The sequence below is a fragment of the Nesoenas mayeri genome (assembly GCF_963082525.1).
Source record: "Nesoenas mayeri genome assembly, chromosome: 2".
Lineage (NCBI taxonomy): Eukaryota > Metazoa > Chordata > Aves > Columbiformes > Columbidae > Nesoenas > Nesoenas mayeri.
In genome coordinates this window covers 114,202,548-114,323,854 of record NC_137543.1, presented here as the reverse complement: position 1 = coordinate 114,323,854, position 121,307 = coordinate 114,202,548, and the positions used below count along the sequence as shown (strand labels likewise).

At 43.8% G+C, this 121,307-nt stretch overlaps 2 protein-coding genes across 2 annotated transcripts; one reads left to right on the top strand and one right to left on the bottom strand.

Moving 5' to 3' along the window:
* Window positions 1-21,214: 21,214 nt before the first annotated feature.
* Window positions 21,215-85,975, top strand: EEPD1 (endonuclease/exonuclease/phosphatase family domain containing 1; the record flags this gene model as incomplete). The annotated part of the gene is made up of 7 exons (XM_080339302.1): window positions 21,215-22,068; window positions 56,529-56,580; window positions 75,107-75,217; window positions 78,561-78,695; window positions 79,978-80,110; window positions 85,380-85,574; window positions 85,683-85,975. The coding sequence occupies 7 exons, from the start codon at window positions 21,215-21,217 to the stop codon at window positions 85,880-85,882; spliced, it is 1,680 nt and encodes a 559-aa protein (XP_080195428.1). The 3' UTR covers window positions 85,883-85,975.
* Window positions 85,976-97,225: 11,250 nt separating this feature from the next.
* MATCAP2 (microtubule associated tyrosine carboxypeptidase 2) lies at window positions 97,226-120,419 on the bottom strand. The gene is made up of 7 exons (XM_080339269.1): window positions 120,182-120,419; window positions 113,492-114,159; window positions 106,846-106,989; window positions 104,547-104,679; window positions 103,146-103,451; window positions 102,532-102,629; window positions 97,226-97,423 (listed from the first exon to the last, which is right to left on the bottom strand). The coding sequence occupies exons 1-7, from the start codon at window positions 120,204-120,206 to the stop codon at window positions 97,262-97,264; spliced, it is 1,536 nt and encodes a 511-aa protein (XP_080195395.1). The 5' UTR covers window positions 120,207-120,419; the 3' UTR covers window positions 97,226-97,261.
* Window positions 120,420-121,307: the final 888 nt, after the last annotated feature.

The following is a 121,307-nucleotide window of genomic DNA, read 5'->3' as shown; positions in this document are numbered from 1 at the left end:
CTTCTCTTCTTCTTTCTTCTTTTGTCTTTCTTTTTTTTTCCTTTCCTTTCCTTACCTTACCATTCCTTTCCCTTTCCCTTTCTTTACTACTTTCTTTTTCTATTTCCTCTTCCCTTCCCTTCCTTTCTCTTCCCTTCCCTTCCCTTCTTCTCTCTCTTCGTCTCTTCTCTCCTTCTCTTGTCTTCTCCTTCACTTAGTTTCTTCATCTCCTTTCCGCTCTATTCCTTTCTCTTCCTTTCCTTTCCTCTCCTTACCTTTCCCTGCTTTCCTTGCTTTAGGTTGCTTGGTTCTTTTTGTGGCGTCTTCTTTCACAGGTGTTATGCTCTATCAGGCTGCTTGTGTCTTTGGAGGCTGTCCCTTTGGCAGAGCTTTCATGTTCTTTAAGCTTGCTTCTTTCACATCATGGAAGGCTGCTAGTTTGCTTTTGCTTTAGCTTGCTTGCTTCACCTTGATTTACCTTGTTTCAGGTGGTATGGTAGAGATTGTTTCAGGTTCTTGCTTGCTTGTTCAGGGCCGGTTCTTTGAAGATTTGAAGGTAGATTGCTTCAGCTTCTTCAAGGTTGGTTGTTGCCAGTTGTTGAAGGTTGCTTTAGGTGAGTTGTTCTATGCTGCTTTAGGTAGGCTGTTGTAGCTAAGTTTAGGGCCACCTCGTGGAGCAGCAGGCACCCAGCCCAAATGGCCCAAAGAAGCCGTGGCAAGCGGGCCATGCTCAATGCTGCAGAGGAAGGCAAAAAACCCCCAGAGACGCCTGGTGTCCCACATGGGGGGAAAAAAAAGCCTTCCTCCCCCCAGCTGCAGGGCACGAGAGGCCATCTTCCTGGTGCTTGAGCAGCAGGCGGGAACCGAGCCAAAAGGGCCCTGAGGAGCTCTGCAAAGTGGTCATGCTCCATGCTGCAGAGGAAGGCAAAAAACCCCCGGGGACCAGTGCCAATCTGCCCCGGGGGAAAAAATTCCTTCCTGACCCCAGTGCTGGCGATCGGCTGTTCCCTGAGCATGTGAGACAGACCTGGCTCCTTGTCCCACAGGCTGCTCACGCCTCCCAGGACCTGCCCAAACCCTATCCTGTCCCGTCCTATCCTATCCTCCCTCCACCTGGAGCCATCTCCCGGACTTCCGAGAGTGCCCAAATGCCTCTGAGCTCATGGACTTTGGGGACAAGAATCCTTCCTGTGCCTGTCAGGACACCAGTGGGTGTTCCAAAGCACTGCAAGCCCTCTACATCCTCTCTCTCATGGCTCCCGAGCCTGCTTCTGTAGGGAATGAGGATGATGAGCTCTGCCATGCTTCTCAAGAAGGCAACACTCCTTTGCTCTTGCCACTGCTATCCGGTTGAGAAGGATTTCCATGCATCCGACGAGTTTGGAAGGTGGCCCTGTCAGCAGGTTGTCTTGCAGCGGAGAACCTGCAGCAGCCTCATGCAAGGTCTTCCTCCCTCAGCCCCTGCCCTGGGATTCCACCAGCTGCTCCAGTGCTTCCTCGGGGATGTGCTGGGGCTGTCCCTGGGCCAGCTCTGGCGGTGGGCACGGGAGGCTGCTCCCTTTTATAGTGCCCTGGGGCACTGTGACCTCAGCGTTGCCGGGTGCTGGCATTGTGACGTGGGGGTGACAGAGCCCCCATCTGCAGCCCCGCCCATCCCCCCTCTGCCCAGCACCCTTTGGAGGAAGCCCTTGAGGTGCTGGCCCCAAATCACTCACTGTACCTACAAGACAGGGGAGTAATCGACCTAACCATGTCCCTTTTTTGCAAAAATAGAGGCTGGATTTGTTGTCAGTCCGCTTTATTTCCTCTCCTCTCCTCCCTTCTCCTCTCTCCTCTTTTTTTTCCCTTTTCCTCTCTCCCCATAGGGAGTCAAATAACAAAAAGACTATTTGCCTGAAAGGACAGGGGAATTTCAGCTCCAAAACCACTTTCAAGGACACATAACACAATGGATACAACTCTTTCATTTTTTAAATTTATTTTATTTCATTTAGTCTTATTTATGTTTTAGTTTGGTTTGTTTTGTTGTCCTCTCCTCTCTTCTCTTTCTTCTATTGTCTTTCCTTCCCTTTCCTTCCCTTTCCTTCCCTTTCCTTCCCTTTCCTTGCCTTTCCTTCCCTTTCCTTCCCTTTCCTTTCCTTTCCTTTCCTTTCCTTTCCTTTCCTTTCCTTTCCTTTCCTTTCCTTTCCTTTCCTTTCCTTTCCTTTCCTTCCTTTTTCTTTTTCTATTTCATCCTCTTCTCTTCTCTTCTCTTCTCTTCTCTTCTCTTCTCTTCTTCTTTCTTCTTTTGTCTTTCTTTTTTATTCCTTTCCTTTCCTTACCTTACCATTCCTTTCCCTTTCCCTTTCCCTTTCCCTTTCCCTTTCCCTTTCTTTACTACTTTCTTTTTCTATTTCCTCTTCCCTTCGCTTCCCTCTTTCCTCTTCCTTTTTCATTCTCTTCTCTTCTTTTTCTTCTTCTTCTCTCTCTTCTTCTCTCTCTTCTTCTCTCTCTTCTTCTCTCTCTTCTTCTCTCTCTTCTTCTCTCTCTTCTTCTCTCTCTTCTTCTCTCTCTTCTTCTCTCTCTTCTTCTCTCTCTTCTTCTCTCCTCTTCTCTCCTCTTCTCTCCTCTTCTCTTCTCTTCTCTTCTCTTCTCTTCTCTTCTCTTCTCTTCTCTTCTCTTCTCTCTTCTCTTCTCTTCTCTTCTCTTCTCTTCTTCTTTCTTCTCTTGTCTTTCTTTTTTTTTCCTTTCCTTTCCTTTCCTTACCTTACCATTCCTTTCCCTTTCCCTTTCCCTTTCCCTTTCCCTTTCCCTTTCCCTTTCCCTTTCCCTTTCCCTTTCCCTTTCTTTACTGCTTTCTTTTTCTATTTCCTCTTCCCTTCCTTTCCTCTTTCTTTTTCATTCTCTTCTCTTCTTCTTTTTCTTCTTCTTCTTCTTCTCTCTCTTCTTCTCTTCTCTTCTCTTCTCTTCGCTTCACTTCGCTTCTCTTCTCTTCTTCGTTCTTCTTTTCTCTTTCTTTTTTTTTCCTTTCCTTACCTTACCATTCCCTTCCCTTTCCCTTTCTTTACTACTTTCTTTTTCTATTTCCTCTTTCCTTTCCTACCCTTCCCTTCCCTTCCTTCTTTCCTTTCTTTTTCATTCTCTTCTCTTCTTCTTCTTATTCTTCTTCTTCTCTCTCTTCTTCTCTCTCTTCTTCTCTTCTCTTCTTTCTCTTCTCTTCTCTTCTCTTCTCTTCTCTTCTCTTGTTTTCTCTTCTCTTCTCTTCTTTCTCTTCTCTCCTTCTTTCTTCTTTCTTCTTTTGTCTTTCTTTTTTTTTCCTTTCCTTTCCTTTCCTTTCCTTTCCTTTCCTTTCCTTTCCTTTCCTTTCCTTTCCTTACCATTCCTTTCCCTTTCCCTTTCCTTTTCTTTACTACTTTCTTTTTCTATTTCCTCTTCTCTTCCCTTCCCTTCCCTTCCCTTCCCTTCCCTTCCCTTCCCTTCCCTTCCCTTCCCTTCTTCTCGCTCTTCGTCTCTTCTATCCTTCTCTTGTCTTCTCCTTCACTTAGTTTCTTCATCTCCTTTCCGCTCTATCCCTTTCTGTTCCTTTCCTCTCCTTACCTTTCCCCTGCTTTCCTTGCTTTAGGTTGCTTGGTTCTTTTTGTGGCGTCTTCTTTCACAGGTGTTATGCTCTATCAGGCTGCTTGTGTCTTTGCAGGCTGTCCCTTTGGCAGAGCTTTCATGTTCTTTAAGCTTGCTTCTTTCACATCATGGAAGGCTGCTAGTTTGCTTTTACTTTAGCTTGCGTGCTTCACCTTGATTTACCTTGTTTCAGGTGGTATGGTAGAGATTGTTTCAGGTTCTTGTTTGCTTGTTCAGGGTTGATTCTTTGAAGATTTGGAAGGTAGATTGCTTTAGCTTCTTCAAGGTTGGTTGTTTCCAGTTGTTGAAGGTTGCTTTAGGTGAGTTGTTCTATGGTGGTTTAGGTAGGCTGTTGTAGCTAAGTTTAGGGCCACCTCGTGGAGCAGCAGGCACCCAGCCCAAATGGCCCAAAGAAGCCGTGGCAAGCGCGCCATGCTCAATGCTGCAGAGGAAGGCAAAAAACCCCCAGAGACGCTTGGTGTCCCACATGAGGGGAAAAAAAAGCCTTCCTCCCCCCAGCTGCAGGGCACGAGAGGCCATCTTCCTGGTGCTTGAGCAGCAGGTAGGAACCGAGCCAAAAGGGACCAGAGGAGCTCTGCAAAGTGGTCATGCTCCATGCTGCAGAGGAAGGCAAAAAAACCCCCGGGGACCAGTGCCAATCTGCCCCGGGGGAAAAAATTCCTTCCTGACCCCAGTGCTGGCGATCGGCTGTTCCCTGAGCATGTGAGACAGACCTGGCTCCTTGTCCCACAGGCTGCTCACGCCTCCCAGGACCTGCCCAAACCCTATCCTGTCCCGTCCTATCCTATCCTCCCTCCACCTGGAGCCATCTCCCGGACTTCCGAGAGTGCCCAAATGCCTCTGAGCTCATGGACTTTGGGGACAAGAATCCTTCCTGTGCCTGTCAGGACACCAGTGGGTGTTCCAAAGCACTGCAAGCCCTCTACATCCTCTCTCTCATGGCTCCCGAGCCTGCTTCTGTAGGGAATGAGGATGATGAGCTCTGCCATGCTTCTCAAGAAGGCAACACTCCTTTGCTCTTGCCACTGCTATCCGGTTGAGAAGGATTTCCATGCATCCGACGAGTTTGGAAGGTGGCCCTGTCAGCAGGTTGTCTTGCAGCGGAGAACCTGCAGCAGCTTCATGCAAGGTCTTCCTCCCTCAGCCCCTGCCCTGGGATTCCACCAGCTGCTCCAGTGCTTCCTCGAGGATGTGCTGGGGCTGTCCCTGGGCCAGCTCTGGCGGTGGGCACGGGAGGCTGCTTCCTTTTATAGTGCCCTGGGGCACTGTGACCTCAGCGTTGCCGGGTGCTGGCATTGTGACGTGGGGGTGACAGAGCCCCCATCTGCAGCCCCGCCCATCCCCCCTCTGCCCAGCACCCTTTGGAGGAAGCCCTTGAGGTGCTGGCCCCAAATCACTCACTGTACCTACAAGACAGGGGAGTAATCGACCTAACCGTGTCCCTTTTTTGCAAAAATAGAGGCTGGATTTGTTGTCAGTCCGCCTTATTTCCTCTCCTCTCCTCCCTTCTCCTCTCTCCTCTTTTTCCCTTTTCCTCTCTCCCCATAGGGAGTCAAATAACAAAAAGACTATTTGCCTGAAAGGACAGGGGAATTTCAGCTCCAAAACCACTTTCAAGGACACATAACACAATGGATACAACTCTTTCATTTTTTAAATTTATTTTATTTCATTTACTCTTATTTATGTTTTAGTTTGGTTTGTTTTGTTGTCCTCTCCTCTCTTCTCTTTCTTCTGTTGTCTTTCCTTTTTTTTCCTTCCCTTTCCCTTTCCCTTTCCCTTTCCCTTTCCCTTTCCCTTTCCCTTTCCCTTTCCCTTTCCCTTTCCCTTTCCCTTTCCCTTTCCCTTTCCCTTTCCCTTTCCCTTTCCCTTTCCCTTTCCCTTTCCCCTTCCCTTCCCTTCCCTTCCCTTCCCTTCCCTTCCCTTCCCTTCCCTTTCTTCCCTTCCTTTTTCTTTTTCTATTTCATTCTCTTCTCTTCTCTTCTCTTCTCTTCTCTTCTCTTCTCTTCTCTTCTCCTCTTCTCTTCTCTTCTCTTCTTCTTTCTTCTTTTGTCTTTCTTTTTTTTTCTTTTCCTTTCCTTACCTTACCATTCCTTTCCCTTTCCCTTTTCCTTTCCCTTTCTTTACTACTTTCTTTTTCTATTTCCTCTTCCCTTCGCTTCCCTCTTTCCTCTTCCTTTTTCATTCTCTTCTCTTCTTCTTCTTCTTCTTCTCTCTCTTCTTCTCTCTCTTCTTCTCTCTCTTCTTCTCTCTCTTCTTCTCTTCTCTTCTCTTCTCTCTTCTCTTCTCTTCTCTTCTCTTCTCTTCTTCTTTCTTCTCTTGTCTTTCTTTTTTTTTCCTTTCCTTTCCTTTCCTTTCCTTACCTTACCATTCCTTTCCCTTTCCCTTTCCCTTTCCCTTTCCCTTTCTCTTTCCCTTTCTCTTTCCCTTTCTTTACTGCTTTCTTTTTCTATTTCCCCTTCCCTTCCCTTCCCTTCCCTTCCCTTCCCTTCCCTTCCCTTCCCTTCCCTTCCCTTCCCTTCCCTTCTTCTCGCTCTTCGTCTCTTCTATCCTTCTCTTGTCTTCTCCTTCACTTAGTTTCTTCATCTCCTTTCCGCTCTATCCCTTTCTGTTCCTTTCCTCTCCTTACCTTTCCCCTGCTTTCCTTGCTTTAGGTTGCTTGGTTCTTTTTGTGGCGTCTTCTTTCACAGGTGTTATGCTCTATCAGGCTGCTTGTGTCTTTGCAGGCTGTCCCTTTGGCAGAGCTTTCATGTTCTTTAAGCTTGCTTCTTTCACATCATGGAAGGCTGCTAGTTTGCTTTTGCTTTAGCTTGCGTGCTTCACCTTGATTTACCTTGTTTCAGGTGGTATGGTAGAGATTGTTTCAGGTTCTTGTTTGCTTGTTCAGGGCCGGTTCTTTGAAGATTTGGAAGGTAGATTGCTTTAGCTTCTTCAAGGTTGGTTGTTTCCAGTTGTTGAAGGTTGCTTTAGGTGAGTTGTTCTATGGTGGTTTAGGTAGGCTGTTGTAGCTAAGTTTAGGGCCACCTCGTGGAGCAGCAGGCACCCAGCCCAAATGGCCCAAAGAAGCCGTGGCAAGCGGGCCATGCTCAATGCTGCAGAGGAAGGCAAAAAACCCCCAGAGACGCTTGGTGTCTCACATGGGGGGCAAAAAAAGCCTTCCTCCCCCCAGCTGCAGGGCACGAGAGGCCGTCTTCCTGGTGCTTGAGCAGCAGGTAGGAACCGAGCCAAAAGGGCCCTGAGGAGCTCTGCAAAGTGGTCATGCTCCATGCTGCAGAGGAAGGCAAAAAACCCCCGGGGACCAGTGCCAATCTGCCCCGGGGGAAAAAATTCCTTCCTGACCCCAGTGCTGGCGATCGGCTGTTCCCTGAGCATGTGAGACAGACCTGGCTCCTTGTCCCACAGGCTGCTCACGCCTCTCAGGACCTGCCCAAACCCTATCCTGTCCCGTCCTATCCTCCCTCCACCTGGAGCCATCTCCCGGACTTCCGAGAGTGCCCAAATGCCTCTGAGCTCATGGACTTTGGGGACAAGAATCCTTCCTGTGCCTGTCAGGACACCAGTGGGTGTTCCAAAGCACTGCAAGCCCTCTACATCCTCTCTCTCATGGCTCCCGAGCCTGCTTCTGTAGGGAATGAGGATGATGAGCTCTGCCATGCTTCTCAAGAAGGCAACACTCCTTTGCTCTTGCCACTGCTATCCGGTTGAGAAGGATTTCCATGCATCCGACGAGTTTGGAAGGTGGCCCTGTCAGCAGGTTGTCTTGCAGCGGAGAACCTGCAGCAGCCTCATGCAAGGTCTTCCTCCCTCAGCCCCTGCCCTGGGATTCCACCAGCTGCTCCAGTGCTTCCTCGGGGATGTGCTGGGGCTGTCCCTGGGCCAGCTCTGGCGGTGGGCACGGGAGGCTGCTTCCTTTTATAGTGCCCTGGGGCACTGTGACCTCAGCGTTGCCGGGTGCTGGCATTGTGACGTGGGGGTGACAGAGCCCCCATCTGCAGCCCCGCCCATCCCCCCTCTGCCCAGCACCCTTTGGAGGAAGCCCTTGAGGTGCTGGCCCCAAATCACTCACTGTACCTACAAGACAGGGGAGTAATCGACCTAACCATGTCCCTTTTTTGCAAAAATAGAGGCTGGATTTGTTGTCAGTCCGCCTTATTTCCTCTCCTCTCCTCCCTTCTCCTCTCTCCTCTTTTTCCCTTTTCCTCTCTGCCCGTAGTGAGTCAAATAACAAAAAGACTATTTGCCTGAAAGGACAGGGGAATTTCAGCTCCAAAACCACTTTCAAGGACACATAACACAATGGATACAACTCTTTCATTTTTTAAATTTATTTTATTTCATTTAGTCTTATTTATGTTTTAGTTTGGTTTGTTTTGTTGTCCTCTCCTCTCTTCTCTTTCTTCTGTTGTCTTTCCTTTTCCTTTCCTTTCCTTTCCTTTCCTTTCCTTTCTTTCCTTCCTTTTTCTTTTTCTATTTCATCCTCTTCTCTTCTCTTCTCTTCTCTTCTCTTCTCTTCTCTTCTCTTCTCTTCTCTTCTCTTCTCTTCTCTTCTCTTCTCTTCTCTTCTTCTCTTCTCTTCTCTTCTCTTCTCTTCTCTTCTCTTCTCTTATTCTTTCTTCTTTTGTCTTTCTTTTTTTTTCCTTTGCTTTCCTTACCTTACCATTCCTTTCCCTTTCCCTTTCCCTTTCCCTTTCCCTTTCCCTTTCCCTTTCCCTTTCCCTTTCCCTTTCTTTACTACTTTCTTTTTCTATTTCCTCTTCCCTTCCCTTCCCTCTTTCCTCTTCCTTTTTCATTCTCTTCTCTTCTTCTTCTTCTTCTTCTTCTTCTTCTTCTCTCTCTTCTTCTCTCTCTTCTTCTCTCTCTTCTTTTCTCCTCTCCTCTTCTCTTCTCTTCTCTTCTCTTCTCTTCTCTTCTCTTCTCTTCTCTTCTCTTCTCTTCTCTTCTCTTCTTCTCTTCTTCTTTCTTCTCTTGTCTTTCTTTTTTTTTCCTTTCCTTTCCTTACCTTACCATTCCTTTCCCTTTCCCTTTCCCTTTCCCTTTCCCTTTCCCTTTCCCTTTCCCTTTCCCTTTCCCTTTCCCTTTCCCTTTCTTTACTACTTTCTTTTTCTATTTCCTCTTCCCTTCCCTTCCCTTCCCTTCTCTTCCCTTCCCTTCTTCTCGCTCTTCGTCTCTTCTCTCCTTCTCTTGTCTTCTCCTTCACTTAGTTTCTTCATCTCCTTTCCGCTCTATTCCTTTCTGTTCCTTTCCTTTCCTCTCCTTACCTTTCCCCTGCTTTCCTTGCTTTAGGTTGCTTGGTTCTTTTTGTGGCGTCTTCTTTCACAGGTGTTATGCTCTATCAGGCTGCTTGTGTCTTTGCAGGCTGTCCCTTTGGCAGAGCTTTCATGCTTTTTAAGCTTGCTTCTTTCACATCATGGAAGGCTGCTAGTTTGCTTTTGCTTTAGCTTGCGTGCTTCACCTTGATTTACCTTGTTTCAGGTGGTATGGTAGAGATTGTTTCAGGTTCTTGTTTGCTTGTTCAGGGCCGGTTCTTTGAAGATTTGGAAGGTAGATTGCTTTAGCTTCTTCAAGGTTGGTTGTTTCCAGTTGTTGAAGGTTGCTTTAGGTGAGTTGTTCTATGGTGGTTTAGGTAGGCTGTTGTAGCTAAGTTTAGGGCCACCTCGTGGAGCAGCAGGCACCCAGCCCAAATGGCCCAAAGAAGCCGTGGCAAGCGGGCCATGCTCAATGCTGCAGAGGAAGGCAAAAAACCCCCAGAGACGCTTGGTGTCTCACATGGGGGGCAAAAAAAGCCTTCCTCCCCCCAGCTGCAGGGCACGAGAGGCCGTCTTCCTGGTGCTTGAGCAGCAGGTAGGAACCGAGCCAAAAGGGCCCTGAGGAGCTCTGCAAAGTGGTCATGCTCCATGCTGCAGAGGAAGGCAAAAAACCCCCGGGGACCAGTGCCAATCTGCCCTGGGGGAAAAAATTCCTTCCTGACCCCAATGCTGGCGATCGGCTGTTCCCTGAGCATGTGAGACAGACCTGGCTCCTTGTCCCACAGGCTGCTCACGCCTCCCAGGACCTGCCCAAACCCTATCCTGTCCTATCCTATCCTCCCTCCACCTGGAGCCATCTCCCGGACTTCCGAGAGTGCCCAAATGCCTCTGAGCTCATGGACTTTGGGGACAAGAATCCTTCCTGTGCCTGTCAGGACACCAGTGGGTGTTCCAAAGCACTGCAAGCCCTCTACATCCTCTCTCTCATGGCTCCCGAGCCTGCTTCTGTAGGGAATGAGGATGATGAGCTCTGCCATGCTTCTCAAGAAGGCAACACTCCTTTGCTCTTGCCACTGCTATCCGGTTGAGAAGGATTTCCATGCATCCGACGAGTTTGGAAGGTGGCCCTGTCAGCAGGTTGTCTTGCAGCGGAGAACCTGCAGCAGCCTCATGCAAGGTCTTCCTCCCTCAGCCCCTGCCCTGGGATTCCACCAGCTGCTCCAGTGCTTCCTCGGGGATGTGCTGGGGCTGTCCCTGGGCCAGCTCTGGCGGTGGGCACGGGAGGCTGCTTCCTTTTATAGTGCCCTGGGGCACTGTGACCTCAGCGTTGCCGGGTGCTGGCATTGTGACGTGGGGGTGACAGAGCCCCCATCTGCAGCCCCGCCCATCCCCCCTCTGCCCAGCACCCTTTGGAGGAAGCCCTTGAGGTGCTGGCCCCAAATCACTCACTGTACCTACAAGACAGGGGAGTAATCGACCTAACCATGTCCCTTTTTTGCAAAAATAGAGGCTGGATTTGTTGTCAATCCAGCCTCCTCTTCTCCATTCTCTTCCCCTCTAATCCCATCTCCTCTCTTCTTTCTTCTGCTCTCCTCTCCTTCTCATCCTTTTTTCTCTCTTCTCATTTCTTTCTTTTTTCTCCATTTGATTTAAGGTAAGATCAGTTTTTGTCTTGCCTTGTGGTTTTCATGCTCAGTGCCCAGTCTGATTTCCTGAGAATCTCTATGCCTACCTGTACTCCAAAGGGGCATATGTCCCTTGCACTTCTGAGGGACTTGCAAACACCTTGGTGAACTTGTCTCTGTGTTTTTACTTTGTTTAATGATTCTTCACTAAGTTGGTGGAACGTTTCTGTTGGGTAGTACACTACACATTTCACCTTCCAGCAGGTGTAATGCCTCTGCCTTTCAGAAGGAAATGAAATGCAGTGCTCAGCAAAGGAGAGAAAAACAGTGCCTCCCTTGATTCAAGGGATTTCTTCTGTAACAATATTTCTTTCATCATTTATTCTCATGATACAGAGTCTTCATTGCACCTTAAACAATCACCAGCTTAAATCCAAAGGGAATCTGCACATTTTTGTCACTTTATCTAAAACCAGTGAGAATAAAAGAGTACAGATGATGCAAAACTCTTCCTCTTTTTCTTTTCCACAAGGAAGGCGAGAACCATTGAGTGTTTGTCTTGGGCAGAATTAGCCCTTTCAAAACCAGATAGTATCAAAATCAACTGATGTAAAAGCAATTTAGAATCCCTGCCAACTGTTAATGTGCATGGTTGCCTATCTCAAACACTCACTATCAAAGCCACGTGCTGATACCCTTCCTCATGTTGGACAATCCTCTACTCTCCTGCTGGTCATAATTATGCTGGAGAAAGCTGGATTCAGTGAGGGCAGTGCAGATGGCAGATCCTCAGCATGTAGTGGCGGGCCCAAGTCCAAAGACCTCTACAGAGCTGGGCCAGCAGCCATGAGAAACCTGCAGATCCCTATTGATATGACAGATAATTTCTATAATGAAGTTCTCAAAAATAAATGGAGATCATTCTCTTTTAACCTACCTTTCTTAAATCTTCTTGTCTCATACTGCTAGCAGTAATATCTGCAAGCAGTGAAATGCAATGGAAAATGCTGCAGGGGGAAAAAAATAGTGAAAGCGATGCTTTCATTTGCCGAAAATCAGTCTCCTCATCCCTGTGCACCATGGAGTCTGCAGTGCACCTAACAGCAACTGTTTGCTCAGTTTTGGTAAGTCATACCTGGCAAATCTGGCTGAGAGGTAAACTGTGGGCAGCCTGGCGACTTTGCCCACGAGTGCTGGATGTCAGGCCAGCCAAGGGAATCGGCATATCCAAAAGAGGTACCTGACATCTTGAAGCTTAAGGCATGAAGGTCACTGTGCAGTCAGCCCTATATTAAGTGTGCAGTTTGGGATGCCAGTATGGTATCTATACTGAAGGAGCAGCATTTGTCTTCCCAGAGGTGTTTAACTGCCACTGCTTGTGGTTTGTGTACATGAGAAACAGCCAGATTCAGCAACTGGCACCTTTGGCACCTTAGTCATGCTGGGGAGATACCAGCATCCCCTGACGTCACTTGATAGGTGGCAGGATAGGGACACCCGGCACCTTGCAGCATCAGGAGACAAGAATGTCTCCTGACTCATGGGAGGAGCACCTCGTGTCCCATAATTGTCTGCCACTGCCTAGGTTAAAGGCAGACATGCTCCATGACTAATCCAGGAAGAATGTGACTCGTGTACTGGTTGGCAAGGCTATGTGTGTGTGACACAGCTATCTGCAGCGTGGAATCAGAATTAATCAATTGCATGCTTCGGGACACTTGGAAAAAGGATTAAAACCTGATTTCAGGATATGTAGTGCAATTATTTTTGTAGCAGGAGGTGCTGGGAGCTGTTCCTGAACCACAGCAAGGAATCCATCACATGAAAACCAGAAGTTCCACAATATTCAGAACAAAGTTTGCATGGAAATTACAGCCAACCAATTTCTGCTATGTTGTTTTCATGTTAAGTCACACTAAAAAATACACCAGGTGAATAGGAATTCATATCCTGCAGAATGTGTCGAGCACATGCTGCTGACATAATGCAAAAGCTTGTGTAAGATGGAGATAGTTATTTCTCCTCATGACTCTTCAAACTTTGGAAAAGCCTCTCCAAAGCCAATGATGCTTGGCTGGAACAAGGTTTGGAGCTGTGGATGTGACCTCAGCCATAACGGCACATATAATAAAAAGAACACTGTGACATCTTATGTAATTTAAGACCTTATTTAGGAAGCAAACTCTTTGCCCCGAGCTACACAAGCTTTATTCCTGTCCAGCAATACTCTGTAGTCCATGTGATTCCAATTAGGCCATTTATCAGAGTATATATTGTTTGGTATAAGCCAAACAAGCTTAAAACAGAAAACATTTCAGAGTTGTGGGGTTTGTTTTGAGAGAACTGTATGGGGTTTGCAACTTGTACAACATCTGCCATTAATTCTTCAATACTTTGGTATGGTGGCTCTTAGCATCATGTTCTTGACAGTAATTATGTCACTGCATAGCTATCTTTGTAATCATGTTGTTAGGATTCATGAGATCAGCTAGAAACAGCCTTTGTTCTCTACCTAATGGGCCATTCTGATGATTCCTGTTTACATTGTTGAGCTTTTCCTGTCTCATCTGTGGCTCAGTTACTCCTCAGTTTGAATGTATGCTGTGGATTCTCCTCCCTAGGTCTCTACCAAACCCCGTCTTGTCAGTTTTGGAACATCCCTCTAATCTGTGAAGGCTATTTTGAATTTTGATCTCACCCACCAAAATCCTTGCAGGCCCTCCAGCTCAGTGCCACCCACAAGCTTTGTAAGTACACTCTTTTCTAACCCCTCTGTCATTAATCTGCTGTTTCTGTCCTGTCATTCATGCTAGTTGCCATGTTGAAGACAAAGCGAGCTTGGTAAAGCTATGCTGGTGGTTTTGGTTTTGTTCGTTTCTGGGTTTTGTTTGTTTGTGGGGTTTGTTTTGGTTTGGTTTTTTGTTTTAATACCTAATAACCTTACAAGTACTTAAAATCCTTATTTATGCCAGGGTCCTAGTTCAGTTTAATGGATCCTTCATTTGTTGTTTTAAATAGCTCAGCGGTGTCCATCTCCAGGTGCTTAGGGACATGTTTGTCCTCCAGTGTTACTCAGATGCTCTGCTGCCAATTCCTCCTGATGCTATTGACCTGAACTCAGTGTCTTCTCTAAGCAGCCATCCTACAGGACCTGGTTCTAGAGGAAGACTTTTATCCCGTTCTGCTTTCGTACCTCCCTTATGCTGTCATTGGAACAAACCTGACTTTCAGGTGGAGAACCATACGAGTGAACTCCACCAACAGGGCAGGTCTGCCTGCTCACGTAAATCAGCAGAGCACCCTTTTGAATCATTCTGGGCATCCTTCCTCTATCTTTACAGGAACTGAATCAAACCTTCACAGAAGATGTTGTAACTATTAGGCAGCTAGGTGTCACTTGTCTGGGAGGTTCCTCATAGAAGTTAAAAGTCTGCTAGGAGTGGTTGAGGTCATGAAACCATTTTAATTGCTGGTGCAGGACTTGAAATGTGAGAGAGAGATTTTCTCAAGAGAGTAGTGCAGAGATGTTCATTTATGCAAGATGCTACGTTTTGTGTGAAAAGTCTTAAATAAAACAGTTACTGTTTAATAAACCAGTGATCTCATCCTCAGCAGAGCTATGACTTTATACTGAAGCTCTGTCCTCTGCAGATCTCCTCTGAGAATTTGGGGCTAAGGCAAAATTGTGGTTTGTTTTCTTCATAAGAAACATGTTTACACATGAAGAGGCAGAGACAGGAAACAAATGTCAGCATAAGTGAACAACATGAAGACCTTATTGCAGCCTTTCAGTACTTAAAAGGGGCCCAGAAGAAAGATGGGGACAGACTTTTGAGCAGGGCCTGTTGGTTTTAAACTAAAGGAGGGGGGATTCAGGCTGGACATGAGGAAGAAATATTTTGTAATACAATGAGGGTCATAAATATTGGAAGAGGTTTCCCAGAGAGGCGGTAGATGCCCCATCCCTGGAGACATTCCAGGCCAGGCTGGATCGGGCTCTGAGCAACCTGATCTAGTTGAAGATGTCCCTGCTCATTGCAGGGGGCTTGGACTAGATGACCTCTGAAGGTCCCTTCCAACCCAAACTGTTCTATGATTCCATGACCTGGCTGACTTTTCCTTACATCTGAGAAAATTAGGAGAAGAGTCCAGGTTTTGTTTCTCTGAATAATTTCAGTGGCTGAAGCTCAACTGTTCACATGAATGAGGAGTAGAGATTGACTTCATAAGTTTTCATAATAAAAATAACACAAACCAAACCCCCCAAATAGCAGAAGTTATAAGTAATATTTAATTCTGGGTATAATTGCATTGGCTGCTAAAGTAACTGCAGAATTGTTTTGAGTTTAAAACCTTTCTGAATGAGTTAAGTAATTAATGTGCATGAAACTCTTTGAAAAAAGTAAACATGACATGGACCACTTAACATTTCTTTAACATTCTCAACAAGAAAATTAATTATGTTTTAGTTCTTCATGTAGTAGAAGGTAACCTAGTAACTAAAAGTAAGTTATAAATGATAAATAATGCAAAATAATAATTTACCCAATGAAACAACAGAATGATCAGGAAGTAGACCTCAGTATTTAGCATTATTTCTGGCACTAACCCTCAACTTCAACAGGTTATTCTAGTTTTGAAATGCAAATGTTTAAAAAGGACTAATTTACACTGCTCATGAAGTCCATGGCTTAGTACAAATTAGCGAGCTCACTTCCTTGCATTTTAAACCCCTCTCTACCACCAAAAGACATCACCTAAAGACATTTGAAAGGTCAGAGGTCTATATGAAAAGGCAATATTCAAGAGGTTGGCTGTCCAACTGTTGATAAACAAAGTGCTATGTGAAGAGCTGAACACTATACTGGAAATCCCTTTGCAGCATATTGACTTACCTACCTTCTCCTCTTGGCTCTCGAGGTGCCTAAAGTCTCATTGTCCTTATCTTGTTCACAAAAATCCACTTGATGCTTGCTTCTCGGTGGAACCTCCGAAAGCTTGCCCAGGGTGAGAGCTTAGACATCTAGCTCACAAGCGAAAAATTCTGACTTTCTCCCCTGCCAAAATCACAAAGTAGTCACTTGTGGGCATTTTTACAAGGGTCTTGCCATACCGGGCCTCAAAGAAAATATTAGTTGTGACACAGGTCTATTGTGTCACACGTCTTTCATCTGGGAATTTCAAGAGATGCCACCAGTGAAGGCCTGGAGCAGGCAAACTTCTGCATGCATGGCCCTGGTGACCCTGCCTGGGGTGAAGGTGGATTTCTTTCCACCCCTTTGTCCCAAGGGATACCTGAGTAATTAACAGTGTCACCTCAGATATGGGGGATGAGAATCAAATCCCACTGCTGTCTGTAGAAGCGGGAAATCACATGCAAAGCTCTGCTGGAAAACATCTCTAAGGTGGGTTCCTCTCTTTTCCCTCCAGGATGAGCTGTCCCACCATGCACTGACAAGACAGAATGGAGGGCCATTGCTTGGGATCTTCTGGGGCAGGGAGAGGCCTGGGTTTCAGACCCAACACCAAACAAGAAGAAGCCCTAACTGTTAGAGAAGTTCCTTTTCCTTAGGCTTCCCGTAGCAGAGGCTCAGGCATGGATTTCCTAACACTAATCAAGGTATAAGGATGAGTCACTTCTGCTCACCCTTCTGACTGTTTTTCTCTGTAGGATGTGACACTCGTCACTTGGCAACCCAGCACCGGTGACATCACTTCATCTTTTTGCAACAAGTTTGGCAGCCGTATGTAAAATGCCTTACAGGAAAAGGAGCTCATGACATAGACACTGGATTCCTAAGAAAGAACTCACGTGGTCGTGTGCTCTGCTATTCTGCTCATCATCCCTCCCCAGGGATTTTATTAGTGTGTGGGCTAATTTCAAGCAAATTTGACAGAGAGGTTAAATGTTTCAAAAAATACAGGGTTCCTAGGAGTACCACAAATTTTGGTGGCCATGTAGAACAGAGACATCCAAATTAGTGACCCCTCTGAGAAATGGATGGATACTCAGCATTATTATTATACATCAGAAAATCAACAGAGGAAAGAGCCATCAGATATCTGACCTCATAAGTCCCACTGGTCATGAAGTTGCTGACTCCTCCATGTTATTACTTGTCTTCCTGAAAACACTGTCTGCCTTCTGCCTTGGGCATCTGTTACAAGTGTTACTGAATATGTCCTCTCAGAAGGAAAACAATTATTTTAATAGCTCCTTTAAATAAAAATACAGGCATTACAGTTAACCAGCTGCCTTTTTCAGTCCTTGCCCGTTAAGACCCCAGTGAGGCAGGTCTGAAAACACAGTCCCTAGGAAGGTGACTCTCCTCAGCACCAAGCCCCTAGCTCCCAAACGCTGTGTCAGCGAGAACTGGAAAAGGCTCTGCTGTCACATGGTGGGCTGGTAGGAATTGCAATTGAAAAGGCAAACTGGAGGCAAACTGTATTATTCTGTTGAGCAACATCTCCTGGCTCCTTCTAGCCCTCCTCATGAAACAGAGCTTATTTGTTTAGAGTCTCTGCAATGTCAATGATGCATTTGGTGAAATGTGAAAATAGATTAATAGATCTTTTTAAGACCATCTTAAAACGCTGAGAAATTAAGCCTTTAAAATATAGTGTCCTCTAGGCTGATTCTTTGCCTGACTTAAGTCAAAAGACATTGCTCAGCAATATCTGCATCCACTGCACCATTATAGGTTCAAGCAATTCCATGTACTCCTTAAACATTGCATTTAAAGGCTTTACAGGGTGGAGAACCTCCTTCCTGTGGAAAAGTTTAGTTTTCTTCTTTCCACTTTGAACAATTCCTGCAGGGAAGACTAATTTGAGGACTTCAGACCTGGCAAGCAGATCATACTACCATATCCATGGGTTACTTGCGTAGCCGGCTGCTTGTCCCCATGCCACTGAGCTGTCCAGGAACCTGTTTTACTAGATGCTTGTGGGGACAGGGTACAAGTTGTTCAGCCTCATAGGGCTCTAGGAAGTGGCAAAGCAAGCCCAAGATCATAGAATCATAGAATAGTGTGGGTTGGAAGGGACCTTCAGAGGTAATCTAGTCCAAGCCTCCTGCCATGAGCAGGGACATCTTCAGCTAGATCGGGTTGCTCAAAGCCCTGTCCAGCCTGGCCTGGAATGTCTCCAGGGATGGGGCATCTACCACCTCTCTGGGAAACCTGTGCCAGTGTTTTACCACCCTCATTGTATTATAAAAAATTTCTTCCTCCAGCCTGGATCTCCCCTCCTTTAGTTTAAAACAATCACCCCTTGTCCTATCACAATAGGCCCTGCTCAAAAGTCTGTCCCCATCTTTCTTGCAGGCTCCTTTTAAGTACTGAAAGGCCACAATAAGGTCTCCCTGGAGCCTTCTCTTCTCCAGGCTGAACAACCCCAACTCTCTCAGCCTGTCCTCACAGCAGAGGTGTCCCATCCCTGGAATGCTTGGTGGTGATAAAACCATTGCTCCCTTGTTGCCCTTTTTTGCAACACTTTACAGTGATACAGAAAACACTCTGCATGATGGGTGATGGCTGCTCCTGAGGGCCTTTTGCAGGCATTCTCCCCTTCCCTCTCACCATGGAAGCCTGCTTGGCCCTGTAAGGCCCTTTCCAGATTCGCATCCTCAAAGCAGCAAAACTTGAGTTTTGCCTCTACTGAGAGGATTTTAAGCCAGGCCTGGCAGGCAGCCAGCTGCTTGTCAGGCAGCGAGCTGCGGATCCTGAGGAATAAGCCACACACAGTGTCTTGGAGCCTTCTATCCTGTTGGTGCTGAAGGAGATCCAGGAATCCTGGATTTGTGGCCACTTGCCACCTTAGGGGCCAAGCAGTCCGGGCAGGCTACCTGCCAGCCAACGCCTACCAGTAGACCATGATCAATCACTTCTTGAATAAATTTAAATACAGTGAGCTTGGGATTGGATCAAAGATAAAATCTAGTGTCTACATGGGTTACACAAGATTTACCTTCTGCTGCCTACGCTGGTTGTCAATAATTTCGCCATTGTTTTTTCAATCATTTACTGACTGCACCCTATTTTTAGCTTTCTCGTGTTAATGGATTGCCTAACATTGATGTCAAGCCAGTTGATTCATCTTTTTTTTTTTTACACATAAACCAAATCTTTACCTTTTCACATCTTTTGGCACTTCCCAAAAATACCAAGATGTGTCAAAAATTGACTCAGAGCTCAGTAAACTCCCTGCAACTGTTATTTTCATAGTGTTGACAACATAAATAAGGGTAAGGGGTTAACGAAATGATAAGGGCCCTTCTTGTCCCTGCAGCTCACATTAGCATGGGTCATATTCCGGTTTAGGTGATGGGAAACTCATTGCATCCCTCTGAGTTCCGCTCTCTCAGCTGCAACCAGCCTTGCAAGTAATCTTGGTGCTGCAGATTCAAAAAATGTTGAGTAGCTACTGACAACAGAAAGTGCTGGATGAGAGGGACATCTGTTATTTTCTTTCTGGAGATGTTCCTGCCTTCTCTCTGAAACACAGAAAACCTAGTGCTGCCTGCAACGTAGATGATGCCTCAGATGGATTTTGGTGTTTTTTAGCTTCAAAACTTATTTAATGAGCCTGGATCAATTAGAAACAACCTGCTGTAGAAAGCAGAAGAGTATCTCCATTGAGATAACAGCTTGTGGAGCTATTACCGTAATCATATTGCCTCACAAAGAATACTAGTTTCAATGGTTAATTGTTTTCAGCTCTGTGCTGGTATGATCCCAGTAGGATTAGGCCCAGCATGACTTCTGCTGCATTGGCTGCTGTTATCGCAGTGCACAGAGCACTTTCCAGTAGACATGGAAGCATTTAATCACCTAAGCGAGCACTTTCTCCACTCCAACAGTCAGCAAAGAGCCAATAGCCTAATGCAGCCAATACCCATTCCCGTAATGATAATTTACTAACTCTATTGCTCAGGCGAACAGAAGAGAAATGTGTGAAGTGCAGCAGAATATCTAGTGCAAATGTTAAAGCAGCAGTGCCCCTGTGCAATCTCAAAGCTGGGTACAGCCTGCACTCCCCTATGCACATCGCATTCTGCTTCTCCAAGAAGCTGAACAAATTCAACCTTTTAGTTTAGGTGAACCCAAATAATTTCCATTAACTTGCCATGAAAAATAAATGTATAAGCTGCTATTACAAGCTGCTTAATTTTTGTTAGAGGGCAAACCAAGAGTCTTGATGTTGAAAATACATCTGTGCACCATATTCTATCTGGCTAAAAGAAACATATATACTGTCAGCATCAGGAAGCACCAGGGTGCACAGCTGGCATCTGTAACTGCATGTTGCTCTTTCTTTCAGCTTTCCTCCCCCTTCCTTTCCATTACTTCCACTGATTACATTTTGGATTCATTGACACTGCAGTCACTCCTGTGTGGGCACAGTTAAGCTAGTTTCAAATGAGCTAATTTGGCTACAGGTAACATTGCAGACAGCGCAGCATGGGACTCGATGCAGTAGAAGCCGTGTAAATACTTCAGCAGCTTTACCAACACAGACTGTGGTGGGCTGCTGCAGCTCTCAGGGCAGGAATGAACTATGTTAAAATGAGCTCAGGCACATGGGTGATACATAACCATGATCTTGGTGCAGAATGGTGATACTGTATCTCAGGGAAAGGCTAGGCACACAGCAGACCAGGGGCAACGGGCTGAGGCAGACCTAGTACGCAGATCTAATACGTTCAAAAGCATCGTTCAGTGGGGAGTTTGAGATTGTCGAGCACCCTCGCAATTGCTTGAGATGTGAAAAAGAAAAACATAAAACGAAAAGAAGCAGACTTTACTCAGATGTACAAAAGCATAGTGACTGCACCAGCAAAAACCAAACAAACAAAAACCCCCAAACAACAACAACAAAAAACCCCCCAAACAAACAAAAAACCAGTGGAGATGACTGATGAGGCTTTCATGAGGTTTGAAAACACACTTATGCCCTGCCAGCTGCAGGCAGGCGAGCTCAAGAAACTTCAAGGATGGGAATGCTGCAAAGAGCGTCTGAGCACCTGAGACCCCGGCGTCCCATGCACCTGGAGGAAGAGAAAAGCCCGCCCTTAACGCAAGGTGATAGCCGTAGGGCCACTTTGGGTCGCCCTGGCCCCTACGTGCCTGACCCCACCTTTCGCGGGTGAGTGCCCGTGCGGGAAAGGCGGAGGTCGCCCCTCCTCATCCTCCCCCAACCCAGGGAGGCGCTCGGGACCGACCCGGGACCAGGATGCCGGAGTGAGTCCCGCGGGGGCGGCGACCCCCACCGCAGCGCCGGCCGGACTCCGCCGCCGCCGGGCGGGGGCGGGCACGGCGCGGGTGACACCCCGCCGGGAGGCGGTGGCGGCGGCGCCCGGCCCCGCCTCGCCCGGCCGAGGGGGCGGGAGCTCCCGCCGAGCTACTACTACCGCCGGCGGGGCGCGGGGCAGCGGCAGTCGGGAGCTGCAGCGGAGCGGTTGCGTCTCCGGTCCGAGGGCGGGGTGGTGTCCCCTGGAGGAGGAGAAGGAAAGGACTTGGGGCCCCTCCGCGGGGCTGCTGGGGTCCAACTGACCGGGCTTGTATCGGGTCTGTCCGCAGAGTGTCTGCAGCCGCCGCGGTCCGTCGTCCCCTGGCGCGGAGCCGCGGGGTTTCGCCGGCCTCCCGCGGGGGTCCATGAATCGCGGGCGGGCAGCCCCGGCAGCGCCCCTCGCCCGCTTCCCCGGCTCCGGCGGCGGCCCGGCGCGGCGGCGCCGGAGGCGGTGAGATGGGGGGCAGCCTGGGCTGCCACCGCTCCATCCCCCGCGACCCGGCGGACCTGTGCCACAGCCGCAAGTTCAGCGCGGCGTGCAACTTCAGCAACATCCTCGTCAACCAGGAGAGGCTCAACATCAACACGGCCACGGAGGAGGAGCTGATGACCCTCCCTGGGGTCACCCGGGTGGTGGCCCAGAACATCGTGGAGTACCGGGAGTACATCGGCGGCTTTAAGAAAGTGGAGGACCTAGCGCTGGTGAGTGGAGTGGGGGCAGCCAAGCTGGAGCAGGTAAAGTTTGAGATCTGTGTGAGCAGCAAGGGCAGCTCAGCACAGCACTCACCCAGCTCCCTGCGCAAGGATCTGGCCTCTGAGCATCACCTCTCTGCCACCAAGATCAACATTAATACTGCCACCCCAGCCCAGCTCATGAGCATCCGTGGCATCACTGAGAAGATCGCCAACAGCATTGTGGACTACCGTAAAGAGCATGGGCCCTTCAAAAGTATCGAGGACCTGGTGAGAATGGACTGCATCAATTCCTCCTTTCTGGACAAAATCAGACATCAGATTTTTGCAGAGCGGTCCCGTCCCCCTTCGACAAACACCAATGGTGGCCTCAACTTCACAGCCAAGCCTCACCCCAGCCCCACTTCCCTGAGCCTCCAGAGCGAAGACCTGGACTTTCCGCCTGGGGGTCCAACCCAGATCATATCCACTCGCCCCTCTGTAGAGATGTTTGTGGGTGTGAGAGATGGCAGACCCGTCCTGAGAGTGGCTACCTGGAACCTGCAAAGCTGCTCCATTGAGAAAGCCAACAACCCAGGCGTGCGGGAGGTTGTGTGCATGACGTTGCTGGAGAACAGGTAAGAAGCAGCACCTGACCTGTAGGCCCAGCTTGATGTGGGGTGGTAGGTTAATGCCTTTGGGATTTGGGCACTCTAGAGTCCTGTTGTGATCGTAGTGGGGACAGGCTCCTTCCCAGGATTATTAAGTGTTTCCAGTTTCTTGCAGGGAACCCTGCTTGAATCTTAATGCTAGGACTGTAGTGAGCATCCCTTGGTAAAGCCACTGTAGACTTTGAAAGGTGGTGGACCTCCTGAGGAGGTGTGAGGACACACACAGTTGTGCAGGGAAGACTGAGATGTTATGGTCAGTCATGTTGGTTCTGTTAATGGTTGGTCAAAGGTTGTTTCTCTGTCAAGAGCCTTTTGAACAAATCTCAGTGAACTGTCTTTCCTGTCAGAAGCAGAGGAGAAGTAGCAGGTAAGGGTGGCTCTGTATGTACCCAGTTTCTTATGGTGTTTCCCAGAGCATCTTATTGCCACTTTGGGAGGCAAGATACAGTGCTGCATCTGTTTTCTCAGAGCTGCCAAGCAGAGATCTGCCAGTGCCTCTTCTCTAGAAAGTCTTGATTGGGCTGTAGTCCGTTCTCCCTCAGATCCGCTCATCAAAAATGCTGAAGAGCACAGTCAGGATGATTTGGGCTGTGTAAGGAGAGTGGTATGTCATGGCTTGTCCCACGAGGGTGATACAGCTCATTAAGAAGCAGTCACAGGGCATCTGCTGAGCCAGAGGAACCACTCATCCTTGGGGGCATGAGACATAGGGCAGCTGCCTGGGGAGGCTGTGCTGTCCCTGCACCTGGTGGGTCCCTCATTTCACTGAGTTAGTGGGCATGGAGCAAGGTCTGTTTGTGATGTGGTCAGGTGGGATGGTGCTTCTGGTGTTAATGGCTGAGAAGCTGAGAGGATTTTTGATGTTGTGGTTTTGGTTTTGCATTCATTTGTTTAGTAAGGTAATTGGGCAACGGTGATGGGGATGTCTCTCTTGCTTAACTTTCTGTTTGATCCAGAAATGTAAGAATGCAATAAGGGTTTAATAACGCTCACCCTTTCCTCTCTACATGTGAAATCTATTCCAGCTGGTCTGGCATTTAGTTTACTGCATTGGTAAACTAACTTTTCTCTCTGGTTTCTATTCAGACTTCCAGCTGGAAATGAATAGGGGCAGGGGACTTTGACTTTTACAAAAGAGGTATCGTGGAGAGGGAAGTGCTGATGAACCATTATTTCTGGCAGTGCTGAGAGCTCTGTTCTTTTCCAGTAATATGCTGAATAATGGCTCTTGTCGGTGTGGTTGCGAAGGTCAGGCACACAAGACGGATGGTGAGAGTGATGTGGTGTCCTGTGCTGCAGTACAGTGTTTGTGGTGGGGGATACCTCTGCTGTGGGCTGCTCGGAGCCTGATGCTCCTGCATGGGAAACATCTGTTATCTCACAGCCATTGCTGTTTGATAGCCAAAACAGAGGTGGTAGCCCAGCGGGGGTATTCAGATGTTAAACTGATGGCTTCAGCCTAACATCTCTCAATATTCCTCGACTGCTTCACTAGTTCAGGTATCGTGTACTTCCCTTTTCGCCACCACTCTTCTTCTTCTGTGAGCAGCTGGATGGCTGGAGCGCACCTTAGGATGAAGTCTGGTGGGATTCGGCATTGGAGTAGGGGGCAGAGGCAGACAGACCTGCTGAGGAAAGAGACAACATTGATTATCATTAGCCTCAGGATTATTCTAATAATCGAGTTTTGGAAGAAAAGTGACTTAGGTAATTTTTATTTATTTACATATATATAAAATGTGTTGGGTTTGTTTCGGTTTAATTTTTTTTTTTAATTGTTTTATCTCGACCAGTAAAGTGTTAATTCTCTGTCACTTCTGCATCTTCAGCATTTTGGCAAACACACAGTTGGCTTATTAAACAAGCTAGGCAGAGAAAGTGGCTTAGGAAATAAGCCTGCATTAGCCCAAGCTGGCCACTGTGTATGCAGAGCATGGCACAGGCCGTTTTATTTTTGCTCTTAAGCTGCATGGTGCTTTGTTTCCATGCAGTTTAGCAAACAGATACTCAGTTGTGCTGGGTGCTGTGAAAGATCACTCTGATTCTTTGAAGTTTAAAAAGAGCCTGATGTAAGTATTTGGTTTTGTTCTGTTTTATTGCATGTATATGTGCCATCAATCACACAGGGCAAGTACGATGCAATTGTTTTCTGTACTTGATCCTATTTGTGATAATGTGAGAAGCTGGAAAGAAATGAGAGTTATGTGCATCCACAGACAAGCCTACAAGGCTTTCCTGGGGAGGGGGTGCGGAATATGGGAACAGAAAAAAATCAACATGATGCAGGAAAAAAGTATACATTGGGAAAAGTCATACTCAGCATCTCAGGGAGGAATTTCCTCTTGCTTGTGCTAGCATTGCTGAGGTTGGTGGAGTTTTGCAGCTGTAAAATGGCCTCAGCCAGGTCCAGAAACTGCCTTCTTCTTTGTCTGAACTCCGTGGTCTCCCTCTTGGCTCTGGTTGTGTACCCTGGGAACTGATAAAATGCCTTGCAAACTAATCTTTGCCCAGGTGAATCAACTTCATTTGATAAATCAGTTAGATAAATTAATCTCTTGCTTCTACAAGCAAGAATACATCGCTGCACGGGGCCCACCAGCACTTGAGCCTCATTAAATCCATGGGATGTATTTTCAGGGCGCTCTGTGTGCTCAGTGGATGTTGCACACATGTTGCTGAAGTCTTCAGCTATGACCCAAACTGTTGCCTGGTGATCAGAGAGCTGGAACATGTCTCCTGTGAGGACAGGCTGAGAGGGTTTGGGTTGTTCAGCCTGGAGAAGAGAAGGCTCTGGCGGGACCTTATTGCAGCCTTTCAGTACTTAAAAGGGGCCTATAAGACAGATGGGGACAGACTTTTGAGCAGGGCCTGTTGTGATAGGACAAGGGGTGATTGTTTTAAAATAAAAGAGGGGAGATCCAGGCTAGATATGAGGAAGAAATTTTTTATAATACAATGAGGGTGGTGAAACACTAGCACAGGTTGCCCAGAGAAGTGGTAGATGCCCCACTGGATGTCCCTGGAGACATTCAAGGCCAGGCTGGATGGTGCTCTGAGCAACCTGATCTAGTTGAAGATGTCCCTGCTCATTGCAGGGAGGTTGGACTAGAAGAGCTTTGAAGGTCCCTTCAAACTCAAACTATTCTATGGTTCTGTGATCTATTTAGTCTGACAGTAGATGGATGCTCTGAAGAGCTACGCTGATGGGTACCTGCTTGCTGATTTACTTTGTGCACAGCCACCCTCGTGTATGTAAGCTGCTCCTTCATGACTGTCCCTCATCGCGCAGAGTGATATTGGGTAGTCTGGAGTGGTCTCAGGAGCTGGAGTACTGCCTTGTTGCGGTACTCCTGTTGTAGGCCCTGCCTAACCTGGCTTTTGAAATCCAGGAATAACGCACAGCAAGTCAAGAAGACTGTATTGAAACTGTGTTAAAGAGCAGTAAAGCATATTAATTTGAGATCTCGGAGACTTTCATGCCAGTTGAAGCTGGTTTGGTGTTTGCTTTGGGGTTTGATTTTGTTTGTTTGTTTTCATGACGAGTTCACAGCAAGTAGCTTTGAGACCTCTTGGGCTTGTTCTTTCAGGCATTAACAACAGGGAAAATTACTGCTTGTTTCCAGGTGAGGTTTAAAGCTGAAAGTCCTCCTGCCTTCCAGCCCTGCACAGCCTTTGCACCGAGGGAGCAGTTGTGCAGGAAGGGAAGAGGGTTGTGCCTGCATTCAAAACAAACAAAAAGCAAGAAAATGTCATCATGTAATCTGCTGAAGGATGGGGGAGGGAAAACACGATGCAAAACATTCACACTCATGCCCAGAAGTGCTAAATTTCTGAAGAGCACCAAAGGGAATGTATACCAAATCAGTAAGCATGACTACTACTGCTAAGCTATTTTGAAATTCATCGCTGCAGTACAAAAATAATGAAATGCAGTAAGGTCCTCACCCTCTTTCTCATATTACAAGGATCTATGTTTATCACAGTGTTTGAAGTGGAGGAAGGAGGTATTTTCATTCAGAGGACTAGAGGGTAATTTTAGAAGAGATTAACATGATGAATGTGGAGGTGAGCATGACATGTAATTGGATTGAAGTATCAGATGTGGGGTGAATTTGCCCAAACCTGTGACATTTCTCACAGGTGTGGTTTGGCAGATCTGGGATTTGTTGACAGGGGATGAGAACTGGCCTGTTTTTGGGGATGCAAGTCATCCTCTCCAGCTGACCTCCATTGTCCTCCATTTTCTCAGGGGGATGAAGAAACCAACAGCTTCTTCTCACAAAAAAAAAGAGCATGATCAAAATGAGTAGCATGATCAAAATGAGTAGCATGATCAAAAATGCAAGCAAGTTCAGGTCAAAGGCAGCAAGTCTTTTCATGGGAAGGATAAGAAGCCACAGTGGAAATGTTGCTTCTGGCCAAGGTTGGTAGATGTACCCCAGAGCTGTCCTGTACCCTGGGTCCATAGGGAAGGGCACTTTTTCCACTCCTCATCCACACATACCTCAGACCTGACCCTCTGGGACGTAAACTGAGCTCATGACTTCCACGACACCCTGTGACAGCTCTCTCTGGCTATAAGGTGCTGAGGCACCCACTGGGTGACCACATCAAGAAGTTTGATGCCGGCGTGTGCATCACCAGCTGATACACAGAGTGTGCTGAAGGTGCCTCCTCTACTTGGATTGTTTGCTTGAAAGTTTGCTAATAGCTGAGGGCAGTGATTGGTTGTGCATCTTTCCCAGCACAGGTTGCATTAGAGGTTTTCCAACTGGTTTTCATTATGCTTTATAATGCTGAACGGTAACTATGTGAAGACATCTTTGCAGTTGAGTAAATGCAAATTCATAGAGGGTCTGAAAGCCAGAACTTGCACTCTGTCAAAGAAACTTTTCAGTAAAAGTAGGAAGGGGAGGTGGGGTGTGTGGCAGGATGATGGTGGGGTACCAAGGTTGAGGCTCAGGCCTGTGAAGCCCAGCTCTTTTGTCAAGCAGCTCAGGCTGCTCTTTCCCTCTTCTGCTTGTGGTGTGGTCACATCTTCTAGATGCAAAAAATTTAACACCTTAACACCTCTTGCAAAAATCGCAGAACTATAGAAGAGCCCTGGTTGGAAGGGACCTTGGAAGATTATCTGGTTCAACCTTTGGTGGGAAAAGGAGCTTAGATGAGATTATCTAGCATCCTGTCCAGTTTCATCTTGAAAACCTCTAGCAGTGGGGGCTCTTCTGAATCCCTGGGGAGGTTGTTCCAGTGATTCTGTTCTTACTGCAAAAAATTTCTTTCTTACATGTCTGTAGAGTAACAAATACAAATACCAACATAAGGTTGGTACTTAGCGCCAATGGATTTTTTTTTTCCCCTCTGCTTGGCTTAGTTTTGTGGACAGCAAGTGTCTGTCCTTATCTTCAGGAACATGTCAGCCCCTCTTCCTCCCCCAGCTTTGTAACCTGTGAGCTCTTTTCACTTTGGTTAGATAGGATCTTAGAGGTCTCTCAAAGGTAAGAAGTTAACCTCAATTTCTGTGGCTCAGAGACCCAAATTGGTGTTCCTGCTGGGGTAGGTAAACCTCAGCCCAAAATTGAACCCTGGGAGGCCAGGGGTGGACAGGCAGTCTCTGGGTAACCCTCACTTTGCCACTGTACTCAGAAGCTCTCCTTCCTAGTCCTACCTACCCCAGGAGAGCAGTTGCCCTAATGCGCATCCTCTTGTCACCTAAAAGAAATGAAGCTCCTCTGGAGGAGCCTATTTGATTAAGGGACGAGGAAAGAGCTATCTCATTGAGGTCCTCACACTTGAGGTAGGATAAGTGCTTTCCCATCTCTCCCCTACATTAAATAACAGGGTGGAGGTTCTGTTTTCCTCTCCAATCTCTTAGTCTGGACTGAAAGGTGGGGTCATTACAAGGGGCAATTACAGGGTGTTTCAAAAAGATGTACCCAGTCTGAAACCATTATATCTCTGCAAGCTCAAATTGCCCATGAATGAAACTCTTATCACTTCAAAAGGGCGAGGGATACAGTTTTGAATGATTACCACGTGATAACTCATTAAACCATTTGTAATTTTTTGTATAACTGTAACATGTTGCCATCATGAAAATACACTGCTTTGAAATTGGGTCCATCTTTTTGAAACATCTTGTATTTACTCCTGGGATTTGATGGTTTGTTTGTGGAGGGGTGCACTGTGGCATAATACCTTTCCTGCTGGCTTGTAGCTGTGTTACCCATCAGGATGAAAGAAAAAGATAGCCCCCTGCCTCATCCACCCCCCAAATGGACACTGTAGTTGTAGTGTATATTAGTAGTAATGATGGTTGTAATTGCATACTTCGGAGGCTCAGCACCAGCTTGTATTTGTTATTTCTACTCTGTCGCTGTAGCTTCCAGTGGCCTGGCAAAGCCCTGAGGTGTGTCTGTTTTATGTCTATACAGCCGCTTGGTTTTTCTCCGTCGGGTTAATACTAGGCTGGAGCCTTGCCAAGAATAATTCCCCTACAAGAAAAGATCAGGAAAGAGGGCCTGGCTCCAGTAACCTGACCATGCTAATAAGTCTTAAATGGCAAAAGAACAAATACATCCTCTCTTCCTGATGTAATAGGGAGGAAATCTTGCCTCCTGCAACTGCAGGGAAAAACTTGAGAAAAAAGGAATTGTTAGGTGATAAGTTCTATGTGCACTTCACAATGGTTTCTTATGAGCAATAGAAATACAGATGCATGTAAGGTTACCATTAATTTGCACTTTCTAATACTTCTGAAGAAAAAAAAAATGGGGTGATGGAAGAGCTGTTGTGTTTGGGGGATTTTGGGTTGGCTTTTTTGCTGTTGTTTGTTTTTATCCTTTCACTTTTACGTGATCAACAATACTTCACTTGCTGGAGACCAGTGGGAGACTGAAACTACCTTCTACATACCATCTGGCAGGGAAAAGCAGCAAGATCTGAGGTGAGACTCTGAGTGACATCACTTTTCCAGTGAAATGAAACTCTGCTGATTTAATCCTGTTCAGGATTTGGCCCATTCCTTTGTCTATGTCAAATCACATGAAGGCTGTGGAGCACAGTGCTAAAAAGCACGATTGTCTCCCTGGGGGCTGAGGCTGATCTGCAGTACTGCTCCTATATTAGGTAGGGATCCCAGCTCCTCTGAGGACTGCTGCTGAGGGAAGAGGTGATGTTAATTAGTTAAATTCCATTTCCAGGCTTCTGCTTCATATGGATGCAGTACTGAGACCCTCTATGGGCATCACCTGCTCTTCCTGTAGGAGGTGGGTTGCTCCCTTGAGGTACTTTGCGACTCTGCAGTCTTTTCAGGAGAGATCAAAAGTAGCGGGTGGACTTGCATGAAGGGTGTACATCATCCCCATGTCCAGACACTTGGAGAAGGCATCTGAAGCCATGTGCTCTTCAGGAGATGTCGGAAGTGAATGCACTGAGCTGTCTGATCTGGCTTGGTCTCTGTCGATAGCTGTGGATCTGCTGGGCTTGCCACAGCCCCCACAGCTTTCCTCGCTTGGACATGACACAGGAATGTAAGACAGACCCTTGAAATCACCTGAGTAACTTTCCAAGAGATTTTCTCTTTTAAAAGGAGATCTGGGCATCTTGTTGACTTTGAACAACTGCCTCACTATACTCCTTGAACATTTGAGAGGCCATTTTTATCTGCTTTAGAGTTGAGAATGTGGCTGGAAAAATTATGTAGTTAAAGGCCAGTTTATCCATATAAGATAAACCCTATTTTTCTGCTTGCCACTGTTACTTGTGCCATAAAGCCTGACTAAAATGGAACAGATCAGTGGGGAACACATTTGTTCGTGTATTATTTTTTTTTCTGAATTTGTGTACTTGGTATATCTGGCAGCGTATTTTCAATCCGTGCCTGCTGGGCTATTCTGTGCATTGATTTTATTTTGCTGGATTCATGTTGCAAATTGCAGGTATCTTGGTAAATTGGAGCTGCTTGCTTACTCCTGCAGGGTTTGCTGTATTCCATGTGGCAAAGATTAAATGGGTTGGCTGATTTATGGTAATAAACTGGCAAATTGGTATGTGATGCAATACTGCCTGCTCCTGAATTGTGAACAGAGGCCACCAGCCTATAACTTCATCCTGATAGACTTCTCAGAAAGCTTGTGCCACGCAACTGTAGAAGGCAGACTAGGAACCTATGCATCAACAGGAATCTTTATTGCTCTGTGATTCTTCTGTGCTTTGGGAGCTCACAGTACAGCTGCAGGAAGGGTGGTTTTCTAGCTTTGGCTTTAAAAAAGAGCAATAGGATTGTTCCTGAAGGCAAAAGACACTGCTGTTCTTACCAGGAAAGAAAGACCATGGGACGACAAATGTGGGAATTAAATACTCCAAGTTCCTGAGAAGGTGCGAGTGGAAACTCAGTCGGTCCTTCTGCACTAGAAGAAAACCAAGTGCTGGTCTGGCTCACTGTGAACATGGGTTTCCAGCTGTGTTGAACAGGGACATTTAAGAGAGAATCTGGTTTTACAGATTTAGCTGCACCCTTCTTGACCGAGTTGGGCTTCAGTGTGTTTTCTATGGCTGTGTTGCTAGGAGGCCCCCGCTTCTTCAGTCTCTAATTAGCATTTCTCTGGGAATTTTGCCCAAATAATGATTTCAGGGCTTGGCCGGATGAGCAGAGAAAGTTGATAAGACCGAGATTACAGTTTGCATGTAACTTATTTTTAAGTCTCATTGTTGTTCATTGCGATGCAGGTGTAAGCTGACAGAGAGAGGCAGAGTGTCCTTACTGAAATAATTACAGTACACTGCAGTAATTTCTCAACACGATTATATGGTGTGGTGATGGAGACAAGAACTGTGGCATGTTATTAATAACAGTGCTTAAAAATAGGAACCCAGTAGCTTCTTCATTTCCAGATTTTTTTTTAATGTATTATTTTACATGAGGGACTTTGCTTTATTTGAGTAATAGCTGACAATCCCCACTGGTTTATTGGAGAATAGAAGGGCATGGTGGCTTTGCTGGGGGGAGGGTGAGACATACTGAAGACCTTCCCTCTGATGTTGGAGGTGTGCATGTGCTTTCCACCAGGATTTGGTCTGGTCCCGTCCCTTATCTCGGGGATGGGTGATTGACAGCAGGTTCTGAAATGCTACAGAAGGTGCCAAGAGCAAGGTGGGCATCATGTCAAGAGCAGATCAGCAGTGAAGGGGAATATGTAGCTGTGGTTAAAAGGATGTTTTCTGTTGAGAAACCGTTTAGTCTCACCCTCAGCACGTCTGCCTCCTGGTCAAGCTGTGTGGTATTTTCAAGTGGCATGAGTGTTTTAAACTCGGTCACCGCCAGGGAGGATCATCGTGCTGACCTCCTTTCCCTCCCGGCTTCTGGGGGGTTTGTGCAGGCAGGAGCCTGGCGTCAGCGCCAAGCTGTTATTTTCAGTGCCTGTGGTAAAATTATTAGAGGCCACTGAGTAAGAGAAATACATTTACCCTGCTTGTGCCTCATGCGTGTGCATGTTCCAGAAGCTGAACTGTGTATAAAAATATAATTAAAGAAAAAGTCCTATGGAAAAAATACATTTGGGATTATATTGTCATCTCTGCTAAGTATGGCGAGGAATACTGTGGTTACTAAATACCCTGTGTTTGCATTGTGCAGAGCAGGTTGGAGTCCCTCTGTCTGACACCACCCAGCACCTCCTGTCTGGGAGGGAGCCTCATGGCTAGGTAGGCAGGCTGTCTGTCTGTCTGTCCTGTCTCTGTCACAGAGTGTGAGGGAGAGCACAGTAATGCCCTCTGCTCTTTGTGGGGAACATCCCACAGGGCAAAGCTCTTCCAAGGAGCAGTTCATGCTGTAGGTTTATGGATACAGATGAGGACGAGGAACTGGAAAATAGCCTTTTCCTTCTGTGTGGCTATTTTTTGCTGTGTTTTTATAGGCGTTTCAGGTAACGTGCCTGAGTTCCTGTGCAAATTTAGCTACAACAGCTGTCCAAGCCGCTCACAGCTGAACGGGTTTATAGTGGGTTACTGAACAGCTAATTGATCAACAGGGCTTTTGCCGTGCACTGGGGCTGCAGCCTTCCTGCCCTAAATCCCTCCTGCTCCTGACACGCTGCCAGCCCTGCAAAACCCCTTTGCTTAACAAGTCAGAGGAGGGGAAAAGCATAAACCTTTCCCAGCTACAGCATAAAGACGCTGTTGCCTTTTCTGTCAAGAGTTTTCCTTCAACTACTTTATAGCTCCAGGTTTTTTTTCCCCTCTGCTTCCTTGTCGGTCGCCGGCTGTGGGTGCGGAGGCTGAGGGCTTGCTCCAGCCTTGCTCGGGGTAATTGCCGGTCAGTGCCCTCCCTCTCTTCCCCGAGCTCAGCTGGCATGAAGGTTAGCCAGCTTTCTGCCCAACTGGAAGCAGTGTGCTGCTGGTTATGTGCTGGATGCTAACTTAAAAACCTTGTGTTTGGTGTCTCTTATTTATTCTGTTTAAGCAAAGAAGAACCAGTGTGGCTCCAGCTCAATGCCACAGAGTTGCAGGGTATTGTGAGAGAAGCAACTCTTAATTTGGAATTGGAAAATGAACTGCAAAATCGGCAAGTCTGTTACTTTTATGCATGCAAGGTTAGTTCCATAGGCTTTCTGTCAAACCTGCTGGTCATAGCATATAAAATGACTACCTTACTCCTCTTTTTCGAAGCAGGCAAAAAATATGGAGAGAGCAAACTGCTGTCAGGAAGAATAATCTTAGCTGGGAAGAACTGTCTTAAGCTAACACAGGCAGATGTGGCTCTTCCACTGGAGACAGTGATGGGGTCCCACCTGCATGAGGACCACAGTAGGGAAGTCTTTGAGTTGTTCCCCTCTTGTGGCATGTGGGGCTGATGGTGGTGAGGCACGTACCGGCACCACAAGAAACATGAGACAAAGTACACTGTGTCTGCAAGAGATCCCCACCGCGTATAAACCTCAGAGCCACCTCTGAATTCAGTGTTAAAATAAATGTTATTGGCAGGAAAACGCCGCATTGGTGCCTTACTACCCTTTGCAACCTTTATACTGACCAGCCCAAGTTCACTGATAATTTTGGCAGCAAAATGGCAGTGCAATTTCTGGCTATCTGTCTATCTATATCTTCCTGCTAGTCATTTGTACAGCTCCTTCCTTTATCTCTAGCTGTGTTTACACTCTGGTTTCATAATCAATGGAGACGTCGCCACCAGTGTCCTCTGTGCTGGCTGCCCTCCTGAAAACAAGGCATTGGGCAATGAGCAGCAGGTGGCCCGGGTGATGGTGAAGGGGTTGGTACTGCTGCCAGATAGCCTTATTTCCAATACATCTCAGAGAGATCTCTTGGTAAAGATTACCCTTCGGTTACCAAAAACAACGCCCACGATTTCTTGTTTTAATTGCTTCTGAGTTCTGTGGTGCAAAAAAGGTTCTGCACCTGCAGGAAAGGAAACAATAGCTCAAAGGACAATGTAGAGGTTCAGAGATTGAACAGTCCTTAGTCAGAAGCTCATGGATTTAATGAATATTTGGACAATTTCCACTCAGAGCTGTTTACGTAAAAATTATGGAAATATTGCCTGTAGACAGAAGTTGTGCTGCACAAGCAAAATGCCACCTTTAAGCATGTGGTGTTTCCGATTTCTTTATTAAACTGAGGCCTCTTGGACGTGGCTGTGGTTTGACTGACTTCTCCTTCCATTTTTGACTTGTGTGTGCATAAAGTACAGCATTTTTTTTTTGAGGAGCTGTGTGTAAGGATGATGGTGGCCTTCTATATTGCACATCTGTGCATGCAAATCTGGCAAAAAGAAACTGAAAGTAAGAAGATAGGCAGATTCTTTTATATTGATTGTCCATAGGTTGAAAGGAAATTGCGTCATAAGTTCTGTCTCTATCTTTGACCTGAGCTTCAAAGCTTGCTCTCATAACCTGAAAATGACCCCTTGACTTGTCCCCTCTCCAGTCCTGCTGAACCTAAATCTTTGCTTTGCTTCACTTGGCTTTGAAATTGCCTTGCCACACCTTGAGTACTTCCAGTTATTGCAAGTGCATTTTGATCAAGCTTTTACTTTAATAACATGAGGGCAGAATGGTGGTGTCTCCCACCTACAAGGTCAGGAACTTCAGTTTCCTTGGATCATCCATGATATTTCCCCAAGAATGGTTTTGACACTGTCTTCTTATTCCAAGATGTGCTGCAGCATTTCTTTCTCCCTCACTGAAGCCTTTTGCCAGGCAGTTTGAAAATCAGTAGCTTTTAAGATATCTCAAGTTTCAGGCAAAACCTGCTTGAAAACTGCAGCCTTGCCTTTTATTTCAGGGGGCGTTGTTAATTCTTGCAAATAGAGGAGGCTCTTGTGCCATTGCTTGAAAAGAAAAAAGTATCTATATTTTTCATTTCTGTTCCTCGGGAGTACTTAAAGCTCTGCAGAAAAAGACCTTGCTAACTTCCTGATGTGCTGGATGTGGAATTATTCTTAATTTGCAAGAGAGTTGTTTGAAAGGAGCTTGTATGTATGTTAGAAGCTTAGCAGCACAAGCATTCAGCATTTCTCTCCTATCTCCAGTCAAGCCTATCTGATTATGCTGTATGGGTGCATGCTGCACCGACAGTTTACAATTCCTCTTCCATATTCATCTTATCTTCCTAAAGATAGTGTCTGGAGATGTCAGCTCTGTGAGGAGAGGCTGATGAATTTATATCAGAAGAATCTTTTTGTCCAGAAGCTCTTCAACACACTGAACCTCCTTAAAATAGAAAATACCGGAGGAATATCAGCTTTGTCATGGCAGTGTCATTTGTCTTTAGTGCCTCAGTATTGCTTGATTGGGTTCAACCCTGGTATTTGTAGCAGAAAGCCTGAGTTGTCCATGCAAGACTCCTTCTGCCTCAGTTTTTAAAGTACTTATTGATACATTTTAGGGGATTCTTTGGCATTTCCAGCCAGATCAGTATTAAGTGTGAGTCCTCTCTTACTATGTAAGTAGTTGTTTTTCACTAAGAATGTAAGTATGATGGTCTGAAAACTTCAGTTCTGGAGTGGAGATTTGCCAGATGACTGTACTCTCTGTCTGGGTTTCGGGGACTTTTTTTTTTCCCCATTCATAGGATCTTCCCAGGGTAATTATAACCTAAAGACTTGAGCAAATGTTGTCAGTAAACTTTGCACATGTATTTAGCTGCTGCAGAGCAATTTCATGTTATCAGGGAGCAGGCATCATACAACAGCTTGAATCCACTGTCCTAAGAAAGCACAGAGATTGTTGCTTCTTTATTATTCCCAGTGCTTGACTCAAGTTTAACCTCCCAGGTTTGTTCCTCAAAACTGAGATGCTCCTGGAAATGTTGCTAAATCCAGAAGTTTGTTCCCATTGAGCTGGTGGTTAATCTTTGGGCAGTCTGCTTATTCCTTGTTTCCATCCTCCTGGATGCTGCATCCAGTTAAACACTTCTGTATGTTTCCCTGTCCCCCTATTTTTACATGTTGTCATTTTGTCTTATGGATGCAATGAATGGCAAGCTTGATATTTTAGTGTTGTATTACTGCCTATTTTAGTGTTGTATTACTGCCTATAGGTATTAAATCATTGGTTTGATTGTTTTTATAGATTGTTTCAATGGCATAACTTTAGGACGCAGTCAAGATAACAAAACCTTGTGCAAGGCACACCTCTTCAAATAATCCAAAGTGCTTTCCGTGGAGCAATGATTACTTTATCCTCAGAATAATCCAGAAATGAGAATTAAACCAGTTTTTTACAAGGGTTATAATTTCTGCTCAATGGACTTTGTAGACCTGCAGGTGCAGAAGCACCATTGAGATGAATCACTGGAGCCTTCTCTATTTTGCTTTAAGCCCAATATTGAATCCAGTAAGACAGATACCAGGACTCAGCACACAGTATTCTCCCTACTGCCCCTTTAGGGTGCTTGTTTTGCCACCTTCACCATTTTTTTGCTTATTTTGGAGGCTATCACCTGTTCAAGACAGAGAAGATCCATGGCAGAGTGGAGGAAAGTATGGCCTTGTGGTGGCTGGCAGGGCATGAGGGCAAAACAATGGGTGGCATTTTCATGGGCATCTGCACGATCCTGTTTCATGCCCTGTATGTAGTTTGCTGCGAGCTGTTTTATCCCCCCTGGAGCTCATTATAAAACATGCAAACAGTGTATAAAGCTGCATGAGGCATAATTTTGCACCTCTATGTGGATCCCAACACAACCCATCAAAAATTATTTCCTGTCATCCCTTTCTTGCATAGGATTGTACTTCAGCTCCAATAACTGGAGAGCTCTGGATCTGGCCAAGCAGGCTTCCTCGTTCCCACAGAAGATGGTTGTTTCTAAGACTGTTTTGTGTTGAATCCTCTGACCTAAATAAGTTTAAGGATCTGGACTACATAATTAGCACCCAATGCCAAGAAAAAAAAGAAAGCTGAACTCGAGCCACCATTCCCTGCTTTGCCAGGGCTGGTCTGTGTGTGGGGCTCTGCATCCTCTTGCATCCTTATGCTTTAAAGGCCATTCTTGTGTCCAGACGTCTCTGAGCCTGGCACGCTGGGGTACTCTGTAACTGGGAAGCTTTCAAAACTCCTTCCTGCGTGTCATTGTGCAGCTGGAAGCTAGGACGGCTTCCAGCTCACTGAAGACACTCTGACATTGTTCCCTCCTAATCCCCCTCCTCCTCGCAGAGTATGGTTTCTTGGGAGGCTCGCATGTTCCCTGGTTGGCTTCCTGCGCAGGAAGACAGGCAGCGGTTCATGGGAATAACGTAACCCCGAATCAACGATGAGCCAAGGCGGAGGGTGGCTGCATGGCGTGAGGGTGGTACGAGTGCTCGGCTCTGTGACGTGCGAGTGAGGATGCTTAGCTGGCTCATGGTGGCCCTTCATTTAGCTGCTTGCTGGCCTGCCGTCAGGAAGCACAAATGTTCATCGCGGCGGGGCTCCCAGGTTTCAGCAGGAAGAAATGCCGCCTCCCTCTCGACCCTGCTCGCTGTCGCTTGAGGAGCCATTTGCTGCTGGTTTGCTGTTTCTTTCTGTGTGCAGGTAGCCAGGGGAAATAAAAGCAGGTTAATGGGACAGGGAGGAGGGCGCTTTCTACTGAACCAGCCTTTTTTCTTCCCAAACCAAGGTATAAGGAGAGAGAGAGGACAAGGCACTGAGTATATAGATATATTCAAATGCCTTCACAGGAACACTTCCATGCAGGGATTTGACCTTGGAGGTTTGGATTGCATCATTTATAAGATGGTTGCTTTGAGGTCAACCCTCCTGATATCTGAAGGTGCTGTTCCAGAAGACTTCGTGCAGCTCTTGAGGCATTTGCAGGCTGAAGGAGACAGAGCAAATAAAGGACAAAAAGGAAATTTATTCTAGTTGAGTTCTCTCACCTTTTTCTGCCTTCTAGTGGGTCAGGAGCTCAGGTGAAGTGTGAACTTATCCTGCTACACCCAGCTGTGCTTCTGTTTGCTTTGCTTCTCTCCTGATGTTATCAGCCGTGGGTGTTTGGAACGCAAAAGGAGTTGATTTGAGGAGAGGGAAGCTGGGCTAGAATTAAAGCTGTGGTCTGAGGTGCGCAGAGGTGTGCTAGAGGGGCTCATACATGCAGTTTGATAGCTTGGTTTTTCTTTGAGGTATCTCCTGCTAATTATGACAACCTGTAAACAGCTTTACCCATGAGTCCCAGCCAGCTCAACTGGGATCCTGAAATCGGTGGCATATAGATATCTACTTTGCAGGGCTGGGCCCAAACCTTCAAGTATCACCTGTTCTGAATGTTCAAAAATGATGAAGATGGTATCTCAAAAAATAACAGGATTAATTCAGAGCTACATTTACAGATTTTGAAGACTGTGATGATCCATAATCTCACACCTTTTGCATTCATCCCTCGCAGCCATGACCCGTGGAAAAGGCTGTGTTCTGCCCTGAGAAAGTAAAGCTAAAATGGAAGGTGAGTTGGATGCTCACAGCCAGGTCCCAACATTGACCGAGCACATCCTGGTACAACTTGAAGGGCACAGCAGTTGGAGGCATATGTTGCTGCACCCCCTCCAGCTAACCCACATCCCTTTCGCATCTCACATCCTGTAGACAAAATGGGTGTTCCCCTTCTTGAAAGAGCATTTTGGAGCATTATTGTGTTGTGGGGGTGGGGGAGAGAGGAAAGCAAAAGCCCAATACCCTGGCTTTGCTGGCTTAGGAAATCAGGTGGTCTACCTGCCACATGAGAGATTTCTTCGGTGTGGAGCTGGTGGTGAGGTGGTTTGTGGCAATGTTGACTAATTGGTGATAGCAGTGTTTTTCTGCCGGGGAGGGAGTTTGATCCCAACAAAGTGTTGGCTGATCTTGTGGTGTTACCCAACTCCCTTTGCACGCTGTCTTCACATCTGCGCAGGCATGTGTCAGCCCTTCTTGCTCATCAGAAGAGGTTGTCTCTCCAGCTCTGTCTGTCTTGCTATGTGTCAGGGCAACAAACATTTATTTGGATGTTATATGCCTGAACAGAAATTCCACCGCAGTTACTGTGTATGCACACGGATAATGGCTTCTTACAAGGCTGGGGAAAAAGCTGGGTTACCTTTTTCTTTCATAAAGTAGCAACTGGTATTAAATAACTTGGGTTTCTCTATGTAGGCAGAAGGTATGCAACTTACTGCTAAATGGCCTGTGTCTGCCCGTTTCTTCCATGTCATCTGCCATACTTCGTGTTGGCGAGAGGTTTCATAGTTATTGTCCCTCTGCTCTTTGGGGCTATAGGAAGAGATGACCCAGCCCAGGACCCTCTCTTTGCAGTGAAAGGGGGAGCATCTGCTGAGGATCTGCTCCAGTGGTTGCCCAACCTCTTTTTCTGTTCATCCTGACTATAAATTGTGGTTCAGTCCTAACAGTACAGGTTTTGCCTGAACCATTTGTGCTTTTCTCTGGAAAGGAAAAGGAAATTCTCCTTTTGCTTATTTCTTATACTCTGCTTTCCTGTGAAAGCTGTCCTTCACATTTTTCTATGTGGTTGTGTCATAAGGCATTACGTATGTTGTCACGTCGTGCTCCCCTAAAAGAGGAAGGGGTGACTGCTACCTTTTCTTGTTTGTAGCCTTCCCTCCCCAAGCATGCCTCTTTCCTCATCCTCCCATGTCGCTATGTGCTCATTCCCATGAGCGTCACTATCTCAGGTGGGATTGCCCAAGTTCACGTGTGGCCAGGGAGCTTAGCTTCGTTGCCTCCCTGAGCACCCTGGAGACTTGATAACAGGTTGGCTTTGCTCTACGGTGTCACCCAGAGACACATCATGCTTCTCCACTCTGTTAGGAGTTAGTTTTTCTTGTCTTCAGCTGATTCCCTTGAGGATGGTGCTGTTTCACGGTGACCTTGTTGAGAATGAGATACCAGATTAAAATCTTGCACTCGGCTTTTTTCTTCATTGAAGTGCTGGTGAATGCTGCTGTACCTGCTTTCTTTTCATAATCTGTGACATATCTGGTGTCTTCCTGAGTACTGAGGTTTGACGCATGGGGGGGATGATTTTCTTCATCGTGTTGTATGTATATGCCATAGTAAAATTATCATTTGAATAGTATTTGATTGTTTAAACTACTGCAAGACTGGTGAGCGTCCAAGGGTTCGTAGGCAGCTCTGCTGTAGGGCAAAGCTTCAGATACCTGGTTAGCACCATGCTGGGAGAGCAACTAGCCTGGTCGGGAGGACAAGCAGCTTCTGAGATGCTGCTCTGTGGACTTCCCTTCATCAGGAGAAGGTGTGGAGGCTTTCTTTGTCCATAGATATCCTGGCCACCTGGATTGCAAACCAAAATCAGTGCCATCAAGAGCAATAAAACCACTCTGCTTGGCCAAGGCGAATGGTGAGGGAAATTGATCCTTGGCTTAGAAAGGAGATAGGGCTTGGAGGAAGAGGTCCTGAGTTTAGTCATGGAGGAATAAATAAGAAAACAAACAATCACCTTTTGATGCACATGGTCTGGGAAGAAATGCTGGAGTTATCCCCTATTAGAAATCGAATAAACTCTATTAACCTTTCTTACACTGCTAGGACTTGCATAGTCAGGAACTTCCCTCCTCCTCTCCCCACTTACACGAGCACAGAGGCTGTGACTGTGTCGTGGGTGCTGTTTTCCTCTTTCCTCTACAAAGCAAAAAAGACCTTTTTTGCCTAACCAAGAGAGATAAGAGAACTTCCTCTTACTAAATCCTGTGGCAATGCAATCCCAACCACATAATATCCGACTGAATTTCAGCACGTGGAGACATCTGCCTTTGGCAATTTTTAATTTTTATTAGAGAGTCAGCATTTCTCCTCTCCGAATGTGAATCCTAGTAACCCCTAAGACGTCTGGCTGGATCTCTGCCTGCGCAGGGTTACTTCAGTTCGGGGAGTTCACGCTGCCCGCAGCGCGTGGCAGTCTGCATCCACTCACAGGCAAAGCGCCTTAAACATCTGCCCTGCTCACGCTGTGTAGCACGAATAAGAAGGAGGTGAGAATTATGTGTTTAACAAAATCTCTTTTTCATGGCTGTTTGAAAGGCCCTAAAGATTTATTTTGGTTTTTTTTTTTTTTTTAATCCCCAACAAGCTCACAGCCTTTTAAAATTAGAAGAATTTGGGATTTTGCTTTTTTTCCCACCTGTGTCCTGTCTAAAGGAAAACCTTTGGTAACAGAGCTGACACAGCACAATCATGCTTGTTGGCCCTTGTTATACATCCGGTGAAACAGATACGATAAGTCCTCTTTGCTTTACACCTTGAACCTTGCTTTAGGGCTTAGTGGATACTAGCAGGCTGGCTAAAGAAAATTCCTCCGTAGACACAGCACTCTGCAATTTGTCTCATGGTAATTTCTATAACTTTCTATAGTAACTGGTTATGTGCCTGTGTGCGCGCTGTATACTGTGACAGTTGTGGCAGTTTGCAGGCATCTGTGTTTAATGAAAGCTGTCTAATTGAATTAATGTCCCTTTCTGTCTTCCCAGCCTGTGTAATTCCTTAGGTGCTCTGCTTTGAGTTTGAAGTTTTAATTGTTTCTTTCTTTTTTTTTTAAATAGCATATAGCCTTTTAAGAATAAGCTGTTGCTCTTCAGTCTTTGGGGATTTATTTGTCATGCTTTCAGAAAGAGGCAGCCTAAAACTTCTGCTGCTTGACTGGGTCTTGCTGAGAAAACAACCATGGTGCTTCCCGTTGCTGTCCTGTGTTAGTAAGGTGGCACAGGTCAGACACCAGGTTTTTCCCAACCTCCACCACCGTAATTAATCCTCTACAAACCAGTGTTTGCAAATTGCAATCAAAATTATAGCTAGAAACTATTTGGCCACATTAAAAAAAAAAAGTGTCGTGGGGGGCACTGCTTTAAAAATCAGAGCAATTATCTAAATCACGAAGAGTAAATGTTGAAGTAATGAATAATGAATTAATGCTTTCCTTAAATCTGAAGTAGAAGCCATGTACACTATGAAATTAACACATGCATATGCTTTCATGCACTGTAAAATGTCTAAGTGAGGTGTTAAGAAGTGAAGTGGTCTAAGAGAACAAAGCTATGGCCTGGGACTGTAGCCACCATGGCTCTGTCCCATCACTCCCTGATGTGATGTTGGACAAGTGTTGTCACTTCTCTGCAGCTTCAGATGTATTCTTGTCACTGCTTAAGCAGCACACATTTCGGACATCCTCCCACTAGCTGCTTCTTACTCTTTCTCAATGCCCCGCACTGATCCAGGTTAATCTAGCAGCTTCTTGTCTGCCAAGTAAATTGGCTTCACTTAAACAGCTGCTGAATGTGGCTTGCTGAACGGGAGCGGTGACTGCTCAAACCTCTTTATCTGAAATTGCAAGAGAAAGGCAAACTGTGCCCTGGCTTCATGTGTTGGGGCAGCACCACTTGCCACCTTTGAAAAGCATGTGGAAGTCCACAGAGAATAGCATATGCAGACCCCAACTTTAAAATACACAAGCAGAAGAGCTGCTGTGTGATGGGGACGTGGTACGGGGAAAAGTGCACCAGGTCGTCACCTCTGGTGTCTGGTTGACTCTGCTGCCTGTCCAGGGAGATGGAAAATCTGTCACGCAGCAGTCCAAAGAGGGTGGATGTGGCTGGCGTGGTTGTGGTGCCGGCGCTGGGAGCAGGGTGCCTGGGTAGTGCTGTTGTGTTTCAGCACGATGCTGCTTTGCCTGATGAGGTCCAGCCACGCCGCATGATTCCTTATCAGATTGGAGCACTTGGAGACTGACACTGCGGCACTTTTTTTTTTTTTATTGTTCTGACAAATGCAGTGGTTCTATTTGTCATAAATAAGTGGGCAAAGTCATGACTTGCTCCTGTGTACAGTACTCAGCTGCAGGGAAGCACTAGTATGTGTCCCATTGTAAACAGGCTTTTTTTGCAGTCACTAACTGAAAGATAGTTAATCCACCTTTGTAACAGCACCCATTATTGCCAGTGACATAAGCTTCTGTGTATGTACCCACATGACACTTGATTTGAAACTTGTTATTCCACAATTTAAAACTTTCAGTGATAGCTTCTGTGATATAAACTTCAGATTTCTCCTCTTCTGTAGAATAAATAGGTCATTTTAATGATGTTCCTGATAATATTTCTTCTGATCTCAAAGTCATGAGATACTAGACAAAAAGGCTACTGTGATAAGTGAATGTAAAATAACTGTGCTATTTTCTAAGTACATGTTAGAACAAGGGGAAAACCTTCTGCTAGGCCTGCTTCATGGGAGCTGTTAACATGGCACATTAGTAAACCCATGCCAGAAAATGCCACGCTGGTTAGAAGCTCAAATAAAGGATTAGTCGTGCCCTGCCTCTCCCATTCCTGAGGTGTGACTGACATGATTGTGGTTTCATGGTGGGCAAGACATTACTTCTGTAGTGTCTTTTGGTCAAAAGTTTCGCAACTGTGTGTAACCTTCCATGAAGAGCAGCTTCAAACTTGACAGCAGCTTACAGCTCAGAAAGCTTGGAAACCACCACATGAGACAATTATATGGACGATGGGGACATCCCATTAAGTGAGATGAGAGTTGGGGGAAAAGCAGGGAAGCTGTTTGGCTTCTTTACTATGTGTCTCCCTCTGTCCTCTGAAGAACCTGGCACAAGCTGTTGGTGGGGCAGGAAAAAGAAAACATTACTTGACCCATCTATCTAGTCAAATACACTTATTCCTATGTCAACAAAGACTCTTGTGGTAGCGTGTATTTGCTACACAGAGTAATTATCCTTTATGATGGGCAATAAGCTGTTAGGCACTGTAACAGTACATAATCTGGGGAAGTGGCTGCTGTGGCAGATGGTAGCCCTGCAGTCCAGAAGATCCTGGAGAAACATGGCTGGGCCAACAGAAGCCTTATGAAGTTCAACAAGAGTTCCAGCACTGCAGGTAAAATAACCCTTTGCTTTAGTGCAAGTGGGCAATTGGCTGGTTTGGGATCTTCAGAATAGATGCGAGAAGCAGCTTCCTCGCTCAGAGGTTGATGCAGCACTGGAAGAAGTTTTCTCGAAGCCATCGAGTCTTAGTATGTTGGGAGTTTAAGACTCAGCTGGGTTAAGCCACATCTGATCTCACCATAGTCCCATGTTGAGGGGGGTGTTGCATCAGACAGTCTCTTTTGACCAACGTTTCTGTGTTTGTGGTTCTGTTGTGCTCCTGGAAACAATCACCCAGGATCTGGTTGGTGGAGGATTCTTCTCTTTACCACACACAGTCTCTAGGAATTTTCTGGGATGCAGCAGGAAAAGTGAATGGTAGCAGGCTGTAGTCTGTTCTGCAATATCTGCTGCATACTTTTCTTTCTGAGTGATCTGTCCCTTCTGCTGAGTATAGCTCTGCTGGAAAACTCTGCCAGCAAACAGAGCAGAGGCTGGTTTGAGGGCCGGAGTTGGCATGGAGAGTGCAGACTCAGCCGGTTTTTCTGACTTTGAGAATCGAGGAAGGATTACATTCTCTCCCAGATTAGAGTTGCAGCTATGTGATGCATCCCCTGGAGGTTTAAATCAAAACCTTTCCATGTTATTCTGATACTCAGAGCAAGGGTATATGAGGTTGTGGGTTTTGGCTAACTGGAGGTTTCAGCTTCATGTAGCCCCTATCACACTTCAGAGTCATTATTAGAATAAAAAAAAAGAACTGGACTGCTAGAAAGACTGTCTGGTTCGCTATTTAGGTTAAAGTTACATAAATGGCACTCCAAATTCCCCATAAGCTAAATTTGCTATTCTAATGCAGTATTATGTGATGTAGATGAAGCCATTAGGTTACTGTTGTAATTAGCTCTTGGAAAGGAGGTTTTTAACTTCTTAAACTTATGTGACAGGCAGTTTTCTTATCTGATTTGTACTTTCTGTGGGCTCTTGGAGATGCAACCTCAGTATTGGCTGATTGTTATTTTCTGACTATGGTATTCTTTGCATGTCTGGTGGCCTAAGAGTGTATAACTTTGTTTAGGCTGATGCTTTATGGCTTGACATCAAATCCACTTGTCAGTATCCTTACTCAGTTGTCTTCAGCGGCATCTCTGACAGTTAAAGGCTCAGGTTCATGCAAGATGAAGAACTACCATCTTCACTGATATGTGAAACTCAGGCTTTCTTCCTCTGCTCCCTCTGGCCCACTTCTTTTCATAGTTTTCCATTTGGTTACTTCACATTTTGGAATGTGTAGTAGACTTCAGTTGTATGAGGATGGTGGGATATTCATATTCCTTCAAAGCTTAGGTACCAAATTGTTCTGTTTTCTGTAATCTTCCAGTGGGCTAGCCAACTGACAGTTTTGAGGAAGCGTCATCTGCTGTGGCCTTTCCTTCACCATATGGTATAGATGGTATAAAGAGAATGACCAGGCTGTTGGTGGTGGATCCTGCCACCATTCTTGTTTGTGGTGCAGTAGATGGCTGTGCTGAGTGACACGCTCAGCTCTGACATACAAACTTGATAGCGTTAGGCTAGGCCTGTGCTGGAGACTTTTGCTGGAGTAGTAATGCAAGAATGTTACCTGGTCAAACCACCTTTTTTTAACCTCTCATGGTGACAAGGCCTCAGTCCCTTTGGCAAAGTCTCTTCTTTGTCCTTAGACACCTGCCCCTTGCCCTTGCAAGGGCACTGCAGCATCAAGGTCTTGTCACCAGCTTTCTGAGCTCCACTCTAGAAACACGGTTGAGCTGGCTTTTAGCCATGTGGTGGTGGGAAGTCCTTAGAACATACAGGCTGTCTGCTAATACAGTTTCTACTTTGTCTACCTGTTGTAATGATGCACTTCATTTTATCCTTTCTGTCAAAATGTCTTTGAATTTGTAAGACAACATAAGCTACTTGTGGGAAAGCCATAGAGAAAGTACATTTGACCAAAGTACTGCTCTTGATTTCTCCCGTCCTCCTTTCCCCTTATTGCATTGCCTCTCTTCAGCAAGTTTATAGCATCTCTCCGAGCGCCTCTTGTATACACTTTCCTATTTTAATCTCTGATGTTTGACCTCTTCCACCATTTAAACAATTCCACTTTGGCATGAAGTCTTTTGCAGAAGATGCTCCAATGAAACGCACAATTGCTGTGGCGCTCTGCCAGTGTCTTCAAATTAGTAGCCAACTTTTGAGGGTCAGTCTCTTTAAAAGCATACCGTAAAAGACTTTGAAGTTCTGTATCCAGGTTTATCCAGGAAGCTTCAATACTCTTTGTGTAATATCAGGCTGAATTTTACCGATGTTCAGATGCCACCAGCTGATTGGGGTTCTCCTGCCACCAAATTATAGCTTTATTCTAGGGCTTGTGTTTATCAAAATGATCTGGCTTCCACTGTATTTCTTTATAAGGTTTTTAACTGGGCAAACACATTTCTCTGGGAGGAGGATGTGCATGTATGACAAGGTAAACTTGCATTAAATTTCTGAGAATGAACAGGAACACTTGAAGAGTTTTTGTGTAAGAGCTTGATAGCATATGGTTCACATACTTGATGAAGAAACTGTTTTGAATAGCATTTTATTGCTTTCCAAGTTCAAGTCTATTTTGCAGGGACACAAAAGTAAATTCTTCAAGTAGAGTCCCTGTTAATCACTTTGCATCTCAAACACTCACAATTTTATTGGTAGCTTTGTTCTTCATGTCAGAATGATAGTGTGGTGGTGTGCCCTTTCCCAAACATGCCCACTTGATTTAATTGAGGACTACTCAGTTTTTCGATTGCTGCAGTAGGGCAGGATTGAGTTGGAGAAAGTGCCATTTCTGGAACTGAGAAGCTCTACCCCAGCAGAGAATGATTCAGAAAATCCAGAAAAAGAGCCAAATGCCAGAGACCTTTACACCATAGCATAATGCCTATATTTGGAAGCTGTAAGTCACCTTTGATTTTTATGAGCTTCTAAATTTTAGTTTTCAGTCTTGGTCTACTCTCTTTTGCTGGACAGATTTGAATAATTCAGGGCAAGTTAAATAGCTTGACTCTGTCCAGTTTTAATGACTCAGAAGAAATCAATGTTGCTGCAAACACAACACTCTTTGTGAGCCTCTCTCTTGCTGCAGTTATATGGAAACGGGTGTCCTTTGAAAAGTAAATAAATAAAGAAATATACCCCAAAACAACAACAACAAAAACCCAAACAAAAAAAACCCCACAAAACCCTAAGATTGTGGACGTTATACAGAGCATTTTCCACAATTTCAAAAGCACTGGACATAAGATGAACCAGTTTGAAGGAAGATGTTATTACTCTTCGCTAAATATAGTAAAAAGTGCAATATGGAAGAAGGGAAATACCTTTTATCATGATATAAATTAAACTAAAAGGCAAGTCCCTCCTTTTTTTAATACAAGCAACTGGTTTTGGTTTTTTGTCTGTCAGAAGTGAGTTTAAACAACTCATGGGTGTTTTTTTGTGAGTAAATATAACTGTCATCAGATTATTTCAACAGCCCCCCCTGCCCCCTGCTCCTTTGGAATAGTATTCTCTTCTGCTGCCTGAATCATCATGTAGTGAAGTCTTTGGCTCAGGAGTGTTCAGTGAAGGAGTAGGTGGAAGTGGTGACAGAGAAGCCTCCTGGATTGTCACCCTGAGTTTTGAATTATGTTGGGAGTTAAGCTGCATTGTCACTGCCTGTGCCTGCTCCCCCTTAGTAGACTTATGCAGACAACGTTGCTGCATTCAGTATAATTTAATATAAGTATTTGATTTGCTGCTTCTTTATTCATTAGGCTACTACTTTGTAATCATTATGTTACTGGCAGTCTCAGGCCTTCCGTGGTTTCATGTCATGTGTTTGGGAATTTGGGGGTTATTTTCAGCTGCCTAGTCTATTTTAAACTCTCTTTTAAAATAAAAAAAAAAAAAATATCAACAAATAATGAGTTAGAACAGATTGATCCTTTTGAGCCATTTGTCTAATTAACCTTTGCCTCTCAGGACTCAGCTTTGGTTCTGTTCAATCAAGTGCGATATATCTCAGCCCTTAATAACTAGCATTTCTTCTGAGGACCTTGGAAGTCTTCCATGATGCTTAGTTTTCTAACAGCTGCCACTCTTTTGGCATTGCACCAGTTTGCAAAGAGAGAGTTGGAGACGGATAGGAAAGAATAATAAGAGGACAGCAAAAGAAAAGGCCATAGGATGGCCTATAACTTAGCAAACAAAGCATTTCTAGTAAGTGCAGTTAGCTCTGGGCTCGTGTCTTTAGTACTCTGTACCCCAAATTGAGATGGGATAGCAAATCTGAATGAACATAGTAATGAATGAGGGTATTTATGTGCACATGCATGCTGCATGCACTGAAAAGGATGCCCCTTCTGCACTTCCTCTGGTTTAAAAGTTTGAGGGAATCTTCAGAAAGGGTGACTTTATGCAAGTGGAAATGAGTAGATGATGACCAGTCTCCTTCCCTGAAAAAGAATTAGGCCTGAGATGTGATCCTCTATGTGGAGGAGAAGGTAAATAGGATGCTTCCCTTATCCTCTTAATTCTCTCTGTGATAGGAATGTCCAGAATTTGCAGAAGTGTCCAGCTGAACATCAGTGCCTCACAACAAAGGAGACACCTTTTCTGAGTAGATGGACAAGAAAAGCATGATCTTGCTTTAAAGTCACAGAGTCTGAGAGTTTTGAGCAGCTCTTGTCTTCACTGTGCATGACCTGCTCTCCTTACTGACACAGGAGATGTCCATATGCACAGCAGCATGGCTTTCATCCCTTTGGAAAGAGCTTGGAATGGGTGTTCCCAGGGAGGAGGTCAAAAAGGCTTCCAGGTCTCATTATATGTGGGCATTCATGCTTTCTGCTAGTGGTTGTGGTTTTGGTCATTTGGTGAGCGTGTCTTGCTCCCAGAGTGCTAGGAAGAAGTCTGCTGTTCTTCCAACCTCCTCTTTTGCGCTCATGCATTGGGAATACACAGAGTCCAGGGTTTATGAATCATGGTTCTGTTTCTGCAGTGACATAGCTGTGCTGAAACCACAGCATCAGTTGAACATAAATCAGCCCCTCGATGCATAGTTCATAGGTCCTGTAAAATGATGGCTTTGCTGCAGATGTAGGAAAGATAACAGTGAGGAGAGAACTGTGTGTGACAGAGGACTCAGAGAGCATCCTTGGACCCAGCGGACTGCTGAAATGGAAAAAGAAAGGAGTGAACTCTATTAGTTGCCTCCCGCCTGTTAGCTTGGGTAATGCTGATGTTTCCCCCTTCAGCTCTCAGTAGTAACCATCCATAATTCGTGTTCTCCCCCTTTTAGTTCCATTACAGTTTGCTTTCTCCCCATGATGAATACTCCACTCACTCACATCATGTAATAGGATCTGCGAATGGAAATGTCGGGGGAACAGTGTTTGTGCAGCCTGTGCTACACCACCAATTTGCTTGATGGATTTCAGCTTCTTTGCTCCTTCCATTTACTCCTGGTTCCCTTCCCAGCTGCAGAGCCTTGATGTGCTTTCTTGATTTCAAAGCATTCTGCAGGAAAATCAATGATGGCTAGACATCGAAGAACAGCTGCTTTCATCTGAACTGGGAAACTGCAAAGTATTATCCCTACATAGATTTTTATATATATATATATATATAAGCTCTCTCTCTATATATATAGAGCTTATATATATTTATATAGATATATATAAGCTTATAAAATTATATATAAAACTTAGACTAGCTTTTAATATATAAGTATATATAATGTATTTATATAAATACATAATATAATATGGAGATATATTAAAAGTAAATAGAAATATATTTTTATAGGGAAATGGATCTCCCTAGTTTTATCCTAATTTCTACTTACCATAGATATATTTTTTCCTGAGAATCTTCCAAATGATTTTATTGTGTCATTAGCTGGCAGCTAGTCCCAAAGCAATATGGCCTGGTATTCCCATCCAAGCCTGTCAGCTTACTTCATAAGCTCTCTGGTGGCTTCCAGCAGCCGTTAAGACGTGGCGACGGATGCGATTTTTCCTTCCATTTAAGGAGTGATTGAGAAGACGCAGATGCTTTTAGTAGAAAAGGAGAAACCAATTTTATTTCCTTGTCAGACTTTGTAGGGGAAGACGGAGGAAGTTTATGAGGCTGAAAGTCGTTAAGTGTGCTTTTTTTTCTTTCTTTCTTTCTTTCTTTCTTTCTTCCGTCAGCTTTTGTTTTTACCAGCGTTTGAGTGAACAGGGTCCTGGGGGGGAAAAGACAGCTTTGTAAATGGGATATGCTGGCAAAAATGAGACTGCTTTTCACAGTGCCTGCATTGATGAACGTACGAAAGGTTCCTTCTTCATTGTAGAGGCATCCCATTTAGGTGACCATTTGCCCCAGTTGGTGTGGGCAGTCGCAAGGAGGGAGCAGTGCAGGTTGCTTTGTAGCCCCCTTAGGAATGGAGCTTGATGGTTCTCAGGGACCTGCTCCTCAGTTATCTCAGCCTATGAAGCCTGGTCTGCAGTGCTGTGGGTGGGAGATTACCTTGCACAAAGGAAGGAGAAAGAATGGCAATCATTACTGAGTGGGCAGGGTCAAGAATCTAAGCCTCAGGTCTCATTAGGCATTAGCAGCAAGGGACAACTCCGAACACATTAGTGGCAGCTCTAGATTTGAAACAACCAAACCAAAACAAAAAAACCACAAAAACACTACCCTAAGTACCCCCCACCATCATTTGCTTAAGCAGCAAGATACATATTCTTCTATGTTTGTCATATTTTGGCTGATCTTTCCCCACTCTCCCAAAGCAGCATGTTTGCCTAAGTTTCTGCCTGTGCTTAAAACAATTAGAAAACAGTTAATGAAAGCCCTTAACCTCAGACAGCTGGCTGCAGTGGGGGCACACCGCAGCCCTCACAGTGAACACGTACTCGTGATGTCCACTTCCCCATCCTTATTGTTGCTCACCCTCTCATCTGGCAAACGCCAAAGGAAAATTAGGGGCTGCAATGTGAATGGTGATGAAACGGTGTGTGCCCTTTCGGTAGGAGAACTGGAGACTGAGGTCAGATATGGGCAGAGCAAGCAGCTGATGGGGAGTACTCCCTCCCAGGTAGCAGGGAGTATTAGCACAGCTCAGCTGCATTTCTTTTTTGTTGCCTTTTTTCTTCCAACTCTTATGTTTCATGCACATCTCTTAAAGCACAACTGATTTACGAGTAAGATTTGTTTGTGTAGATACACAAACACAGTTTTAGCATACAAATTTAATGGCCCAAGGGGTCTTGTCCTGTTCTTTTTGTTAACTAACCCCAGTATGAATCTGTTGTCAAGCACTTCTGTTACATGCATGCATTGTCTACTCTTGGATATGTAAGTCACCCATAAAACTTAACCATGGGCCATAACATAGCTATGGCAACTTATCTCAATAACAAAGGCGAAAAGTTTAAGGACCAGAAGGGTTAGAGAAGGGAACGATTTAATAATGCTCAAAATAACGCTTTGGAGTTGAGTAGTTTTTGTACAGGCTATTTATAATAATGTCTGTGAGTCTATCTGAAGCATGATTCAGTACAGCTGTATTCTGAAAAGGGAGCCAGAAAAATGAAGAGAAGTCAAATGGCATTTCTTCATGTTGTTAACTTTAGTCAGGCTTATGCACTGACTAATAGAAAGCATGAGGCTTTGGAAAAAACTCAGGCCCCAAGCAAAGATGTAGAAGTTTACAAAGCAAAGGCAGTGCTGGCTGGGGAGCTCTGCTCTTCCAAGCTGAGGAGGGAGGCTGGATGCTGGGAAAGAAAAAAACAAAGCAGTAGTAAATCCAGCTGTGCTGGCATGCCTGAAGACTTGGCTAATGTGGTGTGGAGAACCAGGAGTGACAGCCTCCAGTCGGGGTCTTGTTACTCTGTCTTCAGAGCCGCCCTGCATTGCAACACCTGTCCCCTTCTGCAGGACGCCATCAAGAGGCCAAGTGTTTGCTTAAACACTTTGCTGTCTCTCTGATCACCAGACTTAACGCTTCACGTTTTCTTCTTCTTTCCATTTTTTCCCCAGATTACTGGGTTCTGCACTGTATGAGAACCTCAGCTCCATTCCAGGCTCAGCTCAGCAGATGCAGGTCACTGCACTCACTGATGCAGGGCTCTGTTCTGGAGACTTTCTCCCTTGCTAGTGGCAGCCAAGTGGCTTCTGTCCATATTGGCTGCAAGTCCAGTGCTGTGCAAGGATGATCTAGAAACTGACTGTAGTCCTAAATCTTCTCTAGTCCTATCCTAGAGCACCCTTCAAGCTGGTTTGGGGGAATCAGCTTCTCTTCCTCAGGTGAAGAGCTCAGGTGCATTCTGCATGGATGGATCTTGGACCTGCTTTGCATAGTGGATTCTGTCTATCCCATCTGCCTTGGTGCAGAACTGTAAGTTCTCTGGTGTGCAGGCAGATGACCCTGCAGTCATTCTTAAGAAGGCCCTGACACCTCCTATTGCAAGAGCAGATGGGATTTTGTGGGCAATGAGAACTCAAGCTGGGAAGTAACACACAGTGCAAGTAAAACACAGTGATGGCTCATGTTGAATAGGAACACAACAACTAGCAAGGGACCTATCAACAAGTTTGTTGTACCACAAAATGGTGCTAACAAGGCTTAAATTATTCCTGGGTAGGTGGGATTAGAGAGAGGAACATGATACTATCTGTTTTCAAGTAAGAAGACTTCAAGGAAAGGATTGCAACACTACTCTGAGGAGCAGAGATGTGCTGTGGCTGTAGACATTCATTCAGCACCCTGACTCATTTTCTGAAAATCAAAAGGAATTCCCTTAGAGGAGAACATCGTGCGTCACCTACGGCCAAAAGAAGAGAGAGTTGTGTTTCCTTGACAGCACATCATGTTTGCATATTTTTACTGCTGGAGGAGAGTCCTTCATCCTGATCACTGCATGTTTTCAAGTATTTTGAGTGTTTCTGGTGTGCCAGGATGTTAATTTCAATAGCTGTCAGTGAGTAATTTTAATAGGGTTTCAGCTACAAACAGCGCTATTTCCTTCAAGTCTATATAGTTACTTGCATTACAGGTTTCTTACCAGTATACTTTAAAGCTGGTAAACTAGAGCAGGTGCTTCAGTAACCAAAAGGTTTCCTCAGGAAATACAATTTTCTGCAGCATATTAATGAGTTAGTGTTCACGTACCACAGGTGAGGTTGAAAATGTGTAGTATATAAAGAGAGTACATAAGTGTTGTATTGTAGACAGCAAGACCTGGGGCTTCAGCATTGACTTTTGGTAACTCTCTTTGCATTTCTATGTTATTAAGAGTTCCTCCCCTCATGCCCTCTTTCACCCCCCCCCCCCATCTTTCTCTTAGTCAGTGGGTAGCTATATTCCCTTCTACTTGGAAATCTTGGCAAATCCATAAGCTACAAACAGCATACATATAATAGCTAGGAGCTGCTTTCAGTGTTTGTAGGATTGCTGATGTAGTGCCTAAATAAACAGCCTGATTTTCTTTTTTCAAAGCGTCAATCCCCACGCAAAGCAGCACCCTTGAAAGAAGCTGCATTTCCAAGCTGATATTGCATAAAGTAGCACATATAAGTGTTGCTTGGAATTGCTGGAAGAAATAGCAGTAAATAACTGGCTATCAAGAGCAATTTTCCAGGTAGTGGGCTGTAATCCAATGGGCAGAGACACCATGTGTGGTGCTCCAAGGAAAGAAGTGACTTGCAGATGGTTGCATAAAGGCTGATATTTACATTTGTTGATTCCTTCTTACTCCAAAAAAATACCTGGTGTCACCTGAGGAGAAAAAATTGCAGTACTGAGCAAACATTGATCTCTGTGAATTTGTAACAGTAGAGGGAAGTATTTTTCACACCAAGAGTGAAACCAACGTTGTTGCAAATCATCTAACAACATTGAATGCAGATTTGCCTCTGCCCCTGCATATGTGGTATCTCTGCAGGAAGTAAACGTTCTGTATGGGTTCTTCACCTCTGAACAAGAGTACAGCTTTCCTGTAAATATCACAGAATCACAAAATGTTAGGGATTGGAAGGGACCTCAAAAGATCATCCAGTCCAATCCCCCTGCTGGAGCAGGAACACCCAGATGAGGTTACACAGCAGCGTGTCCAGGCAGGCTTTGAATTGCTGCAGAGGAGGAGACTCCACAACCTCCCTGGGCAGCCTGTTCCAGTGCTCCGTCATGCTCACGGTGAAGACATTTCTTCTCAAATTTAAATGGAACCTCCTGTGTTACAGTTTATACCCATTGCCTCTTGTCTTGTCATTGGCTGTCACCAAGAAGAGCCTGGATGAGATAAAGTAAAAAGATTCCTGCTCCCTGTTTTATTACTTGCTTCTGTGTGACCTGGTATACTTTGTTTTAAATAAAAGCATACCAGTTGAAGGAGTTCTAGTGGGGCTTCACTAGTGTAAAGGAGAAGAAGGATGGGTTTGTACAGTAAGATTATGATCTCTAATGGAAACAGTACTTGCATTTGGGACACTCTACATCTTTCTTCTGCAGCTATTGTCAGATAATCCACAGTTAACATTCTAGAGATAAATCTGACAATTGGTAGAAGCATCAGGAGCCTTGATTGATAAATGCTACCTTTTGATGATGGAGTCATTGAAGAGTCTCTGGTTTCAAAAGGAAAGCGACAAAAGTAATTTGCATAACTAAACCCACGTTGTTGTAGAGCTTTCAGAAGGGAATAGCAAAGTGTTAAATTTTACTATGTACACACTATGAAGCAACCTTTGCAAAACCCCAGCTGGCTGTGAGCATCCTGGATGCCTCCTCATGCATGTTAGAGTACCTGCCTCTTGCTCATCCTGCATTTCTCCAAAGTGTACTGCATCAGAGGTGGGTCATCCAAAACTAGGAGGTGAGCCCTGAATTTGTGACCTTGCTTGTGGCTGCACTGCTACTGCCTACGTTATTTCAAATACTTCATTCTCCAAGATGTATCAGGCCAGGCTCCAGCATTGCACACAACACTGCAGTGGTTTTAAATAGAGGTGCCTTCTTTGCTCAGTTCCCCTCCTGCTTTTATTTTGCTTTCTGGCACAATTGCAATCAAAATGATGTTTAAAAAAGACCTTTATATTGGCTTTGTGCTTTCCCTATGTTCCTTCCAGTGGAGCTGAATGCTTGTATGCAGTCTAGTGTGTTTATCAAACAGTAACAGAAAACCATGCGTGCCCTGCTACTGTAGTGGTTGGGCTTTAATGGAATACCTTTTTTTTTTAATCCCTGATTATCCTGTTGTTTTCTGAACCATCTCCATGCTCTCTTAGTTAAGAGTACCCTCTATAGACTAGAAATGTATGGTCTGGGGCTGTTTTACAGTTCATTGGATATAGACTTTTTATGATGCTTTGAAGACATCTGAAAACTAGAAGTACATTAAAGTGAAAGCACATTTGTGTTTAGGCATTAGGCTGTGAGTACTTTTAGTGGAAACCATTGTAACACAGTAGAAGGACAGGAGTAAAACTATGTTTTGCCAGCTGCTGGATGTACATAATTAATGCATCAGATGTCGGTGGACAATGAAGAATTATGCAACATAGCTCTGAGGCTTTGAAAGGCTAATAAAACTTCTTGTAGTACATGGCAAATATCTTTTGGCAGACTTCTGTAATGACTATTTGCCCAGTCTTAAATACAAGCTTTTAACTATACTGGCTCTTTGCTGTGTCTTTCTAGACTCATGAGAGTAATTTAAACAATATTTATATGCATAGTTTTATTCTTCTGCTTCCACACAAGTGTTTTTGTATCTCTGGGCAAAGGAATTTATCCTCTAGAGTCCAAGGGCAATATATTAAGCAACTGGTTTTAAGACAGGGTAAGGAAGGTGGGCAATTGGAGTTGTACTACTGGTCTACTCCATGGCTAAAAAGCTTGCCAGCTTTCTGCAAGCCTGACTTGGAGCAGCGTAGCATGACAGCAGCTTCTGCCCTTGTGGGAGGACATAGGGGATGATACCAGCATAGGCAGGTTGAACGGCCTTGTGGAAGTGAGGTCCCTCTCTCCTTTCATTGATCACATGGTGAATTTAAATAATAGCTGCTGTTAGGCACCAAAGCCATAGAGAGCTGTCCTGGTTTCAACTGGAATAGAGTTGATTTTCTTCCTAGTAGCTGGTATAGTGCTGTGTTTTCAGTTTAGGATGAGAATAACATGGATAACACGTTGATGGTTTAGTTGTTACTGAGTATTCAAAAACTTTTCAGCTTCTCGCTCTGTGGCAGGTGCACAAGAACTTGGGAGGGGGCACAGCCAGGACAGCTGACCCAAACTGGCCAAAGGGATATTCCATACCATCTAACATCATGCTGGCAATGCTCTGCCAGTACTTTTCAGGTTCCTACCTGTCCTGTGAGGATGCCACAAGATCTTTTTCTGACATTCCTTAGCATGGAAAGGATTGAGCTTTTGTGCTACATGAGGACGTACAAATAACAGAAGTTGAAGGAGAATAAGGATTATTTGTTAGTGTCTCTTCATCCTGCTTTCCAAGAGTCACACATGTTTCATTTCTATCTTCCTCAAATTTCTTGAGCTGGGTTGTCATTGTACCTCATATATAATATTGTAAATCTCTGGGAGTGACTATTGTGGGACTTATGGAAACCTGTTGATTTTGAAGAACAAAGCTGACTAAAAATGACAGACATGTTTAGGGTCATTCTCTGTGTTTGTCATTCAGAAGATCCTTCATTGTTAATTTAGGGTATTAAAAATGTAACAATTAATACAGTTTCTCTGTGAGGTGAGTTCAGATGTGCTTATAAGTCTTAAACCAGAAAATCTGTTTGGGACAGCTAAATTGAAGAAAATAGAGTAACACTGCTTCTCTCTTGCTTTAGTTTATTATATCCTGAGCACTTTTTCTATCCGCACATCTGTAGACTCTTATTTTTTGTGAGATGAAAATATAAAAAGAGAGTTTCAGTTCTGCTCTTGCATGTGTTTCTGGAATGCTTGCAATGGAGTGATTAATTCTCTTTTTTCTCTCTGTTTTTTGTTACAGTATCAAGCTTTTGGCTGTGCAGGAGCTGGTTGATAGAGAAGCACTGGAAAAGGTATTTAAAAATATTTCAAATACTACTATCCTAATGCATTTAAGCTCTTAAAGCCCTCTGTGTTAGCAGAGCTTCCAAACTTCATGGAAAATCATGCAGCATAAACCAGGAAACCTTTCTAGCTACACAGTACATGAAGTCAGAGGGGCGATGTTTTGTCCAAGCTGAGCGCATGCTTTTGGTGTTTTCTGATTTTCACGGAGGGTTTGGGGTAAGCAATCATAGAATCATAGAATGCTAGGGATTGGAAGGGACCTCCAAAGATCATCCAGTCCAATCCCCCTGCCGGAGCAGGAACACCTAGATGAGGCTACACAGGAACGTGTCCAGGCAGGTTTTGAATGTCTCCAGACTTCAGCTTTCCTGAAATTAGTTCCTTGCTGACAGCTAGGATAAGTAGATGATTTGAACGAGCAATGATGAATGAAGCAGAAAGAGTGTCTGAGGGGCCACTTTTGAACATCCAGCTCAGGAGAATGGCAGGAAGTGCCTTGGAAGAAATGCAGTTTAATTTAGTGATGAGAGGATCAAAGCAGCGAGCTACTCGACATCAGCCCTAACAACACCAGCCGAGTGTATGGTGCATGTTAGTCTGAGCAGTTCTGTCTACCTTGTGCAGGCATAGGCCTGCCGTTAAGCCTGGCTTTCCAGGGAGCTGAGGGATGTGCTGTCCATGTCTGTCCCACGGATGGTGGGGTTTGCAAACAGCCCACGCTCAGTGTTGTGAGTGGCAGAGAGGAGCAGTTGTGTGGAGCTGATGGCAATGTGGTCCTGCTCAGGGGGTGCACACCCCTGGTCCAGCGTGCAAGACCCCATCAGTTTAGCCAAGGTGCTGGCACCTCGGCTGCCTGAGGTCCCATCTGTGGAGCTGCAAAACCAGTAGCCACAAAAGGCTCGAGAATTTGTAAATAACAACACCTGGTGTTTCTCCTCAGCCAAGGGTACTGCAAACACAGCAGTGCACTATGGATCATTTCCTTCTGCATGAAGAACCAAACGTCATATTTATTGTTTTATGATTTTTGCCGGCCTGGAGGCTAGGGCTGGACTCCCAGTGCCCATGCTGGGACTGGTGGGTTCTAGTGGTGTTCCACACCAGCTCTTTCAGCTACAGAGGGTCAAGGAGCCAGCTGGGAGGCAGCATGGAAATATGGGAGACTGGGTAGGATGCAAAGAAAACAACTGAATTCAGAGCCCTGCTGAGAAAACTGCCACCTTATGGCAGTCATTGAGCTGACCCAAGCAGCCTCTCTGTGGCTGGGAGTAACCCGGCAAGCCTGGAGATGGAAGGAGGAGACCTTCTGCTTTGAGCACACCCTGTCTGTGCAAAGGAAAAGGTCCTGCAGTGCTGTGTTAAAGCTGCATCTGTACTCTAGAAATACTGGGTAAAATGAAATTCAGCAGCACCGGCTTCAGCTTTGTGCTTTGCCACTGACTGGAGATGCATTTCACAGAGGTCCTGTGTACAACACAGTTAATTCAAGACGGGCATCTCTCCATTGGCTTTAGGGAACTCTGACTTTGACCCAAAGAGGTGGATTTTGTTAAAAGGCGGCAACAGAGGACTAGAAAGGTGGTACTATAGTTCTTCTGCATGCGAAGACGACACAGTTCTCAACCACTTGTTGTGCAAAATAGGTTAATATTCACAAATTGTTGTTTGCAGCAGTTGGCTTATCTGGCAACTCATACCTTGTACCCTTCTCATGTTTCTGTCAGACTTGCACCTCCCTTTGGCCCAAGGCCTCCTAAAACATGGCTTGGCAAGGGCGAGTGACCTCAGCCTGGTGGGAATGGCTGTTTGAGGCATTGTCTGGAGCTGTGCAGGAAGCTCTTCAGAAAGGCTCAGCTTCAGAAAAATGATCTTTCCAAATTGAGCTCTCTGAATATTTGATATCTGCTTTCATACAATGCCAAGCTTTAGGAATTTAAACGGCCTGTTTAGCCCTCTGGAAAATAACAGGGTGGAATTATGTAAGTTCAAAGAAATTTGCTGCCTTTATTTTTTAAATACAGGAGGGGGAAAAAAGTAGACTAGAACAAAATCCCTTGTCCCGGCTGCTTGCAGTGTCTAGTTTTGAGAACACGTGCTGAGTTTTGTTCCCATCAATCACTGTTTATCTCAATTATATTGCAGGAATACAAAATATTATTAAATTGTAATGTTTTAATATTCATCACAAGATTGATTTTTCTGGTTTTCCAAAGGAAATTTTCTTTAAGATAGCTATGGACATGATTACCTTAAAGTGTTTTCCATGTAGGACACTTTCTAGTCTGTCATAGATGATTTTTAACTTTCATAACCTTATTATTTCTAAAATTCAGTGCTCAACTTTGAAAGTGTTGTTAGGTATTTTTGATACTTGCATGGAAACCCGGAGTGAGTAGAAGCATGCTGGTGAACAGCAGTGTCCCCTGAGAACACTTATGGGGACACACAAATCTTTGTGCTGCAGACTAGCTCCATTAAATCAAATCACACTGAAGTCATGTGCGCTGGTAGTGAGTCCCTTGAGAACCAGGCCCTTGACACAGTATCATAAAATTATCTGCAAAACACCATTTACTGACACCTTTTTGAAACGGCATGGTGACCTAAGAGGCGAGGCACATGAAGCAGCAAGCTGTTGGAGCCTCCCGCAGCTTGCTGACAGGCTGGGAACACTTGTTGAACTATTGGGGTCTTAAGAAGATGGCAACCCACCACAGGTATGTCGTGGAAAGCTTTGCCCTTGCGTAGCAGAGCAATGCTATGCTTCAAAAGCTGCACATCAGTTCTTTACTGATTGCTTACAGCAAAGAGGTTTAATGCCTTTCAGCTATCTCAGATACTTTATTATCTTTAAATGTTTTTCATGCATTGACCATTGAAAATAAATTGGTCACACCATGAGAAGCTTTGTGTTTAATTTCCTAAACCCTAGCGTTTTGGCAAATTTGTCCAAAACGACCCTTTAAACCAAAGATCTACTACACTTCACTGCATTTATGTCTCGGGTTGCTGAGACAGAAGGAATGACTGACTGGGTTTAATTGCAGCTCGTCCTGGCTTAGGGCAAGCTTGTCTAACCCTTGGATGCAGCTCATCAGCTGGTTTGCTTCTCTGGGGTGCTGGGGGCACCTATAAGCACTGCAAAAGAGGGGTGCTGCTTGACGACCTGGACTGCACCACCCCACTTGCTGTCATTGAGAGAAATGGGAAAACAGTAGTTTATCTTGGTGAAATAGGGCCAGGTCACGTAAGAGGAACAAGAGTCTTTACCTGAAGAAAATCCTGGATCAGAGACTGGCTTGTTTGTGTTTGTTTTGGCCGTAGCCTATCCAACACATTCCCACAGGAACTCCACGTGAGCAGTCTCACTGGCAGCTTAATGCTAAGCACGTGCTTACACGGATTTTGGCTTACCTTGAACCTTCCCATCGATCTGTTTATTTCTCTCTCCCTCCTCTCTGAGCTTGCCCTGGCTGCTGCGGGCTCGTGTTGCTGGTGTGCCTTTGCCTCAGAAGACCTGCTGCCATTTGCCAGGGGCAGTGATAGACACGAGATGCCAAGTGAGGGCTTGAGATGGTGACAGCCTTGTCCCCATGAGGATTCAAGGCCACTCATGCTTTAGAAAGAAGCATCTCAGGCACGCAGGTTTGTTGGCGCCATGTCTTGTATGAAGCATCTCTTCCTCTTCCGGAAGCACAGCTCTGGGAGACACCCCCAGGGACTCTCCTGCCCCTGTGTGTTTCTGAGTAGTTTACGTGATCTAATTTTGGGAAGTCCTTAATTGAAGAACTCTACTTGGCAAGTGTTAATTGTATTCATTTGGGGAAGGGGAAAGAATCATTATCCTGAGGAACATGCTGTTTTTATAGTTTAAAAATAAATCTGTTTAAGTAATTAGCAGATTGAACTGCCTAGCCAGTGACATTTCACATTGGTTGCTGTTTTAGCATTTAAACCTGAAGTCCTTTTCCATAGGCAGCAAGTATGCCAAAACAATTGTTCTAATTGGTGCTTGATGCCAGTAGGATGTGCAGGAAGAGTCATCCATATTGTAAGAAAAATAAAAATATTCTTTATATTCTGTTAAATGTTCCACCTGAGCCTTTCAGGTATTAACACGGGCTCTTGAGCTCATTTCTCCTTCAGAGGTTGGTTACTGAGGGAAATTATCATAAATAATTTGTATAACAATGTTATATTAGGTAACTCCCTGACAGCTTTTTATAAGGTAAGCTTGCTTTGGGAACAAGCAACAGTAACCCATTAGTTTCCTATTTATGTATTAATAATCAAGGGCAGCTGCTGTTACTCAAGAGGAGAAAGGACTGTCCACTTGACTCCAAAGACAGAACAGTTTGTCATCTCACCTGGGTAATGCAAATCGCTTAATTCTGATCAGCAGTTTGTGAAAATGTGGGGTTCTTCTGCAAAGTGATGCTTGTTCTGCTTGAATTTGGAAGTGATCTGTTTGCACTGTCATGAGAGATACGCTGGGTGGGCTGAAGCACGGTAGGAGTTGAAGTGACAATTGTGATTTTGTTCAGGGATGGTGTTCTTGAAGTTGATAATTTGCAGCTTGAAAATCAGGATAATTAATGTAGGTTTCACTATCAAGGTCTGTCTGTTCCAGTGATGGCAAATTTATGCGCTGTGAGCTACGAGGTCAGTGAAAAGAAAGTGAGAAGAACACAGTAATGATCAGTAGGCTCACATTGGGGATTTTCACCTTCACTGGAGAAGTTTTGGAGGTTGTGAATCAAAAAGGAGTTGAAAGTCTTTCACCTGGTGTTTGGAAATAGAGGTCCTGTAGCTGTGAAGCACAGAATACATTCACTGGGCACCAGGAGAGGCAGCCACGTAGCTTCTAGCTGTCTTAGTACAGGAAGGAATCTTTTCTGTCTGCTGGCCAAATGTTGCATGGTCATCCATTGGGCATTTCTGCTGGTGTCGAGATGAAGAGTTGGGATGATAGAATGAGAAAACTGATCAGCCTTCTCCTCCAGATAGATTCCCTGCCCCCTACATGAAGAGTTATTTCATTTTCCTTGAATAAAGTGTTGAATAAGATGGAAAGCTTAGCACTGTAAGCAAGTGATCCCTACAATCTATGTTCGTTTCTTTTTTTTTTTTTACTTTTGCCACCTCCCTCGGCAGTACTAATCGCTGGAGTTGTCTCCTATCATGTGGAATCTGTTTCCTGGGTTTCCTCACCCATAGGAAAGACCAGAAGTCTGTATTTGGGAGATGTTTGCTGGATGCAACCCCTTCCCATCATGCAGAATTTTTGTACTGTGCCTGAGGAACAAATGAACTGCAATGGGGGTGACACCGAGGAGGTGGCATTATTTTAGTAAAAGAAAATTAACCTGCCTGTCATCAATCAGAAGCGGGTTTTGTCTGAGGGCAAACACAATGAGTAGTGTTGCCTACTTCTACAGGGTAAGACCCAGGAGATCAGGACAAAATGGGATGCTTGTTTTTTTCTAGTGGCATCACTCGAATAGTGCAAATTCAGCTACAGTCAAAAACAGGTTTGGAAAATGCTGAGCTGCCCTGTGCATTCCCTGCTGTAGCCTTCTCATTTCTACACAGCACACGGAGAATTTTAACTAGAAATTTGCTTTTGTTTTCTTGATCCAGTGTACTGTTTCCTCCAGATATTATCTGAACATAAAAAGTATGACGTCAATTGAGGTTCCAGAATTTCCAGTATGAAATGCATCTGCTGGTTTTTATTTATCTTTTGTCTGCTTTTGAGTAGATTGAGCCAGATCAGTGTTTAATCGTGCTTAAGCCCATTGTAATCTCCGTTCTTTATAAAATCCCTCTCAGAGCAGAGCAGGTTGTTTATTTGTGAAAGGTTATCCCCAGGAGCTTGTCAGTGTTTGAAAGAGAGGTGCTTGTTTTCCATTTGCAGGGGTAAGCAGAGGCACATCACTTCTTGCTTGCGTGGATATAAATATGTTTGTGTGTGCATTTGCTAGGACAGCTGAAAAGCGATCTGTAATGTGCCTTGACATGGAGCAGCTGGTCACCTGAGGCTGTTTGTCTGGCCTGTCACCATTTCCTCGGTATAAGCACCAAATCGTGGACGCGGGGTCAGTGCTGCCCTTGCAGGCAAATGTTATTCCTTGTGTACAAGCCAGCACTGGTGTGGGAGCTACAATCAGTGAAGGAAGAGCAGGGAAGTGCTGTTGATACCTATCCCTGCAGGGCGAGAGTCTAGCACTGTGGTCTGAGCTCTGACCTGGAACGTATCTGTTGCCTACGCAGCCAAAATGGCCTGCACCATTGCTGCTGTTCATTTTTTTGGGGAGTGCAAGTATGCAGCAGTCGCAGGGAGGTAGGGAATAATTGCGGTGATCCTTCATTTATGCAGTTACAAGGAAATCACACAATTTTGGCAGAACCACCTAAGATGACCGAATCCGAAGAGAGTCGGGAGTGAACCTCAGTCTCCTGAGTTCCAGGCACTCTTCTAGTGCCAAGACAGTCCTTCCTCTTTGCTGTGATTTTTTTATTTTTATTTTATTTTTACCACAGCAGACATGTACCCCAGAAACACAGTTCAGGACTGAGTCTTCGTGTGTTTTTGTTTTTTTTTTTTTAAAATGCCATAATCCTCCTGTACAGTGTGAGCCCCATCTTCCAATTTTGCATCAATCTGGAGCTGTTGATTAAAAAAAAGATTACAAGGTAATTGGCAACAAATTAATTAAGGGCTGTAAATGAGTTATATTAACTGTCTGCTCTTAGAACTGTCCTTTCCAGAAAGAGGTTGACCCCTTTGAAACTTAAGTACATTTGGATGTCCTCTAGAGTCAGATAAGTAAACAGCAGTCTCGCTTTCCGGGAACAGGAAAAAGAGATGCAGACTTGGCCACTGGCTCACTCAGGACGTTTGATCAGTCTCTTCCAACCCTGTTGCTGCCTCGTTTCTCTGTTCCACATTTCTAGAGAGGAGAGGTTGGTGGTCACTGTCTCCTTTACCTAAATTCTGCATAATTCTTCAGCTGAAGTATTAACAGGTCTTCCTGCCCTGTTCCTTCAAAGCCACCATGAGGTCAATGATTGGCCATTCAGAGTAAAAGGAGATTATTCCAAATTGTCTAATTGATTTTATTTTAATTATTTTTCTCACCTTACTCCCTGTCACTTAACGTTTTTGCTCGCCCACACCCTTTCTATATTTCCTCCTATCTCTTTCCCTTCTCTTGCTTTTTCATCTGAGTGCAGATAATATTCGGAGGTGCAAAATCTTTTTTTCACACTTCACCCCATGGTATCAAGAAATCTCAGGGTGAAAGGAAGTATAGCTGTTATTGTGAAGAAACCATTTTTGGCTGAGTGGAGCTGGAAATGATGTTGACACCATTTCTTAAGATATGAGGCTTCTTTGGGATTATGCCATCCGCTAGATTAACTTAAGAACCCTGCAGCTATGCAGTGTTTGCCTCTGGCCTTTCAATTCTTATCTTCCTTTCTGTCCTCTAAGAGGGATCTAGATGGCTAGAAGTTTAAAGAGGTATATCAGTGGACCTTATGGGTCTGGCCAGCTCCATGATGATTCCAGTAGCTCTCTGCCGGGGACCTATAACAACTGTTGTCTTTCCACGCCCTTTCACTGCAAACTATTGTCAAGTGGTCAGCAGCATTGGAAGCACAGGCTCTCATCTACTTTGATCTTGGTTGGACTTCTTTTTTCCTTTAGTTGCATTGCCCATCTCTTTTCTGATTATAATAAACAAATCACTAGAAGCCACGCAATACACATCATTGGGAGCTATGAAGAAGCCCTCTTCTTCCCTAAAGCATGGCTGTGCCTCTCTGAGAAGTGGTGGTATGGAGATTGCTTGTGATACAAACTTTGGCTTTCCTTCGTGAGGCATCTAGGACTGTCCCTGAACTGAAGCCAAATTTATCCATTAATAAAATTATTCTCTACACTTGCAGAACAAGGAGAAACAGAAAATGCCTATTTACAAATGCTGACGTGTTTAAGTTTTGTTTGAGGGTGGTAGAAGTAATAGGGGTCCTTAGTTCTTTTTTTTTTTCCTGGCTTTCTTCTAGAAGACAGAAGGCAAAGCAAGCTCATAGAACAGGACCAGTTCTGAATAGCCAGCAGTTCTGGGGAAGAGTGGTTTTTGGTTTTGGTTTCGGTTTTGGTTTTTCTTTTTAAAAGATTGACTGAGCAGCAAGAGTGTTTCAATGTCAGCCCCATTTATTTTTTTTGTAGCTTATGTGGATTAAATAACACATATGCTCTCTATGGGGAGCAAGAATCTATTGGCTCAGCCAGAGCAGAACTTGGTCAGGGTTGGAGGACAGTCCCATAGACTCTCTGGAGGGCATGCTAGTGGGTGAAGACAGAAAATTCATGCAAACCTATAAATAAAGAATGTGCTATTTCAGAGAGAAATCAGTGTCAAATTGGGCTCTTTAAATTAATGGCTAGAAATGTGAAAAAGTATTAATAATAATGTATAATAGACATGTATGAGATTTATTTTTAAAGGTGAGATGATATGTCCTGTGCTGGCACCCTGGAAGAGATCCTCCTAATAATTAAGCATCCAGAATTTAAAAAAAAAAAATAAATAAATAAATAAATAAAAAAAATAATAAGATACAAGATAGATTTAAATAGTTTTACAGGAGGTGGCACAGTGTTCTGTACAGTGGCATAATCAATGCCTGAAGGAAGAATAAATATTTGAGACTGGCAATGGTTGTGAGTCATATTTTATCTTTTTCTTTTCCTTGTTTTTGTGTTCTTACCATGGGAAAGACTGCTTGCTCTAAGCAGAGATGTAAATCAGTTGGGGAAAACAGTAATACTAACAGTAGGAAAGAAATGGATGGAAGCAAAATGTCAAGTGAATAACTATTTTTGATGCGAGGCTCTGTAGAGTGGGCCAAACTGTGACCTTGTAATAATGAGGGCTGTGTCTTTTTCCTTGTGTCACAGCAGTTTTCTTAACACGCTGCTCTTATTCCTTCTCACACTGCACATCAGCGCAGTCCCGTCCATCTTTACCACTGTGTGTATGCCAGTAATGCACAATTTAAAATGAAAAAAAAAACAAACAAAACCAAACCCAAACAAAACAAACAAAAAAACACCCCAACTCGCTAACACCTTTGGAAATTAGTAAATTTTTATCATGGGAATGGAGCGACCTAATTATCTTAACATGCTAAAGCAGATTTCTTTGATTAATAACTTTCAAAACTGTGATTTTCCTGTTCCCCTTTTGGTTTGTTTGTTCTTCTTTTGTATCAGCACTTCCCTACCCACCCCTCTTCCCCTTTTTCTCTGGCTGAAGGCAATGTGAAGGTAGGGAGATTCAAATCCTGGGAGCGCAATATAGCTCACTGGTCAGATTGTTTGTTTCTTTGTTTAGTCTTTTAATGGGTGAACAAGAAACTATTTCTTATCGCTTTTGTGTCCCACGTCCCATAGGATGATTTTCTATTTGCATTCCACATTAAGGGCTAGGTTCTGATAAAGTGATTTTTACCTCATGTAGTCCTGGTGGTTACTGAGTGAGTAGGGTTGTACATATGCTGGTGTGGTTTTACACTGCACAAATCGATTCCTGAGTTTCATGTTTCATGAGAAAAGAATCAGCCCAGGGATTAAACAAACAAAACAAAAAGTGCAATAGCTCATTCTGTGCAAGACTTGGATACCTTAGTGTTGGTCACAGTGTGAGGCAGTAGCTGTAAGCATACGCATATAGTAATATTTCTAAAATATCCAATACCACATTGCTCTAAAAATCTCAATGTACCTTCCCTAAGCATAAACCTGTCTTCCCAGAGAGGTGTGTTTCTGGTGGCAGAAGCGGTGGCAAAATGAAACTTGTCTTCCCTTGGAAATAAAAAGTTGGGGAAAAAATACTTGGAAAAGCACCTGAGTATTTACAGCAGGCACTACAGTAATAAGTAAATATTTCAGTCATGGCGTGGCTATGATTCTAGCACAGCTAACCAGTTAAGCAGACTATGTAGGGCAAGTGTTTGAAGTCAACCACTCATCTCTCATAAAAGCAGCTTGATGAAAAAGACAGCTTCATAGTCACGAGGCCTTCTTATAATTATCACACAGAATCACAGAATGTTAGGGATTGGAAGGGACCTCGAAAGATCATCTAGTCCAATCCCCCTGCCGGAGCAGGAGCACCTAGATAATTCTTCTTTATATCACATCAGTTCCCTTGGCATGCCATTATTGCTGTTAATGATTATAATGCCTACCTATGCAGAATTAAACACTTCATTGAAAAGGCTTCAAGAATAAATTGAAAATATTTTTTACCATCCTTGGCAACCTCTTGGGCCTTAATTTCCTGTATTATGTTTAAAAATAAAGTCCTTCAGGGTAAGAAAAAAGGAGTCAGGAACTGTCTTCTGCAAAATGAATCTGTCCCATGAAGTTCAGAGAAAAAGTTCAGATTCTGAATGCAAACATTAGAAATCAAGAATCCATGAAACTCCTCCTACATGGAGGCTGACAAATACAGGTGCTGTCTTCCATAGGGAAAAGGTACCATAAATTTCCACCAAAGCGTATGTAAAGACACCTTCCCATTAAATGGCAAACTGAGTGAAAGATGTTACATTTCCCATGTTGACAATAGGTAGTTGAGCATCCTGGAATTCTTCAGTAGCGGCCCCAGCACTTAAAATGTGTTTGGAGAGTTATTGCATTGCCTCTTTCATTTGTTGTTGTTTCACTGCTCTGCACCAAAGGTTTCCGTGTCTTCCTTTTGAAGATCTATAAAAAGACACTACATAAATAACCACTTTTGTTTAGGATGAAGATAGGAGAACATGCCAGTGAACAATCTGCATTGTTGTCCCAGGAACACTATGATTAAAGGCGAGCAGAGAACTGGTTTAAATGGCTACAATCTGGTGTTAGCTGTTTTTGTTTGTTTGTTTGTTTTGTTTTTTTATCATATATTAGAAGATAAAGAATGTAACTTCCTCTTGTATATTACAAAGAATTAAGCAGTTGGGTGAGTGCAGCAAGCTATAATTCCTCTGGGAGGGCAGTGTAGAAACTCACTGCTAATTTTTTCCAAAATAAGTTCTCGAAAAGGAAAGCAAATAACTTGGGAGTGCAAACTTCGGCTCCAACCACTCCCCAACTGATCCTGTAAAACCTCACTTAAAAAAACCCCGCATATCTGATTTTATTCAAGTGGGTTCGTATATGGAAACAAATCATTATCTCAATTATCAAAAGCATGTAATGTTAAACTTATCAGTGTAATTATTTCCTGCACATTCATGAAGGAAAAAGAAAAATGGTGAATAACTCAGCAGCAACAGGAGAGAGGTACGTGTCCAGCTGGATTTGCATCCACAGAAGGGTTCAAAACACAGCCAAGCTCATGAAAGGGCTCATATGCCTAATGTGGGAAATGATGTTTTCAGTTTGAAAAACTTTCCAATCCTGCCAGGCATCCTTCAGCTGCCACCTAACCCTCAGTGGTGCCCAAATGACAGAGTCCCCTGATGCTTTGTTTTCACGATCCTCAGGTAGGCAAAGCGGTGCCTCTCTGCAGACACATATTTACCCCTGCCTGAAACAAGGAGAGCAGACTTGGACAACCTGGTTTCTCACATATGCATAGCTTGGCTTCAAATATTAGCCTTCCTTATCCTGTCTTCTCCGAGGAGGTCAGCCCCAGAGGTTTCCTTTTTTGAGTAGTAAGCTTAGTAGTGGTCTCTGCAGCAAAGCCAGCAGTTCACATTGCCACGTGGCTCCAGGGCAGCAAGGCTGCAGTACAGTAAATGTTTACTTTCCAGTCCATAACGTGGTGCCTGGAGCACCCGTCTAGGAGCTGAGAATCTGATCAGATGAGTCAGGACCTGAGATCCCAATATGCATGCATGTTATTGCAACAAATGAGCTCTGCATGTCCGTTGCATGGAAGGACATGTAGAGGTGATAACTGTGCCTGTAGGTGCTGTGTTATTTCTGAAGAAAGACACCAGTTGAGGATTTGGCTGTGCCAAGGGGCTCTGCCTCAGTTTTGCTGCTCGCAATGAGTTCATAGAGCTGTTTGAAGGACACCTTGAATCCTTGTGAGGAACGTGGAAGATGGTAAAGATTTATTCCGTCATGAATCTGGATATCTTGGTTTAGCTCTAGGAACAACAAACCAGTATATAAAGGATGGAAAAGTATTGCCCTAGGTCTTGATGACCCAGTGCAAGCAGCACACACTAACATGGCAGAAGGGGCAGATAAGCTTTCCAGGAGTAATTCTGGGGCTGCTGCACTTTTGGTAGATTGGTTCCTTTTTTTTTTATCCTAGAATTTTTCTTCTAAACTTTGGTTTTGTTTTTGTTTTTTTTAATTATTTCTTCAGCTCTGACTTCATTGTAGAATTATGTACAAGATTTGAGAAGTAGAAAACTTTTTCCAACACAAATGTATAGATACGGCTGAGACAGAAGCTGATTCCCTGAGGGTAGTTGTTCTCCTTTGAAAGCACTCATGATTATCTGTCTATCAGACCCCCATCTGCCTGCCAAGTTTTGTTTGCCTTTATGTAATATCAATATTTGAACAACAAAAGCAATAGATATTGTGCAATCTTTAATGAAGTCTTCCTAGAAGGGACTAGTTAAATGGGCCACCCTGACTTTCCATTGTGTTATTTATATGTCTTAATAAAATTTGTGAGTGCATCCACCATGCCAGTGGATGCATCTATTTCTTGTGTGCGTATTTTTTGGCTCCTTTTGCAAACAGGAAAGGGATATGCTTGAGAGAAAGGCAAACAAGCAGTGGAGGCCTGAGACAGCACTGTTGTCAGTGGGAAATATGATCCAACATTGAGTCTCTGTTTCAGGCTTTAGCCATGATAATGCTTCCATCCCTGCTGTAACATTTGGACATAGGAGATTCCAGATGTATCTGAAGGGCCTGATGCTCCTCCATGTCACCTTCTTTACTTGCTTCTGCCTGTGGGAAGTGGATCCAGTGTTGTCTGGTTGCAGAAGTGTGTTGAGCATCCTGGCCCTGCTATGTCTTGCAGCCCCTCTTGACTTGCCTGCCACTCTAGGACAACAGTCCTGAAGCCTTTGACCTTTCCTTACCCATACCTCAATGGCCAGTTCAGTAAAACACAACACCCACAAATCTCTTGCTCCCCCTAACTCTACCTCTTCCTCCTTGCAAACGTGATCTAACAAAACACTCTTCTTCATCAAGAACATCGGTGTCAAATCAGGATGCTTTACCGGCAAACCAAAGGTGCTGATTTCAAGTTCGCATAAATATTTATAGCTTTTCTGCTCTTGGCTTTATGGATCAGGCTTCATTAGGGTGCACCAGCTGCAACTGTGTCCTATACCTGGTAGATTGGAAGATTACAGGTATTTGAGTCTGCTTTTTCAATTGGAAATAAAAGTACAGTCCACTTGGATAAATAAAGAAAGGATAACGTGCATTTAACTCCAAGAACGTGATTTTTAGCTTCTACAATACCCAGTGGTGAAGCAGGGAAGGCATATATATATATATATATACTAAAGGATCAATTAAAAAAGAGCAGTGCCAGATGGTCTCAGGAAGCCACTGTCAATGTTGTTGTATCTTCTATCAGAAATATATTAGACCATGTTTCAGGATGAGAGTTTTATTGGTGAGGGTTGGGAGGCTTCTCATCAAGTGCTACTGCACAATTTCCAAGGTGTGTCTTAGAGCATTTCTGTCTACCCTTTCCCGAAGCACCAAATCCATCACTGGGAGATGCCCTGTAGCACAGAACAGCCCCTTACCTTGGTGTTTTCCAGCCCGTGACTGGCAGATTCCTGCAGTCCATGAACTGCTACTACTAAGAGGTCCCTCAAAAGTAACTGGAAAGTGAACCCACTACCAGAAAACTTGCATTTTTTCATGCACAGGTACAGATTTCTTCTTCAAGATTTATCCAGGATCTACAGTTCAAAAAAAGGTGGTGCATTTTGACCTGAAAAATTAGCATAACATCTTTTTTTGCTGGTCAGGGTCTTCTTTTCGATTATTGCCAGGTCCCACACTTGAATGTCAAGTCTCTTTCACCATGACAATGCCAAATGTTTGCTAATGTGACACCTCAACATAGCTGAAATAATAAGGAATTGATAGAAGTTTCATATGCATCTCTGGCAGTCATTAAAGCTGCTCCCTCTAGTGCCTGTTAAAAATAAAGGAACTGTGCGTATGTGACATTTAGAAATGGAATGTTTATTCCCTAGTTCTCATCTCAGCTCTTGGTTAAGAGGAACCAAAATCACCCTTGCTTTAATTAAGTTAGTTGTTGTTTACCTTCACTGCAGTGCCCTTTTGGCCTGAAAGCTTCTGTGGTAATTAACTAAAATGGAGAGTTAATGTCTTTGAGTGCCTTTCTAAAGTTCAGGCGATGATTACTGCACTGCCATGTACTGTGCCATAACAACAGGCTCACCCTGCAACCTCCTTCCTTCTCTACTCACCCTCCTTTACAGCCTCTGCTCTAATTCCAGGTATGAAAGCGTCCTTCAAAGAGGAATCACTGGCTAATAAGAAATGTGGGATTTATTAAGCCCTAAGACATTGTTTTCCTGGGTCACATTTAGTTTCCTCGGGGTTTAGGAGTAGCGCAAACTCTTTTTGAGGAGAAGATGCTCACCCCAAGGAAGGGCTCTGGCTCAGTGTGGTCCCCAGTGCTGGTATTATAGGACTAACACTTGACAGACAAAGATGTTCAACATGTAGTGCTGTCATCATCTGGAAAAGATGCTCATGCTGTGCTGGTTTGGGACTGGCTGCACTAATAGCACCCCAAAAGAAAACAAAGATTAACCAGTGCATCCTGGACAGAAGGTGGTGAGATTTGCTTGTGGGCTCCTGCCAGGTGCTCGTGGGCAGCTCTCCTAGTGTGAAGAATTGCTGCACTGATTTAATGCACAGATTAGATGCTCCTGCTAGCGGTGCCTGGAGTGTCTTGAGGAGGTAGGTAGATGGTTAGGGAGCCCATAACTCTCTCACGCTCTCTAGCACTTGCCAGCCAAGCACATGTTCTTCTCCCTGCTCCCAAATTAGTCTAAGACTCTTTACCTTCCCCTCTCCAGTCCCTCCTCAAACATCTATTTCCTCAGCTTTTCTGACTGCCCTCCATTCTTTTCCAGCATCAGTCATAACCTCACTCCTTTACCCATCTCTGCTTCTGGAGGATCTGGGAGCAACAGGCTCCTTATCAGGGTGGGCAAAGAGTAATGACGTCTTTGGATCCTCCTTTCTTGGGAAAATGACGTGTTGCTGATGAGCAAAGGCAACAGGGCTTGTGCCAGCCCCTGGGGTGGTGGCCCTTGTGTCACCTTGGGGGCAATGGGCAGGTACTTGGCACAAGGCATTTGACCTCTTAAGAGCACAGGCTGCTCTTTGCCCAGAACACACCTGAAGCCTGTGTGCTGCCACATTCCTGCTCCATGGAAGTGTTGCCTATCCCACAAAAACGAGTACCCAGCTGCAAGAGAGACCATGGCGGCAAAGGTGTAATAATACATCTTGGCATCCTTGTAAATAAGCCCTGTTGCCGTTGGTATTATGGTGCATGTTTCAGTTTTGACTTGGTATGTGTAGGAGTTAATGAAGAAGCTGATTGCATTTCATGAAACTTACGGCCTGAAAGGCTCTAGTAAAAAAAAAACCAGAAATAGAACTTTTTTTCTTAGGGAGATTTAGGGAAAAAATGTTGTACTGATTGACTGAGATTATAATTTTGATTTTTCTTTGCCACTTGAAGAACTGCTTCTGAAAGCAATTGATGTAGATCTTAGTTTTGCTAAGGAGGAAGGGCATTTTTTTAATTCCCAATGTAGGCTAGGAGCTTGTCTGTATATTTTTACTGTACAAGAGAAAGCATAATGTTGTTTGACATGGAAGTTTGTGGGCAGAACAACATGATTTGAGAGATGCCCTTCTCACTTCAGAAAAAGGGTGACCTAAGCAAGCATGCTGTCACAGTTTCAAAATCTGTGTGCCTGTAAGCCCTGGAAAATGGGCACAGATTAAAGTCAGCTGCTGTAGGCCAACTTCTCCATTGCTGCAACTGTACCCAGAATGCGCTAATGGCTTTTCTCTAAACAAACTGTGTAATCTTATTTGTCATCTTTTTGTTTGAGCAAAGTTAAATCAAGGCCTTAAAAAAAATCAGCTTGGAGGAAAAAAAATATTCCGCTAGTCAACAGCAGATGCCCTTTTTAATAAAGTGATGGTTTCTGTAGGATTTATTTAGCCCTGTTGTACACTTTGTGCTGGCTGGACTTTCTAGGCAGCTGCAACCCAGAGATAAGTTAACTCTTTTGTTGGGTTACAGTTGAACTCCTAATTTCAACAATTCTTTTTTTTGCTGATTTAAGTTATTTAAATGTTAGGAAGCTCATTCACCACATTCACACTGTTTAAAGTCATCAGAATGACATCAGGAATGAATAATTGTTGCTGACATGATTTATTGTGTTTATTAGGGTAGCACCCGGCAAACAGTTTAGAGCTGAGCTTTGTTCCCCAGCCGTGCAAATACCCTGCGTGCCTCCTGTTTAATATATCAGCCCAGCCCTAGTGCTGCCCAAAGGTATCTAATGGACAATAACACAGTATGTTAACGTGGCGTCTTGAATAAGAAGCCTGAGCCAATCTCAGCATTCAGAAAACTGTTTTAAAAGGTGTGCCAAGTGTTTTCATTTTGAGTTCACAAATAAATTCTCAGCCTTCCAATGCAAAAAAGTTTTGCTGGGTCACGAGCATATGAAAAGTCAATACTTGCAGGTAGTTAGTAAAAGAGCAGGGGTTTATTTTTATTTTTGAAACAAAAGATAAAATAAACATGAGAATAGCTGTCCCATCGTTTTGCCAGTACCCATGTAGGAAACACTTATATCTGCGCAGTTTATCACCACAGCTCTTTGAACTGTGTTTGGCGTGTCCCACTGCAAAGAGTCACTGTGTACAGGAGGTTATTGTTTGCCTTGAAAATCCTGCTTCATTAAACTACATCTTGATTTGGAGGGACATTCTGGATACAAGTTTTTGTCTGCAGATACTCCACAGTGAAAACCTCTGCGTTTTAACACAGTTTCTTCAGCATCAGCTGTAACAAAATTATGTGCATTGGAAGTCCCTGTTGCTCTTTTGCAGTGATTACTTTATACCGTCCCCTTTCCCTGCAGCCAGAGCTGCTGCATTCCGGCACTTCTGTGCAGCTGGACGTTTGGCTTTGTTTGTTTGTTTGATTGGTTTTTTGTTTAATTTAAATCGCAAGATTTTTTTAAAATCTCAAGACTTTTTTTACAATGAGGGTGGTGAAACACTGCCATAGGTTGCCCAGAGAGGTGGTAGATGCCGCATCCCCAGAAACATTCCAGGCCAGGCTGGACAGGGCTCTGAGCAACCTGATCTAGTTGAAGATGTCCCTGCTCATTGCAGGGGCTTGGACTAGATGACCTCTGAAGGTCACTTCCAACCCAAACTATTCCATGATTCTATGAGTCTATGTTACCCAGCCAGACTTGGGGGCTTTCCAGGGTGTCCACAGTTCCAACGTCCATGATCTGCTGGACTGAATATGAGGAAAAACTTCTTTGCTTTGAGGGTGCCAGAGCACTGGAACAGGCTGCCCAGACAGGTTGTGGAGTCTCCTTCTCTGGAGACATTCAAGACCCACCTGGACATGATCCTGTGCAACCTGCTCTAGGTGAACCTGCTTTAGCAGGTGGGTTGGACTGGTTGATCTCCAGAGGTCCCTTCCAACCACAACCATTCTGTGGTTCGGGCACAGCCTCTATAGCTCTGACTCTATGCTTCAACACGTAAGGATGTCTGAGTGCTGTGGCTGCACAGCACTGTTCAGGAAGACAAGCACCTCTGGGAACCATCACAAGGATCTGGCTGGATCTGTGTGCAAGTCTGCAGCCCACCCCTTCAAGCATGGGGAGTCTCAACCATGTGTCCCTGGCATAAAGTCAAAGTCAGAAGAGCCCTAACTCCAAAACACCAGTTACTGAGGTGGCCTACACCCTTCCTCTTGTGTTGTGCCGGCAGACTCGGTGTTGGAGCGGGGCCAGCCCCACTATGGGGGCTTCCTGCCCCACAGAAAGGTTCGGCAGATGCTTGAGGAGCCCCGTGGGGGAGTGGAATACGGTGCAGTCAGCATCTTTGAAGGCAGCATAGAGGGAATCCCTTTCCAGTCAAACAAGTAGCTTTGGAGGGGAAAAAAAAGAGTCTGAGGGAGAAGCGTTCTCTCTCAGCATTTACACAGAGCTATTTTGATTTTTGTTTATCTCCAAATAATGTCCAGTTGGGGGTGAGTCAGCCTGGGATGTGGCCCAGACCACCTCCTTTGTGAGCCTTCAGGGAGGGCAGAGAGCCTGTGGTCCATGGTGTCTCTTACCAGTGCCTCACTACATGCTTTATTTTGCAAATTTTTTAAACCCTACAAAGCTGATCTTTTTTCTTTTTTTTTTTTCTCTTTCCTCTCTCTTTAGTTTTGTATGGAGCTGAACCAGCCGACGCTGCCAAACATCCGCAAGTGGAAGGGCCCTAGAGGATGTTGGAAGGGTGTTGTTTCCGAAAAACCCTCGGGCCAGCTACACAAGGTACATTAATCCCTAAGTCTGAACTTTGGCTTTGCTTTCTTTTTCCCCTCTAAGTAAGGACGTATTTTGAATCTGTTTAAGGCAAAATATTTTGCAAATCGTTTTCAGCAAGGTTTGCATTTCTCGGATTTTTTAAGCTATCTCTTTCTATAGCTTTCGATTCAACTGTGCCATTGATTTTTTGGGAGAATTGTTTTCCTCAGCCTATGGCACACTTGTAAGGAGGAAGTTGTGTGCATCTGGGGGAGATATAGCAGATAAAAACAGTATAGAAATATAGAGAAAAGGCTACACATTAGGAAGAGGAAACACTCCTTGGTTTTGCCCCTGGCAAACTGCAGTACTTCTGAATTTTTTTGTGCTAGTCAGCTGAGCTTGTTCCCTACCACAGCACCAGCTGGCATTTGGAAGAGCTCCCCATTTCCCTAGTTTGCAAGCAAAGACCCCGCAGAGGGGCCGTGCAGCCTGCCACCCTCATCTGGAAGAGGAGCTTATCCCACGTTCCCCAAAGTGCTCTGCACAGGTATTTAAAATATACTGTGGACTCCATTTGAAATCCGCACCGTACTGCACTGTGCTTTTCCCTGCAGCAGTATCTTCTGCCGTGGGTATATATATATATGTACTGCAGTGGGGTACTAATTTATAAGGTGGTGACAGCTACACCTGCTACCCTTGACAATATACAAGGTATAGCTACATTGGAGTAAACACCACAGTGCACAAAAGCACTGTGTCCCAAGAGAAATCTCTTTTTTCCCTTTAAGGGTACTAATGAGATTTCAGAGCAAGGTCCTCCTCGGGCTCAAACCTGTTGCTGAATGAGATCATTCTCATGATGCTATTATTGCAGCATGGATGTTGTTGTGGGGTGGAAGCAGGAACGAAGAACTGTCATGTAATAAATGGTGCCTAGCAGTGCATTGGGCTGTCTTCATCTATTCTGAGCACTGTCGTTATTAAAGACATGGCTGCAGCTGTGTCCCATAATCACACTGCTTGGAATTCATGTTTCCTTAATCTGGCTCTTCCAAATCAAGTTGTATCACTGCTGACTCCTGAGGCTGTTGTTGGACTCTGATGTTTTGGGAGGTGCAGCAGCTTTTGCTCCCCTTCTGAGTACAAACCCAAGAATGGCAACTAACAGGAGAAAAAGGAAAAAGAAAAAAAAAAAACACAAATCCACAACAACAAACCAAACCAACCCAACACCCACCACCTGAGCAGCACAAGAATTAGACTCTGGTTACCACTAGGAAGACACAGAAAGTCTTAATGTGTCCAAGGCTTAAAGCAATTCACCCTTAATTCCAATGCAGAGTGCAAAACCCCTTCCGGACATTTTTATTCCCGACTGGAGTTTTCCTTTGGGATCTCTTGTTAGGCCAGATCATTGAAACACTGAATTTAAAAAGTTGTGCAAAGTTGAGCCTCTGCTTTTTTCTTTTTTCCCCAATAATTATTAATAATTGTGTCAGAGTTTCTACATTAAATCCAGAGTCTTTAGTCTATTTTTTCCTGAACTGAATTTCCAAAGATAGAAATGAAAGTTTTGACTATGAGCTGAGTAATTAAAAATCATTGTCTATCTTGTTTTACTGGTAAGGATGTAAGGATGAATGCTTCTCAAAATTACAGGCACAGTCTGTTGCCAAGCTAAGAACAGAAAAAGCACGTACTGACTCTTCCTTTTAGTCTGGCTGTAGTGGAGAACCCTCCACTGGGCCAAAAAGTCTTCTCCACACCTTGGGTTAGTTAATGGGGCCATCTGCTTTGAACGTTGTGTATGCAAGTGTGATACAGTGAGTTAAGGGAGTGGAACCCTGAGCATACAGCATCTTTGGCACAAGCTCATCTTGGGATGCTCTACGGGGCTGAATAATGCAGAATGGCGGATGGTGCTTCAGGCTTGTGCTTCCACACATCCTGGGCATTTGGCCTTCAAACAAGCAATAACTTTTGACCACCATGTTGGTGTGGAATCTGAAGCCAAGGAATAGCAAACAGCTGTTGACAGCAGTTTTATTCTACCACAGCTTTTCCTGTAGCAGCTTTCAGACCTTAGACTTCCAACTGGTGGAATAATTTTGTCGTTATTTTAAGGGTGAGTTATCTAAAGGAGCTACCAAAGGATTTTAGCCAACCTTAATACTTTCTTTCAAGTCAGCAGAGCAGATAACATTTGTTTATTCCAGCTGAAATGGAAAAAAACCCCTTTTCCTTGCAATGGATTTAGCTATGATTCATTAAGGGAAGAGGGTCTGATTGATACCAAGCAAAAGGGTGTCTAGGTGATGGGAGGAGGAGCTGACAGGCTTTCAATTAGGTAGTGCTGCTGGTGTGACCAGGGTGGGCAGCTTTCTGAAAATGCCAATATCACATCTTGAAGTAATAAAAAAAAAATCCATGCAGGATGATAGGAACAGAGCTGAAAGGAACAGAGAGCTGAGCATGAAACAGGTGGAAAAGAGACAGAGAAGATTGAGACGGCTGAGATGTCTAGACCAGATTTCACACCGAGAGACTTAAGGAGCCTGGATATTTTTAGTTTGTAGGTGACAGAAATCCATGAGATGACGTATGGCATGGGGAGGAGGAGTAACTGTGTGCAGCGTCATCCACCGCAACCCCAGCAGTCACCCAGTGAGACCATGAGTTCAGGGTTAGACAAACCATCCATATTTTCCTATGGGTAATAAACTACCTCATTATTGGCCACACTCAGAAGAATACGATGCCTCTGATGCCTTGCCTTGACTAGGAGGAACAAGGACTGTATCAGCCCAAACACCTGCACAAGAGGCGGCATCTTTATCTTTCACCCCTGCGGTGGCCCTGAACACACTCCACCTATATAAGATAAAACAGGTTATTAAATCCTGGGGTGGACCAAGCAGTGCTGAAGTTACCTGGGTGTCTGATAGCCAGCGTACAGGTGAGAGGGGCTGCAGGTAGTAGAGGAACATGTGTTTCAGGTCAGCACATTCATTTTTCAGTGAAGTCAGTGCAGGTGACCCCCACATCTGGTGGCAGTTTTGGCCAGGGGGAGATAAAGAAGTGTTTCCATCTGTTCTCTTTATCACCTACTGATAGCCTAGGATGCTCTTTCTCCTTTATGCTTGTGCACAGCGAGTTGGGCCTCCTGCCCTCAGCAGGCGCCAAGTCCAGATATAAACCTGCATCATCTTCTACCACCTCTGCGTATTTTGGGAGTGATGTACACCCCTGCTAACAGAAACAGTGGTACTGAAACTGGCCAGTGAAAATTTAAGCTAGAGGGCTGCATTTGGGCAGAATATTTTAGTTTTGCCTTCTTACTACTAGCTTTTCTCTTTAATTCCAGGGAGTTGAATATTTTGGCTTCCTCTGGGATACAACAGCAGGCATTGAACTGAAAGATGCCTCATCTCAGGAGATGGCACAGACTAATGGCAATGGGAAACACTCATATCCTCACCCGTACCTCGCACATTTCAAGGTAACTGCTGTTGTGCCAACTGACCCTTGCAGACTTTAGCTTTTATTTTAAAAAATGGGTAAGATGGAAAGAGACACAGTGTTCTAACAGGTAAAAATTTGCATGAGGCTCTGACCCATCTCATCACTTTAGCACTGTATCATGGCTTGATTATAGAAAGGTGCTTAATGAGCCTTAATACGTATGGCAGATCACCAGAGTCAGTCATTTCCCTCGCTCCTGTGGGAGCAAACCCTGCCAAAAGTAAGCATTTGGGCGCTTGAGGATTGGTAGACCTTTGGTAGCCTCCACAGCCACTGAGAGTGTGACAGAAGTCACCAGTCACCTTGTTCTGCTTTTACCAAATTAAGACAGCATGAACAAGGTGTGTATCCAGCAGCACCAGCCACAGGGCTGTGATTCCTGGCAGTGCCACAGATTGTGAGTGGAGAGGGATAAGTGTAGGCAGAATGGAGATACATATATATGTAGAAGGCACAGTGCTCCTGAGAGACTCGGACTGATCTATGTTATGTTGCAGGCATACTGCAGGGTTCCCATTTTAATGCTTTTTCACTAGGCTGAACCCATCTAAAAGAACATGGTGCATTTTGGAAACTGTTCTCGTACATCTGCCTGAGTGAACATCCAAGCAGAGAGAGCCCATCTCTGCACAGGCTGTGGTGGAGGGGTCCTGGTTGGGGAACTTGACATCTCTGATAATGCTTCCAGAGAACATTAATAAAATGATTATGAATAAATAAATTATTAATATTAATTAAGATAGATTAATAATGTAAGTAGGTAAATCTTAGGAGTAGGTATTACTTGTGCCAAGCGAGTTCCAGAAGGTAAAGAGAAAATTGCAGGGAGCTGTCATCTCCTTTCAAGGTACATTAAGTTTCTTGATTAGTCTCTGTGACGGGCCAGGGCTAATCACAAGAGAGTAGTAATTAGCCCATGTAATGACCACAACATTTTTTGTAGCTTATTAACAACTGGTTTTACATAAACTGATTTTCATAAGCAGCCAGCTTCTTTCTGCAACCATGGTGGAAAGCTTATGCAAACCAGTTTCCTCAGAAATGAGAGCGTAGCAAGTTATTGCGAACAAAGCTGCAAAACGCCTTTCCCCTCTTCCTCCCAAAAACAAGACAAACCAAAACACACCACATACATAGCAAAGTGAGTCCTAGTCACCTAGATTTGCCACCAAAAGTGCTTGGAACAGGCGTGTGGTTTTGCTTTGTGCCCTTCCATGCCCTGTCTGCGTGGCATTGATTTCTCCTCCTTCCTCTTCCAGGTTGGCATGAACGATCTAACACTGGTTAACCTTCATCTGGCCCTGTTGCCCTCAGCAGGGGAAAATATCGGGAAGAACCACGACAGCCACAAACTGGCAGCCTTTGCACAGACATTGCAGGAGACTCTGAAAGGTAGGGTAGATTTTTTTCCTGCCAGCTATCACACGTATGTCGACCGGTTTATCTAATCAAAAGGAATTTAAAAAAAAAATGAAATCTATCCCAGTGCAATCCTCATCAGCCTTGCAATTGTCTTTATTGGTATTCAGATTTGAATGATGCACAGTGTGGCAAATGTACTTTTCCCTTGCTCATTGTCTTATAGCCTTGCCTAATTAAGACAAACAGCACAGGGCTTCCTACTGTCTCTGACACCATTTTTTCAAATAAAGTTCCTTCTGATTTTACACTAGTATAAGAGCAAGTTTAGCTGGAAAACAACAACAACCACCAGTGTTAAGACTCTATTTTAAGTGCTTTGTGGAAATAACACCTACCTGATATCAGAACAAAGCTTAATGGTATTTTTCCAAAGAAAAAGTTTCTATATATTTACTTTCTGGACATTTGCAGCACTCTTTATAAAATTCAATGCAAATCAGGAGATGGATGCTAATGAGAAAAGAGACGAAATCCTGCTTTGGTATCTGGGTGCAATATGCACAATAATTCTGATGATTTCCAATAAGTTGCTCTGGTTTTACACCAGTATAAGGGACACCAGAATTTAGATCTGAGCTTGACCAATATAGTAGGCAGCTGAATTTCTTTACCTCATTTCTGAGAATTTGCTTCTTACTTTGAAGCTTGCAAATTAAATTCAATTTCCTATGGAGCAGAACAGCATGTTTCAGATTCTAAATGTTGCTGGTCTTGTGTTAGGAATAGAAAAATCTAGCCCTTCATTTACTGCTTAACCAAACATGCAAAAGGGTTACAAGGTTACATACGTGATGATTTTCAGCTTGGCTCTATTTAGCAAGGTTGATCACTTGACAGCTTTAATATCCCTCTTGTATAACACAAGGTATTTGCAGTTTTTATGCATGTTCTATTGTTTTTCCGTTTGAGCTGCAAGGAGTCAGTCAGAGCTATTTTTAAGTGCTACTGATTTAAGTATTTGTCCACGTACCTTGAAATTGGAAAGGATGGAGGTAAACAAAAGGATCATTTGTTTAATCCCCAAAGGCTGAACTGAGACACAAATAAATGTGTAGCTCTTTGGAAGTCAACCGAGTTGCATTTCCACCATGTCTAAATTTAGACTGTTGGCGTTAGGGCTTCTCTTTATTTCATGTTTTTATTTTCACATGGTAGGCACGTTACTGGAGCATATTTGTTTTTTGGCCTAGTCTTTCACAAAAGAAAAATATTCAGATTCCTCCAAACTTGTGGGATGCAGGTCTTATTTCCTAAACAAGCAGTAGTGCGCACATGTTACTTTGGACTACTGAATTACCCTGCCAAAATGAATGTCATGCTTAAAATTACCACCAACCTTCAATTTCTTCCAAATCAATCCATAAAATATGGGTAACAAGAACTGATTTGCCTGTGGGTACTGCAGTGAATTCGCATTTCTGCTCCCATTTGGCTAACATACGCCTGCTCTGTTATCTTTCATTCTTATGGAGGGGCACGTGAGCATCTGAGGAAATGTGGTTACTATCCACAGTCTCCATATTTCTCCCATCAGACCAGTGGGTCCTGGTTCCTTTCCTCCCCACTTTATTTCCCTCCAGCAGTACTGGAGGGACATGGTGGCTGTCGGCTGCTCATAGCCAACTCCTTGCAGCAGCCCTTCTGCCTTCTCTCAAGAACCCCACCAGTTCGTCAGTGTGGTGACCCTGGCCAGCACACAGATGCTGTTCTGGATGTGCTGGTGGTGCCTGGACCCAGAGACCAGGGTGTTGGCTTTGTCATCTTCTCTTGTCCAGTTTGGCCATATCCCATGGGTTACCAAAGCATCAGGCCTTAGGCTTAGAAGACCTTTGAGCAGTGGTGGAGAGCCTCCTAGCAGCTGATGTACCATCACATCCTTCTTATCACCTGCTTCTCACTCTCTGCAGGAAGGATTTTGGGGTCTAAGAGTCTGTTTAATTCATGAGTGCACTCATTCAAGGCATGAGAAAGTCAGGAAGAGTGTCCTACAGGTGCTTCTTTGGACTGCCACAAAGCAAAGGAGAGTTTCCCGATTCCTGCAGGAAAGCAGATTTCAAGACTGCAGACCTTCTGCAAACACTGAAAGTCCCTCAGCTAATTGTGTTGGCACCACAGTGCTCAGCCACTGCGGCACAGGGATGAGTTAAGGCACCGCTTTGCTTTTCTGGCCGAGAGCCACCTGCAGACACTGCTGAAAGTCGCTGGCGCTTCAGGGAATTTGCAGATGCATTTGCAAACAGACCGGACTTTTTCCTCACCTGAAGAGTTCTTCATTGGCAAGGGCAGGGTTCATTTGAGCTCAATGCATATGAGTGTGTGTGGGAGCACCCCTGACAGATGACGGGACACGCTCCTGTCTGCTGCAGGCTGTGTGCTACCACATCCCACCAGATGGATGCTTTGGGTGCCTGTGGGGCAATAACAGTCTGGGGGTGGAGAGGGACCTTTACAGCAAAAGATGGGTTGGTAAGGGAGCGCTTGCTGCTCTGTGCTGCAGGAGGAGAAGGAGGAACTGATTGCATCAGCTGAGGAGCCTCTGGCTCAGGCAGCCTCTGCTACCCGGTCTTGAGGAGGAGGAACAAGTCCTGCCAATCTCTAGCTTTCATTTCGTCCAAAGCAGGAAAATCACATCACAATACCAGTAGCATTGTCTCCATTTTCTTTTTTCACCCCACCTGATTTTAACTGTGGACATTGTGACTGCTGTTTTCAGTCATTTATCATCCCTCAGTATGGGCAAAGGCATTCATTCTTCTAGACCTTTTTCTAAGTTGGGCCAAAAGGTATTGGGGCTGACCTATGAGACCCCTGAGAGTTGCAGCTACTGCTTGGCAGCTCTGCTCCCTGCCCCAGCTGAGGGACCCAGGAGTGACCGATTAGGTGTGGTCACACACCCAGGAGGATCCAGGCAGGTTTGCTTCTTTCCCTGCTTGATGTCTGTCGAGGGCTGCAGCAGGCAGACGAGACAGGAGGCCACCGTGCATGGCATTGCTGTCGCAGGAGCTGGCAGAGGCAGGAGCAGGGCTGAGAGCGAGCCAGCACAAGGGAAAATTAAGTTGGTGGTTATCTAGAAAATTGCTGTTGCCTGCTTTCCCTGCTTAGCACAGGGCTGCCCAGCCTTTTTCTCAGTGATTCGCAATCACAGGTAGCTCCAGAAGGATCTGTGAAGGGGGACCAGAAGCAATCCTTTCCTTCCCCAATGGCAAATTGGGTCTCGGCTTCTTTAACACACCCCAGACTGTTCCATCTGGCAACTTTACGCTGCCTTTTGATTTTATGCTTAGTTATTCTTCATGCAAAAATTTAAGTGGGTGAAGAATACAGTGACTCCCTCCCTGTGCACACAGGAGGCTGACTTCTTACCTCCTTCCAAGCATACATCTGGGTGCTGGCTCTTCTAGCCTGTGCTTTTTCTAAACTGTCCAGAATGGAGCAGTCAGTTAAAATTTTCACTTGTGATTATGGTTTTTTTCATAAGTTTTTCATGCAAGGAAAATAGGCTTGAGGATTTGCTAAAAGAATTGTGGGTACAGATAGGGCAGGGCAGGACAGGGTAGGGTAGGGTACCGTAGGATAGGATAGGATAGGATAGGATAGGATAGGATAGGATAGGATAGGATAGGATAGGATAGGATAGGATAGGATAGGAGAGATTTTGTGTGGGATGAAGATAATGCTGTTAAGATCCCTGCCTCTCTCTCAGTTTGGAGTTTTTGTTTCTTCTAAAGGTGGGAAGGCCACTGTCACAACATTTTATAGAATAATACTGAAACCTTCTGTCATTTCCAATATGATTTGTCACCCGCAAAGGGTGGAGAAACCACAAATAGTTTCACTACTGTTTCATCACCTCTCTGCATCTTAGCAAGCAACATGGTTTGAGTTATTTGGGTGTAAAAGTCATACGCTATAAATTTCACTTCTCTCCTGCCTTTTCCCAATAGTCTGTCAAGCTGTGCAAGACAGGAGTGGAATAGATTTTGTTTCTTGACTTGCACTCCCTCTCCTGGCTAGCTACTTCTACAGCAACAGCACAAAACAAGGTTTACCTGTGAGCACTAGGTATGGTAAAGCAATCCACCCATCTGCCCATCCCTCTCCCTCCACACTTCAGCCCCAGAAAGGAAAGAGCCTACAGAATTGCATAGTTCTCATCTCTGAAGTCAGCTTTGGGATAATTTTTCGTGCTTTTGTGCCTCCTTTTAGCATCTTACTCCTTCTCCAGGACCAAGCTGCAGTGCAGCAACATCTCTGATGAGCTATCAGCATTCTTGAGATTATCTTAGCAAATAATAATATTAATAACATTTCTGGCAGTGGTTTTAAATGGGCACTGGGACGTGTGCATTGTCCTCTTACACCAGTGCAGAACTTTGGATATCTCCATCTGCAGCTGTGGATCTAGGAGAGCACATATTGTGGATATGAAATTAGGGTACAGAGTTTCCTTTCTCACCTCATTAGGGTTAGAAATAAAATTCTATTTACATGAAGACAGGTTTTTTTTTATGAGCATTTCAAGTCATTCCCTTCATTTCTTTGAAAGTCTAGGCCTAAACAAAGTCCAAGACATCGCAAGTTCAGTAGTATCCCTTCAGTCAGGCAGGCAGAGGAAAGCTTCTGTAGTCAGGGAGTATCTGTGTGGTTTGTGAACACATCTTCTGTCATCAGGCTTGGAGGCTGCTCCCCAGGCTTGTTCTTTGGGATTTCTTAAATGCACAGGGTTAAAACAAGCACTGTACTTTTGGGACTCGGCTTATGCCAGCATAAGGCTGTGTCTTCCTGGATCCTCACAAAAGTGTCCTTGAATCTTACATCAATCTATAAAAAGACAATGTTAGGACAAGTTAAAGCTAATATATGTTTCTTGCAGAAACAAACCAAAACAAGACGTTTACAAACTTACAGATTTCTAAAAACCTATAAGACCAGAACTGCTTGTTTTTGAGTTTGTCACTATCAGTGAATAGCAAGCAAAGGATGCCAATATAAGTGAGATTATATTTAAAAACAAGAATGCAGTATGTACTGGGTCTTTTTTGTTGTCATGAAGAGAATGGTCATGAGTAAACAGCCGGTGAAAAATGCTTTTAACAGCATTTCTTTCAGGAGTTCAGAGCAGTCGGTTTTGCTTCTCAGTATTTGTATTTTTCCTCCTCCCATTTATCCTCTCTCCCTCTTGTAGATAAGCAATAGATGTCCATTCCTCCCATTCATTTCTATCTTTCCTGCTTTCTAGGAGAAAAAGATGTAATAATACTCGGAGATTTTAACCAGGCCCCAGACAGCAGCGACCATGACATCCTGAGAAAGGAGAAGTTTCATCACCTGGTCCCTTCCAGCACCTTCACCAACATCAGCACGAAGAACCCACAAGGGTCCAAGTCACTAGATAACATCTGGATCAGTCGGAGCTTGAAAAAGGTTTTCACAGGTAGAGTTGCTTTTTAGTGAAGTCGTGTAATGTTTAGTTAGGTTAGTGTTGTGTGCCAAATGTGGGCAATATTATTCATCATCCTCTCTGTGATTCTTTTTCACGCAGGCCACTGGGCTGTTGTGCGAGAAGGTCTCACAAACCCATGGATCCCCGATAACTGGTCCTGGGGTGGGGTGGCTTCGGACCACTGCCCTGTGCTTGCTGAGTTTTACCTGGAAAAGGACTGGAACAAGAAGGATGTGACGAGGAACGGAAATGGGGTGACGGTCGAACGCAACGACTCCCACACTAAGCACGAACGATGACGTGAACTTGAGGGTGTCTTTTCTGCTCGCCATGGAGCAGTCGAAGGCTCTGTTTGCTCATGGCTCCACGGAGCAGGACTGCCTCTTCTTCTCTCTTCTTCCCACTCTCCTCCCCATGCCTAGAAAGCATCAGCACTTGATTTTGATGCCCCTGGCTTTGTGCCCCTCCTGGACAATTGTGGGGTGTCTGACGGCAGCAAAGCAATCTGCAGCTTTTTCTGGGGACACACAGTGGACATTTCTATGCCTGGAGATTTCGATGAGAATTGTACAGAAAATAAAGTGTACTTTTAATACTGTACAGGATCTTTGCTAAAATGCAGCCAGGCGGGGCTTTTCTGTGAGGGTGGATGGTGGGGGGGGTGATGCTGATTTTCCATTGCCTCCTTGTAAACTGAGGGAATAAGACAGTCCCCAAAAAGACAGACACTGTGGAAATTCTTGGCAAGTCGCAAATGCCGTTCAGCACTTGCAAAAGCTGCCAGAGCTGGTCTCTACGTGATCTGAAATGAGGCCTGAGTGCTCCCTCCAGCCCAGCCCAGAGAAGGCCTGTTCCCCCACAGCCCCATGTGGTGGTGGGTGCCTCTTGTCCTCCTCTTCCTCTCTCCTTATGCTCCTGGCAGGGTGTATTTTGCTCCAGAAAGACTTCCTGAAGCTTGGCTTTTGCTCTTGGTTCAGTATGCAGCACACAGTGTTGGTTTTTTTCCTTCATACTGGCTCTAGGGAGCTGGGAAACCACCAGTTCATCCCTTGGCAGAAGCTGGTCCATTTCTTCAGAGCCTGATGCTTTGCACCATATTGGGGATCTCACAGGAGCAGTCCTTATCCTCTGGCTCTGTAACTAGCACTGCAGCTGGAGCAAGGAAGAATGATCGAGGAGATGTAGCCCTAAATCTTTCTCTAGGAGTGTTAGGAGCAGGGCTCTGCATTGAGAAGAAATAGGTCATACTTGACCTAGAAGGGAAACCTATAATGAGAGGAAAAAGGCAATTCAGCATCTGCGGAAGAAAGAGGATGAGTGTGAAAGGCACTGAGCAGCCCGCTACCCCAGTGCCTTCTGCTCTGGGCTGCAGATGACCACACATTCTGCTGCTGGGTGGACAGGAAAGCTCTCTGGAACGACTCATTGGGCTCTAAAAGAAAAACTGCTCCTCACAGAGGTGACGCAGCAAGGGAGATGATGTAACTGAGGGAGTTACAGCAAAACAAGCTAATATTCTTATAGTATTTCCATTAGCATAACTTTCTGAAATGTTGTCTCATTTCAGGTAGGAACAACTGAATAAATTCCCATGAGAAGACACACGCTTGAATAGTTCAAACATTTTTTCTGACTATATGCAAAACCAAACCTGGAACAAGGTGGAATAGCCTGGGTGTGACTCTCCTCTCAGGCTGAGGGAGGTTTCATTGGCATTTCAAGTGTTTAAGCAAATGATGAAGAGTTCAGAGTACCAAATCAAAAATGCATCTTTGCTTACTCAGCATTGCCCATTGAAAATGGGAGGTGTAAGTATTTGTCCTGGGCCATTAAAGAAGCCCACAGGAGAGCTTGGCCTCAGCTTTCATTTTGGATCCTTGCTGCTGCTGTGTAGTCCTTTTCCAGCAGGCATGATTTTGCTAACCACCACCACCTCACCCCACCCCACCCTTAATTTGTGCAACACCAAATATCCGAGCAACTCTTACTGGACCACTGCAAACTATAGATGAAGTTGAAACAGAGTTGCCTTAGTCAAATGAATATCACATGAGGTAGACAGTAGTAAAATCCCCAAGAACATGCTTGCTTGCTGTCTTGCACCATCTAGTGTTTGGCAATGTTTTCCCCAGTATAACATTCTTGAAGGCTGAAATGACTTAACAGCTCTAGAAAAACTGCTTGAGAGGACCATACATTATTTAATCTCCTTCAGGAACAGATAAATGCAGAAGCACCAGAGCCTGAAGAAGCACCTGCAGTCTTCTGTGTGGGTGGTGGTTTGCAAGCAGCAGTGCTTTGGCTGATGAGTTGCTGATTAGCACGGGCTGCTGGTAGGGAAGAGGAGCTGAGCCATTCCTGTAACCCATGTGTGAGCTGTAGGAAAGATTAACAAGTCTGGTCTGTAATCGGGGGATTGCTCTAACCAGCCTGCTGGGAGCTCTAAAAAGGCAATAATTTGGTGAATAGAAAGATGTCTTGGAGTAAGATGGGTCCTACAGGGTCAGAGGGAGGAGTATAGAGGAGTTTGATGTCTACTGGTGGAGTTCTGCCCTGCATGAAGCATCAGAACAACGTATGTGTCCAGTTACTTCATGTTGGTAAGGAGCAGTACCTGACCACCTTGATATTTTTGCTGGTTTTAAAAAGCTTGCTTTGCTTTTTGTGTGCGACATCCTCGGAGGACGATGAGGTGGTTGTGAGCCTGATGGATTCTGGAGTTCCTGAGACTGTTTGTCATGTTATGCTGGTTCAAAAGTGAAGTGGCGACTGGTTTCCTCCTGTGACTGTGCGAGCAAACCTGAATAGCAATTTTATTTCAAGATGCTTATTGTAGAAGCAAGGCTAGCTCAGCTTTTTGTGGCTGTACTGCAATGGCAGTGCCAAGGGAGGCAGTAGTGATGGAGGTGGCATAAAACAGTGAGTCTATCTTGCAAAAGGCCTGATATAGGCTCTACACCTTGCATGTTTTGAGCTCCCCTCAGTAGCCCAAATTTAGTGAGGCTGGGTCTTGCCTCATAAGTAACATCACCAGCGGTTACACCCTGATTTGGTCCAGGTATATATTTTTTTTTCTGAAGTACAGCCACTTCTGGAAGGCAATTCAGCTCACCAGTGCACAGCAAAGGGTGGTGGAGCAATTCTCTACCCATTGCACATGAAGCCTGGCTGCTTTCTTACAACTAAGCACTACCTCTTGTCTCCTCCTGACATGTGCCAGCCCCAGACCTTCACGGCCAGGTGACGTGTTGCCAGTTGATGCACAGCCTGTGGTGGCTGTGACTGGTGAGGCCCTGCAGCGGTGGCTTCTGCAGGGGACCTCTGTTCTCATCATGGCAGCCTCTGAGAGGTGGCTCCTGGTGGGGCACAGCTGAGTTTTCAGGTTGAGTTTCTGCCTTGTAGCGCCTGATGGAATAAGAGCTTAAAGCTGTGCCTCCCTCACTGAGGGGGCCATATCTGCTGTTTGGCTTCTCCTTTTTGCTCACCGTGGCAAAGGCTTTTAAGATATCCATAGCCAAATTATTCTCCTTTCCTATTTGCTCTGACCTGTTTGCTTCAGGGCAAAACCTCTGCTTTATCCTGTGGGATTGTTAGGAGGATTTATTTGGCAAAAGTCCATTTGGTCACTTGGCTTTGCGGTGTCATACCAAGCGGTGATGCATATGGGCTAAAAAAAAAAAGGAGTTACGATGCAGGAGGAGTATCATGGAGAGCTGCTAAAAACCTCTGTGGAGCTAAACACAACTAAATAATTGTCCTGGAAATGAACTTTCAAGAACCAGGCCATGGCAGCAGGGGGTTGAATGAATCCTAGAGCAGCACAGATAGAAGCTTGATTGCAGGAGGTAACCAGCCTTGGTCTAGTCACTCTTGAGCCTTTGTGGGAATTGATGCTCAGTGTTCTTAGAAAAGGACAGAAAAGGGTCAGCCAGGGGATTTCAAGGTTTTCCTAGACATTTAAATGCCTTCTTTTGAGAATGAGTTATTTTTTTGTCTTTATAACTAGTGCCTTGAAGGACCATGCTGGGCACCAGCAGGAGCTGGATGCAATGGGAAGCAGAGCCTCTGGTGCAGCAGCTGCTGTTGCTTGGGGGCACTTGAGATTGTAAATTCAAGCACTGAGGAAATTGGGTGGAAGTATCCCATATTTGGGGTTTGAGCTTTTCCATAGCTGCAGGGAGCAAGTCAAAGCCATGCAGGCATTCCCAGCCTTTAACTTTTCAGATTTCACACTTTCATGCAGAGTTTCTAGATTGGGGAAAAACTTCTTTGGAGGCTTGTGTTAGTTTGCTTTTCTGAAGCAAAACAGAAAGCTCTCCCCTGTGTGACGAGTCACATCAACTACGAAGCAGGGTTCTTGTGGGAAAAACAGCCTGCAGCAGCTTTTTTCGTCCTCGGGAGAGTTGCAGCAGCGACTCTGTGAATCCGCCATTCTCAGGGATGACAGAAGCACCTTGCCAGCAGGCTGCACAACTCTCACTGTCACCACCCAGCAGTTCCGGGCTGTGTCCCACATCCTGCAGCACAGGACATGACTGCAGTTACAGATGGAGCCCTTGGCTGCTCACCCCGGCCTGTGCTGCTGCTCATCCACATGGGTTTGGGCTGGGTTTCCTCCCTCTCCTTAAAACACTTTAGGAGATAATAAAGCTTAAGAGCTTGTAACTTTGGAGCCACTGAGAACGTGCCTTGTAGGAGGGAATGGCAGGTACCCTCCCATAGGTGTTTCCACAATGCTTTCATTGTTCCCAGCAACATGGTGGCTGCTGCCAGTTGCTGCATGGGTGATAAGGACTGTGAGGAGGTTGTGACTCTGCAATCAGGTGCCTCTTAAGAGTGACCACATGTATATAGGACAGTATATAATGTAAAGGCACATGCACTTTCAAGCAGACCTTTTTATCATCAGGTTATGAGATGCTTGTTTGTTTCATGTTTAGGTTTTATGTCTTGAGTCATTTTTACATCCATACCTAGAAGTTAAAAAGCTCCTGTGTAGGATCAAAGTAACTAAAATTATTTACTCCAGAGTACCCATGGTTACGTGAACAATTAGGAAATATGTGGTTGCGCGACCCTTCAATGAGTCATCGTTCTGGCCATCTTGTAACCCTGCATGATGAGATACTCCCAGTCTGAGGGACATCCAAAGATGCCTCTTTATTGGCTGTGAGCACAGGCCTTGTTTGAAAAGAAAATAAAATGGAATGTGCACAGACCTGAATTGCAATATTGCTCAGACTTTGAGTGAAGAGATAGCACAAGGAGCATCAGCACTGAGCTCTCACTGAAGTTTCCCACCAGTTTTTAGGGAGTGGCCTTCAAAGAAGCTCTTGCTTCTCCAGACTGACCCTTCAGACCTTGTTCATCCCTGGGCATGCTGGTAGACAAGAGCGACTGCCTTGCAGCTGGATGGTTACTTTACCTCTCTTCTTTTATTGTTTGAGGTTATCAGCCCACTCCCCTGATGATCACTCCCAGTATACGCAAGGCTGGGCACCTTGGTACTCTTGTTTAGTCTCGCTTAACCTGATTGTTTTAACTCTAGGTCATTACTCATTTTCCTAGTAATTCTGTGGTCATGCTACTCTTCCCCTTTACATGTGATGTATCTTCAGCTGCTTTAAAGTGAAATCTTATCCTCCATGGAATGCTCCCTTGGGTCAGGAAGGTGCTGGAGGAGAAGCGGTTGTGCTAGGTTTCCTCCCTGTGCCTGGAGGGATGTGTGGAGCTGTTTGTGGAAACCCAAAGGGTGGCAATACTGGTCAGCTTGTACACACTGTGCTTTTCCCTGCCTGTCCCCCGTGGGACAGAGAGAGTAGTGAGTATCCTTGTAGCACTACGTTTTGCTTTATGCTTAGAAATAAGCATTAGTGGGATCCACCATTGCAGCTTTCTTTCTGCAGCGGGAAGGTAGCGACGTAACGGGCAGGACCCTGGATCGGGAAGGTGTGACCAGAGCTACACCTAACCATGTCTTTTACTTCAAAACAGAAGGAAAAATATTTATTTTACTCTTGGGATAGTTGAATACCTATGAATGAGCCTCAAAGACTCCAGGAGTGTGGAGGGAGATGCGTGAGAGATGGTCAATGCACAGTGGGTGGGGGGAAATTGGGAGCATCCCAATGGACAGTCAGGAATGGTGCAGGAGCTCTCTAAGTGATGCACGTCTAGGACATAGCTGGAACACAGAGGTTCCTAAGGAGAAGGGTGCAGAAATGTCTGAGAAAGGATGCTGGGATATGGAGGACTGTGGGGCAGAAAGGGGCTGGGAAAGGACAGAGGATGGAGATGGGAGGGTAGATGGAGAAGACAATCAGAGATGGAGGCTTCTCCACATCGTCCCGTGTGTCTGGTGATAAATCTTGCGCAAACCTGGAAAAGCTTGTTTTCTGAAAGCTGTAAAGGAAGATCAAAAATACAGGGGACCTCAGCTTGAAAATATTGCTAGATAGGAGAGGAAGGAGAAGAGGTTGACTCATAGATCACGTAGGGATTTTTCTGGTGGGTGGGAGTGAATTGACTGACTTTGTAGGCTCAAAGATGGATGATGTGGTAGTGAACGTATTCTTGAGGTAAAAAGGAAGGTGAAGGACTGGGATTAAATAAACACAGTCTGAAGGATGAGTGCTAGAGCCCAGGACAAAATCCAAGCAGGAGAAACCAGCAAGTAAGCTGGAGGAGACAGCCTGATGTGTCTCTTGTTTGGGGTGGGAATTGGGCCCTAATGTATAATATATACATGAGACCCTCCAAGTGCAGGTTTCTGGGAACTGCTGTGACAGGGTCTGAACGTGATCCCAGCCCTGCTGCATTTAGAGGAGCTGTGCAGGGGGGCTGCTGTTGGCCTGTGCCCTCTGGTTCTCCTCCAAAGCCCCACAGCATTGCACAGGCCAGCAGAAAGGGTCCCTGCGGGGAGGTGTCCGCCCTGCTCCGACCCTGTGGCACCAGAGGAGTTCCGTGGCCTGGAGCCACCCCCCTGACACCAGCCATGTTTCTCCCACTACAGTGTTTTCTTAGGAATTGGTTTTTTTCCTCTTTAAAATCTTGTCTGTCCAACCAGGACCTGCTCGCTTGTGTGAGGCCTGGCTCTGTGGGCTCCATCCATGTTCTTTCCTCCTTTGTATGGTGGCCAGCACGGTTCTAACTTCAGCCTTGGTTTCTGCATTATCTAAACAGCTAAAATAATGCTGTACTTTGCCCTCCATGTCCATAGACACTTTGGGAAAAGGAGCTTAAAGTGTCTTGGAGGCACTATGTGATTAGGGAAGATAAAAAGCATTTCAGCAGCAGCATAAGGAATTCATTTAGACAGCTTTAATGGGAAGGGCATGGCTGTGCCTTGAAAGGCAACCGTGATGGCATATTTTTTATTATCAAATCATTGTAAACGAATGGCTTTAAAATCCAATATCTAGATTTTCCGGATTTAATCTAATATAGACTTTCAGTTGTGAAAAGTCCATAATTACATTAGATAAAATTGATCAGTGAAGCCAAAATGGATTCTCCCCTCTATATATTAAAGATACATAATCTCATTTTTAACTGCATATTGAAAAGAACTCAAGTCCTTCATTTGGTGCTAATGTACTATGAAAATTATTAAGAGACTTTTAAATGAACACTTCCTTTAAAAAAAATTTGGTCAGGCAGTTTCCTTTTGCCTTTTTTTTTTTTGGCTTGGACAGTGTCTCTCTCAACTTCCACCCTGATTCTGTGCATGGTCAGGCTTCCAGCCTGCTTTCTAATGTAAATGATTTCCAGCTTTCCCTCCTTGCCATGCAGGCAGGAGCGTCACTGAGACCCTTGGTGCTTGAGTTGCTCCTGAACCTGCTTGCAGGGCATCCAGCTTCACAAACCTGGCACTTGAGTGCAGAGGAAAGGATTCTGGAGTTGCAGAAATCGTGCAGATCACCTGTAACAAATGTGACATTTATTTATTCAGTATTGAAATATACCTCCCCACCAAAGCTCGAACATTGTGTTTCATGATGCTGACACTGTAGAAGGGGTATCTGGGATGCAATGGGTGAGGGAGAACAGTGGTGATTTGGGAGCTTGCAGAGGGGAGAAATTTCAGGCTGAGTTTTCCGAACTAGCTAGCAAGGGAAGGGGGAATGCGAGGCAATAATAATTTAACTGTCTTGCAAGGCACATTAGCTAATGACTTTTAAAGTATTGCTATAAAAAAGAACCCACAGACCTTAAATGTTATCCTTACTTACACATGAGGCAGCTGAACCATAAGAAGATGAGAGGACTCCCTGGAGATAAGCAAGCACATTTTATAATATGAGAGGAGACCAGGAGCCCTGAAATGAAGCAGCAGGCGAGAGGGAGGTGGATCAAAGTGTTAAAGCATAACATTTGGAGTTGCCTTTTCCCGCATGGATGTTGCTGAGAAATGCATCGCAGCCAAGTGGCTCCAATGCTGCTGCAGACCATATCATAGGAAAAGGACAGAGCAGAGTGAGCTGTACCCAATATAAGACTTCAAAAGCCCCTTCATAACTTCAACCTCAAGTGATGTTTTTCAAAACTGTGTCAGAAAACCATCGCTTCCATGCACAGCTTGGGATGTGCAACTAGCTGAAGAGGCAATGCCATCAAGAGTAACTCTCACACACAGCCATGATATAAGACTTCAGTACTCCCATCTCTGTCATTCTTTCATTTATCTTTATTTGTGAAAGTTGTATAAAACACCTTTTAAAATTGGTCTGGTGAAATGGGGAGGCTTTTCCAATGTTGATCAGGTTTCTGTATAGGAATAACACCGAAGTAGCAACATGTGGATACACAGCAAATCAACTGAGCCAGACTGCTCGGAAAGGCTGTCATCATATCACTGACATCCTGAAACTGTGTGACATGAGCTCATGTGCACTGCTGTCTATATGCTTCATTACAGAACTTCAGTATCATGACTTAGTAACCAGCCTCTTCACAGTGGAAAAATTGAGGAAAATTTACAAAAGCTACACTTCAAAATTTTAAACACTTTTACAAAGGAGGAATGACAAATCTGATGCCGAAAACAGAAGCTGACATCTTTATCTATGGCTACAGTATTACTTTGATATGGACCACTTCCAGACTCGAACCTTGCACAACAAAAATCTATTTCTAGAGCAGAAACAGAACAGAAAAGAAGTTAAATGGCACCCACTGCTTTGGAGAAAATGTGACAGTTCTTAGAGTAAAGCAAAAATCCCTGTAGTAGCGTTTAGGGCTACAAAGTGGTAGAAGAGTCAACTGGCTGATGGACAACGGGCTGTAGGAACTGTATTTTGTGGCAAAGCAGGGTGACTAGCACTGTCTCCTGGTTTCAAGGACACATTATGTACATACACAGATTATAAGATATTACTACGGGGCGGGGAGGGAAAAGCACTTTGCTTATGTAGAAGTCACTGGGGGAAGGCAAGTATCTCTCCTGTAAGGGGGGCAAAAAAATAAGTTCAAAATTGTCCCTTTCAGAAAGGACTGGCCCTTTCACATACCCTGGGTCAGCAAAGTGAGCCAGATTATTTCATGGTGGGTGTAGCTCAAATCATCTCCACCTGATCTACTCCAAAACCAGCTTTTGACTGCAATCTTTGGCTTGACCTCAGCCGTGTGTAGCTTTCTCGCTGCTTCTGGCAAAGCAACCAAAGCCTGGAGCATGTGGGTGCGTGACTGCAAATGATTCCTGTCAGGCCGCTGCAACACCACGTCTGCACAGTGCAGCTCTAAAAGTTGGGCAGCCAAAGTTACCAGTGACCAAACTAGACAGCCTGAGGGAGATAAAAATTACTTTTATTTTAGCATGCAGAGGCTGAAAGGCTTTCAGCTCATGTAGAATTTTGACAATACAAAATTAAGGCTGCTGTGAGCAGTTCTTGGTCCCTGCCTTGGAAGTAACCGAATTTAGTAAATTTATGCTTGTTGAGTGCATTTTCTTTTTTGAAGCAGTCAGCCAGCCACTGCAAATGCACCTGCACTCCTATGTAAAAAGAAGCTGCTTTCATGGGATTATTCAAAAACCTTACGACCAACTTAGAGCTTTTCCTCACAGATTTTCCTATGGATCATAAAACCCATCCTCAACACTTTGCTGCAATGGCTGATAACGTCCTGGGTGGGAGAGTTATTCCATCAGTTTCATTAAAGAACAGGATAAGCAGGGAGGGGATTCCAGGGCTCAGGTTCCTTGCAAATGTGGTGTGGAGGAAACCTTGGCTTCATCTACTTTCCGTATCCAATACGGGGCCTGTTGCTAGTGGGTCAAGGCAGAAGGGGAAGAAACAGCTGAAGCCCTTTCTGAGGCTCTTGCTTGCTCCTGCCCAGACTCTTCTACCATAGCTGCTTTCCAGGAGTTTGGAGAAGCCCTGGTAAAATGCTGTCTACTAAAAAAACAAAAACAAACCCTTTGTCAGAATACTTAATGCGTGCAAAACTCAATTTGCCTTGATAATTCCATAATACTCTGATATCAGAAAATGTAGTTTATGTAGGAAGCCCTCCTGCGTCATGTAAGCTGTTTCTCATGTGACAGGCCATGGTTCACAGTGAGGTGCCTTCTCTTCTTGGTTCTGGACATAGCACCAGTAGTTAAAATAGAGGTAAGGTTGCTTCAGAGTGTTGCAGCACTTCTGGTGGAACACAGGAATAGGGCACTTGTGTTTCTAGGTTTCCCCCCATTCACATCTTGTTTCTTCAACAAGCTCAAGCTTGCTGTAGCATGGAGGTGCTGCTTCAAAAAGTGACTTGACCCCCTGTAGGCTCAGGTGACCCACAGAAGAAGCTGGGACTGCTTGCTGTGCTGAGTCATGTCCCTGTGTTCCTGAATTTATTTAAAATATGTCAGTCATGAAATCGCAGTTCTGTCCGATCCTTGAACTTCCTTGACATGCTATGCTTGCCCTTAAAGGAGAAAGACCCTTCCCAGAATTCAGCTTCCTGAAACGTATGCTATACAGATAAAGATGTGGAACAGTGTAACTTTTTTAGGGGATAAATGGGATAACTTTGCTACCTGCTTACAGTCATTAAAACAGCAATACCTAACCTTAAAAAAAAAAAAAAAAAGAAGCTACAGATCCCAGTAAGAAAACAAACAAACAAATCTTTTTATAGCATTACAGATATTTGATCCTATGGCACACAGACCTGCTTCAGTGCACAGTGTTTTATAGATTTTCCTTTCTCATTGCAATGATGACCAAATGCGAAAGAGTTATGCAGATAGTGATGTAGCAAAATCTACAGCAGTTCTACTGCTACGAACTGTGAAAACTATGACTGAAGACAGGGCTAAAAGAAGTGAACTAAGGGGGAATTTCTGCTCTTTCTCCTTTCCTCCATCTCTAAACCTGCACGGGAAAAGGCGGTATCTTACAAAAGACAGTGTCAAGCACTATACCTAGCATATAAAACAGAGAAGATGATTGGACAGATCACTGCAAAGGAATTCTTAAGCCATATTTTTAAAAATGCACAAACTCTTTAAAAAAGAATCAGTATACAATCACAATACAAAAGGAACATAAAGGGACTTTTTTTTTAATTCCACAAATTCCAGCCACCCTTCCCTCCAGCCCCACCCCTCATAACTTCATTTTTGTAAGATCTGGGAAGCCCAGTTTTACATCCTCAGTTGCAAAGAATAAGTGAATGGTGGGCTAATACTGTTAATTTATGAGATCCTGGAGCTCCTCATCAGTCAGCTCATTGACTTCCATGATCTTTTCCAAGTGCTCCATATACCGGGCATGGTCTTGCAGAAAGTGTGGTACCCTCATGTTCTCAATCACAGCTAATCCTTTCAAGCGGTCCACATCCTCATAGGAGATCTGCAAGGAAGGACATGGGTTAATTTTGCACTATAGCCCTGTTACTTCTCTGCTGTGGATCTAAATTCTGTTTTGTAGATGAGAAAAAAATTCAGTGCCAGGGGTATTTAAAAGCTTGTGAGAATCCTTTGAAAACGTGAGGATGCTTTAGTGGAAGATGCAAAAAAAAAAAATATGTAATTTTAGCAAATGCCTCCATACTTCCTGCTTTTGATTCAGTCACTGAACAGACTTGTAGGAACCTGAATGAGAATGACCTACAGCAGCTGCAGGAATGGATGGAAAGGATGGAGCACATGTGAGTCTTGGAGTCTCTCCTCAAAGAGATGGAAAGATTAACATAAGAACGGAAAAAACACTGTGCCAAAGGCTGAAGAACTAGAAAGGGAGTGCAGGACAGGCCTGGCACAGGAAGCAGGCAGGCTCCAGCTTTGGAAAAGGCTTGGTGCCAGCTGACCTGACCTCCGATGTTTTTGTTTTCACTAGCAAATGTGCTTATGCAAAGTTACATTAAAATGCACCTCTTCTAGTAGCTAACTACAGCACGGGCAACCCATAAGCATCTGTCCTGGTTTTGTTAAAAACAAGTTTCACTTTTAGTGAATTTGCCTGTCAGCTAAAGCTTTCATATTAGCTGCATTTTCCTGGAGAACCAGACACATGTTTTGGTAAACATAGCAATGGAATGAGAAGTTATTGATAAGCATGGATGCACCTCTCAGGAGAGGGGTAATGAGAAACAAGTGACCAAGAAACTGACCAACTGTGTATAACATCCCATTCACGTGAACACTTCATATAAAAGTGGAAGATCACAAGGATCTTGTCCCTTTTCCTTATGGCCGACATTAGGAGAGGACCTTGCTAGTCGTCCCTGCAAACTGAGGCCTAGTGAGAGACTGAATCCAGCTCCAGTTGGCTGCAGAGTCCAATCCAGGACTTTGGGTGCCGGCTCTGCAGTTGCTGAGACTTTCAAGATTGGTTTTGTATATTTTGTATTATTCTCTCTATTCTTATTAGTAGCATTAGTAAAACATTGTTAATTTTTCCAACTCGCTTCTCTCTGTCCTTCTTTCCCTCCCGATCGCCTGTCCTGAGTGGGAAGGGGGGGAGAGAGAGGGGCTGAAGGGGGAAGGCGGGGAGGAGAGGATGTTAACAATACATCTGCCACGGTTTTGTCACCCCGCAATCTAAACCCTTGACAGCATCCCAATTTTATTTTTTCCCATTCAGTAGCAGGGTGGATACTGGATTTGCCTCTGGGCATCAGAGCTGTCTGGGTATATGTGTGACACTCTCAAACTTTTTCAAGCTACTATAGGCCCTACATTTTTTTTTTTTTTCTAATGAAAGCTGAGGTTTATCTCCATAGTCTTGTGATTCTGCAAGCTAGGACCTCAAGTCTTGAGCTCACGGTACCTCAAGGTGCTGTGAATCCAGCATCCAGAAAGGATGGATGCTTTGGTTGTTCAATAGCTACAGAAGCTGCGTTGCAAGCACAGAACAGGACTCCGTCGGCAGCTCTCCAGTGTGATGAAATGTATGTGGTTGCTGCTTTGTCTACAAGCTGCGTGTTCTGGGCACCCTACAGACAGCAGCATATGTGCTGGCAAAACCCACCAGCCTGGCTGTGCTTATGAACTGGCACATCCTATTTCCTCACAGCAGGTCTGTGCCAGGTGGTTTGGGAGCAGAGCCTGCTCCTTCCAACCTTGTGACCCCACGTTTCTTCTAAGAAGCTGAGCACTGTGCGGTCAGGGCTCCTTGGAAACACCCTGCCCTCTCAGCAGGTGACGGTTGCTATTTGGAAAAGATTATTGTGAGCGTGAATGATCCACTGATGTGTAAGGGGCATGGAAAGGCTCTCTGGGAAGACAGGACAGTATAAGCCAGGTTGCTAAACTTGATCCCTACAGGTGGTCAGACATGGGGTACATAACTCACTGGTGATAATGGCAACAAAGTCCATAAAGAGAATGAATTTCCCCTGAGTACACATGTCCTTTTCTAGCTGCAATGACAACATGCATCCTGATTAAAAAAAACACGAACGTACACCCACGGCCAGGCTTACTGAAGTTATTAAGATACTGCTGTTTGAAGATGGTGTGGCATTACACCCAATTAATGTATTTAGAAGTAGATACAGAGGAGCTATACAAAATCATACCATCTCCTCTCAGCCTGGAGTCACAGCACCAAAAGAAATTAAATACTGACCTTCCCTCCTGTCCCAGCTTGAAATTCCACCTCTTTTCCTCCCAAACAAAGGAAAGAAAAATGACCTTTTCCCTCTCCTATTTATGTTACTGTTGCAACCAAGAAACAAGTATCTGTGATTTGAGGTATAGTTTGAATGAGATGCATTTCCCCAGTCCTTGCAATTGCTAAAAAATGACAAAAGTTGATATCCTGAGGAAGATCAAAAACATAACCTCATCCTACTGTGTCAACAGGTTGTCTTCCTTAGCATATATAATTAAAATCAATGTACAAGGTAAAAAAGACTGAGGTTAAAATGGACTTACTTAAGGTCTTTGTAATGTGTTCACATTCTTGGGAAACACAACAGTAGGTGACATTTTGCTGCTTTCGCTTTTTAAAACTCCGGTACTTAGGCTATACTGAAGTGCACCGAATATCTGCGTTCTATTTCTCTTATTTAATATTAGCTGCATGCTATTACTACATGAACATTTTGCAGTGCTTCCCATATTCAGTTCTTTGCTGAAAAGTTTTAAAACTGCTCCTTCTAAAAAGCAGCTTTTCTCAGGCTTTGAGCTCTTTCCTTAGTCACTTCTAGGTATGCTGAACAGCTTGTGTTCTGTTTCCACGCACCGCTCTCTTCTACACTGTAAGTGACGTCAGAAGCATTAGGAAGGCACGGCTGCCTCCATCAGCCAGATCTCTAGCACTCAGATGAGAACAGAAGACACAGAAACTTCAGCATGGCTCTGTCTTAAATACTTTCACATGAGAAAGCAGTGCTCCTGTTTTACAACTGTGTTAAGTGCCTATTCAAGCACAGAAGGAATTTGTTGTCAAGAGTACAGTTGACTGCTTTCATTTCCTATTATGTTCATACCTTTATTGTATTTCCAATGAAAATATGCCCAAGGTAGGCATGCTGAGAACGATGAGCTCACTTGTTACAACACAGATAATCTTCCAAAGGTAATGTAATTTTTCCCACTAAATGCTGGGCTTCTCTATGTTTAAGTCCTGTGCTTTTTCTTCTAACCTGGAAGACATGCCAGCTGAGCTTAATACTCCAGCTGGAACAACCTGATGTTTCTGTTCCACCCTAAACAAACAAATAAATCACCCTTTAGATTGGTGATAAACTCATATTAACCAAAGGCTAGATCTCAGTGCAAGTTTCAAATTTCTCTATGCTCACAGAACTTGTTTTTCCTGAGAATATATGGAGATATTGGAACGGGTCCAGTGAAGGGTCACTAAGATGATTAAGGCACTCAGTCCTGTGAGGAAAGGCTGAGAGAGCTGGAACTGTTCAGCCTGGAGAAAAGGAGATTCAGGGGGATCTTACCAGTGCCTATCAACACCTGATGGGAAGGAATGACGAAGGAGTCAGGCTCTTCTCAGCAGCACCCATGACATGGCAAGAGGCAATGGGCACCAGTCAAAATGCACAAAATTCCATCTGAACACAAACCACTTTTTTACAGGGAGGGTGGTAAAACAATGGCACAGGCTGCACAGAGAGGTTGTGGAGTCTCCATCAGTGGAGATATTCACAGCCCAGCTGGGCATGGTCCTGAGCAACCTGCTCTGGCTGGCCCTGCTTATGCATGGGGGTTGGATTAGATGATCTTGAGAGGTTCCTGCAGACATCAGCCGATCTGTGATGCTGAGAGCGGGCACTGTTCCAACACACAATTTCCAGCCTGATTGCAGAAGACGTGTGCAGCAGTCATTCAGAGTAGATTTTAAGATCCCTTGATTTTAGATGTTGTAAAGTCAAGCAGTTATATATTACTATACTGCTAAAATTAAATTGCTTGTAGAACCTTAATGTCAATGCTTGGCCATATGGATCACAGTGAAATCTGTAATTATGTGAGGAATGCCTTATGATGTTTTTGAAATGGCTTGACAATCCTGCAGACTCCCTGAAGAGAGGAAGAGATAAAGCAGTGCAGGGACAGCATGTGTTCGGTAGCTTAGGAGGCAGAGGCTGTGTGGAGTTAAACAGGCTTAAAGCAAAAGGAAGTTTTAGAGAATAAAGTTGCAGAGACTTATTTGATAGTGTGATTTTATTTTCAGAGCTTCCTAACTTGGTTCAGTTACCTAAACAGGATGTTACTCAATATGGATGTTTCTGACACTAAAGGCAAAACTTCTTAAATGTGGACCTAAACCCTGTATCACAACATGCCACTTCCCTTTATCACCCGTTGATGGCCAAGTAGGCAGAAATGTCAATATACCAGCTCTAAATGCAAGCATAACAATATCAATTTGAATCCTGCTTTATGAACTGTGAAAACCTAGCAATCCAAGGATTTGGTTGAGCAAGTGTGACAAAGTTTCTGCACTTCTTAGTATGATTTTGAGAACAAATAAGCAATGACGGTTAGACAGGACATAAAATACATTCTGTGCATGTAGAAATACTACGTAGTCTGGGGAAGAAAAATACCAACTGAATTTTTAAAAACATCAGAGTTGCCATCAGTGAGAGAAATTTGAGATTAAAAACTCTTTGTGGTGGAAGGGGTTGTTAGTATCAAATGGTTAATTGTGTTTTTTACTGGGACCACGACCTTATGTAGCACCTGTCCCACTTGCCCAAGGCAGTCCATTGTACTGCAAGTCAGGTAGTACCCTGTAAAGGGTGGAAAGGAAAGTCTGAGAAATATGACCATAAAATCTCAATCTGATAAGTGAGGAATGAGGAAAAGCTGGTAGAAATTTTTAGGACCTCAAAATATTTCTAACTTGCACTGTGTAATACAGGGTGTTATACAAAACAGAGATCTTTAAATCAAAGTAAAACAGGACACATTGACTCACAGCTCTTTACAGGCAGGGAGGGTTGCTGAAATGACAAAACTGTGTCCTTTGGTAAGAATGAGTCCACTCACCTTTCCAAGGGCTGTCAGAAGATGGAAATCAATGGACTCCCTGTATCTCAGGATTCGGAGGATTCCATCCAAGTATACCTGATCCTTGTTGAAACAGCCTAAAAGGAATCAAGATGCATTGCACTCTATCAGGGTTTGTACAAGGCATATTCTCAGAAGCCATTATGAGCAGAACAATTTTATTTTTAAAAACTAGATATTTATAACCCAGACTTTGAAAACCTTCTCAAAAACTAACCAGAAGGCTAAACCCACTAGCCAGAGAAAGAAATCAGAGAGAAGATGGTGTCTGTGAATATCCACAGCAACATTACGTCTCTTGTAATAAACATGAAAACAGGTGAAACTATGAGTAGGAATTTCTTCAGTTTTGCAATTTACATTCCCACTTCCAAGAAAACAATGCATTACTGATTCAGTTTCAAAGTCTCAGGGATGTGCATTTTCTGCTTGTTTTTAATAGCAGAAATCCTGCTTGCCTCATTTCAGAAAGTGCAGAGCCCCACTTCACCCTTTTGCGAAGGTTTTACTGTGTGACAGGATAAAGGAGCCCTGTGAATGTTCTGAAAACCTCCCTGAAGTACAAAAATAGAGACAAGAAACAGGGAACCCACCTGGTTGTGATGTGTCAGTCCACCCTCTCTTGGCTCGTACGCAGTAATCCCACCTAGTATTGGGGTCTTTGACAAATTTCCCCACATCCTGGAAGAGCTGGCTGAAGGACATCTGGCTAGCCTGATATACTGTGTAGTAGAGCAGGGCAGCTCTCCATAGAAAAGGGTCTTTGCGGAATAGGACGCTGTGAATGCTCGCCAGCCCCTCTTCTGTAGGGTTGATTGGTTTTAACCCATGTTTTCTGCGCCCGTTCCGGTTGCACCAAGGCTGGCTGTTGTTGTTAAAACCCCTAAAATAATGAGTTCCTGAAAAGAAAGGAATATAGGACTTAGAACAGTAGCATCAAATGATTAAAAAATAAATTATAAAGTATGGAAGGAGATGCCCATTTCAGAACTCTGAACTGTTATGACTAGGCACTGGGGAAAGTGCCAACTTTAGCCTTGTCTACAAGAGAGAATTTTTTCAGAAGTGGATACACGATGGAATTATTCACCTGCTGACTACAAGTGGGACTCCCAAAAGTGCTTGAGGAATAAAAATGTCAGCAGTACTTGAATTCCCAAATCTGTGGAAAGGAATTTGCAGAAGTATATAACATGCTGATTGCCTCTAGCACAGGTTAGGCATTGTAGTGAATGGAAGGAAGGAGAATCAAAGTACGGGGGCAGAAATGTTGCCTCTTGAAGGTGATTAAACAGCCGTACTGCAGCCTTGGAAGAGGCTGTGAACCCTCACAACGTGAGTAACAGTGGTTCAAGGCAACTGCAGGGCTTATTCTTCAGTTGAAATTCAGGCACCAGCCAAGTTTATCCAGTTTTGATGTACTTAATTAAAACAGATTCACTGAAAAGTTTGTAGAAATTTTCCACAGGCCTGGGTCAACCTCGTATAATGCAAAATCAATGCAATCTTACACCAGTTAAGAGCTCACTGGGTAAATTCTTCATCCCTAAAGCATGCCTACATTTGCAAGCAACGAAGCAGATTTGAAAAGTGAAATGGCTGGAGCTGAATGGCCACACTATTTTTGCTTCCCTTTTTTTTCACTCCAGACTACCTCTAAATTGCTCTCATGAGCAAAATGTCCCCAAGCGGTGACAGCACAGAAGGTATGCCCTGGAGAATGACATCTGGGCTTGCATCATCTTCATCTGCTCCAAGGCTCCTTTGGTGTATGAACCTTAGTGCAGTAAGTGGGCCTAAAATGCTAATGTAAGTGAACCCTAGGAATCCTCAAGTGGATTATTTTCCTTTTACTTCATGCCAGAGTGATAAATGGGTTTCTCCTTCCCTTTAGCAGCACACCTACAGCACAGGTTCTTTAGACAGGCACGTTTCCTCCTTCTCTATATATACATCACAAAATAAGTAAGAACACATGCAAGTCACGCTCATACCAATTTCATGTCTCAGCATCCCTTCCAGCCAGTGCTCTCGTGCGGTGGAGATATTGATAGTGAGAGTGGGGCGGCCATTCACCACTGTCATTGAGGCTCGAGACAACAGGTCCTCCGTGAGATGTACCACAATCTGAAGATGAGAGAGTTTGGGTAGCAAGGAGCTCTCTTCTCACTCCTGTTCCTGCTTTTTTTTTCCATTGGCTCGTCCATTATTTAACTTCTCTTTGGTCCCTTACCCTTTACAACACCGCCTTGCTACCAGTCATCACCTATGAGAGACACTTCTGACCCCTCCGAGCTACCCTAGTCCCCTGTGCTGGTGACAAAACCTTGGACTTCAGTGGGACTCAGCATCAAGGTTAAGATAGACAGACAGGAGCCTGCAAAATTTAAAATGGTAACACTGACTGGATTGGGGGGGATGGGTAGCAATCATATGCAGAGTAAATTAGACAAAATTCCACTTTTTGAACTGTGTCTAATTTTCTTGGTACTACTGAGAAATGAAAAATATTAGATAAGCACACATAAATGGACTAGGTATCTATGCACTTTAATGTCTGAAACCTTTTCAGTTGCAATTATAAAGCCACAAGAATGAGAGAAGGAAGCACTATGTACTTCGTTTCCTGACACATGATGCAGACTTGAAATATTATTAAAATACCAGTATTGTTTTGTTTTATACAGGATAGTAGTAGTTGTTTTCCTGTTTTCTCTTGGAAAATTGGTAATCAAAACAAAAACTTCTAGAGAAGGTAATTAATGCATATTGATATATTTTGGTTTTTGAGTTTCAAAAGACTTCTCAAACAAACAACTGGGAGGGAGATGGGAAACTCTCTTTGTTGAAAACTTAGCACCTTTCCCACTTCATATAATGTCTAAAGAAACAGCACTGCTCAGAAGAGTGTAAGGGAGGGAACCTACAAGAGAGAGCATTTTTTTAATACCAAATTTAACAAAAAGGACCCAGGGATCAAAGTTATTAACATGATACTTCCCTGTATTCAAAACCCACCATTCAGCTTCAAGTTCAACAGCAAGTAATCAGTCCCATAAAACTCATATTTAAGATGCAGAAAAGACAGGTAAATCCCAAAGCATTTAGATTTAAGGCATGGGCACCACTTAGTTTTATTACATCTCTTCAACTGGAAAGAAGTAGTTTCATAACATTTAAGATCATACTAAGAATAATGTATTAACCTTATTTTTGTAGAAAAAGCAAAGCATTTAAAGCATTTCATTAAGAAGGACATGGGATAATTGATAAGGGTTTAGGATCCTGCTTACATGAATACAAACCAAGACAAAAATAAATGCAAGGGAAAATAAAAGCACAGCAGAGACCAAAAATGTTGGGGTTTTGGTTTTTTTTTATATGCTTGCTCTAACCTGTAGTTTTATAACCCACTCTTTAGGAACACAGGTAAAGTCTAGTATCAGCATCAAATTATAGTCTCCTAAAAAGTGTGATGCGTTTAATCTTTTATCCTAATAATATTAAGTTTACTAATTAAGCCTGGTTTCTGGGAAACTAATTTTTGTCTCTTGATCTCTGATTCCAGATTCCTCTTGCTCACTGCCAGTAACCTCATCCAAGTCTTGGACTGTGTCAGCTGGTGTTTTCATTTGAAATAATTCTCTTTTTATATATTCAATTTCATCTGACTATATAACTCAATCATATTGGACTTTTAAAATCCTACATATAGGAAATAAGTTTTTTGCACAAGGCTCTAAAAATTAGATGGTTAAAGTCAGGAAAAAAACAGCACTCAAACCAGCTCAACAAGTCACCCTCTCTCAGACATTTTTATTCACTTATGTCACTTTCATTTGTGTTGCTTCTTATAAAAAATCAATCCCTTGCACTGGTGCTTATTTTTCTTGGCCTTCTCTTAACTCTTTCCTTTGGTGTAAATAATTTGATACAAGAGAACGGATGGCAGAACTGGTGAATAAATGGAAATGTGCTAGTTCTCAAGTAGTTGAAAAAAGGAGGGAAGGAAGGGTGTCATTCCTGGGTACTCCCAAAAGTGGCAAATTTAAGAGCAGTTATATAGGAATCAGGAAACAGGCTGAGAGACGGCTGAAGCATTCACAAGGAATTTGCATCATTTCAATTGTTCAAAAATGAAACTGGGCACAGCCATGAGAAAAATAGGATGTAAGGAATGTTTTGGTAATTATGGAGGAAAGGCCTCAAAAATGGTCTCCCCCCAGGTCCATCCATATGTAACTTCTAAGATCTACATGCAATGTTTCTTTCCTGATGCAGTGTATGACTTACCTCACCAAGACAGCCTTCTTTCACCATATACTTCCTGACATGATTCCAGATGCGACTTTTGGTCAGCAAGCTGCCTCCAGTGGCCTGCTCAAATTTTTCGTAGCTTCCATATTTCTGCAGTGTCCGCTCCATAATGTTAATGGACTATAAAATACAAAAGCATAGCAAATATCAATGCAGTAAGAGCTCTGCGTCAGACTGGCATGTGTATTCTTTCACTCTTAGTGTTGCTCTCCCTTTTTTCAATCTTCCTTTTTTAACTCATTGGGAGTCACTATCAAACTGTAGTCATTAGATACAGGCTGACACACTCTGTAATCAATTTATACCATCTTCAGACATACATTAATGCCAAAGTACTGAAAAAAAAAGATTCTGATTAACTCATTCTGGACCCACATCCATCAGCATGACAAAGATGATTATCAGTCTAGCAAAATAATACCCATTTTCTCTTTAATTTGGGGAATTTTTTACAACTGCCTTGTAAATCAGACATAACAGGTCACAAGGACATTTGCAGTTTAAGTTGCCAGCATGTTTCTTTTTATGGTTTTCCACAGAATTTTGCAAAGGTCAACCATTACTGTCATCTTGCTTCATTTCTTGGTATTTTCTGATTTAGGAATGGTGAACCATCACTACGCAGATGTGTAACTATAATTTTAATGACAATATTTCTACCAAAAATGTCTCCTTACAATGAAATCCTCTGTGCTATGAGTGCACTGTGTTTCTGAAAGGAGGACAGAGAACAGGAACTTTATTTATACAACTTTCATTTAAATCTTTCATTTAAATCACAGTACTTCTTCATTATCCCCCAAAATGAAGAAGGCGTGTTTCATGAGACAAATAAAGTGGTATCAACAACTGTCTTGCGTATTGCTGCTAGAAGAAATCCCTGTGGGTGGAAAGCAGATCATGATGCTTATAATGTGACCTGAACTCTGCATGTTGAAGATGTTACTGGTGGGATGTGAAATGCTCATCCCCAGTAATCTACTTCCCCACATGTCATTTCACACCCTTAAAAGAACATGTGGCATAGAATAACTTGTCCAGCAAAAGCCCAGGAAATGGCTTTTTTCATAGATATGATAACGGAAGCTATGAAGAATCTCACAGAGAGGAAAAAAAATACTACTGATATTGCCTTAAAAATGAAGGTTCTTGCTAAAAAAATGCTACTAATGATGAAGGTGGAAATCTTGCAGATTGAATCTCTTTTTATGTTGTACACTTATATCCATGCATGAAACCGATAACATGGTTGTTGTTTCCAGCTATGAAATTCTGACATTGTCAGATTGGCTTATTATCCACAAAAATAGGATTAATTTTGTATCTCTCACTGCTACTAACAATCCTGTTTTTCAAGTTGCAACTAAAATACTCTCAGTAACTGCTACGGAAAGCCACAAATGCCAGCTAGATATAATCTCAAAGTTCTGTAGCTCTTTGATGAGAGAAATATCACTTATCTGAACACCAGCGAAATACTGCATCTAATGTTTAGTATTTATTTGTCCATATTATATTATACTTATTATTAAATAAGAAGGGCCTCCTGGTCAGATCTGAATTTATTTTTAAGGAATGAAGAAAGCAGCACAGGGATAATTTTGGGGGGGTTATTTAGAGATAGCAGGCACTCAATATAACATGGAGCCCTTCATTTGGGGTTCTGCACCTGTCTCTGAGGTGAGATGACTCAAAGTTGGGTGTTGCAAGGACTTTCTGGGAAAAGGGGAAAATCCAGCCCAGCATGCCAGCTCTTGCCTGTTCCAGCATCCAACTGTGAGCTTATTTTCCTGCCTCTGGGCCAACAGAAAGCAAGGTACTGATATTGCCACAGTCCCAAAAGCCAAACTGTAAACTCTTCAGCAACAGGTAAAAAAATGGAAGAAGGACTATGTGGCTGTACCAGGTTTCTGGGTAGGAGTAATTCCTATTGTTTTCATTATTATCTAAAAGATCTGGTTTAATCCCTCTTATTGCTACCAAAGTGTGTCAAAAGAAGCAGCAGTCCTAAGACAAGTCCCCTTGAGCAGCAAACCCTGTCGGTGCTCAAGAAAGTAATGACACAGAAACGCTAACAAGAGCAAGACAAGGCTCTGCTTAATTGATAGATTCAGGTGGGGGCGGTCTTTAAACAAATTATTTGCAGCCAAGTATGTCTCTGCATTCCAAGTCACCCACGTGCAGCAACAAGGCTTAGTTACTTTAGAGTTATTGTAGATATACGTGCTGGTAAGACATGCTCACAAATTATTTAAGGCAAATCAAGTTAGAAAAAGGGTTCAGTGACCTCGGAGTCAGCCTGCTGAGTTCAGTCAGCTCATCCTACGTTCAGAAGCAACTCTGCTACAAAAGGGTTGCAGTCTGTTGAGATTTGTGAGAAAGCCAAGGGTTGCAGGCACCTTGGCTTTCCTCCCTGCAGAGCTTATTTGCTGAGAGGAAAAACTTCCAGCTGCATCCTTAGGTAATAACAAACTGTACCAGATGGAACTTGTTAGTCTAATCAGGAGCCAGAAAATGGTGGCTGCCCTTCTTTCTGGTGTAAAGTGGAATGGAAAAAGGTAAGAGTGGGGTTTTGAGGTTAGTCTGTTCAGGCTGTAGTGTTTTGGGGCTTATTCAGTTTTTACAGTGTCTTTGCATTCTTCTTATCTGCATGAATGTGTTTCAGTGATTTAGAACTGGCAGAAATATTTTTAATGAAAAACTTTTCAAATACTTTGCATGGAATTAAAAATGAATGCTTACTTGTTTTTTGTATGAGACTGTCCTGATATAAGCCTATGGTCCTACTGTGGCATCACTAGAAGTGATCTACAGTCTCTTCTAGTGGAAGAGGAAGTTTGTGTAGGACCCTGAGAACTTATGCTACTTGGATAGCTTGATATGCTTTGTGTTATATATTAATGTACTTTATCTGTGGATCTCAGCGTAGGAGGGAGTTTGTTACTAGTGAAGAATGAGTTGTCTTGCAATTAAGTGGTTTTATAGCCAGTGATACATCATTGAATCTTCAACATGCCTAAGCTGTGATAGCACCTGGACACTGCAAGGGGTTACTCCATGTCAAATGCTTTGTTGTTTTGCCTTCCAGTCCCAACTAACTATTTTTCCAACATCTGATAAATTTACTAATTGCAGACTACTTGTATTAATGACTTAAGAGGTGTGTAATACAAACACAACGTGGCACAACTGATTTATTTATTACCTCAAAGCTGCTATATTTTTATGAGTACAAGGGGAGAAGATGTATAACTCCTTCATAGGGGATAATTCAACAAAATGATGATTAAAAAAATAGATATATGTATAAAAAAAATATATTTCCTGCCTTCACATACAATTCAAAGAAACGGGTGTTAACACACAGGTTACTTGAAGCTGCAGCTTCCTTGCTGATCTTGGTTCAGCAAATTGCAACTGTTAAGTCACCTGCTCTGCAAACACTGGGGACGATTACTTCTAGCTCAGTATTGCCACCTCTAGCATCTGTGCAAAAATAACAAACACTTTTAAGTGTTGGGAAAATTTAACAATGAAGGACAAGAAGGTTGAGCCAGAAGGAGTACCAGTAAGAAAACTTTCATAGCACTTAAACCACACAGTTGCTGCACTGACCCTGAAACACAGCAATAAGAGAATTAATTTTTGTAATATTAGATATGTCAATCAATGTGAAAAGCTGCAAGTCTGCATACTATTTTTTATTCTCAAGTTCTCTTCCCTAAAGACACAGATTGTGTGACTCATGAAAGAATCTTATCGTGACGAGAATGAGATAACGTAGAAAGAGAGAAACAAAGAAACAGAACAAAGCAGAAGAGAGAGGAGATTAAAAATATTTTTTAAAAATATATTAATGATTCAAAAGTGTTTGTCTGTGAAAAGTCAACCAATAAAACTGTTATCTGTGCTCAAGGTTTAAAATCTTTGATCTGACTAGAGGCCTGGGGGTGAAGTGGTTGCTCACAAGCCTGTGCATTCCCCATTGCAGCACTGCTGTGTTAATGGCTTGCAAATCTATAGTTTTCTTTGCCTTTAAAAAATAAAATAAATAAATGGGGCAGGGTGTGATTAGTTTTCCAGATGTGTTGCAGTAATGTTATATTAACAAATTTCACAGATATGCACAAAAGTAGAAAGGGCAATAAAACACCATCTGTTTTAATGTCCTAGCAGGCTATGCACAGCTGTGGATAGAAATATTTTTGAAATGATTAAAAATCCTGTAAAATTTTAAGCTCATTTCACTGAAGTATCCTAAAAGCCATTTTAAAGCTGGTGAGCTCTGTCAGTAAAAAGCTGTTTTTACAGAGATGTTTAGTCATAGAAGAGCAAGCAAGTGTAAGTTGCTGTAAGCACCTTTTACAGAATAAAATGGGAATAGTTCAGTTTCTGTTCACGAAACAAAGCTTCCTAAAATAAGTACAGCAACAAATTAAAGCCAAAAATGTTTCAATAAACAAAATTTAATTTATCTTTATTGCAGGAAGAAGGATGACTACATGCAGTTGTGTTTTTACTGCAGACACAAAACTTGACACTGTGAGTACTTGTTTTGCAACTGGAGTAATCTGCCCTGAACTTAACATTTCCTATAAGAGACCTATGTGTTTCTTCTGATAAGTAAAGTCTGCATTAGAAAAAAAAGATAGCACTGAGGAAGAGCAAGTGCTCATCCAATATTTGCTGATTGAAACAGTGATTAATGCTGCTTTTCCTGGATAGTAAATTTGCATGAAATGAAATTCAAATTTGCGTGGAGATGAAAATTTCTGAAGCTAGTTATGGATGAAAAAAAAGAGAGAGTGCCACCTGCTGGGCTTGGAGCTGTGGTAAAGCTGCCCTTTTTTTTTTTTTACTATGAAGTGCAAGATATTCTTGTTCGGTATTTTTAGTAGCTGAAGTTTGAAGAAATGCTTTTCTGGCTAAGAACTTCTGTAACTTAAACTAAATGTTATGAGACGATTTACATCCTCCTTGCTAAGTTTCAGAAATATCATACTTCACTGAATATTAAATCTTTCACTGCTCTTTATAAAGTTGTTATAAAGCCTTTATTTTTCCATGTTTTATATGTAAAGGGAAAAAGCTAAAATTACAAATCAGAATAATATTGAGAAATCATTCATTTTTAAAATGTTGATTATTTAGGTGTGTGGGGGGTTTTAATTAAAAGAAGAATAAATCAGTGACAAGCCCGCTCCACAAAATCATCATGCAAAAATAATTTTTAAGGCTTTGGTACCTCATACTGAAAGGGACAATTTGTATTCAGTTCAGTTTGGCAAGTTGGTTATTGTTGATTTGTTGTAATCTATGATTAATGCTGCTAATATTGCTATAAAAATGCAAGGAAAACTTGCTAAAAAGCTCTAGTCAAGGAGTGGTTTTATTTGGTGTCAGTATGATTTAGTTGGTTGTTTAGAAGTATGGAACCTGATTTTAAGAACAGAACAGCTGTTCTCATAAAAAAAGCAATTTCTTAATGAAAATCCAGCTAGTGAGTTTTTAAAATATACAGATCTTTTTAATGTGAAAATGCAGACCAAGCCTTACAATACAATGACTTAACAGGTAGTAACACCTGTGTGTGCTCTAGGATTTAAAATATAAATAAATAAAAAATTAAAGTCAGACTATTCACAAGTCAAGCATCAGTTATTAGAATCCACAGTACTTCAATTCTTATATCCCTTTCGCAAGAAATTTTGGGGGGTTTCGTATCACAAAGAAGTGAAACTCATGGAACAGCAGAATCTCTTTCCAGGTCACATATCACTTGAAATGTAAGATTCTCTATTTAGGAAAGCTTGTCAGACTTAGTAAGGTCTTTCTAAACCACTTTTAAAACAGCAAGAGTGGGAAGATGACTGGTTCTGTTATACAGACAGGCAATGTTTTTGTCACTTAAGTCGAAGTTGAAAGAAAGGTTATTGTTGTCCTTATTGGTTTTGGGGGGTTTTGTAATTCAAAGACAGGTAGGAAGCCAGGGTAGTTACACAAAATGGGAAAATCTGTGCCTATGTTACCAGTGAGGCTGAGTATTACGGTGGTGGTGGTTTTTTTAAATTTTACCTCTCTGTGGAACGGAATTTGTCTGCTGCTTGATTGAGCCTAATGTATATGCAAATATCCTTTCAAATTTGATTAAAACAAGGAACATCAACATATGCTTATCCAATAGTCACGACCTCAAATAATTGCTACCTCTCCAAAAGCCTGTATCACCAAAAGGATTGGCAGGATTCTTACACTGCTTTTTTTCCTCTATTATCTATTTTCTAAACATATTCAGACATTGTATGTTTCCTGTATTCAACTCTGCTTCATTGCCTAAAAAGCTTTCTTGCCTCAAATTATGTTTCATGTAAACCCCTTTGTAATGAACTGTGCCTTTATCCTATATAGAACCCTGTAAATATTAGGGAGGCTTTAATTTTTACTCAAGAAGATTTTCTTTCAGTTCCACTCTTTTATTCTTATCATTGATGTATTTCTCAAACAGCAGGGGAGGATGATAAGCAGGAACAATTTTCACTTGCTACAAACAAAGCCAAATAGCACCTTTACAAGCATAGGAAAAAATAATCAGTGGAAAAGGAGAGGACAAAAGTAACAATACCTGCTTAAGAAACCTGTCATCTGCATGGCTGTGCTTAGCTAACACATTTGGCAAAGCTGGGTTTGCATATTCAAACTGAGGATTGTATGTGAAATCCGACTGGAAGAATTTCATCTTCTCTTTCTCCACATTGGAAGGCTTGATTGCAGCCAGTAAACAGAGTTTTTGGCCAGAGATCTCCCCCTCTTTTCCATGACTTTTTGAGGACTGGGATTGCTTTGGCTTTGCTAGATTAAAATGCCTCTTAGCTCTACTTCTGGGTCGCGGTGATCCCGCAACTGAAATACCGTTTGTAAACTTTGTGCTGGTGGACACGGGGCTGGTGAGGGTGACGGGCGGCTGCCTGTTCGAGCAGTACCAGCCGCTGCTGAGCAAGGGCAGTGGGACTTTGATTTTGCGGTGCTCGGTGCTTCGCGAGGGGGCAGAACACTTGGTAGTTTTTCTGTGTTTCTTGTGGTGAGCAGCTGACTGCTTTTGAGCGTGATGTTTCTTCTCCTCTTTGCTCTGCAGAAGGACATTGTAGCTGCTGGTTCCTGTGGTGAAAATGTCCTTAAGGATCCCAGAAGGTGGGTGCTGGAGGCTGTTTTCGTTATTAATGTTCAGCTTGTGTTCTTCTGGGCTCAGGACTGTTTTCTTAGAAAGCTCTGTCTTGGGCCAGTGAAGTTTTTCTGCATTGATGGGGAAAAAAAAAAAATAAAAAGAAAAAAAGCTGAGGACAAATTTGATTTTCACACAGCAACACTAATCTTAAGAACTCAAAATTGCAACATAAATGAAACACAGAACCTAACTGCAGTCTCATCAAGTTAATCCTGACTTCTAGACATACAGAAGAATTGTGTGCATATATCACTTTTGAACAATTAGACTTGTAAGATCCAGATAAACAAGTATTTTATGCTTGCAACTCCTGGCACAGGTGTACTGTTTGAACCTAAGAACTATCGTAACTTGTTTAAAACAAGACTTTTTGCATGTTTACTGTCACATTAACAAGTTTTTAGTTTTGAGCAATATCTGATTGATCTTTATCATGCAAGGCTTTCTCTATGGATTAAAAAAAAAAACCTTAAAAAAATAGGAAACTATACAGCAGGAATATATGAGCAGTATTTACAGTGAAGTCCCACAGGGATCTGTGCTGTGATATAAGCAGTCTGGCGTAGTCTCATCTGCAAAATCTGATTCACAAAATTTGAGAAAGGATGAGAACATCGGAATGGGCCCACTACTGTGAACAATTTATACCGCCATACAAATAGTAATCTAAGTTTAAAAGACTTCAGTTTCACATACTCCTTAACACAGACTGTGAGCTGTATTTAAAGAGGAAAAGAGAGATTGGCTAGTTACAAACACACCCCAAAGAAACCTTAGATAACACTGTCGTTTAATCTATTCAAAGTTGTTCTACAGTAGCAGCTGGATTTGAGAAAACATTTGAAAAGAAAGACTGCAAACTAAACCAAATGCAAGAAGCAAATAAGTTTCCTTTAGTGAATGAGCCCTCCTTTTTTGCTCTGACCTCTGGCATAGCCTGCAGGGGAGATGGGTCCCTGGTGCAGAGCAGCTGCACAGAAAAGTCACTGAGGACTGAAAATGTATTTAGTGTTTATGCTGGCTCATTAGAGAGAACTGACTTCTCTTCACTGGTTCTAACCATCCCCTTTTCTCACCAACCAGCTCATCCTAGAACATTAGGTGAGCCAAAAGTCAGGGCACAAATAAATCCTGCCACGGAGAAAAGCTTCTTCCTTCTGCACCTAAAATGAAAGGATTCACAGAGCGCAGAAGATATGACCAGAGCTTGATTAAAGCCAGCAAAAGGGATTTGAGCTTCAGCCCACAGTTATACATAGCTAAGCTGTAATTATTTTACATATAGTAATTATACTCTGAGTGGAACATTAGTGAAAGATCATTAAATGCCTCCAAGGCCGGGGGGGGTGGGGAGGGGTGGAAAAGACAGTAGTTTAATTTCAGCTTTATTTTCACAGTAAAATTAGGTTTTCCTCCCAACATAGGCACCATGACCTTGTATTTCATGCTATTGGACCTCTGTCAGCTCCATGACAGTCTGTGTTCCCCGATTCTCCTGAAGATGCTTTTCTAAAAAAAACCAACAACAACAAACAAAACCACCACAAAACCCAAAAAAACCCACTAAACCAAAACAACAGGGGTCCTATTTGCATCAACATATGATGGGAAATCTGCAGCCTGAGTGTTTCCTCCACTGGAAAGAGATAGAAGCATTAGATTATTCTCTTCCACTAAAGCATGTGTATCTTATGCAAGCTTGGTTTTGTTTCACGGTAAGTTTGCGCATCTTCTTTTGATGTTTGGTGCAGGAACGTATTCCTCGCCATTCCTGTTCAAATTGTGTCCGACCATTCCCATCACGCAGGTGACAACCTACCTGGCTTACCTTGCTTTACCATGAGCTGTAGTGGTGAGGAACCACAGTTCCCATCACAAGGAAAACAACATGAAATATGCAGCCAGAATACTGTGCAGGAGGCATTCATTTCTATGTGTACCTATCTACAAACAGCTAAAAAATGAGGCATTTTTTTGACAGCAGAATAAGATGACAGCTTGTGCATCTTTCTTGGCAAGTATTTAAGACTGACTTCAGGCTCGTACCAAGTGTTACACTATGAGAATCCTTACTTTTAAGGATAAATGAAAAGCAAGGTCTCCAGAATGTCTGAATACAGAAATACTACATTTCTGAACATGTCACTTTGCTCATGTAGACAAAATTGAATTTAGAAATTAAAGAGCTGCTTCTTATACAGATGAGAGATGATAACGTAATGAGGTGGTAACACTTCACCTTCTATGTGAATCAATTCTCAAAAGTCACAAAGAGCAAAGCAGCCTCAAATTGCTACTACACAGGGAATAATTTGAATTAATACCACATGTGTTTAAAAGAAGTGATAAATAGAAAAGAAACAAAAAAAGCCAGAAACAGAATTCAAAGAAACAACTAAAAATGACCTTAAAAAACCCCTCCAAGCTCTTGCGTTGATCCAACATCAAAAACTCATGACAGACTTTCAGAGCTAAGTAGTACAGTTGGCCAGCTATACATGCATTTATATCTAGATAATTTCTGAACATCACAAGTCAGAATTCTCCTGCAAGTGTTACAAATGGTGGTCGAGTGCTGAAAACGTAGTGGCAGGTTTAATATGCAAATGGTTTGTGTCAAAAATAGTTGTCCTCAAATCTGTAGTTACTATATATGTGCAATGTCATAGCAAAGTGATTTTTTTTTTTCAGCTGCCAATCTAATGTGGCTCTCTTTCATTTTCTTCCGACCAATGGAGGATACTCTTTGATGCATATTTGTGCTGAAAACCTAGAATCAATAGATAATCCAGCAGATTTTAAAGATTATATTAGGTAACTACTTTTCACAAGTCATTTAACTGCCATTCTAAAGTTTTTTTTGATCGGTCCTATGAACATCATTCTTTTACAAACTAAACTAGAAAATAAAACCTGAGATATCAAGATCATGCCACAAACCACCAAATTTTCAAGTTCTTTCTCCAGTACATTTGTTTAATCTGTAACGTCCATTTCAAACTCACATCTGTAAGTCAGACAGCATCAACCACAATAAAAATACACTATCTTCTAGGAAACTCAACTTACTAAACTATATCCAAGAGTTTCCTAGGTTTAGCAATGTTTGGTCATTGAAAAAGGGGTCTAGTATTCTGAATGTAAAACCAATTCATTGCACAGCCTGTGTTCTGAAAATGTATTTCAGTGTTTCAAAAAGTACTGAGATATCATACTGCTATAAAGTAGCCAGCCAGAGAATGGATTTTCAACACCCATCAGTTATACAGACTGGCTAGCAGTGATTTCCAGCTTTTAACCTCTGGATACCTTAGGACAGATGTCAACAGATTACTTCTAAAAGGTCTAGTAAAGGCAAATTGAAAAATCACCACACTATGGCATAACTCTATCCCACATATCATATAGGGTGTTTTTAATCTCATTCATGTGTTACATGTGTTCCGAGATGTAAAAATTTGAATTTACTGACTTTATGCATTTCAGCTTTTGCAACGGCAAACAGTCAAAGAACACGCGCCCAAGGCTTCAGTTACCTTTGAGAACCTCTCTAAAAATGTGCAATCTAAATACACAAGTTCTCTTCATTGATTGTGCTTCCAAACACTCGGTCACAAAGCCTCAAAAAAGCTAAGAAAAACCCTAAAACAACCCCACTGAAACAAACCACAACAAAACTAGTGTTTCCCATCATGTTTACTTCTAGTTATTGGTATTTTGTTCCTCTCTGCAACAGCACAGTAATAAAAATACAGGTCCTAGAGACAATGGTGAATTACTAAATGAAACAATCTGCCATGTTTGGAGTGGAAAGTGGAGATGTAGAAAGGAGGAGAGGGCAAGAGCTGCTTGTCTCCATTTTGGCATCAGTAATGTACCAAAGGACAGGATTTTCCTCCTGGTCGGTGGAAATTTAGTCTGATTGTCTTGGGCTGGAGTAGAGCTCTGCCCCTCTTTGGTGCAGCTGTGTAGCCATTACCACTTAAAAGAATTCTGTTGGTAATTGTAAACCTAAAAATATAGAAATCCTCTCCATTTTAAGTCAGTCTGCTACTCTAACAAAGACAAGAGTGACTTGCAAAATACCTAATGAAGAAACTAGATTAGACTACTGACTTCACAGCTTTAGACATTCTGGAACCTGCACGAAAAGTTGAGTCTTTTTTTAACATGTATCTTGAGACTGTTGGATAAAGTGTCCTTTAGCTGAACATTGCTCATTATATGTTAAAATGATGATGTAACCAATATGCAAATATGGAACCAATTGGCTCTATAGGATTGCCCTGAGTAGCGGTAAGATTTTGTATGTAATAGCTGTTACTTTTCTTTCTGGCATGCCAGATTTATTCCAGCATCCAGGCTTGCACAACTCCGTAATCTGTGCTAAATTTGGCTTATTGCACACAGAATAGACCCTGGTTTTGAGACAACAGCTGTGTTTGGTTTCTGCTACCCCAGAGGTGGGTTAGTAGGACAGCCAGCTGTGCCCATATGATGTTGGGAACTTTGACATTTACCTAAGATCTTTTCCCACCCCAAATGATCCACCTATTTGCTTTCCTCCTGCAACAGCATATCTGTCTTTAATTCTGAGCTCCAGAACCAAGGGCAAGATTCAACTATGAGCCAGCTTGTATGTCTGATTAATTAACTGCCAATGTTTGTAAATAACTCTGAAATATCTACCACTTACAGGACTTATTGGCATGATTTTAGACTGTAGTTTTTGTCTTTAAAATTGCAATGATATTGAAAAATGTAGTCTTTCTGCCTTAAAAAATACAAACTGACATGTGAGCAGTTTCCTGCATGTATGTTTCTACACTGAAATATGACCTTATGTAATTTACTCCAAATTCAGATTCGTCAAATTAAATTATATAGCACAGTAATAATCAATAATAGTGAAGACTTGGCCCTAATGAAATCAAGTAACAAATACCTGTTAATTTAATAGACTCAGGATATAATCACAAAACTGATTCATAGACAGACCCGGACAGGATGAAACTTCCATCCAAGGAGATCTCTAGGTTGCTCTACTGCAGCACGGGTGTGTTCAGGAATGTCTGATGGAGGGGGATGGACCCCAAACAACTATATCTCTTTTTAAGAAATATTAATCCTTTAGGATTACAGTTACCGTTGCACATCTCTAGGGATGCTCCGCCTGATTCCATGAACGTTATTTCTGCTCCCATTACCAGAAGTAACACCGCACTTATATCCACACACAGGTGGAACAGCATATAAATTACACGGAGAAAGAGTAACTGCAAGAAATCTTAGTTATGATTGTAACAGTATTGTATGATGAGACCCTAAGATCTCTTCCAGACTCCCCCTGTAACAAAATAACTTTGGCTTAAAGCAGCTGAAGAAGTGACACATGAAATGACATCAAATTTAAACAAGGAAAACATCCGAGTGAAAAACTTGTTATGCAGCAGCAACTGTATTGCAGATTTTCCTACATGCCACATACTCAGCACTTAAGGTGAAAGTTTTTGATACCACATAAAACCATTCCACATTATGGTTATACAGTCATAGCACAGGTTTTTACATACGTGTATTATAAAGATTTGTAAAGTTCTCTGAAAATATGGCAAAGAGGAGAGCTTCAGGGTGAAAGACACCGCTGCCACCAGCAGTATTTTTATCAGCATTTTGGTTTGCGTCTCCTGCCCCTCGCCCCGCGGACGGACGGGCGGGCAGGTGTCGCGCCCGCCCCGGTGTCACCGGACGGGGACACGGTGTCCGTGTGCACCGACGGGACCCCCGCGTCGCCGTCCGTCAGGTCCGGTAGGTGCGCAGCACCGTCCCCTCGCCCCACTGAGCAGGTGCGCTCAGAGAAACCCCTCGGGTGATTTGTTTCCCGCGCGGGAGCAGCTGTGGGCGCCGGGCGGACCGCGGGCACTGCGGGAAGCGCCGGAGGGGACCGCGGCCCCACCTTGCGCCTCCTCCTGCCGCCGCCAGCCCCTGGCCGAGCCGGGAACGCCCCAGCCGCCCCGGAGGGGCAGCCGGGGCCCGGCCATGCCTGAGGCTGCCGCCCCGAGAGCGGCTGGGGCTGGGAACGGTACTCACCGGTGACGCGGATGGACTCCAGCATGGTGCTCTGTCCCGCCGGCTCCCGCTGCGCGGCGGGCTCGGCCGGGGCGGGCGGCGGGCTCCCGCCCCCTGGGCGGGGAGGCGGGGAGGGAGGCAGCGAAGCGCGCCGGGCGCGGCGCGGGCGGTGGCGGCCTCGACACCTCAGCGAAGCCGGCCCGGCCCCGCCGCGGCCGAGGGAGCCCGGCTGGCCCCAGCCCGGCAGGCAGGAGCTGGGCGAGCGGAACACCCGCTCTGACCCGCGGACTACAAGTCCCGGCAGGCCTTGCGCCGCCCAAGCGCTGGCGCGGGCAGGGCGTGCGGGCCGCGCTGCATTCTGGGAGTTGTAGTACACGGGCGGCCCGGCTGGCGTCCTGGCATGGCCCCGGGCGGGGGGGCACCGAGCTGCACCCAAAAATATCGCCGAAAGAGCCCGGTTTATCACAGCGGCACGGCTTGGCGTGAGGTGCCAGCAACATCGACCGGTTTTCAGCATCATCCTTTGCAGGAGCCTAGCAGGCATAACTTGCACTAAATACAGCGACTGCATTGCAGTACATTGGTGATTATCAATTATCGTCACTGCTGTAATTGATAATAATTTGTATAACTGACAATTATCTGCCGGGCCTAAGGCAGTCAGGGAAAGGGCTGCGTGGGACAAGGGCGCTCAGCAGGTGTATGAATGTGCTACTTCCTAAACAGAATGGGAGAACTGCATCAAAGCAACAATTTGGAGCAATAACATGTTTTACTAATTGAGAAGGTTGTAATAAATGGAATTGAGAAGACAGACTTTATATTGCACACTTCTGCCTTAGTTGTGCAATCTGTTGCTTTCCTTGTGAAACCTTTCACTCCTTGAAATCTAATGTGTGTGTTTTAAAATGCCTGGTAAACATGAAACAGGAACAAGCTATTCTACTGTAGCCATTACAGTTGTGTAATGTTGGTATGGTGTAGGAAGATTTTGTACTCTTCGTGCAGATTTAAGGGCATTACTGAAGTCATATTATACAGGAATACCTTTTAGCATGGTAATGCATTTACCTTCCTGAATGGTCAACACTTAATGGAGCAAGCAATTTATTTGAAAGTGACTTAACAGCACAATAGTGTGCAACAT

Bases quoted from the DNA above. Each gene is read 5' to 3' on its own strand.
- MATCAP2 (XM_080339269.1), bottom strand. From the start codon at position 120,206: ATGCTGGAGTCCATCCGCGTCACCG. The intron at 106,990-113,491 runs GTATTGTTACTT...TGTATTTTATAG, and splicing joins ATGACAGGTTTCTTAAGCAG to TCCATTAACATTATGGAGCG. The intron at 104,680-106,845 runs GTAAGTCATACA...TCTCATCTTCAG, and splicing joins AAGAAGGCTGTCTTGGTGAG to ATTGTGGTACATCTCACGGA.